Here is a 101,997-nt window from a genome sequence, read left to right as displayed (position 1 = left end):
CAAACATGCAGACATACTGTAGTTTTGTCATCGAGGGGAACATAATAAATACATTGAGTCTTACTGCCATTTTAGAGCTGGTAGCAGACAGTAACTAAAAAACTAAAATCCAATACTATCAAGAACTCAAAATTAAAACTTAACCCCTGGTCGATAATGTACTAGTTTTCTGTAGTAAAAATGTATCCAGTGTTCAGACTCTTTATCTACTTCATTGTATAGTGCTTTTTGGAATGAACTTGGAAAATAATATTCATCATATGCATATAAAAGACATCAAACTGACAGTGTTCTACTGTATAGAGCAGGGCTCTCCATCCCTGTTCCTGGAGAGATACCATCCTGTATGTTTTCACTTCAACCCTAATCTAGTGTACCAGATTCTAATAATTAGCTACATCAGATTAGTTACAACTGGGATTGGAGCGAAAACCTACAGGAGGGTAGCTCTCCAGGAACAGGGTTGGAGAGCCCTGGTATAGAGACTCGTTTCTGGGGGCATTCATGGTGGTCAGTCATGGACAGTATGAAATATTTCACGTTTTAATTTCTCAACCTGACCAGTCTCTCTGAAACTCTCATCGTCATCATCACATCATCATTTCCTTCTTTCTCCATATTAAACTCACTTTCGCTCCATCTCCATCACTTTCTCAATCCTCCTTTACTCCTTTCATTTAAAAAGTGTCCCCTCTCTTGCTACAAAAGCCGTGTTTTTTCTCTTTTCGCAAGTTGGTCACTGCGGTGCCCTTTCCCTCTACTTTCTCGTCCTGCCTCGCGTGCACAATAACAGATATGGGATGAATTACATGCTCCCCACAAGCCAGTTTCACAAAGCCCATAGTTTGGTCACCCACAGATCGCAACAGAAAACAGCATTTTCAAAGTGGGGGCGGACCTTTTTCCAGTACTGTGTCACTTTGAGGCTGTGTTGAGACAATCAAACACTGTCTGTCCTCAAGCTCCTAAAGATGGAGGACAGAAATGACCACGCAATTACTCTGGGAGTGGTCCTTTTCTCCTTCCCCAAAATGTTTGTTTTTCAGATTCAGAATATAACTTCTTGCACAAGGCCAGACCCACTGTGCTGTGTATACAGTGCACAGATAGCTGAGGGGAATCAGTGGTGTCCAATAGAAAAAAATTAAAATACATTCGTTGCTCCCTAGTGCCTTTTGTCTTCCTCAAAGCATTCATGTACACGTTAACGTAACTGCGGTGCTGGCGGTCCTGGCTCCCATGCCCATGTCTTCGTCATGCAAATCAAATCAACCATATGTTTTGCCAGCTGGGTACAGGCCCCTGTGGTGTGTTGGTTGAGGTGGTCTCTTTGGGGCAGCATTTCCTTTATGAAGCTTTAAAGATGGAATCCACAGTTGGGGGAAACAGCACCACTGTTATTGTTGCCGAGCTGAGGAGACGTTGCGCAGCATGGTAAAAAAACAAGCAGTACATATTGTGCTCTTCTACTGTGCGTTTAATTATGTCTGAGGGGAAAAACAGTGTTCATTGTTTGCAGTAACTTCTTTGTTGTTGGCTGTTTCACCATTAAAGATTACAGCTTTAAAGCAGTTAGGGAAGTTTCAAACAGTCCGAAACAAAGGATCTATCCAGTACAGTGAGGACCAGCCTAGGAGTGCCAGGCAAGACCAGGCCAGAACAGGCATCCTGTGGTTTAGCAGGAAGAAGTGTTTGTACAGTACTGAGGCTGTGGTCTGCCACTACACTAACGGCTCCTAGACACAGCCATACTCATACCACACAGTCTGGGGGTCGTTGTTGGGGTCTGGGGAGGCAGGGGTGCTCTTGGGGGGCTCCTCTGTGCCACAGCTCAGCCCCCCTCCTCCTCCCACCTCCGGTTTCTTCAGCAATGGGGAGTTCGCCTGTTGCGGCGTCTCCCTGCGTTGCACCTCTTCCTCCTGTGCCTCCTCCAGTCTCAGAGAAGACACCGCCCTCACTGGCGTCACCATGGCAACCTCCCCACGGTGGTTCTTCTGATTCTGCTGTGGTCCGGTGCTGGGGCTGTTGTTCCTGGGGGTGGCGCCTGGTGTTGTTCTCCCTCCGTATCGCTCGGGCTGCAAGGATAGGGAGGAGTAGTGGTGCTGGGGAGGGGTCAGGCTGAGTGGTTCCTCTTTAGGTGGAGCCAGAGGCAGCCTGCGGGGGTCTATGTCCGAGGGTCCTGCTAGCCTGGCAGACTGGGGGCGCTCCCTGGCCATGGCTCCAGCCCCAGGCCTCCTGACCACCCCGTCCCCACCTCCACCACCTACACCCTGGCTGGGCGAGCCACCTGCCTCCCTGTCTGTCCGATAGCTATCTGGACCGTTTGAGCGCAGCAGGTCAGCAGAAGCCAGGCTGAAGGTCCGAGACAGACTGCTGCTGCTGCCCAGACCACCTCCATGGGGTGCAGGGGGTCCCAGGGGTGAGGGCCACCCCCCTGTCCCTAACCCGTTGCTGGCCCGGTTGGGTAGGGTCTGGGAATGGGACTGGGGCGTGGAGGTGGATCCCTCAGGGAGCCGGACGATGGGCCTGACGCACTGGCCTGGTTTGGAGTTCCTGCCTGGAACCTCGTCAGCCCGTTGGATGTCTGAGTTTCTCTTCACGGTGGGCGTGACGTAGCTGGTGGGGGTCTTGGCTCCATCTCTCAGAGGAGAGGGCCGGCCAGGGGTGGATCTCTCCCTCTCTCCTGTTCTGCTGAAGTAGTCCTCCATCAGGTCCTCCCGACTGCCTGTCTGCACCTGAGGGGATGAGGGAGACAGACACACAGCACTTAGACAGATTAATCAAGGAAGTAAAGACTTAATCAACACCAAACCCTTATCACACAGAGAGGGAGTCCATCCAGAGCTATTATTGTCCATGTTCAACTTCCTGGATTACTGTACAGACAACAACATGGGACTCAGGACTGATCCAATCAGAGAAGTGCTTGTTTAGATTGTGTCTATTGTTAAACAGTATAAAGACTCCTGGAAATATGGCCCCTGTGTCTGCCTGCCTACGCCTCCATGGTGCAGATTCATCAGGGAATGTGTTTACAACACAAGGGGCCATACACATCTCTCACTGCAGCACTATATAAATGACATTACATTAATGGCCAGCCAATCAGAGCGGCCCGCTGCTCACAGGGCTAACAGCCAATGAGACGATGAGAAAACAAAGCTAATCTAATGAGGAAGAAGAAATGCCTTTATAAACAAAGAAGTATTCATTTGGTCTGCACTATTAAAAATACAGGGACTATGGGAGGTAACACCACTGCTCAGATGTTGATTGATACACCACTTTGGGATGAAGGTAAATGTTAGTATGTTTAGGCATGAACAGCTCTCAATCATATTTAGTCAGGTTTAGGTTTAGAGGCAAAAACTGTAGGTGTGTTAACCCATTTTACACTGTTTTAAGTGGTTAGTCAGGGCAGCAAGACAATCAGATTGATCTCTCTACATTCTTTAAAACAGAGGTAGGAAGAGAACAAGAGAGATAGAGAGTGAAAGACAGAGCGAGAAAGAAATTGACATTGTGTGGTGTTGAACCCCCGTTGCCATGCCCACTAAGTGATTAGTATGTGAGGTAAATGGAGAGTGGGTAGGTGTGCACATCCCAACATTTCATCTACAAAAGCCTGTCAAGTCAGGTGAGGTGAATGACCAAAAACTGACAGTGCCACCCATCCATCACCCATCCCTCACCCTGATGGTACCTATACAGAGCCCCAGTCAGAGGAGCTGTGGGTGGAGAGGAGATGAGTTCTCCTGCAGAGGGGCTGGAGAGCTGTGCATTACCTAGCATCACTCAATGCAGAACGAAACCTTACCTATTATCTGAAACTGGGGGACTTACAGAGACCCGTTCAGTATTCTTCATTTGCAGACGTAACAAACTTAATTCAGACCATTAATATTTTAGAGGCTGTTATTGGGAGCCTATCTAGCCAGTCTAGGTCGGCTGATAAATCCAACTAAATGATCACGTATCATAATAAATAAATAAAATAATTGGCTATATGAAGCCACAACGCCTTCCCAAACCTTTCATCCATTTCCCTATGACACTATATGCTTATTCTAAAAACAATTAAATATTCTTTTTTTCTCATCAATCTACACACAATACCCCATAATGACAAAGTGTTTTTTACCTAAGTAATCAGACCCTTTGCTATTAGACTCGAAATTGAGCTCAGGTGCATCCTGTTTCCATTGATCATCCTTGAGATGTTTCTACAACTTGACTGGAGTCCACCTGTGGTAAATTCAATTGATTGGACATGATTTGGAAAGGTGCACACCTGTCCCACAGTTGACAGTGCATGTCAGAGCAAAAACCAAGCCATGAGGTCGAAGGAATTGTCCGTAGAGCTCCGAGGCAGGATTGTGTCAAGGCAGAGATCTGGGGAAGGGTACCAAAAAATTTCTGCAGCATTGAAGGTCCCCCACAGTGGCCTTCATCATTCTTAAATGGAAGAAGTTTGGAACCACCAACACTCTTCCTAGAGCTGGCCACCCGGTCAAACTGAGCAATCGGGAGAGAAGGGCCTTGGCCAGGGAGGTGACCAAGAACCTGATGGTCACTCTGACAGAGCTCCATTTGGAAAAAAGTAAAGGGGTCTGAATACTTTCCGAATGCACTGTATATGCTTGACCATACTAAGCTAGTACATCCACATCCCAAACCCTTCATCCATCTCCCTATAACACATTATCCCTCTATTCTTACAGTGGGTGGTGTCAGTGCTTACAGTGGGTGGTGAGAGGGTGTTGCTCTCCTCCAGGAACTCTTCCAAGGTGACCATATCGCTGCCAGGGGAGGCGGTTCGGTGGCGGCCCGGCCGGGGTGCACTCCTCTTGGTCGGGGTGTGTGTATGGGTGTCGTAGGGAACCGTGGAGCTCCGGGGGAGAGACAGGGAGTGGGACACGTCGTGTCTAAGGCCCACTACGTCATCACTGGACAGGCTGGCAGAACGGCCCTGCAGGCGCTCCAGGGAATCTGGATGGACAGAGGGAGGTAGAGAGGTAGAGATAGACAATAAGAATTAGAGCTATTGTTTTTTACTCAACTAACTGCTGAAAATGACTTAAGTCCATAGTGGGGGATAGTACCAGAAAGCAGGCTAAAATAGTGGCCTGAGACATGCTCAAGATAACGACAAATCTGGTATAGAAATCAAAGGTTGTTAAATATAAAATGGCATCTATTGAAGTAGTTTGCAGGGTTTGCAGATAGACATAGTTGTTGGTTGTACCTTTGCAGTTGACAGGGGAATTGCTGCTGGAGGTGTTGCGGCTGAGCTCAGCAGAGCCTGGTCGATAACCTGCAGAGAAAGAGATGGTGGAGGGAAAGAGAGAAAGAGAGAGCAAGAAAGAATGAAACAGAGAGAGGGACACAGAGAGTGAAAGGGAGCCCAAGGGTCCAGCAGCCGTCTGAACATGTATCGATCATCCTGGTCCTTTACCTGCGTTTCCATGGACACTGCTCCCAAACAGGGCGTCAGGGGAGTGAACCAGAGGGTCGTCCTCATGGATGAAACCTTACAGAGCACACAGAGAGGGGAGGGGGAAGTGAGTTACTCATCCATTACGCATTTGTCTCAACAGATGTGTCCCCACATGCTGATGCTGTCCCACTTCACAACTAGAACTGTGCACACTAAAAGGGCAGTAGTGTTTAAGGACGATTAAGGGGACATTTCTAAGCTGTAGGAAAACCCCATGTTTACACACAGTAGGAAGTGAGCTGCCTGATTTTCAAGAATAGTTCATAAATTAGTACAGATTTGCATTTTACACGAGCAAAAACAACAAGGGGCAATGGACAAGTTTATGTCTCTCCACACCCTTCGACCCTATATGACAGTCTGTAGATAAACTATAGATAATCCACTTAACGTCTACATACTGAATTCAAATGTTGCTACTATATAATATAATGTAGCAACTGGCTCTGTAAGATGATGTAGTCTAGAGCCACAAGGCTCCTTCCTGTAAGTGTTTGTGTATCTATTCCCCAGTTGATGGGACAACGTTCTGAGATTGGAACACAAGGTTTCAAGGAAAGTAAACAAACGTTCCCTGACCGTGATTATTGACTGAGGACGGCAGAATTATTCCATATAAAAACACTGAACACTGATAGTCTGCCAAGAGGTCAGTTGAGTGACGTGTAGATTCTTCAGCACTGCGTAACCAATGCATTCTGGGGGATTAGGGATTTAAAATCACTTGTTTGGTGTTATTCTGGAACACTAGATAGGTTCCCTTCCAATTGGCGACAGATTTACATGCAAATATTCTAAAATCTGCATTAAAAAAAATATGCATGTTTTCTCACTAGAGGTATGCTTCCATCAAACTGACTTCTTGTGGATAAAATGCTGTGTGATAACGTAGTGCACATAAATAAATCACTTTTGCGCTGAAGTTTCCATGTACCGAAAGCGGAAGTTCAATGCTGTTTCGACCCTCTCTCTCTCCCTCTCTACCGCACCTGCTGTCTCGACCTCTGAATGCGTGGCTATGAAAAGCCAACTGACATTTACTCCTGAGCTGCTGACCTGTTGCCTATAACCACTGTGATTATTATTTGACCCTGCTGGTCATCTATGAACGTTTGAACATCTTGAAGAACGATCTGGCCTTAATGGCCACGTACTCTTATAATCTCCACCCGGCACAGCCAGAAGAGGACTGGCCACCCCTCAGAGCCTGGTTCCTCTCTAGGTTTCTTCCTAGGTTCCTACCTTTCTAGGGAGTTCTTCCTAGCCATCATGCTTCTACATCTGCATAGCTCACTCTTTGGGGTTTTAGGCTGGGTTTCTGTATAAGCACTTTGTGACATCTGCTGATGTAAAAAGGGCTTTATAAATACATTTGATTGATATGATTGATTGAATGGGTTTCCATCACATTTTCAACTTTTTTTGTCACAAAAACTGTTGCGATAAATTGCAAGCTTTCCCAATCTGGTTTTGGAGCATGCTCTCTAGACAACAGTTCGCTAATAAAGTGGACAGGGTAGGTTATGATGAGATATGGATAAGAGCAATATTAATGTTTCTTTGATAATTGGCAGCCAAGCGTCGATCATCATGTCACCAGCATTCAAATAATACCCTTGATATTTATTGGAAATTTGCATCAAGCTCATCAACGTCCATCAGTTAACCTCCATGAAGTTTATCATAACTTATTTAATCTGCCTATAAACGCAACGCTTTTCCACGTTGCTGTGATAGTACAATATAGCATATCATTGCGTGACTCCAAGTTTACTTCGATATGCTGGTTTATTATATCATTGGCATAAAGGACTTTCCACCGCATAATACATTTTACCGACACAAAAAGATCCCACCATGTCGAACAAACACATTGTCTGTCAACATTTATGAAATTGTACAGACACATCGTTTTTCCATCACACCTGTCTTGATTTATTTTTAAACAGAATGACTTTACTTAAAAACTGAGGATGGAAACTTGGATACTGACTTTAAGAAGAGACTGAAGCAAATGTGTTGTTTCATAGAAAGAACATACTGCAGGCCTATACTACATCATGACATCATCACATTGAAGATGGCAGCTATTCAGTAAATGGGCATTGGGCCTACTGTACCTTTGGGTCTGTGTCCAGGCCTGGAGCTTGAGTTGGATGTCAGGCCTGAAGTGGAGGTGTGGTTGGCAAGGGTAGAGTGAGCAGCAGCCCCCCCTAGCTCCACACCTCTCCTTCTGGCGTACAGCTCCTCTGTGCCATTGACACTCTCACTGCTGCCCCCTGGAATTCGGTACAGCTCCCTGCCTCGGGACACGCCACTGTCGTTTAGTGCTAGGGGTACAATAACAGAGCAGTTAGTATCTATGATGGTACCACATCCTTCCAAACAAACAAACAACCAACCCCATTCTGGACACAGCAGAGGCAGGTGAGCTGGAGGCTGCTGGACAGTGGACACAGTTAGGGCAGGTAGACAACAAGTGTGTGTTAGAGCAGCGAAGGGTAAGTGTCAGCAAAAGCTTTCGAAGGACACAAGTTGACTCCGTTTGCTCATTTGCTACAGTACACAATGATATACAGTAGTCTCATAACTATCATTTCTTCAGTCAGACCACTTTCCAAATGGCAAGGTACTGTACGTACACCAATGGTTTTTAGATGCATTTTGGACCTACCAATGTTGCTATCTGATTACAGTCTTTTTACCAAAGAATAAAAGGCTAAATCCCTTTAAAGTACCGGTAAGTCAGACTGAACCCTGGCCTGCTGAGATAGAATAGAACACTGAAAGTTATACTTAAAACATTCTATAGGAAGTGAAGGCTTTGGCGATTTCCTGTCTGATTCTAACTGAAGAAAGAGAGAGAAAAAGAGCGAGCGAGAGAGAAAAAAGAGAGCGAGAGAGTGTGGATAGGCTAGCAGACAGTGGTGTCTCAGTCAGCAGGGTGTCTGCTCGCCTACTGGCTAGCCAAAGCCTCAGGGAGGGTCTGGTTCTATACCTTCCATCTTATTCCATTCCCTGCTCCCTCTCTCACTTAGGCCAGCATTGGATTGGTCATTTATGCAAACATCACTGTGTTAGTAGTCTCAGACATCAATAGATCCAATAGAACAACAGTTATTCCGTATTTTTGCACAGCCATTGTCTTTTTGGCTGAGCAAAGGGATAACACGAATGGTGTGGAGGGAAAAGAGGTGGACAGAGAGTGAGGCTAAAAAGCATGACAGAGAGATAAGAGTACAGGATATGGAATAAAGGATAGGAGGATAGATTGCGGTGCATATTTGAGTGTTTGACAAGGACAGTCAGAGAGAGTATGACGCTAGCTGGAGGCATTGATATTATCAGCAACGTGACACAGGCTAACACTTAACGCAGCACAGACAGCATGTGCACACATCACTCCCCAAAATGTTATTTCTATCACCCTGGGATTAAAAGCACAATCCTTCAAACAGCAGTAAATATTGCAGATTGCCCCTGTATGAAGTTCTCTCCTCATCATTCCTCCATCCATGTGCAACATGAGATTTATACCGGCTGCCAGACAAAGAGACACAGCAGACAGAGTAACTGCCTTTATTGGGCTGGTGTCGTCGCTCTTCAGTTGCCCACTTTAAATGATTAAACATATCAGGTGACACACATATCTCATTCTCACAGAGCGAGGCAAAGCTGCAGTAAGGGATGGCTCTAATCCAAAACAAGGCTACTTACTGCAGGGTCTAGCCAGAGTCGAGTGTTCAGAGTATGAGGCTAGAGGCCTCAAACGGTTCAGTTCAGAGTTCAGTTTGTGTGTGTTGGTATATGTGATAGTGTATGTTGTGATGGGAGGAAAGCTCTATAAATGTGTATATGTGTGCATTAAGAGCTCGGTTTTCTGTAAGGAAATTATGACAGAGGGCCAAAAAGTAAAGATGTTGCAGATTAAAAAAGGGGGGTGAGTGAAGAGGAGTGAGTGAAGATGAAAATGACGAAGATGATGGTGGTGGTATTAGAACTGTCCAATGATGGGCAAGAGGGGCTCGGTGGTGCAGGTGGGGATGTCAGAAGAGGACCAGAAGCGAAGTTGTCTAGAGAGAGAATGCCGTGAGAGAGGCATCTTGGGAACCTTCATTTTCTCCTGGCTCTTACTCCTCAGAAAGCCAAACCGCTTGGCTGCTGTGATGGGGAGTACCGCTGGCAGGGCTGGGGGTGCTGAATGATAGGGGATTATGTTATACACACAATGACAAAGAGAAGGGGGAGAAAGAGAGATGAGTGAGTGATTGAGTGAAAGAAAGTAGTTAACTACATGCATTATATGAATGAACAGAGTCCAAAATAGTCCAACAGAGAAGAAGAAGAGTTCAAGTATTAAAATGTTTAGGCATGTAATAGATCCCCATTGAACTAGTAGATAATGAAGAACAGGCAAGATGAGTTGGAAGGGGAGGAAATGTGAGATTTTGTGTAGCTAGAGCTCCCTCTTGTGGTAAAGAGGACGTGTAGCACTGTATGGCCTTTACACCTTTCATTATTCAGGAGTAGAACAATTCTGGATGAGTAGACAAAAATACACTGCATTTTCCTTTGGATCCCCAACCTACCCCCCACCCCCTGTGTCCGTCTTACCTCTGCTGGAATGGGTGGGGGTGAGGGTAGGGGAGTGCCCCTGTCCATGGTGGTTCTCCTCCTGAGAGTGGTTCCCCACAGAGTCCAGGCTGAGGCAGGACTGGCGGGGGGGCAGAGGAGGGGGAGGCAGGGGGGGAGGGACGTCAGGGAAGTCCAGGGTGGGAGGTTCAGGCAGGGGGATGTCTGGGGCGCTTCGCACCCTCTCCCTTGAGCTATCCTGTCTGTTCTTGGGCTTGATGAATTTGGCCAAGGCCTTGGCCCCGGCCCAGTGGTTCTTCCTGACAGACAGGAAATCACAGTTACACTCAGACATCCATCTATCCTCAGGCCACAGGTCATCTTCACTTGCGTCATATTTATTTCCTGTCTATGTACAGTGGGGAGAACAAGTATTTGATACACTGCCGATTTTGCAGGTTTTCTACTTACAAAGCATGTAGAGGTCTGTAATTTTTATCAGAGGTACACTTCAACTGTGAGAGACGGAATCTAAAACAAAAATCCAGAAAATCACATTGTATGATTTAAGTAATTAATTTGCATTTTATTGCATGACATAAGTATTTGATCACCTAACAACCAGTAAGAATTCCGGCTCTCACAGACCTGTTAGTTTTTCTTTAAGAAGCCCTCCTGTTCTCCACTCATTACCTGTATTAACTGCACCTGTTTGAACTCGTTACCTGTATAAAAGACACCCGTCCACACACTCAATCAAACAGACTCCAACCTCTCCACAATGGCCAAGACCAGAGAGCTGTGTAAGGACATCAGGGATAAAATTGTAGACCTGCACAAGGCTGGGATGGGCTACAGGACAATAGGCAAGCAGCTTGGTGAGAAGGTAACAACTGTTGGCGCAATTATTAGAAAATGGAAGAAGTTCAAGATGACGGTCAATCACCCTCGGTCTGGGGCTCCATGCAAGATCTCACCTAGTGGGGCATCAATGATCATGAGGAAGGTGAAGGATCAGCCCAGAACTACACAGCAGGACCTGGTCAATGACCTGAAGAGAGCTGGGACCACAGTCTCAAAGAAAACCATTAGTAACACACTACGCCGTCATGGATTAAAATCCTGCAGTGCACGCAAGGTCCCCCTGCTCAAGCCAGCGCATGTCCAGGCCCGTCTGAAGTTTGCCAATGACCATCTGGATGATCCAGAGGAGGAATGGGAGAAGGTCATGTGGTCTGATGAGACAAAAATAGAACACCATCCCAACCGTGAAGCATGGAGGTGGAAACATCATTCTTTGGGGATGCTTTTCTGCAAAGGGGACAGGACGACTGCACCGTATTGAGGGGAGGATGGATGGGGCCATGTATCGCGAGATCTTGGCCAACAACCTCCTTCCCTCAGTAAGAGCATTGAAGATGGGTCGTGGCTGGGTCTTCCAGCATGACAACGACCCGAAACACACAGCCAGGGCAACTAAGGAGTGGCTCCGTAAGAAGCATCTCAAGGTCCTGGAGTGGCCTAGCCAGTCTCCAGACCTGAACCCAATAGAAAATATTTGGAGGGAGCTGAAAGTCCGTATTGCCCAGCGACAGCCCCGAAACCTGAAGGATCTGGAGAAGGTCTGTATGGAGGAGTGGGCCAAAATCCCTGCTGCAGTGTGTGCAAATCTGGTCAAGACCTACAGGAAACATATGATCTCTGTAATTGCAAACAAAGGTTTCTGTACCAAATATTAGGTTCTGCTTTTCTGATGTATCAAATACTTATGTCATGCAATAAAATGCAAATTAATTACTTAAAAATCATACAATGTGATTTTCTGGATTTTTGTTTTAGATTCCGTCTCTCACAGTTGAAGTGTACCTATGATAAAAATTACAGACCTCTACATGCTTTGTAAGTAGGAAAACCTGCAAAATCGGCAGTGTATCAAATACTTGTTCTCCCCACTGTATGCTCTAGGGCCCACAAAGTAAGCTCTCTTTCCCTGCTTGGGGAACTCTCCACAAGTGGCATAGCTAGGGTCAGGAGGGTTTACTGACCATGTGACCTAACCAGGAACAACTCAGGGACCTAGGGCTTGCTAATGCATCCATTTGTCATCCTATTCCATTGACTTAGATTAGAAAGTAAAATGTAACAAAACCTACTTTTTAGGGGTTGGATCATAAAACTTGTACTGATCCATGATCTTCTCCTCCAGTTTCTCTTTTTGCCTCCGGAGTGAGTTCAACTTGTCACTGGAAACACAGGATTTATTAGATATATTTATGACATTCAACTAATCAAATTCCAGTAGAAAATCTCTCCCGCTATATACCCGCACGTGCACGTACACACACACTCTCAACGCCATACTCACATATACTGTTTCTGCTCTTCGTGGTAGAGCTCCTTGCTCTCCATGGTTCTCTCCAGCAGGGTCTGGTTCTGCTGGCTCAACATCTGGATCTGACTCAGCAGGTGGTGGTTCTCCTCCTCCAGGTTCCCCTTCAGACGAGTCAGCAACTGGGACAGCACACATCATAGAGAGGAATAGAGATGAGTTGATTATCGATTATGGAAAACCCATAGACAGTCCCCTGTGCAGTAGCTCATCGAGGCCCTGGAGTGGTCTTTCAGTGGTCTATGTACCTCACAGTGGTTGTCCAGCTTGGTCATGGAGATGTCCAGGCCCTGGTGCTGCTCCTTCATTGAGTCATATCTGGCCTGCCAGCGGTTCACCTCCAGCTGAGCTCCATTCATACTGGTCTTCAGCTCCTTGGTCTGCACCTGCAGCCCATCATACTCCGCACGCAGCTGGGTATGTGTCTGGGTCAACCTACAGGGGATGTGGAGAGACAGTATGGAGAGACATGAGGTCCTGGTGCTTTGCAAAACAAATTAATCTTAAAAATACCAATTTTAGGGTCAGCTAGTCAGTTTTGTAGTTAGTTCATTTAGTTAGATTTCTGCTGAGAGTTGAGCTTAGCCATACTGATTTTTTTCTGCCCACTTGGCAACAAAAGCCAGTTTTATCTAATTGTAGTGTTAAAAAACCATGGCCAAGTGTGTGTAGATGGAGAAAGATAGTGAGAAACAGCCATTACAGTATGTAACCACCAGAGGGTACCAGTGTCAGGCTGTTCTTGGACTGTTCTCTATGTGGTGCTTTGAAAAGCTGGAGTAGGTAGGTGGTGTTGTATACAGGTGCTGCTGTGCTGACTGAGCTCACCTGTCCACTTCCCCCCTCAGGCTCTGGTTCTCCCCCAGGATTAGGGCGTTTTTGTGGATCTCCTCTCCTAGAATCCCCCTCTCCTTCTGGAGGGTGGACTCCAGTGCCTCCATGGCATCTTTCTGCTTCAGGAGCACTATGTACCTGCACACAGACAGAGACACAGAAACAGAGACTGGGTTAAAGACAGTTATTCCTCAGAGGTCACAAACATATATACAGTGCCTTGAAAAAGTGTTCAGACCCTTTGGATTTTTCTTCACATTTTATTGTGTTACAAAGTGGGATTAAAATAGATTTAAGTGTCTTTTTTTTGTCAACAATCTACACAAAATACTCTTTATTGTCAAGTGGAAGAAAAATTTAATAATAAAATATAGTCGTTGCATAAGTATTCAGCTCCCTGAGTCCATATATGTTAGAAACACTTTTGGCAGCAATTACAGCTGTGAGTATTATTGGGTAAGACTCTATGGCTTTGCACACCTGGATTGTGCAATATTTGGCAATTATTTTCAAAATTATTCAAGATGTTGGGGATCATGGGGTAGACAGCAATTTTCAAGTCTTGCCATAGTATTTCAAGCAAATTTAAGTCAAAACTGTAACTTGGCCACTTAGGAACATTCACAGTCTTCTTGGTAAGCAAGGTTATTGTCCTGCTGAAAAGTGAATTCCTCTCCCAGTGTCTGGTGTAAAGCAGACTGAAGCAGGTTTTGCTCTAGGATCTTGCCTCTGCTTAGCCCTATCCCTTTTCCTTTTTACCCTGAAAAACTCCCCAGTATTTGCCGATGTCAAGCATACTCATACCATGATGCAGCCACCACCATGCTTGAAAACAAAGAAGCAGTTACTCAGTGACGTGTTGTGTTGATTTGCCCCATACACAGGGCTTTGCATTTAGGCCAAAAAGTATATTCCTTTGCCATGTTTTTTTTAGCAGTATTACTTTAGTTCCTTGTTGCATACAATATGCATGTTTTGTAATATTTGTTTTGTGTATATTTGTGTTATTTTCACTCTGTAATTTAGGTCATTATTGTGGAGTCACTATAATGTTATTGATCCATCCTCAGTTCTCTCCCATCACAGTCATTCAACTCTGTAACTGTTTTAAAATCACCAATGGCAACATCCTTGAGAAGTTTCATTCCTGTCCTGCAGCTCGGTTCAGAAGGACGACTGCATCTTTGAGGTGTCTGGGTGGTTTAATACATAATGCACAGCATAATTATTAACTAGATCATGCTTATAGATATTCAATAATTGATATGTTATTGTTACCCATCTACCAATCACATTGCCCTTCTTTGTGAGGCTTTCAAAAAGCTCCCCTTTGTAGTTGAATCTGTGCTTGAAATTCAATACTTGACTGAGGTACCTAAAGATGTTGTATGTATGGGGGACAGAGGAAGGGTAAGTCATTTAAAAATCATGTCAACACCTATTATTTCACACAGAGTGAGTCCATATAACTTATTACGTGATTTGTTAAACCAGATTTTACATCTGATCGAATTTAGGCTTGCCTAAATACATATGCAATAACTATATTCTAGTTATTAAAAAAATGTATTAATGAAAAAAACTAATATATACACACACACACACACACACACACACACACAGTGGGGATAACAAGTATTTGATACACTGCCGATTTTGCAGGTTTTCCTACTTACAAAGTATGTAGAGGTCTGTAATTTTTTATCATAGGTACACTTCAACTGTGAGAGTCGGAATCAAAAATCCATAAAATCACATTGTATGATTTTTAAGTAATTAATTTGCATTTTATTGTATGACATAAGTATTTGATCACCTACCAACCAGTAAGAATTCCGGCTCTCACAGACCTGTTCGTTTTTCTTTAAGAAGCCCTCCTGTTCTCCACTCATTACTTGTATTAACTGCACCTGTTTGAACTCGTTACCTGTATAAAAGACACCTGTCCACACACTCAATCAAACAGACTCCAACCTCTCCACAATGGCCAAGACCAGAGAGCTGTGTAAGGACATCAGGGATAAAATTGTAGACCTGCACAAGACTGGGATGGGCTACAGGACAATAGGCATGTAGCTTGGTGAGAAGGCAACAACTGCGCAATTATTAGAAAATAGAAGAAGTTCAAGATGACGGTCAATCACCCTCGGTCTGGGGCTCCATGCAAGATCTCACCTCGTGGGGCATCAATGATCATGAGGAAGGTGAGGGATCAGCCCAGAACTACACAGCAGGACCTGGTCAATGACCTGAAGAGAGCTGGGACCACAGTCTCAAAGAAAACCATTAGTAACACACTACGCCGTCATGGATTAAAATCCTGCAGAGCATGCAAGGTCCACCTGCTCAAGCCAGCGCATGTCCAGGCCCGTCTGAAGTTTGCCAATGACCATCTGGATGATCCAGAGGAGGAATGGGAGAAGGTCATGTGGTCTGATGAGACAAAAATAGAGCTTTTTGGTCTAAACTCCACTCGCCGTGTTTGGAGGAAGAAGGAGGATGAGTACAACCCCAAGAACACCATCCCAACTGTGAAGCATGGAGGTGGAAACATCATTCTTTGGGGATGCTTTTCTGCAAAGGGGACAGGACGACTGCACCGTATTGAGGGGAGGATGGATGGGGCCATGTATCGCGAGATCTTGGCCAACAACCTCCTTCCATCAGCAAGGGCATTGAAGATGAAACGTGGCTGGGTCTTCCAGCATGCCAACGACCCGAAACACACAGCCAGGGCAACTAAGGAGTGGCTCCGTAAGAAGCATCTCAAGGTCCTGGAGTGGCCTAGCCAGTCTCCAGACCTGAACCCAATAGAAAATATTTGGAGGGAGCTGAAAGTCCGTATTGCCCAGCGACAGCCCCGCAACCTGAAGGATCAGGAGAAGGTCTGTATGGAGGAGTGGGCCAAAATCCCTGCTGCAGTGTGTGCAAACCTGGTCAAGACCTACAGGAAACGTATGATCTCTGTAATTGCAAACAAAGGTTTCTGTACCAAATATTAATCTCTGCTTTTCTGATGTATCAAATACTTATGTCATGCAATAAAATGCAAATTAATTACTTAAAAATCATACAATGTGATTTTCTGGATTTTTGTATTAGATTCCGTCTCTCACAGTTGAAGTGTACCTATGATAAAAATTACAGACCTCTACATGCTTTGTAAGTAGGAAAACCTGCAAAATCGGCAGTGTATCAAATACTTGTTCTCCCCACTGTGTGTGCGTACCTACCTACCTACCTACCTACCTACCTACCTACCTACCTACCTACATACCTACCTACATACATACACACACAGTGGGGGAAAAAAGTATTTAGTCAGCCACCAATTGTGCAAGTTCTCCCACTTAAAAAGATGAGAGAGGCCGGTACACGTCAACTATGACAGACAAATTGAGAAAAAAAATCCAGAAAATCACATTGTAGGATTTTTTATGAATTTATTTGCAAATTATGGTGGAAAATAAGTATTTGGTCACCTACAAACAAGCAAGATTTCTGGCTCTCACAGACCTGTAACTTCTTCTTTAAGAGGCTCCTCTGTCCTCCACTCGTTACCTGTATTAATGGCACCTGTTTGAACTTGTTATCAGTATAAAAGACACCTGTCCACAACCTCAAACAGTCACACTCCAAACTCCACTATGGCCAAGACCAAAGAGCTGTCAAAGGACACCAGAAACAAAATTGTAAACCTGCACCAGGCTGGGAAGACTGAATCTGCAATAGGTAAGCAGCTTGGTTTGAAGAAATCAACTGTGGGAGCAATTATTAGGAAATGGAAGACATACAAGACCACTGATAATCTCCCTCGATCTGGGGCTCCACGCAAGATCTCACCCCGTGGGGTCAAAATGATCACAAGAACGGTGAGCAAAAATCCCAGAACCACACGGGGGGACCTAGTGAATGAACTGCAGAGAGCTGGGACCAAAGTAACAAAGCCTACCATCAGTAACACACTACGCCGCCAGGGACTCAAATCCTGCAGTGCCAGACGTGTCCCCCCTGCTTAAGCCAGTACATGTCCAGGCCCGTCTGAAGTTTGCTAGAGTGCATTTGGATGATCCAGAAGAGGATTGGGAGAATGTCATATGGTCAGATGAAACCAAAATATAACTTTTTGGTAAAAACTCAACTCGTCGTGTTTGGAGGACAAAGAATGCTGAGTTGCATCCAAAGAACACCATACCTACTGTGAAGCATGGGGGTGGAAACATCATGCTTTGGGACTGTTTTTCTGCAAAGGGACCAGGATGACTGATCCGTGTAAAGGAAAGAATGAATGGGGCCATGTATCGTGAGATTTTGAGTGAAAACCTCCTTCCATCAGCAAGGGCATTGAAGATGAAACGTGGCTGGGTCTTTCAGCATGACAATGATCCCAAACACACCGCCCGGGCAACGAAGGAGTGGCTTCCTAAGAAGCATTTCAAGGTCCTGGAGTGACCTAGCCAGTCTCCAGATCTCAACCCCATAGAAAATCTTTGGAGGGAGTTGAAAGTCCATGTTGCCCAGCGACAGCCCCAAAACATCACTGCTCTAGAGGAGATCTGCATGGAGGAATGGGCCAAAATACCAGCAACAGTGTGTGAAAACCTTGTGAAGACTTACAGAAAACGTTTGACCTGTGTCATTGCCAACAAAGGGTATATAACAAAGTATTGAGAAACTTTTGTTATTGACTAAATACTTATTTTCCACCATAATTTGCAAATAAATTCATAAAAAATCCTACAATGTGATTTTCTGGATTTTTTTTCCTCATTTTGTCTGTCATAGTTGACGTGTACCTATGATGAAAATGACAGGCCTCGCTCATCTTTTTTAGTGGGAGAACTTGCACAATTGGTGGCTGACTAAATACTTTTTTCCCCCACTGTAATAATATATATATATACACATATATATACACACACATATATATATATTTCACTTCGACAGAGTATTGTGTACATTGTTGACAAAAAATGACAATTAAATCTATTTTAATCCCACTTTGTAACACAATAATATTTGAAAAAATCCAAGGGGTCTGAATACTTTTGCAAGGCACTGTATGGTGCCTAGTTAACTGTCCCCAGGTTTTGTATTGTGTTACATCTAAAATAGGCCATGGCAATCCCATCCCATATAGATTCCTATTACCACCGAAAGAAGAATATCGATACTGGGTCCGACAAGAGTTGGTTGGAAAAGTATTGAACGCCCATGGTATGTGGTGGTGTGTTCAAAGAGCTGCCACGATCACAGATCAAAGCAATCCCATCAGGGTCGTATTGATTCTTTCAAATGGAAGAAAAGGACTGGAAAAGGGAGGGACAAACCGCTCGTTTTAGTTCTGTTGAAAAACATTTTTCAAAAAAAAAATCTAAGGTGTACCCTAATGAACACAACCCAGTCCTTTGAGGCATACATGGAACAGCTGATATTCCAGCTGATTAGGTCCTTGACGGTACAGCAGGCAGACTCTTCTAATCCCTGGGCCTCAACCCGGGCCCCAAGAGACCCTGCTCCATTATTCATAAAGGAGAGAAGTAGAGAAGGAGAGATTTTAGTTAGCCAGATCAGTCTGGCTGCACGTCACGGTGCCTCTCACATCACTACCTTTAGACTGACGTGATGGTAAGCTTCACAATAGGACACATTTTCCAGTACGGGACAGTGGGAATACAAGAGTGTATGGTGTTTGTGTTGTGATATACGTACATAAAATAACCAAGTCTAAATATAACCGCAGCAAACAAACAAGAGAACACAGTCTCCATAGTTAAAGGAGTAATGTACTTGTGACCCGTGTCGCAATCCGACCCTCCCTTAAGGAGTGACCTGGCCTGGAGCAGTACAGGTTATAAGGTTCCACTGCAAAACAATAAAGGCAGTAGACTAGAAGAACTCCACTGACATCCAAAACCCCTATCTGAATACCAACGGAATGAAACTAGTCTCCCAGAGTTATTGAACAGTCACAGTTCTGATGTTAACTACAGTTGCCCTGTCCCTCCCTAGCCCTAATGATAGGCTACCTGTCTCCACCCAACCCGACCGTTGCTGTGTCAGCAGTCTCTCCCAGCTCCAGCTCCAGCCAGGGTGTCTGAGTGAAATCAGACCCAGCCTGTTACTACTGTACTGTTCCAGTCAGGAGAGAGAAGGGGAGAGGCAGGAAGGGCACACAACACATCCCCTAGGTCACTTCCTTAGGTCGGTCTCTCAATGTCCCAGAGCCAAGCCAGTCTGGAAGGACATACTTTCACTAACATACGGCTGTTTATATGTGGCTTTTCAAAAGAGGAACTCTGTTATTGGAAAATTAACTTCAAGGAAATATATTAACACAGTTCTCTCGATGACATGTAACAACTTGATATTTTACGCAGACACACCAAGGTCAATACACATGACATGGACATGAACGAGTGTAATATGACCACTCTGTAATAATAATAATTTCAAAAAACTAATCTGACCTTTTTCAATTACACCTTCTCAGTGTACCTCTTGGTGAGTGTATGTGTGACCATGGTAGTTGACCCCTTGGTGTGTATGACCCATTGCGGACTCCTCTGTGTGTGCAATCACTTGGTGTGTGTGTGCAATCACTTGGTGTGTGTGTGTGTGAGGTGTGAAGCTGTGGTTTATGACACGTATGTGTAACCATCGTAGTTGACCTCTTTGGAGAATATGACCCCTTTATTTATCCCGCCTGTTTATTAATTTAGACTGGCCCTTTGATAAATTCTGAACATTAATAAAAGATCTGCAAAAACATCCCCGCCAAAATGACAAGCACTATGGTGGTTGTCTATAGTGTGATTTCTAGCAGCATGTTGGTTCTTTTTTCTTCATATGAATTTGGCTCTAGTGTTTGAACAGTTTTAGCCACAAAATGTTATGACCCCATTCCTGAAAGCTAAGACTCTAAGGAACAAGTACATGCCTCCTGTTTCCCTCTCTGATACTCACAAGGACTCGTTGTGTGTGACAAAAAACACACCTAATGACTGAGGGAAATGAATTCAAAGCATACTTCCTTCAGACTGGAATTTGGCATTAGCTGATTTTTGTTATTTATTAAGATGCTTAGTTTTCAGATGATTTTAAAATGACCTAATTACTTTTAAATCTGCAATATGTAACTTTCTGGGCGACCCGACCAAATTCACATAGAAATAACTTTTAATAGTTATTTAAATAAAATAAAAATGGTGAGCAGCGACTTTTCAACGATGATACAAATTTTCAGTTGCACCTTGACTCACGCAAGTTGAGCACCCTCCACTTCTTTCCTAATTACTTTAAGCAACATTTAATTTTAAGAAAAGTGATTTATTGGTGGGGGCATTTTTTTCTCTCTATTAGATAGGCATTTTACTTGCTATCAAAGCTCCCATGTTGTTTTTAGCAGTCTAGGCGTCTGTGTATCCCCGCTTGCTTATGCGTTTAGTCACTTTATTATCTTGTCTAGACTTCTAAAGAAATTCTGAGCCGCTAGTTTTGGCCTCTTCTCTTTTTAACTTGGTTGTTTTTTATACAGCTCTGAAGAATAATTGCATGTGGAAAATGTCCGGCCCCCCTGCAATTAATCAATTTTTTTACATATGGCCCCCGTAAAAATATAGTTGAATAGCCCTGCCTTAGGGTATGACCACTTGGTGTGTGTGTGCCCGGTGGTTTGTGTAACCCCTGTGTGCGTTCCATGTGTGTGACCCACTTGTTCTCCAGTGTGCGGTGCTCTTGCTCCAGAGCTCTCTGGTTGCCCTTCAGGGTGGCGTGTTGGGCAATGAGCTGCTCGTACTCCGCTGCCTGTCTCTCATGCACACTCAGCAGGCGCTCGTGATCCAGCAGCACGCTCTCCCTGCCCACCCGCGCCTCCTCCCGCTGCCGCTGCCACGCCTCTGACTCACTCTCCAGTGCCCCCACCTGGCCCTGCAGCACAGCATTCTGTGCCATGAGAGATGCACTCTGGGAGTTGAGGGTGGAGTTCTCCACCTAAAGGGGGGAGACAAAGTTGTCATTTTACAACATCTATACTGGCAACAACTGACACAGCTACTCTAACTAGGAATTAGGGCTGACCACATTTAGTCGACTGGTCGATTGTTTGGTCGATAGGCTGTTGGTCGCCAGATATTTTTTGGGTTGAGCGGTCACAAATATATATCTTTTTTCCATGGCACACGAGCAGGGCTGCCACTGACAAAAAAATAATCTTGGTTGACCAAGCATCGTCTGATCTTTCAACCAATCAATTGGGAGACATTTTTAAACGTGTATTCTTCCATATATTGACACATCCTATGTGTTTTAATCAAATCAACTATATTCACTGAGATTTGATTAAATAATTAGGACACACAAATGACTAGAGGGAGTCTGACCAGCAATTTATTTGATTGTGCCGGGGCCGGCTCAGACCTGCTGCACTGTGTAAAAAAAAAAAAAGACAGCGAGTGACTGTGTGACTAGCACCCGTTCTCTCTCTCTCCTACCTGCTGCAGCGACCACCACAGAACATCAAGTATTACTAGAGGATGTTGGTTATGTAATTATTACTCCAGAATGTCCGTTATTCCAGAGGATGATTCGGACGGGATTAACTTTTTCCGAACTGCCCCCTGGAGGTTTTTATTCTAGGCATGAAGAAACAGTATTTCAACATTTCCAGGTGATGGGGCCACACTGATAACTCCAGCTTGGTTCCCAAGTTTCTAAACCATACCAAACCACTTTCCTATAGTGTCACCATAATATTTGAATTGAGGAAGTGTGATCATAATCATTAGGATATTTTAGCGATCTGCAGTACGTCCTAAATGCCCCCCCAGCCTTCAGATTGTGAGCTAAACAGTGCAATTGCACATGAGATGCATTTTAAGGCTATGGATGAGAACGTTAACTTATCATTTCCAAACGTTTAGGTCAGTTGTATGCTGCTGCTTTGCAATCTATTAATAGCAAGGGTTGCATTAAATAGGCTCAATATTTTTTACTGATGCATTTGGCAATATTCAATTCATACGCACAAAACATATAAACGAAAGCATTCACTGTGAAAGTTGACAGGCTACATGTAGGCCATTCATATATAGCTTAGCCACAGCACATCCAATCAGTCATTGTTTTCTTGCGCAAACCGCAAGCAACACCTGTCAAACTCAGACATTTATCTCAAAACACAGGGATGTCGATTCGCACGGGACTAGTATTATCAGAGGACCTTGGAGTTCCCCAAAAACCAGAAGGTTATTCTGACTGGAATTGTTACTCTCCTGCCATGTAAAAATGACTGACATGGCAGATTCGGATGGGACTGAAATTACAGATGTGGTGTTTTGTGCTCGTGCACATAATTACATTACCCGACCTCCCCCAGTAAAAGTAATACGAATAGAGCACAATAGGGCCTGACCTATAGCCAGGGCCGGTCTTTGCCTTTCTGCCGCCATAGGTGAGACCAAAAAATGCCACCGCCCCGCAAAACTACAATTGTCCCAAGTAAGCAAAATGACGTTGAAAAGACAACTAAAATAAGTATTTTCCAGACGTTGAAGTTAGGTTCAATTTAGTTTCTGAATGAAAGGTGAAAAGGTATTTTCCATATGTTTAAAATATATATTTTCCAGGACGCTGAAAAGGAATATTTTCTGGACGTTGAAAAATATATATTTTCCCAGCGATGAAATCAGGTTGATTTTCGGTTCTTAATGAAAGTTGAAAATAAGTCATTCATAGATGTCTAGGTTTGGACCAAATCAATGCTGGTCCAGAAGGACTAAATCTGAAACAAACAAACATCTATGATTGGTTCAGATTTGGTCCGGACCGGACGATGATGTCTATGATTGGACCAAAAACCAATGTCCGTGGATGTGGAAATCAAGGCCGGTCCGGAACTGCACCAAAAAAAGACATCCAAAAGGCATCAGCTACCCAACTTTGTCAGGAGTTATCGCGAGCCTATTTGCAATGTGTTTACACAGCGGGAAAGGCAGAAGTATTTTCTTTTTAGTTATGATCAGCTTGTCAAAAAATTTATGGATACAAACTTGAAACCACTGATCATTACAATGGGGTGAAACTCCTGGACATGCTGCTGCCTCCGCAGGATTGTTCTCAAAACCAATATGCTGGTTAACTTTGCTATTATGCACATAGCAACATGGTCTAGGCAAAGGCGCCAATTCAACAGCACACTGATGTGTTTCAGAACCGTGGACAGCGACCACTATCCATTGAGGGCGAAAGTGTATTTGTTGGAAAAAAGATACTGTTTTTATTAGTGTTGCACCATTATTCTTATGTAATATAAACATATACAATTTCAGTAGCACGTCTTAGAGTGATGGACGGTGCCACCCCCACAGCCTCCACAATGGATCAGTCCACTCAGACAGGCGCGAATCAGACGGGTGTCTTGTAAACCATGATATTATATATTAATTTATTTTTGCTAAAGAAATGTCGGTCGACCAACAACCTATCGACCAAACAATCGACCAGTCGACTAAATGGGGTCAGCCCTACACACGAGACACCTGTCTGAATAGCGCCTGTCTCAGTGGACAGTCCAAGAAGAAGGGGAGTGTTGCTAAGATGCACAAGGCATGTCTCTCTCTCCAGAACACGCTCTCTCCCGCCAATTCGTGCACATTCATTCACATAACTTCATTGTGTTAATTCTTTGCCCTTTGATCAATTCCCCATTACATATCTCACCAGTAGTACATTTACCATTAATCCCCATCTTTTCTAAATGTACAATGTTTGTTTGGTTACGGTAAATTATGTTAATGCATTCAATATGTTATTATTACAGTTGTTTAGCGTTCTCATTGTCAGTATGGCGTGGACACGTTGTTTGCGAGGCTAAAAACCTATGCTAGGCTTGTGAGGAACAAGTTTTGGTTCATTTCATTCACTATTTTTTAATTTGATATTTTTACCCCCTTTTTCTCCCCAATTTCGATCGTCTCATCGCTGTAACTCCCCAACGGGCTCGGGAGGCGAAGGTCAAGTCATGCGTCCTTCGAAACATGACCCGCCAAACCACGCTTCTTAACACCCGCCTGCTTAACCCGGAAGTCAGCCGCACAAATGTGTCGGAGGTAACACCGTTCACCTGACAACCGAGGTCAGCCTGCAGGCGCCCGGCCCGCCACAAGGAGAGCGCGATGAGCCAAGTAAAGCCCCCCGGCCAAACCCTTCCCTAACCCGGACGACGCTAGGCCAATTGTGCACCGCCCTATGGGACTCCCGATCACGGCCGGTTGTGATACAGCCCGGGATCGAACCTGGGTCTGTAGTGACGCCTCTACCACTGTGATGCAGTGCCTTAGACCACTGCGCCACTCGGGAGGCCCTCTCCATTTACGAGTTTTGTCAATTTATTTGTCTTTTGTTTGAAGCGCTCCTATCAATGTTGAGTACTGATGCACACTTGATTACGCATAGAAGTTGGCATAGCCTACCTGACCTGCACGCAAATGTATAAATGTGAGGGGTGAGAAACAAAAACAGCCAGACCACCACACAGCCAAGTTCAGAGAGAGAAGCACAGTAGCTGTGAGAACATGTTGGAGCAGAGCCCCTGTAGTATGTATTGTAGTACCTGTAGCTTGGCTGTCTGTGTGTGCAGGGCCGTGTTTTGCTCTTGCAGTACAGCAGCCTGCCTCTGTACGGCCATAGTCTGGGCATTCAGCTGACTGTTCTGGGTGTCCAGCTGTCTAAGCTGCTCCTTCAGAAGGTGCTTCTCTGTCTGCAGGGTTGCATTCTGAAGGGAAAGGCATCTAGGTAAGATTAAACATGGACAATATACCATTTGTATAACAGTTTGCCAGATGCTTACATATGCCAGTATGTTTTGACAGTTACAATAGTAGCTGTTTTGCTACTCATGTTCTAAGCATTCACAGCATTTACTGCATGGGTTGAGGGATTTCCTGGAAGAATTCCTTGGCAGATGGTCAACTAAACATTCCACCCTCTTAATTCTATCCCTTCCTTTATCATCCATTCCATTCCCACTCACGTTCTTCTCTATGTCGATGAGGCGGTCCTTGAGTTTGAGGAGATCTGCGGTGGCCTCTCTCGTCTCTGTCTCCCACTTCTCCTGACCAGGCCTGCCCTGGCTCTGGCCCTGACCTGCAGCCTGCTGTGTGGAGCTCTGGGTCTGGGAGTGGGCCTCCTCCTCCTCCTGCCTCTGTCTCAGAGCCTCAAGAGTTTTCTTCACCTGATCACCACAACACAGAGGACAACAGTGTGAGCAAAAAGATTGTAAGTGAAAAAGTGACATAAAAGAGAGTAGAAGTAAGAGTGAAAGTGAAAGTGTGAGAAAGACTATGAGTATGTGCAAGAGTATGATTAGTAAACGATGAGTGTGCTCCAAATATGTTTGAGTATGTACACGTGTGTGTGAGTGAATAACAGAGGCGTATAGGTACATACGGTGCTGAGTTCTGTGCGTAGCTGCTGGTTGAGACTACTAGACTCCTCCAGTCGAGACTCCAGCCCCTGAATCTTCTCCTCACGGATCTCCAGAGTCTTCTTCAGCGTTGACTCAATCCTACTCTCCAAGATCTTGAACTTACTGAGGGGGCAAAGAGACAGGCAAACAGTATGTCTAAATGTTATATCAAGGCCAATAGAAAGACCCAGACACAAATGAATTCATTGTGATTCAAATTAATCAGCAACGTGGGGCTTTTATTTAAGTCCCATGATGATCAAACATAATAGAAATTCCTGCAGAACGGTGTGCATTTACTTATGTTTTTGAGGCTGAATGTACCATTTATTGTACCTTATTTCTTCTAATACCAAGAGTGAGAGACTGCATGTGTGGCAGATATCAAGCCTTCACTTAGGAAAGAGTAATACTATGGGATATCGCGTTTGAGACAGAGGTTTGCATGCGGATTTTGAAAAGTTTTACAACCATATTACTTTAATCTGTACTAAGGAGGAGCCACTGTGTTAGCTTTGGACTGAAAAACCCTTGCCACAAGAGGTGGAACCCAATATCATCATGAGTGTGCAGTGCACATGAGATTACTAAGTGCTGTAGAAATGTAACTCAGGGTGGTGAATTTCTTTGACGTTAACTGATTAGTGGCAGCTTGGGTTTCATTGAGCACTAACAGCTGGAGAAGGAATGTCTTTGCTTTTTAATCCAATCCCCCTGGGTGACACCCACCTGGGTCTCTAGCTCTTACCTTGAGAGGTGCCTCTTAACACATCCTCAGAGACTGAAGAAAAACCCTCAAGAAGAGGCCCTCCTTTGGGGCAATACAAGTCTTTCAAAGTGTCTTATTTCATAGATTTTCCCTTCAGAAAGGCTGGAGTTCAAAGGAGTGTACAGTTCAGCTATTCCCACAGTGTTGTCCTGCTGTTTGCCTCACCAGACCTGGGGTTCAAATAGTATTAGTTTTTTTCATTCAAATACTTTAGCTGCGCTTGATTTAACTTGTCTGATACAATTGAACCAATGGAATAGTCCCAAAAGTGTACAACCTCACCCATATGGCACCCCAGGCAGGCTCAATCAAACGCTCAAAATATTTGAAAGAAAACCAATACTATTTGAACCCAGGTATGGTGCTCCCTGTCACTGTATGTTACCTCACCCAGCATGACTAGATTCTAGAACGCCTCTGCTCTCCAGGGAAAATTCCAGAGAAAATTAAACTGCTGCAAGACACAGAGGAAAGGAAACAATCTTTCCCCTGTAATTTCCCCATAGTCTTATGAAAATGGTTGTAATAGAACACTGCAAACGTGCTGCTGGAGATCGCTCACACACACACTTTTGAGTCAAACACGTGTTCATGCCACCACTGCACCACACAATAAAAATAGAGCCTAAATAAAAGATGGCGAAATAAAGCTGGAGAGAAAGAAATGAAACACCGGTTTGAACAGAAACCAGGACTCACCCACTATACCTGGCACAGGAGGTCGGTAAGGAGCTTGGGCAGAATCCATTAAAGCAAATAACTCTGGCTTAACAAGAAAAGCCCCTTTACTTTGAGCTTTACAACTCAAAACCAATATGCCCCCTGTTCCTCATCCAAAGTGGACATTGGGCACACATTCTCACAAGCACTTCAGCACACAGACAAATGCTATAAATACAAAATACCTGTTACAAAATGCAAAAAAAATGCCTGCAGTATTATGAGGGTAGGGTATTGAGGCCTACTCGTGGTTATGGGTCTGAGACACTAGTAATGTGATGGCATGGTGGTACAGTGTAGATGTAGTTAGTGTGATGGCATGGTGGTACAGTGTAGATGTAGTTAGTGTGATGGCATGGTGGTACAGTGTAGATGTAGTTAGTGTGATGGCATGGTGGTACAGTGTAGATGTAGTTAGTGTGATGGCATGGTGGTACAGTGTAGATGTAGTTAGTGTGATGGCATGGTGGTACAGTGTAGATGTAGTTAGTGTGATGCATGCTGGTAGACATAGTGTAAAGCCTCTTACTTGTCTTCACAGCTGTGCTCCTCCTGCAGTAGTTTCTCTCTGTTCAGGCCGATCTTCTCCAGCTCGTGGCTCAGTGTCTCCAACTCGTTCCATTGCTGCTGCACCTTTAGCTTCTCATTCACCAGGTCCTGGACAGGACAGAATACACACAATATAACCCTGACTCTACTGACCTGTCTTCCAAACAGTTTTAGAGAGGCAGTTGTAGCAGAAATGCAGATCTAGATACGTACTTGAAACACGCTGTACATCCACTATACGGACAGGCTACTGTAACCCTTACTGCACTTTTAGAGGCCCATTGACATAAGCAGAGTATGCACAGAATACTAATCTCTCATGGTATGATCCACAATTTATATCAAACTAATCTTTATCCAATCATCGGCACCCTGCATTTATTTTTCTACTTGAACTCCATGTACTGTATGGTACATCTAGACTGAACAAAAATATAAATGCAACATGCAACTGAGATTTTACTGAGTTACAGTTCATATAAGGAAATCAGTCAATTGAAATGAATTCATTAGGCCCTAATCTCTGGATTTCACATGGCTGGGAATACAGATATGCATCTGTTGGTCACAGATCCCTTACAAAAAAAGGAAGGATCAGAAAACCAGTCAGTGACCACCATTTGCCTGATGCAGCACGGCATCTCCTTCGCATAGAGTTGATCAGGCTGTTGATTGTGGCCTGTGGAATGTTGTCCCACTCCTCTTCAAATCGCTGTGAAAGTTGCTGGATATGGGCGGTAATTGGAACACGCTGTCGTACACGTCGATCCAGAGCATTCCAAACATGCTCAATGGGTGACATGTCTGGTGAGTATGCAGGCCATTGAAGAACTGGGACATTTAGAGCTTCCAGGAATTGTGTACAGATCCTTGCGACATGGGACCATGCATTATCATGCTGAAACATGAGGTGATGGCGGTGGATGAATGGCACGACAATGGGCCTCAGGATCTCGTCACGGTATCTCTGTGCATTCAAATTTCCATTACAATGTGGGGCTGGGGAGGTTACACGTGGTCTGCATTTGTGAGGCCGGTTGGACGGACTGCCAAATTTTCTAAAACGACGTTGGAGGCGGCTTATGCACATTCAATTATTTGCCAACACCTTTGGTGGACATTCTTGCAGTCAGCATGCCAATTGCCTGCTCCCTCAAAACTTCAGACATCTGTGGCATTGTGTTGTGTGACAAAACTGCACATTTTAGAGTGGTCTTTTATTGTCTCGAGTACAAGGTGTACCTCTAATGATTGTGCTGTTTAATCAGCTTCTTGATTTGCCACACCTGTCAGGTGGATGGATTATCTTGACAAAGGAGAAATGCTTCCTAACAGGGATGTAAACAAATTTGTCTACAACATTTGAGAGAAATAAGCTTTTTGTGCGTATGGACCATTTCTGGGATCTATTATTTAAACTTATGAAACCAACACTTTACATGTTGCGTTTTATATTTTATACTGCATAGTACATGTATTTCTCTACAATCTACTGTAGCCTATATTATCCTCAGACCTTCCCCATACATACCTCTCGGAGTGTGGCCAGGGTCCTCTTGTCAATGGTTGCCTGTTTCTGCAGCTCCTTGTTCTCCCTCTCCAGCTCTTTGACCTTCCCAGTCGCCTCCTTTAACCTCTCCAGCTCCTTCTCCTTGGTGATGCCCTCCTTCTCCAGGGAGGCCAGCCTCAGAGCACTCTCCTCCAGCACCCCTTCTTTCACCTCCAGCTGCAGCCACAGCCTCCGTGCCTCCTTCTCCAGCTGCTTCCTCTCCTGCAATTTAATTTAATTTAATTCAGGAGTACGTAAGACAACAACTACAGTTTACACATAACACACAGACATACCTTCTCTGACTGGCCCAGCTCTTGCTCCAGCCCCCTCTTCTCCTTCTCCACTGCCTCCAGGCATTTCCCCGCCAGGCACACCTCCTCCAGCTCCCTTCTTAGCCCCCCTGTCTCGGCCTCGGTCTGCCTCAGCTCCCTCTCCAGCCCCTGGATCTTGGTGGAGCTGTTGTCCAGGCTCTGCTGGAGCCTTTGGTTCTCCAGACCCAGGCTGCTGACGCTCAGCTCCAGCCTCTCCGCCCTCTTCCCCTGGGACCTCAGCTCCTCCACGGACCGAGCCAGCTCCTCCCTCTCCCTCTCTAGCTCCCCATTCTCCTGCTGGAGCTGGGCCAGGCGCACGGCGGCCGGCCGGAGAGACTCCACGGTGCGGCGGAGCTCCAGGTTCTCCTGGTCCAGGAGGCTGTGGTCCTTCTCCAGAGTGGCCAGGCGCAGGCTGATGTTCTGGGCCGTGTCCACCTGCTTCTTCAGCCTCCGGTTGTCCTGCTCCAGGCTGGCATTGTCTCTCTCCAGGGCCTCGGCCCGGTCACACGTGATCTTCAGAGACGCCACCTATGTTTACATTTACAGTTTAGTCATGTTGCAATGATTGTGATATGTGGTTGTTTTACCTAAGTTGAATTCACTGATTGCAACCCACAATCACTGCAAGTAAAACATTATTCAAAAATAGCTGCAAATATGGCAAAACAAGTGCGAGTGCAAGAATGACTTCCCTCACCTCCCTCTGAAGCTGCTCTTTACTCCTCTCCAGATGTGCAGTCTCCCTCTCCAGCTCCTCACAGCGCTCCCCCCTCTCCCTCAGTGTCTCCAGCTCCTTAATGGACTGCTTGCCCTGGGCCTCTAGCCGGGCCAGCTTGGACCCGGTGTCGGTGATGGTCTGGTGGAGGACGCGGTTCTCAGTCTCCACCTCCCTAACCCGAGCCTCACTGTCGGCCTGGGCGCGCTGACGCAGGGAGCTCACCGCCTGGCTCAGGTGCTCCTTCTCCTGCTCCAGCTCGGAGATCTGGGGAACACGCATAAAGACAGTCAGGTGGGATAACAGTGACATAAGAGGGACCACCGATGACAGGGTGACACACACACACAATCAGTGGTGCATTTCGCATGTGTAAGGTTAGAAGTACAGTGTGTACCTGTCTGTCCTTGTCTGCCTGCAGTGTCTCCAGAGCCTTATCCAGTTTCTGCTTGTCTTTGAGCAGATCTTCCCCGAGACCCTCCATGTCCTGGGTGGTCTGCTTCTCCTGGTCCAGCAGGGTCTGCAGACGCTCCAGCTAGGGAAGAAACGTAGGAAACAAGCAGACACAAAATGGATGACAATCATGATAGAAAGCACAAACACAAAATGGATGAAATTCATCAATCCACAGCAAAGAGGTCATAAATATGAAAGCATATGTCAGAAGTATGTGTGAGAGATCGTAAAGTAAAGTATTCAGACCCCTTGACTTTTTTTTCACTTTGTTACGTTATAGCCTTATTCTAAAATGGATTAAATAAAAATCCTCATCAATCTACACACAATACCCCATAATGACAAAGCGAAAACAGATTTCGATTTTATTTAAATAAGTATTCAGACCCTTTGCTATGAGACTCGAAATTGAGCTCAGGTGCATCCTGTTTCCATTGATCATCCTTGAGATGTTTCCACAACATGATTGGAGTCCACCTGTGGTAAATTCAATTGATTGGACATGATTTGGAAAGGGAGGTGACCAAGAACCTGATGGTCACTGACAGAGCTCCAGAGTTCCTCTGTGGAGATGTGAGAACCTTCCAGAAGGAAAACCATCTCTGTAGCACTCCACCAATCAGGCCTTTACGGTAGTAAAAGGCACACGAAAGCCCACTTGGAGTTTGCCAAAAGGCACCTAAAGGACTCTCAGACCATGAGAAACAAGATTCTCCGGTCTGATGAAACCAAGATTGAACTCTTTGGCCTGAATGCCAAGCGTCACACGTCTGGAGGAAACATGGCACCATCCCTATGGTTAAGCATGGTGGTGGCAGCATCATGCTGTGGGGATTTTTTTCAGCGGCAGGGACTGGGAGACTAGTCAGGATCGAGGGACAGATGAACGGACCAAAGTACAGAGAGATCCTTGATGAAAACCTGCTCCAGTGCGTTCAGGACCTCAGAGTGGGGCGAAGGTTCACCTTCCAACAGAACAACGACCCTAAGCACACAGCCAAGACAACGCAGGAGTGGCTTCGGGACAAGTCTCTGAATGTCCTTGAGTGGTCCAGCCAGAGCCCGGTCTTGAACCCGATCGAACATCTCTGGTAGACCTAAAAATATCTGTGTAGCGACGCTCCCCATCCAACCTGACAGAGCTTGAGAGGATCTTCAGAGTAGAATGGGAGAAACTCCCCAAATACAGGTGTGCCAAGCTTGTAGAGTCATACCCAAGAAGACTCGAGGCTGTAATCGCTGCCAAAAGTACAGAGTAAAGGGTCTGAATACTTATGTAAATGTATTATCAGTTTTTTATTTTTAATATATTTGCAAACATTTCTAAAAACCTTTTTTCACTTTGTCATTATGGGGTATTGTGTGGGTAAAAAACGAATTATGAGGGGAAAAAACGAATTAATCAATTTTAGAATAAGGCTGTAACGTAACAAAATGTGGAAAAAGTCAAGGGGTCTGAATACTTTCCTAATGCACAGTACATTAAAAACATCCACACCGGTGCTGGGCCAATGCCGAATACTAGAGAAAGAAAGATTGCATTTGGTATACGGTGCTCTGCTCCCACCCGCATGCTTTAATTTAACTGCATCACAAAACATACTGCAATGCATACTGCAGACTAACTATATAGGGCATGTGGGACCAGCATATAGTATCCCACAACACACAGACTGTCAATCTATAAAGTATGTGGGACCAGCATACAGTACCTTCTGCATGCTTCCTTTCTGTATTCAAAGTGTGTGTGTCCAACCCTGTGCGTACGTGCATCAGAGTGGGTGATCGTGCATGTATGCAAGTCTGTCTGTGTGTGTGTGTGTGAGCACGTCTGTCTACATTATCTGTGTGTATGTGTGCAATCAGTGTGTGTGCGTGTCTGTACAGTACCTTCTTGCGGAGGCCCTGGTTGTCACTCTCCAGCTCCAGGGTATGTAGCCGGCCCTCCTGCAGACTTAGGGAAGCCTCTCTGAGCTCCTGGATAGTGCTCTGCAGACCCTGGTTCTCTTTCTCCAGCTTCAGCAGACTGCTTGACGCAGACTCGTTCAGCTCAAACACAAACGACTTGCGCGCTGCACAGGGGGGGAAGAGAGGGAGCTTGATTTATCCAATGCATTTGTGTACTTGTACAGTACGAGACTGGGATCATAAGTATGTGTTTATTTATTTAGAATAGTGGCTGGAAGTGATTTTGAGAGAGCAGCTTTGGCTGCTTGCATAATATACATTTTCGTTTTGAGTGTGAATGTGCATGTAAAGTTTGAGTCAGCCACATCATAGCACACACTGTAGATTTGTATATTATAAGTATTGTGTGTAGATTTATATAATACATGTGTTGACAGTTAGAGGATCAGGTGCTTCACTGTGATAAATGTGAGGTTGAGGGAAACAGCTGAGCCAGCTGCTGAGTCACTATATTACCTTTCTGACATTACAGAGTGAAACATTAACTTCAACACAGAGGCCAAAATATAATCCCTCACACACACACCAATGCAAAGACCTGTAGCGCCAATCTATTGCACTGTTCACCCTCTCGAATCAAACAGAAAATATGACACAGAACTCTTCTCTCTAATTCAAGTATCAACAGCATAGTGTTTGAAATGAATTTCTTATTTAGGTTGCACCACAAGCTCTGGCAGGAGTCAATGAGATTTTGACTTTTCAGCATTTTCCGTCCAAATTCTCCATCAGCCACTAATGGAAGAGGATTTATACGTGTTGGCTGTCAGCAGAATAATATAATATAATATATACCATTTAGCAGACACTACAGGGACTACATGCGTGCATACATTTTACGTATGGGTGGCCCCGGGAAATGAACCTACGAACTGAACCATACAGGACCACAACTCAAAGTGATGTAGCTGGGGAAAAACCTACACATGTTTAGTGTGTGTGTGTGTGTATGCATATGTGTGTTGTGTGTGATTTTACTGTCAATGTTGTCGTTGTTCTTGGCAAGCTGCTCCAGCTCCCAGCCAAGGTGGGCAGACTCGTTCATGCTCTGTTTCTGAGAGATCTCCAGCAGCATGTTCTCTTCTATCAACTCCTCCAGGCGCTTCTTATCTGTGTCCCGGTCCTGAGAGGGACAGCAGGGTGAGTCAGACGCACACACCAACATATACACAGTTACAGCGCATTCGAAAAAGTATTCAGACACCTTGACTTTTTCCACATTGTTACGTTACAGCCTTATTCTACAATTGATCAAATTAATTTTTCCCCCTAATCAATCTACACACAATACCCCATAATGTTTGGGGAAAAAATAAAAAAATTATAATAAACTGAAACACCTTATTTACATAATTATTCAGACTATTTGCTATGAGAGTCAAAATGTTGCTTAGGTGCATCCTGTTTCCATTGATCATCCTTGAGATGTTTCTACAACTTGATTGGAGTCCACCTGTGGTAAATGAAATTGATTTGACATGATTTGGAAAGGCACACACCTGTCTATATATGGTCCCACAGTTGACAGTGCATGTCAGAGCAAAAACCAAGCCATGAGGTCGAAGGAATTGTTTGTAGAGCTCCGGGACAGGATTGTGTCGAGGCACAGATCTGGGGAAGGGTACCAAAAAATGTCTGCAGCATTGAAGGTCCCCAAGAACACAGTGGCCTCCATCATTCTTAAATGGAATTAGTTTAGAACCACCAAGACTCTTTCTTTCGCACCTAAAGGACTCTCAGACCATGAGAAACAAGATTCTCTGGTCTGATGAAACCAAGATTGAACTCTTTGGCCTGAATGCCAAGCGTCACACCTGGAGGAAACCTGGCACCTACCCTACGGTGAAGCATGGCGCTGGCAGCATCATACTGTGGGGATGTTTTTCAGCGGCAGGGACTGGGAAACTAGTCAGGATCGAGGGACAGATGAACGGAGCAAAGTACAGAGAGATCCTTGATGAAAACCTGCTCCAGAGCGCTCAGGACCTCAGAGTGGGGCGAAGGTTCACCTTCCAACAGAACAACGACCCTAAGCACACAGCCAAGACAACGCAGGAGTGGCTTCGGGACAAGTCTCTGAATGTCCTTGAGTGGTCCAGCCAGAGCCCGGTCTTGAACCCGATCGAACATCTCTGGTAGACCTGAAAATATCTGTGTAGCGACGCTCCCCATCCAACCTGACAGAGCTTGAGAGGATCTTCAGAGTAGAATGGGAGAAACTCCCCAAATACAGGTGTGCCAAGCTTGTAGAGTCATACCCAAGAAGACTCGAGGCTGTAATCGCTGCCAAAAGTGCTTCAACAATGTACTGAGTAAAGGGTCTGAATACTTATGTAAATGTGATCTGTTATTTTTTTTTAAATACATTTGCAGAAATGTCTAAAAACCTGTTTCTGCTTTGTCATTATGGGGTATTGTGTATAGATTGATGAGGGGAAAAAACTATTTAAACCATTTTAGAATAAGGCTGTAACGTAACAAAATGTGGAAAAAGTTAAGGGGTCTGAATACTTTCCGAATGCACTGTATACACACACTGCACTGACATATAGCATACACTGACATATAGCATACACTGACATATAGCATACACTGACATATAGCGCACACAGATGGGCAGACAAACGGACCAATCCCTATTGCACTTCTTACCATCTCCATGTCGTGCAGTTTGGACCTCAGCTGCAGGTTCTCCTTCTCCAACTCGTGTAGTTTGTCACAGCGCCCCCTGGCAGCTCCCAGCTGCTCCTCCAGCATGGCTTTGGTATCCATCAGAGTCACGTTGTCCTCTCTCAGCTCCTGGAAACAAACACAGAAGAAACACAGACAAACTGTCAGATGGAAACAGAGTAGGGTTGACCCCATTTAGTCGACTTGTCGATTGTTTGGTATAGGCTGTTGATTGACAGAGATTATATTTTTTTGGCACACGAGACACCTGTCTGATTCACACCTGTCTCAGTGGACTAATCCATTGAGGAGGCTGCGGGGATGCTACGGTCCAAGAAAAAAGGGTGTGTGGCTAAGATGCACAAGGCACTTACAGTATCTCTCCTGAATGCGCTCTCTCCCGCCATTTCGTGCGCATTCATGGTTTCATAAACTATGTGAATTGTTTGCCCTTTGATTGGTAGTGTCTATCAATTCCCCATTACTTATTTCACCACGGACACGTTGTTTGCAGCGCTCACAACCCATGCTACACTTGTGAGAAACAAGTTTCAGTTTATTTCATTCCATTTACGAGTTTTGTCAATTTATTCATTGTCTTATGTTTGGAGCGCTCCTGTCAACGTTGAATAAGGACGCACACCTGATTACGCATGTAGAAGTAGGCCTAGGCTACCTGGCCTGCGCGCAAATGTAGGCCATAAATGTGTCTGATAGTATTTCTGATTGTCTTAACTCACCACCACTAATGAGCTGTGGAACTTCTCAAAGTATTTTTTTCTTCACCTTAAACAGCAAGTAAACAAAGTCTGTCTTTATTATCCGTTGAGAATGACAATAGTTCCTCAATGTATTTGAACAATTTTCCAGCTCTCTCCCTATTGATAACCACTCGGCATGAATGGGAAAATTGTAATGCTCTGATCCAGTGGAAACATCATAAAATACCTAATTACTTCTTATTCCTTGCACAAATAGCCTACAGCTGTGTCTCTCCTGAGCTCACTGGCGCGGGAAACTGAGGGCCCAGAATATTTTATACAACGTTGGAGGTTTGCTAGCGCGCGCTTTGGGCCAGACTCAGCTGATACAATGTTTCAAGTTCATTGCAGACAGGCCATGCGTAGTCAATGTGATTTAAAGGATATTTATTTTTAAATCAGGATATTTTCTACCTGCAGGCTGCAATGTTTTTATTTGTTGGCTTTATGTAGGCTATTTTTACATTGTTGGCAATGGCAATAGAAGTTAATTTTAGATTTGTATCATTTAGATTTAGTTAGAATTTAGATTAACCACATGACTATGATTTTGACACTATTATAAATTAAATGAAACTGTTCCACGAAAATGTGCATATGAAAATCATAATTGGCAAGCAGATCGGTAGAAATTGTAAAAAATTAATTGGAGCTCCAAATGGAAATGGATGCCGCCCGCTGGTGTAGCCTATTACCAGCAACTTCAGGAGCGTAATGGCAGAATCTGCAAAGGCCAGCAGCAGCGGAAGAAGACGTTTTTCTTCTTCTTCTGGTTAGGCTCTTGATCTCTGGCGCCCTTGAGTCATTTGTGTGTCTTAATGATTTAATCAAACAGCGAACTTAAAGCATCAGACAAGTTCAGTAGATATAGTTGATTTTATTAAAAACACATAGGGTGTGTCTATATATGGAAAAATACAAGTTTACAATTTTCGACCAATCGATTGGTCGAAAGAAAAGATTACTCTTGGTCGACGCAGATGTTTTGCGGGGGTGGGGGACAGCCCTAAAACAGAGGGACATATACATACAGCATGTTCAAGGGGATCAGCCTGAGACGCTGTGCAGATTTTCTCATCTTGATCACATAATGAGTAGTTATTTGGGAAAGCAAGGTGATTTGTAGATTAGCGATTCCGTTCAGTCTGACTGCAATGTAGTCAATATTCTCAGTAAGGAGACAGTGTGAAATATAAATGAGTCAGAGGCTGAGACGGAGACAGTGGGAAATAGTGGTTCAAAGGCCTGCCATTGACAGCTGTGGAGCTCCCTGCCTGGACAAACTCAAAAATGCTGCTGATCAGGAGGTGCCATTGTTCTCCTGTGACAGAGACAGCAGGGGTTCTAGTCAATGTTCTAGTCAATGAAGTGGAACTGATTTGAACCAGAGACATGAAAGACGTGCTGCTAAGGAATATGGGTCTTAATATGCACAACCAATATTAATGTGTCTTGACAGATGAGATAGGCTATACATGTGGATGTGTGTTGATAATGAGAAAAATTAATGCTGTCACTACCTCCATTTCAAACCAAGGTGCATGAATAGTGGAGCAAACAAAGGTATTTTCCTTTTACATGTGTTGTTAATGTACAGCATTGTATTTTATTCTAGCATTCATAAAATTGATGTTGGTGAGTTTAATCAATTAAATTCAATGCTCAGTGTGTCTCACCTCGACTCGTGTCTTGTAGAAGTGGACGTCGTGTAGCCTCTCCTTGCAGCGCGACAGCTCTGTCTCCAGTCTGTCCACCTTGGCTGCCTTCTCCCTCAGAGCATCCACCTCATCCCTGTAGGCACGCACCGACCGTGCCTCCGCCAGCAGCTGCATGTTCTGCGCATAAAAAGACACACTATGGATCTGGTCTGGAGGTTATAATTGCAGAAATGGTATACTGCCGCTACTTTGCAGCAACCAAACAGAGGTGCGTGAATTGTACAACAAACTAGATGTACTGGAGGTTATGGCTAAATAACAGATGACAGATCTTTCCATTTTAGAATTTCCTGATTTCATGTGAATATCCAAAAATGGTAATGAAATGAGAATGTAACATCAGCTAAAATGTTCACTACTGTGAATCTTCTGAAGACGGAATTTCAAAGCTTTTCTAACATGTCATTTGTGGTCAAGATTCGAAATGCCTAGGAGGAAACTTTTTCCTGACTTGGAAAAGAAGGGAAAGTTGGGTTTCAATGTATGTTTACGTAAGTGAGTGAGATAAACAGGGGGAGAAAGTGAGGGAGAGAAACAGGAGGATAGTGTGAGGGGGGGGACAGGGAAGCCGAAGTGAAAAAGAGGAAATCCGCACCTCTTGCTTGAGTTTCTGCATCTCCAGGTCCAGCCTCTCCACCTCATGTTTGGTATCCATCAGATGCTCAGTCTTCTCCTCCCTGGGAGAGACACAGCACACATTAGGTTGGCAAATACATTTATTCAGACATGTATACATTTTTGTAATCATGTTAAGTGTAGTTTATTTAGAGTCAATATATTTTCTGATAGAGGGCTTGCAGTGTTTCTGAAGCTAACATCTTAGGAAATTATTTGTCTTAATAAAATAAAATATACTAAATGCTGAACTGTTATCCCCGACTCTAACCTCTCCCCTTTTCTGACTCACAGTTCCTGTCGCGAGCGTCTCAGTTTGGCTTTAGTGTCGGCCAGCTCCACAGCCAGGTGCTGGCGGTCCTCTTTGGACAGCAGTGAGACGGGTCCGTCCAGGCCCAATGCAGTCCTCTCAGGACAGGGGTAACCCAGGTGATTGGAAGGCTGCTGGGACTGGAGGTAGTCCTTCTCCTGGGTCAGCTCCACGATCACCTGGAGGAGGGCGGAGAAGAACTCTGTCAGTCTATTGGCTGTGCATAGAAAGGGCACAAATCAAGTCTGCATGACAGTAATGTCCATATCATGTACAGATGCATTTTTTAAACATATTGTGGGTAATACAGTTGATTTGGGTGTGTTTCAGACTAGTTCTGTGTTCGATACCAACCTCTGCACATTCATCTCTTTCATCTATGAGTTTGCGGAGGTGCAGGGCCATGTTACGGGACAGGGGTTCGAGCTCCTCAGGGGGCATGTCTGGCAGCTCCAGCCACTGCATGTCCAACACATTCTCCTGGTTATGGGTCACCTGAAGGGGTAGACAGACAATATAACAACAATGTAAACAGGAATGCCATAAGTTCTGCATTGAAACCCAATACATGTGTAATAACAGTGCCATCTCCCTTGTATTTCTGAATCTGTGCAGCGAAATATAACAATATTGTCAAAAGGAATATAGTACTGTAGGCCTGGGAATAAGACTTGTATGTGTCTGTATGTGAAGATGCATAGTACATGTGAGAAAAATATTCACTATAAACAAATTGACGAACACGCATGAACAGGATTGCCTAAATGTCAATGGAAATGTCATACTGTTAAAGTGTAGGCCTAGGAGTAAGACCTGAATATGTCTTTACTTTATTAGATTTATTTGACAGGGATAGTGCACATAAATCAATGTTTCTGTAAATGTGCCAGATTTAGCCAGATGCCAAATTTTCAGCAGTATTCACAAGGCGTACCTGAAGATAACGTGAGAAAACAATTCACTACAAAAAAGGAAGGGCTGATGCGCATGAACATGTGTGCCTGCTTTGACGTGAACACACCTACACCTGCACTACTCACCTCTTGAATGTGGGAGACGATGGCTGCCTGCTTCTCGATGTCGAGCAGTTTGATTTTCTCAATGATCTCTTCTTTCCTCTCACACTGCAGAGGAAGTAGCAATGACAGGCACTTCTATCAGATACCTATAGGTCACGACTATAAACTATCAGAAAGACATTTTGATTAAGATTTGGTTCTCACATTCTCTATTGAACACAAAGGACTGGGTGTTTGAATGGTCATAAATATGAATAAGCCATATGAAAAGAAGAAGGTTCTAAATCTTATAGAAATACTGTATGGGGTAATGTGGAGGACTTGAGGCAGCACAGACTCGAGTAATTACCATTCAATTAAATGGAGAGAAAACAATTATAAGAGGTATAGATAATGCATCGACTTAGAAAATGAATTCCATCTATGCTTGACGTTGACATTTTTTTATGTATCGGAAAAATACCTGAGGAAAAGTTAACAACTAGTCAACACTTCATCTCTCTCTCTATCCCGCTTTTTCCCAAGAACAAGAAAAACCAGTGCAGTGTAACATAGAGAAAAGAGAGAGAGAGGCCAGGGGATTGGAGGGAATGAAAACAATAGTGTACAGAGCTGAAGTGAGAGAGATATCAGAGCCACGGGAATGGAACAGCCTCTGGTATAGGTACAGGTGGGTGGGCCCTGCACTATTTAACCCTTTATCTCTCTGAGCCTCTGACATGCGCTGTGATATTGGTGCTACAATGGACATGTCGATTTCAAAAGAGAAATTAATCTCATAAAACATTTGAGGGCCATCTTGAATTGATTCATAAAATGTTGATAAGATAACAGGCCATTGCTGTTGCACTGAAGGCGACTGTTATCAGTTTCAGTTAATACAGGGATGCGTTCTAACATGTAAAGTTATGCCAATGCAGCTTCACTTCCTGGTGTGATCAGGTGCCAGGTAGACTAGCGGTTAGAGCGCTGGGCCAACCGAAAGGTCGCTGGTTCAAATACCTGAGACGACAAGGTGAATAAAATCTGTTGATGTGCCGTTGAGCAAGGCAATTATGTTTCACCGAGTCGTGGCTGAACGACGACATGGACAACATACAGCTAGCGGGCTATCCGCTACATCGGCAGGATAGAACGGCTGACTCAGGTAAGACAAGGGGTGGCGGTCTGTGTATATTTGTAAACAACAGCTGGTGCACAAAATCAAATACTAAGGAAGTCTCGAGGTTTTGCTCGCCTGAGGTAGAGTATCTTATGATAAGCTGTAGACCACACTATTTACCAAGAGAGTTTTCATCTATATTTTTCATAGTTGTCTATTTACCACCACAAACCAATGCTGGCATTAAGATTGCACTGAATGAGCTGTATAAGGCCATAAGTCAACAGGAAAACGCTCATCCAGAGGCAGCGCTCCTAGTGGCCGGGGACTTTAATGCAGGGAAACTTAAATCCGTTCTACCTAATTTCAACCAGCATGTTAAATGTGCAACCAGAGGAAAACAAACTCTAGACCACCTTTACTCCACACACAGAGACGCATACAAAGCTCTCCCTCGCCCTCCATTTGGCAAATCTGACCATAACTCTATCCTCCTGATTCCTGCTAATAAGCAAAAACTAAAGCAGGAAGCACCAGTGACTCGGTTAATAAAAAAGTGGTCAGATGACGCAGATGCTAAGCTACAGGACTGTTTTGCTAGCACAGACCGGAACATGTTCCGGGATTCTTCAGATAGCATTGAGGAGTACACCACATCAGTCACTGGCTTCATCAATAAGTGCATCGATGATGTCGTCCCCACAGTGACCGTACGTACATACCCCAACCAGAAGCCGTGGATTACAGGAAACATCCGCACTGAGCTAAAAGGGTAGAGCTGCCGCTTTCAAGGAGCGGGACTCTAACCCGGACGCTTATAAGAAATCCCGCTATGCCCTCCGACGAACCATCAAACAGGCAAAGAGTCAATACAGGACTAAGATTGAATCGTACTACACCGGCTCTGACGCTCGTCGGATGTGGCAGGGCTTGAAAACTATTACAGACTACAAAGGGAAGCACAGCCGCGAGCTGCCCAATGACACAACACTTCCAGACGAGCTAAACCACTTCTATGCTCGCTTCGAGGCAAGCAACACTGAAGCATGCATGAGAGCACCAGCTGTTCCGGATGACTATGTGATCACGCTCTCCGTAGCCGATGTGAGTAAGACTTTTAAGCAGGTCAACATTCACAGACGGATTACCAGGACGTGTACTCCGAGCATGTGCTGACCAACTGGCAAGTGTCTTCACTGACATTTTCAACATGTCCCTGACTGAGTATGTAATACCAACATGTTTCAAGCAGACCACCATAGTCCCCGTGCCTAAGGACTCTAAGATAACCTGCCTAAATGACTACCGACCCGTAGCACTGACGTCTGTAGCCATGAAGTGCTTTGAAAGGCTGGTCATGGTTCACATCAACACCATTATCCCAGAAACCCTAGACCCACCCCCATTTGCATACCGCCCCAACAGATCCACAGATGATGCAATCTCTATTGCACTCCACACTGCCCTTTCCCACCTGGACAAGAGGAACACCTACGTGAGAATGCTATTCATTGACTACAGCTCAGCGTTCAACACCACAGTGCCCTCAAAGCTCAACAATAAGCTAAGGATCCTGGGACTAAACACCTCCATCTGCAACTGGATCCTGGACTTCCTGACGGGCCGCCCCCAGGTGGTAAGGGTAGGTAACAACACATCTGCCACTGATCCTCAACACGGGGGCCCCTCAGGGGTGCGTGCTCAGTCCCCTCCTGTACTCCCTGTTCACCCATGACTGCATGGCCAGGCACGACTCCAACACCATCATTAAGTTTGCCGACGACACAACAGTGGTAAGCCTGATCACCGACAACGATGAGACAGCCTATAGGGAGGAGGTCAGAGAGCTGGCCGTGTGGTGCAAGGATAACAACCTCTCCCTCAACGTGACCAAGATAAAGGAGATGATTGTTGACTACAGAAAAAAAAAGAGGATTGAGCACGCCCCCATTCTCATCGACGAGGCTGTAGTGGAACAGGTTTGAGAGCTTCAAGTTCCTTGGTGTCCACATCACCAACAAACTATCATGGTCCAAACACACCAAGACAGTCGTGAAGAGGGCACGACAAAGCCTATTCCCCCTTAAGAGACTGAAAAGATTTGGCATGGGTCCTCAGATCCTCAAAAAAATTCTACAGCTGCACCATCGAGAGCATCCTGACTGGTTGCATCAGCCCCTGGTATGGCAACTGCTTGGCCTCCGACCGCAAGGCACTACAGAGGGTAGTGCGTACGGCCCAGTACATCACTGGGGCCAAGCTTCCTGCCATCCAGGACCTCTATACCAGGCGGTGTCAGAGGAAGGCCCTCAAAATTGTCAAAGACTCCAACCACCCTAGTCATAGACTGTTCTCTCTGCTACCACACGGCAAGCGGTACTGGAGTGCCAAGTCTAGGTCCAAAAGACTTCTCAACAGCTTCTACCCCCAAGCAATAAGACTCCTGAACAGCTAATCATGGCTACCCGGACTATTTGCACTGCCCCCCATTCCCCATCTTTTTACGCTGCTGCTACTCTGTTAATTATTTATGCATAGTCACTTTAACTCTACCCACATGTACATATTACTTCAACTACATGAACTAGCCGGTGCCCCCGCACATTGACTCTGCACCGGTACCCCCCTGTATATATAGCCTCCCTACTGTTATTTTATTTGACTTCTGCTCTTTTTTTCTCAAGTTTGTTGTTTTATTCTACTTTTTTATTTAAAATAAATGCACTGTTGGTTAAGGGCTATAAGTAAGCATTTCACTGTAATGTCTGCACCTGTTGTATTCGGCACATGTGGCCAATAAAATTTGATTTGATAATTTGCTCCAGGTGCGCTGTATGGCTGACCCTGTAAAACAACACATTTCACTGCACCTATCCGGTGTATGTGACAATAAACATATACAGTATATATCTATACACATACATATATACACAATCACTGTATAAATGTTTGCCAAGGCAGAAAGTCACATATCCCTGTATTGTACAGTAAACTGACTAACTGCCTCTACACAGACTCACAAGGGAATTAATTCTACAGTAGGCCTACCTGGTTGGCTCAATTAGGAGGGGTTGTTCATGTTTTGTAATTGTAACTTTATTCATTCAGATTATCATTGAGATCAAATCTATTTTGCAAGAAAGATCTGTTGAAGATGTTATAAAAGGCTATGTTACCTGTACAGCACAGCCTAGGATCAACAGCAGCAGTCTCTTCACCTCCTCCATACCCTTGCCTGTTGAAGATGAAAGATGAAGACATACCTGATTAAAACACCCTTTCCTTTTAGCCGATTGATTCCAATCAGACCAACTCCTTGAATGCCCTACTCCTTGATGTGTAAAAAAAAATCTCTGGAGGACATCTTGAAATTAAGACATTTTTGTTTTTATGAATTATTACGATATACAGTGCCAATCTCCCGAGTGGCACAGTGGTCTAAGGCCCTGCATCGCAGTGCTAGCTGTGCCACTAGAGATCCTGGTTCGAATCCAGGCTCTGTCGTAGCCGGCCACGACCAGTAGATCCATGGGGCGGCGCACAATTGGCCCAGCGTCGTCCAGGGTAGGGGAGGGAATAGCCGACAGGGATGTAGCTCAGTTGGTAGAGCATGGCGTTTCAATGCCAGGGTTGTGGGTTCGATTCCCACGGGAGGCCAGTATAAAAAAATAAAATGTATGCACTCTAACTGTAAGTCGCTCTGGATAAGAGTGTCTGCTAAATGACGTGTAAATGTCTTTAGAAAGTATTCATACCCCTTGAATTATTCCACATTTTGTTGTGTTACACCCTGAATTCAACATGGATTAAGTCGATTTTTATCTCATCCACCTACGCACAATACCCCATAATGACGAAGTGAAAACATGTTTAGAGAAATGTTTGCAAATGTATTGAAAATGAAATAGAGAAATATCTAATTTACATAAGTATTCATACCCCTGAGTCAATACATGTTAGAATCACATTTGGCATCGATTACAGCTGTGAGTCTTTCTGGGTAAGTCTCTTAGAGCTTTGCACACCTGGATTGTACAATATTTGCACATTATTCTTTTAAAAATTCTTCAAGCACCGTCAAGTTGGTGGTTGATCATCGCTAAACAGCCATTTTCAAGTCTTGCCATGGATTTTAAAGCCGATTTAAGTCAAAACTCTAACTAGGACACTCAGGAACATTCAATTAGAAAACCTCCCTGGTCTTTGTGGTTGAATCTGTGTTTGAAATTCACTGCTTGACTGAGGGACCTTACAGATAATTGTGTGTGTATGGGGTACAGAGATGAGGTAGTCATTCAAAAATCATGTTAAACACTTTTATTGCACACAGAGTGAGTCCATGCAACTTATTATATGACTTGTTAAGCATATTTTTACTCCTGAACTTATTTAGGCTTGCCATAAAAACGGTTGAATAGTTATTGAGTTATGACATTTCAGCTTTTCATTTAATACATTTTAAAAAACATAATTCCACTTTGACATTATGGGGTATTGTGTGTAGGCCCGTGACACAAAACCTCAATTTAACCCATTTTCAATTCAGGCTTTAACACAACAAAATGTGGAAAAAGTCAAGGGGTGTGAATACTTTCCGCAGGCACTGTATTGCCAATTTCGACTTGGCAGCTGGCCTATCTAGTGGAAATCGCTCAGCTCTGCCTCCAGGACAAGATTCATCCCAATATACGTCAACCTGCCAGGCAGGCAGCAAATCCCAAATGACAGTTTTGTGGACCTCTCCCATCCCCCCAGTTCTTACACCAGTGGGCTGGAAGAACTCTCCCATCGCTGTTGGTTAGGAGCCATCAGTTAGTGGGTCAATCTTTAAAATCAGCCACAGCTCAGGATTATCTTTGGGTGTTTTTGTGGATGTAGCAAGCGTTTATTAAAAAAGGTATTTACCATTTCTTTTTGTTTGTCTGGGATCAGCTGTGTGTTAGTATGTGTGTGTGTGTGTGTGTGTGTGTGTGTGTGTGTGTGTGTGTGTGTGTGTGTCCTTGGTCCTGGAAAGGACTTCAAAAAGCTTGATCAACACTCTGGGGAAAGGGCAACAGGGTTGCCATGGAGACCCTGCCTGCGACCCAGCCCTGCCCTTATTCCATTGAGACCAACTAAGAAGACAAAAGGGCAGGCAGTGGTGTAACCCTGAACTGAACATAGGAACTCATGGAAAAGCTAACTTCCTGAGGCCATTCCATACAAACATAACATAACGCATCCATCCACACACAATAATATTAACACACACCCCATTAACCACTATTGAAATTCAGTTCACATACAGTGGCTTGGGAAGGTATTCACCCCCCTTGGCTTTTTTTCTATTTTGTTGCTTACAACCTGGAATTAAAATTGATTTTTTGGGGGGTTTGTATCATTTGATTTACACAACATGCCTACCACTTTGAAGATGCGAAATATATTTTGTGGTGAAACAAACAAGAAATAAGACAAAAAAACAGAAAACTTGAGCGTGCTTAACTATTCACTCCCCCCCCCCAAAGTCAATACTTTATAGAGCCACCTTTTGCAGCAATTACAGCTGCACGTCTCTTGGGGTATGTCTCTATAAGCATTTTTCAACGCAAAACTGCTCCAGCTCCTTCAAGTTGGATGGGTTCCGCTGGTGTACAGCAATCTTTAAGTCATACCACAGATTCTCAATTGGATTGAGGTCTGGGCTTTGACTAGGCCATCCCAAGACATTTAAATGTTCCCTTTAAAACCACTCGAGTGCTGCTTTAGCAGTATGCTTAGGGTCATTGTCCTGCTGGAAGGTGAACCTCCGGAAGACTGAATCAGGTTTCCCTCAAGAATTTTTCTGTATTTAGCGCCATCCATCATTCCTAAATTCTGACCAGTTTCCCAGTCCCTGCAGATGAAAAACATCCCCACTGCATGATGCTGCGACCACCATGCTTCACTGTGGGGAAGGTGTTCTCGGGGTGATGAGAGGTGTTCGGTTTGCGCCAGACATAGCATTTTCCTTGATGGCCAAAAAGCTCAATTTTAGTCTCATCTGAGCAGAGTACTTTCTTCCATATGTTTGGGGAGTCTCCCACATACCGTTTGGCGAACACCAAACGTGTTTGCTTATTTTTTTCTTTTTCTGGCCACTCTTCCGTGAAGCCCAGCTCTGTGGAGTGTACGGCTTAAAATGGTCCTATGGACAGATACTCCAATCTCCGCTGTGGAGCTTTGCAGCTCCTTCAGGGTTATCTTTGGTCTCTTTGTTGCCTCTCTGATTAATGCCCTCCTTGCCTGGTCCGTGAGTTTTGGTGGGCGGCCTTCTCTTGGCAGGTTTGTTGTGGTGCCATATTCTTTCAATTTTTTAATAATGGATTTAAATAGTGCTCCGTGGGATGTTCAAAGTTTCTGATATTTGTTTATAACCCAACCCTGATCTGTACTTCTCCACAACTTTGTCCCTGACCTGTTTGGAGAGCTCCTTGGTCGTCATGGTGCCGCTTGCTTGGTGGTGCCCCTTGCTTAGTGGTGTTGCAGACTCTGGGGCCATTCAGAACAGGTGTATATATACTGAGATAATGTGACACTTAGATTGCACACAGGTGGACTTTATTTAACTAATTATGTGACGTCTGAAGGTAATTGGTTCCACCAGATCTTATTTAGGGGCTTCATAGCAAAGGGGGTGAATACATATGCACGAACCACTTTTCCGGTATTTATTTTTCTGAATTTTTTGAAACAAGTAATTTTTCACTTCACCAATTTGGGCTATTTTGTGTATGTCCATTACATGAAATCCAAATAAAAATCAATTTAAATTACTGTAATGCAACAAAATAGGAAAAATGCGAAGGGCGATGAATACTTTTGCAAGGCACTGTACCAAGGCTGGCTTACAGCAAAAGCCTCCCAACAACCCCACCAATCTCAATGTTAGACCACTATTGTTCTTGATTGCTAAACACGTTTTCATACGGGACCAATCAAGAGGCCTAGATCTAGATAACTTGGCTCCCGGCAGGAAAATAGAAATCAGCCACATGGGTCCTGATAAAAAGTTATGTATGTGTCTGACAGACAGTTGCAGGAACCAACATGCAAAACAAGCGTGCTGGCGGCAGGGTAGTGGCCCAACCCATGAAAGGTCTAGCCGCCGGGAGGAGAAGGAACAACTGTCTGGCGGTGAAGCTGAACACTTTAAACATGACGTTATTATCCTGGAGATACTCTACTCTCACGCCAGCACAGTTACAAAAGCCATAGAAATAACTGGTCTGGTGTTCCTTTTGTTCATTCATGCATACAGTACAGAACTGTACTGCAAGTACATTCATGAACTACATACTGTGTGTGGGATGTGGGGTATTAGCTTTATGGAGTCATCTAGCTAGGTGGAGTTGCAAAAGTCATAAGGGACAGAGGCGGCATGAACCACACTAGCTAGATGTAATCGCTCATTACAGAGTAGTGTATAGTGTGTATATATATGGTTCTGGGTTCAGAGATTATATTCGATGAGGAAACAAAAACAATTATTCCTTCTGGTAAAAGTTTAGTTGTTACTAATCAGACTAGATGGTCCCATCAAGGCTAAATATACCATAGTAGCCTTAGGTGAACTATCCCCCAGCTATACCTGTATCTTGCGGACAACAGGCCTCTATCTGACCTCTCCACACCCACTATATCAGGTCTGACGGTCTCCATAGCCACACATACGCACAGCTAGCCATATAAGGTCTATCCTGGCGAGGTTGTCGACACCAGGCCGGAGAGCCCACACACTCAGCACTCTCCATGGCCTGATTAGCCTCCTACAGACTGAAGGGCTCCAATGGACTTTTCCTGCCTTTCCCACTTCCTGACTGACCCCAGAAAAAGGCCACAACATGTGCATCCTTCCCACCCCAACAGGCCCTCATACAGTACAGTATCTGGACTGAGATTGCAAGGGAATATATAAAGGCATTTGTAAGCACTTGTTGTGAGTGTGAACAAGAGATGATGGGGACCCATAACTTAATCTTGCACTAGCCAGCTAGCCAACTGGATTTAGAGGCGTAGCTACCTGAGGCTTGTTGTAAGTTTGTGAACAAGAGAATGAGCACCACAGTACCTGAGAGGGGGTCCTTAGCGATGGTCAGCACATTAGGCAGGGTCATCAGGATGAGCTGCTGGAGACTCTCCTGAAAACACAGAAGAGAACATACCGGGTTAAGTAAGAGCAGGACCAGAGGAAAGAAACCATAGCAGCAGAAGTCCTGTGTGCCTTCCTGCCTGTCTGCATGCATCTGTTGACTTTTAAGGCAGTGCAGGGGTTAACTAGGCTAACTAATAAAGCCACAGCCTCCAGCTAGAACAGAACAGGAAGCTTCCACCAGCATGAATATGAAGGGTGAGGTCGCTAACAGAGCTTTAACAGGGACCCACAGCAAGGTGGGAAAGGGAAACATGTATTAACAAACAAACAGGAAATCTTGATGGAAAGGAGGCCCATTTTCAGCATGTTTGGGGAGGAGGGGAGTTCATACAGTAATCAATGCAGTGCCCCGCTGTAACAATCTCCTAGTGAGAGAGAATATGGGCAGGGCTGTAATAACACACACACAAAGTCAGACTCATAAACAAACATTCACAGACCGGTACATGTTGGGAATCAGGAAGGAACACAATCACATACATACACACAACATGTGCATGCATGTACGTATTGTTTGTTCTCTCTTATGTCCCAATCACATGGCTATGTCTGTCTGTGTGAGAGAATGGACCTGAGAACAATGGACACCTTGGTAACTAGCTATAACACATCACAAGACCCAACACGTCCAAATGACCTTAGCTCCTCATTCAAACACACACACACACCTACCTACACATAAACATTACACCCACACAACATGACACTGGTAGGTCACCTGTAATGGTTATAGCTGTAAACACCAGGCACGTGCGTCAAACAACTCATTGTGGTAGAATTAACAACTTGAGAGTTTAACTGAAGTCCGTTTGAACTGAACAGTCTTCAGGTAATACTGCAGGTTATGTAAAAAGGGAAAACTGAAAGATTAGGGTCAGGTTAGCCTCATCGTGAGAGAGAGCGTGAGCGAAAGAGAGAGAAAGAGCGAGAGCGCATTGGCACAGAAGTTACTATGACATCTTTCCCTCCTTTCCAATACAGGTTTCACTGGACTCCGGAGGCATTAGATTAGACAGGCCTGGGGGAGAATCAAAGGGCCTTCCGCCCGTACAAGAGAGGAGAGGGGCCTTCTGTATAGAGGGGCTGGGTGGTGGTGGTGTGGGGTAATGACCACTTTCACTCTCCCTCCCTGCTATTGCAGCAGACCCTTGGCAGAGGCCCCGGCCTAGCTACAGCTCTATTGTCAGGTAAAAACCATTGAGCATTCCATTTGTTACCCATGTCATCCTGAGAAAGCTCTCTAACACAAAAACACCTCCCACTTCTCTGTTTAAAATGCACTGAACTAGAAACTCGGAGCACAAGATCGGTTAAGAAACAGCAGAACAGTGTCTAACTGCCTGCTAGAATCCTCATCTTACACTAGCAGCACCTCAGTGAAAATGTCACAAGGATAAAAAGGCCAGAGGTTTTGCTTTTCCTTAGTTCCCATGGTGGTCCCTAAATTCCACGGTGCAAATACATGACATAGATCCAGACATGAAACAATTGTTCTATTCCTCGATTTGCCAGATTTGTACATTATTTCTAAATGAAGTTATGGTCAGCATGGCTTTGAGTTGCTGTGGTAGTTTGCTCAGCTCAACAGTGCCAGTATATATGTTCTTACCAGAGGCGGAGTCACTGGCTTGTCCTTCCTGTCCTCGGGCTCGTGCAGTGGGGGAGATCTACGTGGGCTATACTCGGCCTTGTCTCCGGGTAGTAAGTTAGTGGTCTGTTGATATCCCTTTAGTGGTGTGGAGACTGTGCTTTGGCAAAGTGGGTGGGGTTATATTTTGCCTGGTTGGCCCTGTCTGGGGGTAACTTTGGACAGGGCCACGGTGTTCCCCGACTCAGTCTCCAGTTTCTATGCTGCAAAAGTCTATGTGCCGGGGGGCTAGAGTCAGTCTGTCATATCTGGTGTAATTATCCTGTCTTATCTGGTGCCCTGTGTGATCTTAGGTACGCTCCCTCTAATTTTCCCATCTCCCACTCTCTCTTTCCCTCTCCCCCATCCCGGATGACCCGAGCCATGCCTCAGGACTACCTGGCTTGATGACTCCTGGCTGTCCATGTCCCCAGTCCTGCGGCATTGGAACCCTGACCTGTTCACCGGATGTGCTGCTGATCCAGTTTCTGCTGTTCTACCTGCAGCTATGGAACCCTAACCTGTTCACCGGTCGTGCTGCTGATCCAGTTTCTGCTGTTCTACCTGCGGCATTGGAACCCTGACCTGTTCACCGGTCGTGCCATCTTGTCTCGGACATGCTGTTTCGACCCCCTCTCTTTCTCTCTCTCTTCCCCTGATAAAGTCGGTTAAAAACAATACACGTGTCAGTGGAGTGGAACTTTCTAAAACCAGACCAAGACGTAAAAAATATATATTCCTCCATCTGTTCATTAATTAATTTTTACAGCACACTCAAAATAGATACTTCTATAGTTGCCCTTGGCGGTTTTTCTGCCCTTCTCGTAACTGGGAACTCTACCTTGCTCAATAAAGATGTTGATTAAATAAGACTTTACTACTTCTCTGTTATTAACAGATGCTTGGGTTTGGGGGCAACAATAGTAGATAAGCATGGTGCATCTGGACTGGAGCCTCTTATGGCCATAAAACATAACGACTGTCTGACTAAAGGGCCCCATTTGTCTGTTATTCTGTTACACCTCATCAATACTCCAACACTGGCTTACATTCCATTCATCACACACACCCAGGCCTTTCTATAAAACACCTCTTAATTGAATGGCTACTTAACAGATCAATTTAGGGAAGCAACATCATTAAACAATGTCCAATTACAAGCTTTTTATCATGTGGCTAGCACTGGGACTTTGTAGAGGTGTTACAGGGTGTTACAGACTCAAAGCATCATGTTTCAGCAGGCAGGTGATCATAGAGAGGAACCTGAGGGAGAATGACAGCTCTGAGACAGGCTGCCTATCAGTTTACCCTCTGGAGGACGGGCCAGTGAGGACACTAACAGTAGCTGCAGGTGTTGGCTATGATGCATAGCTAAATAGAGTTCCCTAGCTATCGCTCTGTCTGCGACCCAAATGGCACCCTATTCCCTTTATAGTGCACTACTTTTGACTAGACTCTGGTCCAAAGTATTGCACTATAAAGAGAATAGGGTGTCATTTGGAACGCATACTCTCTTTGCCTGGTCAACTCCTGCTGTCAGCTAGTCCAAATCATCTCCATCAGCATAAGATAAACCAAACCAGTGTAAATTAAACATGACAACAGCCTGGCAGATGTTTCCTTCAAGACTCTAACTAACCACATACTTTATTGATGGAGATAGGAGAGAGAGATATTTGCATTGTTGTTTCTCCAGTACTGGGTCATGTTCATTAGGCACCAATCAAAACAAGAATAATAAATAAACTGACAAACAGGGAGGGAGCAACTACCTGGACTTGTCCAATCAGAAAACACTCATTTTCAGTTTACTGTATAAAAGGTGATGATATGCTATGGTGGGCCCAACTGAACACGACCCTGGTGTATCAGCCATGTTAGTGGAAAACAACAGGCTGACTGGCTGGGACACACTAACAAAAAGAGGTCTGGTTTACATTATTGATAAGTGCAGATGGATTTCAGCCTGCAGGAACAGGTGAGGTCATGTTCAGGTACTGGAGTCACCTCTCTCCATTACCCACCCAACAATGATAACTACATAAAGTACAAAAACATTGTTTTTGGCTGAACTCATACCTTCGGGTGTGTATTGTGCAGTAGGTAGGCGTGTCCCTTGACAACAGCCATTTCCACTGTAAAATCTACCTTGTTTAAACAGGGAAGTGTGGAGGAGAAACAAAGGACTTCATCATGATCATCATCTACAGCTCACTAACATTATGGAACCATCGTTAGGAGGAATGGCTTTGAAGATGTGTTGGGACAGAGGGTCAAAGAAAGAGCTCACTGGCCAGAAATGTTGGAAATGTCCCTTTGATGCCAGGGCCCCATTTCCTCTTCCTCTGTTGCTATGCAGAACAATGCAGAGCTCTGCAATCTAGGAAATCCATAGGCAACGTGTTTTTGTTTGGTTTTGTGGACCTTTGGCTTGATGGTTGTTTGGTGAGCGATCAGCCTTTTCACATAAAGCTGAGGGAGGGGCTGTAGACCAAGTGTTTAAAATTCTAAATGTACATCATTAGTGGTGAGACGAGTTAGCAAGTGAAAGCAAGCACAAGTGAAAAGGTCGATTGGGAATCTATCAGAGACAAAAGCAGAGAGAGAGAGAGAGGGAAGGAGAGCTCCAGCCTCCTCCCCAACCAGCCAAGATCAAGGAGACAGCAGAGGCAGGCTGGGTAGATCCACTCCGCACCAGTGCTGGGCTCGACACGATAACGTCAATCAGAACGTTCCCCCAGGCCACACTGCCCCCAATGGGCCCCTCTCTTCCCATCACTGAGCCTCTCCCCCTCAGCACAGACAGACCATGGGAACAGCAGGACTCCTGCTTCAATCCACTCTACCAGGGCTGCTTCAAAGCCCCATTTCAATACATACATGTACTGTGTAACTGGGAGAAAGCAGAGGCAAACTCATCCAAGAGACGTTTAGGTATTGCACTTAAAATAAAGAAATTCCCTTCCCCCATTCTATTCCAATGTACAGTTTTTTGGTTGTACAATGTAAACAATGGGCAGGTCAATGAGCAGGTATTATCAGAGGAAGAGAGACCACACCCAAAACAGTTTTCCTGAGGAGAAGACAACACTAGCCTATAAACAGTGCTGCTGCTTGCTGCTGTGTTAGGGAAGCCCTACAGTAAGTATGCAGCTCTTGTCCTATGGGATGAGGCCCCACATGCACATTTTAGGTGTCTGCTAGCAGCTACCTGGGAGTCTTGTGCACCAGAACTCTGCAATAGCCTGGGGACACAATTAGCTAGCTGGAGGCCCTCGAGTGTGTCACAACTAGGAACAGTCTGGCAGTGTGCCAAGCCAACACCCTGCACCCACCTGCCACCCTAACTACCTAAACAAACAGCAAAATAACTGAGGATATTACGAGGCTACACTGGAAAGAGATAAGGACCTGCCTCAGTCACAGGGAACACACTGGCTACCTGGGTTGTTTTTGTCACATTACACTGAGAACAATGAATGAAAAATGCTTCTCTCCCCACTGATGATTCCATCAGCCGAGCTTCAGTGGCTGAGATCAGAGCTTCAGAATTCTAATCACACCGTGCTGAATTATTTCTCACCTGGGCGTCTAGTCTACAGGTAACTCACTAACCACAGAGTATCACATACACTATATAAAACCGTACAGGCTGAGAGATGAGGGATGGGGAATAACTGCCTGAGCAGATACAAATATACTGTCCATAAAACAGACAGAACAGAGATGACAGAGAAAGAGCATGGAGGAAAGAGAGTAATTAGTTGCAAAGACAAATTAGCTAAAATAAAAAGCAACAGAGCTAGTATAGAACTTATTCAACAATTGATTAAACAAATGATCAAGCTTGTTGACAGAGTGAGTAAATAGGGTAGAATGGACTACTGGTGAAGTCTTCCCAGCCTCTGAGACACATGACAGCAACAAACACTAGGCTGACTGGGAGGTTCACCACAGTTCACATTTCAAAGACTTCTCTCTGTAACAAATGAATGAGAAGTCATTCATAAAAATAAAAATGCAAGTTTATTTTTGGCTATCGGCCATATTTCATAGCCCAGACTGCATATAGGCCTCTTGCCAAAAGAACTGGGGCAAGGACACCCCAGTTGAAAAGAAAGACACTTTGCACACAAAGAATAAGACTGAAGCAATGTCCGAGACCACACACTTGATAAATCCCACTGTGTGTGTCTCAGAGCCGATACACCCACCACTAGGCCTTCTAACACCCCATTCAGTGTGAATACAACAGCATCCTCGAAAGAGGCATTCCTGTCGCCATGATAACCCCGCCCCCCACTTCTCCTCTCCTTTCCTTTATTGACTGAGTGCGATGACACCTCCCCTGAAGTCCCCTACCCCCTCCCCCAGCATCCATTGAGGGGACGCAGTCTTGTGGAACCCTCCCCAGCTGTTCCATTCTCATCTGCTGAGTGTGCGGTGATGGTCTGGGGGCCAGAATGGATTGACAGGGATAGGGTGACATGATCAAATCCCTATGAGTGGGGAGTGTAGAGGTCTGGGGGTCGGCGTGATAAGGCATGGGTTGACCGGGATAGGGTGACTTGATGACCAAGCCCCTGTGGGGTACAAGCAGGGCTGGAGCTGATGTTAGCCTAGTGCCTTTACAGTGTACAGTACACCCCTCTCTACAGCCTAAGGCAACCTGGCTGCTGGAAACCAGTCAGTCCCTGTATCACTGTTTCTATAGCCTAGTGGCAGCATAACCCTGTGCAGATCTCTCTGAAGCTATGAACAGAGGAAGCCAAGTCACCCCTCCATGGGGTGTATGGGAGACCTTACTAATGTGCTCAAGGCTTTCTTCCAATTCCCCTGATTATGTTGCTCTAATGTTTGGGCTCAGTGCCACAGACGACAGGTTGGCAGCAAATGTTGTGCTAAAGTAAAACAGATGCCTATCAAATACAGTTAAAGATCACCGTCATGGCAGAACTGGCCCATATGGCAATTAAACTGTGGAGCCATGCAGACAGACATCGCCCACTTAAGGCGTCCGCATGCTTCCAGGCCGAAACAGTTCGGAACAGTTTGTGCATATATTATGACGACATTTTGGACTTTTTTTTTCAGCTGTTCGGGAACAAATTTTTTTCTTAAGGCAAGCCCAAGTCAGTAGCCAGAGTCTATGCACCTTTGTCGGTGATTGGTCAACAGTAGGGATTCTTCAATAAAGTATTTGTAATTCAACGAGAGATTACTCGTTTTCATGCGTTTTCTTTGAGAAATACTGCACCAAACATCTTAGTTAGATGGAAATTTGCACGACTAAGATCTCCACGGCAAAAACGTCTTAATTAATGACAGACGCACAATTGGGTGACAGACGCACAAACCCAGCGTCGTCCGGGTTAGGGGAGGGTTTGGCCGGTCGGGATGTCCTTGTCCCATCGCGCTCTAGCGACTCCTGCGCATGCACGCTGACACGGTCGGCAGTTGTACAGTGTTTTCTCCGACACATTGGGGCGGCTGGCTTCCGGGTTTAAGCGAGCAGTGTGTCAAGAAGCAGTGCGGCTTGGCAGGGTCGTGTTTCGGAGGACACATGGCTCTCGACCTTCGCCTCGACCGAGTCCATACGGGAGTTGCAGCGATGGGACAAGACTAACTACCAATTGGATATTACGAAATTGGGGAGAAAAGGGGGTTAATAAATAAATACATATTAATTGTTTAAATGACAGAACTCTTGAGTTATCTTAGATAAATTGGGACTACTTTGAGGAAGTATGTCTCAAAGCACTGGCTAGTGTCTCAAAATGGCCAAACAGCACTCTTGCCGCTTTTTTCTCGTTTTTCAAGCGAAGGTCTTTCAAGGGAGTGTGTGAGCACACTCGTTCGGTTCGGCTAGCCGCCAGCCAAACTGAAGCATGCTGACGCCTTTAGCCATCTGAGATCAATACCACAAACAGAAGACCCACCCACAAACACACTGGCTGCCTGTGGCCTGAAATAACTCTGTCAATAACTCAGTCAGTCAGGATGTGGACTGGCTGGATCTAGACTAGAGAAGGTTCGTCACATTAGTCAGACCTGGGGTTCTTCATACATTTCAGATCAGCCAGGGGCCTCATAACTATCTAGACTAGAGAGGGTTCTTCGGGTCTCAGACCGATCATGGGCCCTCCTTACTGGGGTCATCACGAATAAATCGGATTAGTGTTTTAGAGACACACTGTTGCACACGGCCCAGCGCTCTGGGGGTCTTGGGTAAATACACTGCTCAAAAAAAATAAAGGGAACACTTAAACAACACAATGTAACTCCAAGTCAATCACACTTCTGTGAAATCAAACTGTCCACTTAGGAAGCAACACTGATTGACAATACATTTCACATGCTGTTGTGCAAATGGAATAGACAACAGGTGGAAATTATAGGCAATTAGCAAGACACCCCCAATAAAGGACTGGTTTTGCAGGCGGTAACCACAGACCACTTCTCAGTTCCTATGCTTCCTGGCTGATGTTTTGGTCACTTTTGAATGCTGGCGGTGCTCCTCCATGTGCTCGCCAGAGGTAGCCTGACTGCCATTAGGTACCGAGATGAGATCCTCAGACCCCTTGTGAGACCATATGCTGGTGCGGTTGGCCCTGGGTTCCTCCTAATGCAAGACAATGCTAGACCTCATGTGGCTGGAGTGTGTCAGCAGTTCCTGCAAGAGGAAGGTATTGATGCCTATGGACTATCCCGCCCGTTCCCCAGACCTGAATCCAATTGAGCACATCTGGGACATCATGTCTCGCTCCATCCACCAATGCCACGTTGCACCACTGACTGTCCAGGAGTTGGCGGATGCTTTAGTCCAGGTCTGGGAGGAGATCCCTCAGGAGACCATCCGCCACCTCATCAGGAGCATGCCCAAGCGTTGTTGGGAGGTCATACAGGCACGTGGAGGCCACACACACTACTGAGCCTCATTTTGACTTGTTTTAAGGATATTACATCAAAGTTGGATCAGCTTGTAGTGTGGTTTTCCACTTTAATTTTGAGGGTGACTCCAAATCCAGACCTCCATGGGTTGATACATTTGATTTCCATTGATAATTTTTGTGTGATTTTGTTGTCAGCACATTCAACTATGTAAAGAAAAAAGTATTTAATAAGATTATTTCATTCATTCAGATCTAGGATGTGTTATTTTAGTGTTCCCATTTTTTCATCGGTTTCACACTGTGACAAAGCTGTCTTTAGAACCAACAAGCCAACACACAGACTAGAGTTTATGGATCTGTTGATTGTGGCCTGTGGTCTCACTCCTCCTCAATTGCTGTGCGAAGTTGCAGGATATTGGCGGGAACAGGAACACGCTGTCGTACACATCAATCCAAAGCATCCAAAACATGCTCAATGGGTGACATATCTGGTGAGTATGCAGGCCATGGAAGAACTGGGACATTTTAAGCTTCCAAGAATTGTGTACAGATCCTTGCGACATGGGGCCATGCATTATCATGCTGAAACATGAGGTGATGGCGGAAGATGAATGGCACGACAATGGGCCTCAGGACCTCGTCACGGTATCTCTAAATCGCCATTGATAAAATGCAATTGTGTTAGTTGTCCGTAGCTTATGCCTGCCCATACCATAACCCCACCATGGGGCACTCTGTTCACAACGTTGACATCAGCAAACTGCTCGCCCACACGGCGCGATACACGCTGTCTGCAATCTGCCCGGTACAGTTGAAACTGGGATTCATCCGTGAAGAGCACACTTCTCCAGCGTGCCAGTGGACATCGAAGGTGAGCATTTGCCCACTGAAGTCGGTTACGACGCCGAAATGCAGTCAGGTCAAGACCCTGGTGAGGATGACGAGCACGCAGATGAGCTTCCCTGAGATGGTTTCTGACAGTTCGTGCAGACTTTTTTGGTTGTGCAAACCCACAGTTTCATCAGCTGTCCGAGTGGCTGGTCTCAGACGATGCTACAGGTGAAGAAGCTGGATGTGGAGGTCCTGGGCTGGCGTGGTCTGCGATTGTGAGGCCAGTTGGATGTACTGCCAAATTCTCTAAAATGACATTTGAGGCAGCTTAGGGTAGAGAAATGAACACTCAATACCCTGGCAACAGCTCTGGTGGACATTCCTGCAATCAGCATGCCAATTGCACGCTCCCTCAAAACTTGACACATCCGTGGCAGTGTGTTGTGTGACAAAACTGCACATTTTAGAGTGGCCTTTTATAGTCCCCAGCACAAGGTGCACCTGTGTAATGATCATGCTGTTTAATCAGCTTCTTGATATGCCACACCCGTCAGGTGGATGGATTATCTTGGCAAAGGACAAATGCTCACTAACAGGGATTTAACCAAATTTGCACACAACATTTTTGAGATAAGCTTTTTGTGAGTATGAAACATTTCTTGGATATTGTATTTCAGCTCAAGAAACATGGGACCAACACTTTACATGTAATGTTTATATTTTGTTCAGTATATGCCTGAGTCCGTCCAGGAAACCATCAACCATGCTGGGTTACATGGAGCAGCCGCTGACCCACAGGCCAACCACATACAGGTAATCAAGCTGCTACACCAATGTCAGCTTGTGGGCTGGAGTTGATGGAATCTAGTGTATGGAACCTCTTCCCCCTACAACCTAAGTGGAGCAATTTCTTTAGTATTCTCCCTGTGTACGAGTCTATCCAGGAAAGTGAGGAAACCATATTAAACAGGTCCTGTTCCTTCAAATCAAATGTTAATTGTCACATGCTTCGTAAACAATGTGTAGACTAACAGTGAAATGCTTACTTACGAGCCCTTGCAAACAATGCAGAATACAAAAATCTAAAATAATAGAAGAAATTAGCAATGATAGTTTGGCTATATACATGGGGTACCAGTACTGAGTCGATGCGCAGGAGTACGAAGACATTGAGGTAGATACTTTATGTACATATAGGTAGGGGTAAAGTGACTAGGCAACAGGATAGATAAGACAGTAGCAGCAACGTATGTGATGAGTGTGGAAGTGTGTGTGTGGCGAATGTGTGCCTGTGTGTGAGTGTCAGTCTAAGTATGTGTGAGTAGAGTCCAGTGTGTGTGCATTGAGTCAAGAAGAATTACTGTACAAAAGGGTCAATGCAGATATTCCGGGTAGCTATTTGGTTAACTATTTAGCAGTCTTATGGCTTGGGGGTAGAAGCTGTTCAGGAGCCTTTTGGTCCTAGACTAAGCGCACCGGTACCGTTTGCCGCGTGGTACCAGATAGACAGTCTATGACTTGGGTGGCTGGAATCTTTGACAACTTTTTGGACCTTCTCTGACATCGCCTGGTACAGAGGTCCTGGATGGCAGGGAGTTCGACTCCAGTGATGTACTGTGCCGTACGCACTACCGTCTGTAACGCCTTGCGGTCAGATGCCGAGCAGTTGCCAAACCAAGCAGTGATGCAGCCAGTAAAGATGCTCTCAATGGTGCAGCTGTAGAATGAGGATCTGAGGGCCCATGCCAAATCTTTTTAGCCTCCTGAGGGGGAAGAGGCACTGTCGTGCCCTCTTCACGACTGTGTTGATGTGTTTGGACCATTATAGGTCCTTAGCGATGTGGACTCCGAGGAACTTGAAGCTCTCGACCCGCTCCACTACAGCCCTGTTGATGTGAATGGGGGCGTGCTTGGCCCTCAGTTTCCTGTAGTCCACGATAAGCTAATTTGTCTTGCTGACACTGAGGGAGAGGTTGTTGTCCTGGCACCACACTGCCAGGTCTCTGACCTCCTCCCTATAGGCTAGCTCATCGTCACTGGTGATCAGGCCTACCACCGTCGTGTCATCAGCAAACTTGATGGTGTTGGAGTCATGCGCGGCCACGCAGTCGTGGGTGAACAGGGAATACAGGAGGAGACTAAGCACACACCCATGAGGGGCCCCCGTGTTTAGGGTTAGCGTAAACAAAGGTCAGCCTTTCCTCTGCTCATAAGCCACTGAACCACAGGGCAACCACCACATACAGGTAAACACGCCAGGCATAGATCAGAATGGCCAAAACACTAGGACTGGGAATGGTGCTCCCCATCTAGGGCACAGGAAACAGTGAGAGAATGTCAAGAGTACAAAAAAAGTCAGAAGCCTTGTTTTTGTGTTTCCCATGGCAGGGGTCTCGGGAGGGGGTTTCCTGCACTGGGGGGGGGGGGAGCACACACATCAAAGGTTAAAACTAATTAGAGAAAAATACTTGTGAGAAGGACAGGGCGAGAGTGTGAGAGCGAGAGCAAGCAAGAGTGTGCTAGGTAGGAAACAAGTGTGCTAGGTAGGAAACAAGTGTGCTAGGTAGGAAAAGGAAGAAAGGAGAGATGAGAACATAAAAGAAAGAAAGGAGAAAGGGAATGCCTGTGGCTCTTGTGCTGGTCTCTAGAGCTTTACAGGTGAATACCATAGCTAACAGTGAACAGTGAAGAAACTGAACACCTCTGGGAACAGAGAGGAGAACCAGGAGGCCAACTCAGAGTTCCCCATGCCTCAGCCCAGCTGCAATGCAGTGCAATACACTCCACACTGCCCAATCTACAGACAGACCCAAGCCAAAAACCATCTGCTTAATGCCTTTGCTGGCTAGACTAGGCTGCATTCAAAAGATGTATGCCTGTGCCATATGTAGGTCCATTTGCAGGGTGATAGGAGCATCACACATACACCAAACGACACAAAGCACAGGTGATTGATAGAAGGTACTTGAGGCATAATGACACTTAGCATAATACAGCAGGACCTCTGAGCTGTGTCCTGACTGACAACACAGTTCTCCTGTAATAAATCTGAGAATGAAGGAGTCATTTTACAGTGAGGTGGGGGTGGTGGTGGGGTGGACTGCCCTGACTCTCCAAACAATAGCCGGGGTGAGGAGGAGGGAACCCAAAAATGTCGCCCCTCCCCCCGTGTCCCCATTGTCCACGTTCTGGTGGGATGCTTTATGGTGCAGCGCACAGAGATTGTTATTTGGGAGCTAATCTAATTTGGGGAGAGTGTAGAAGGGGGGAATCAGGGGATGCAGACCCAGAGATGATCCCTGTGAATGAATAGGGACCCTGCCTGCTGTCTCTGACCTACAGTGTGTAGTACTGTGTATGGGGCTCAATGGGATGAGAGTAAGTCATCATAATATCTTCACGTCGGTCTCCCATTCCTGGATGAAATTGGGGCCCCGCCAGCACAGTCTGGGTGGCTTTAGCAAGCAAATGTGAGACAGGCTTTAGGTTTAGACCGAAATCCAGGCTAAGCTGGTATATGTATTAAACTAGTATTAGATTTGGCAGTTATTGTTAATCCTGGATGGGATGCCACCAGGAGGACCCCACCCTTTGTGACACGCAGAAATAGGCTCACACATTCATTCTACACACACAAAACGGCTGGACTTTTCCCTTGTAAACTGGTATTTTAAACGTATTATCAATCCTTAAGGTACAAAGCTCAAAAAATATTTTATAACAGCATAGGGTCCAGATGAACGGTAAAGAGAGAATACTTTTTGGTCCAGTTGCCAGGTTGTAGTGTATAGTTGGGGGTTGGTGTGGGGGACTGTAACACTGCTTGCTAGGCCATGCTTTCTATAAGCATGTCAGTTCTGAGCTGTGTATGGCAAAGCTGTGAAACTGTTTTCGGTTTAACTCAATCTAAGCTCAATATCAAATGAATTTCCTGTGTGACTAATACACAGATACGATTGGTGCCTTAGATGAGTTGTTTCCAAGCTGTGGGGTGCGTGTCAGCAGGGGGAGGTGCTGCTAGCAGCTTTAAAACTGTTAAATGTTCTCTACACCCCATGACAAAATGTATAGAATTGCAGGAAATAAGCTTTAAACCTGCTAAATTCTCTCTCTACCAAGAAGAGGGGTGTGAACAGTTTGTGCCTGAACAGTGCTTGTGTCAATGGAAATAGACATGGCTTGTATGGTTTTAACAAACAACCTCAAAGAGAAGTGATAGATTGGTGAGAGATTAGTGATTATATACTGCCCTCCTATAGCAGCATCCTGCTGAGGAGGAGTGATCTAACTAGAATTTAATCATTGTATGCAACCCAAATGGTACACTATTCCCTACATAGTGCACTCCTTTTGACCAGAGCCCCATTGGGGGGGGGGCAGTATATAACCCCTCCCTGCCACTGCCACCAACCATTTCTCTCAGACGGTGGCTCACACATACAACAGGCAAGTCTGCAGTGCTCATCATATCTTATCTAGCCAGGCCTTCTGGGCATGCGTTTGTGTGATCAGAACTCCTTTTCAATGGTCAAATGTGTGATCAGATTACATTGTCCAGCCCTTACTGTACTAACATGGGCGCCCTGAGGGGGTAAACAGTTGGGAGGAAAGGAGGGAGAGACCTACAACCAGAGAGCTGCATGATCATTCAATGGTAGCTAAAGGGTGTTTGGTTGGTTTGCTATGCAGTATGCTGATTGCCATGGATTCATCTAGATCAATCAATGTCAGGGTCAATATGGAATCATGGTAAAGGACAAACAGATCTGTGTGATGGTGCGATGGTTGATGGGAGCCTGAGGTTAAATGTCAATGACATTGATTGATCTACATTAATGTGTGTCAATCAGCATACTGCATACCAAATCTACCAAACACTCTTCAGCTATAATAACACATCAGAAGACACACATTTCCCTCTACCAACCGACCAGCAGCCCTAATGGCCTGGGGGCAGGAACAGAACACAACCATACACCCATCCATCTTAACACTTGACACAAAGTGAGTTAACTCTGTTTGTGTGAAAGCAGTTAGCTAAGGCAGAGTAAAGGACAGAACACAACTGAGACTAATACGATCAGTCGTCTGAAATGAATGGAGAGTAGATGCATCGTGAGCACACTCATACACGTACACACGAGGCAGTGATATCTGTGTTAAACAAGAACCTCATCCTCAACCGCCTGATTGAGGGGAAATTAGGCATTAGCGGTCAGAGTGTCGAGGGGATAGTGAACCAGGACGGGACTGGAGTGACTTAGTTAGAAAACAAAACACAAGACCAGACGAGACGAGGCTAATCTAAAGTGAGAGGCCTAACGCATTACCAAAGCTAACCGTTTCTGTTAGCACGGCCCGGAAATCTTAAAACAGGCCTTCAGGGAGCTGGCGCCTGGAGGGGCTTTATAGTATCAAACACCACCAGCCACCTCCCCTCCCCCACATTTCTCCCTACTATACATATGTAGGCTACAGGGGAGGCAGATTACCGCAGGGCATGCCAGGCAAAGACAACACATCTGTTCTTGATCAGGAGGGGAGGAGAGTGAAACCCCCCCCGCCGCCGCCGCCTCCTCCTCCCTCTTTCTCCCCCGTCTCTGTACTCCCACAGCAGGATTGGAGCAGGACCTGGGAAGACATCTCTCTACCCCTCCACTGGCCATCATTTACTAGATCAGACAGACAGAAACCTCTGTAGAGAGGAGAGAGATATGAACCCTACTCCATTAAGCCCTACAGTCTTGACTCTCAACCACGTTTATCTGGTTTTAAACGTTCAATCCAAGAGGGAAAAGGTTCACTGAAAATGTCAAAACTTTAAGCAAGAAACCTTTGAGTTGCCATGTGGCTTGGTGAGTCTACTCACATGGAAGGTGAGTCCATGGTCTGAATACACCCACAGCTCTGTTACTCATTAGCCTAGTGTGTGTGTGTAAAAATGTAAACATGAAGCAGACCAAACTCTTTGGTCCTTTAAAAACCTGCTGTATGTAAAATAGTGTGTGCTTTAGATTGGAATATAAATGAGACTCTGGATGACAACATGTTTGTTTCCAACATTAAGGCTGTTTTCCTAAAGAAGTTAAATGTTTTGTTTCCTTGCCACGTTACTAAGGAGTAACGCGATACTGGCATCGTCCCGGCCCTGTGTGTCCTAGGTTCAGACCTAGCCTATCTACCTAATGAAAGGGGCCTCCCTGCCAGTGCCATGGGTGTATGCACTTCACGAGGAGCACTGAGTTGCTGCAGTCACACAACACACGCTAATTAAAAACACTGCTTCAGAGGCACCATCTATGTTGCCCATTGCTTTAGCAACTATAACAAACCACTAAGCTGCTATAACAAAATCTACTTTGAAACAGAAGAATTACAGAATGAGGCTCTTTTCTTATTGATGAAAATTAAGGAGATTCACACTCAATGCCAAGAGTGTGCAAAGCTGTCATCAAGGCAAAGGGTGGCTATTTGAAGAATCTCAAATATAAAATATATTTTGATTTGCTTAACACTTTTTTGGTTACTACATGATTCCATATGTGTTATTTCATCGTTTTGATGTCGTCACTATTATTCTACAATGTAGAAAATAGTAAAAATAAAGAAAAACCCTTGAATGAGTGGTGTTCTAAAACTTTTGACTGGTAGTGTAGATCAAATATCTTGCATAACACCGTGCAGCTATATGTGAGGAGAATGTAGACATGTTGTTAATCTTGCTACCTAGCTCTGTATAATATGAATGACACTTTATGGATACCATTACCGTACTTTTATATTCGTATTAGGTGTAAACATACATTTTTGCTATACTGAAGTTATGCCTACTTGATGCAACAAATGTTGTTAGCTAACGTTAGCTAGCTAGCAGCTGTGTCATTGGCTGTTTGTCTTGCAGCTAAATGAATGTTTATGGACGAGAAAATAAACCATTTAAATGTTGGTTTATTGAAGAGTGTAATATGGTTCTGTGCATTAATCAACAGTTGAATATGGTCGATGCATGAAAGGTTGCTTGCATAACATTAGCTAGTTGAATAGTTTACGGTACATTTAAACTGCGAAGCAAGAACTTCCCAAACCCTCTCTCAGCTCTTGACATTCCCATTGCTAATGCGAATTGAACGCTCTTCAACGGGAATAGCCTCTCACATTCAGAGAGAGTGAAAGTAAACTGAAAGAGGGAGACTAGCCTAACCTCCATAGACAGTATTTGTGGTGATAACATAACATTGCTTAGTTAGGTGTGAACAACTGTGAAGCAGGTGACACCATAAACATACAAAGCGGGCACAGATTTGAAACTTTGGACCTGGCCGGGCAGCCAGTGGCAGGGTCGGGAGGTGTTTGAATGCAGTGCGAGTGTGTGTTTGTGTCTGTTACAGCCAAAGGCTGCGTTTGAATTGAGTGTGTAACGTTTGTAGTTGGGAAACCGAGGAAACAGAGAAGGAATGTGTTGACAGAGGTCAGCCAGGAATCGTTGGGTCGCTCTCCGCTGTCTCACCGTGTGTGTGTGTGTGTGTGTGTGTGTGTGTGTACTGGATTTCACCAACTCAATTACAGTGGACTAAAAGTGTAAGCCTAGTTTCTTCTAAAGCTTTCCCTGGGAGGACTAGCAATCATGATTCTTAATGAAACACTACTAGCCTACTCCATCTAAAGATAGCGTGAGGGGAAGCATTCTCCTCTCTCCTCCACTTTTTCCAGATTACTATATTTACAGGTTGTGAGATTAAACCTACAGCAATGTAGAAAAGACAGACTACTGTCAGTTTCTGAGATTCGTTAATGACTGACCTACCTCTACCTGCTAAAAATATTGCGACAGAATTATCACCACAACATTTAACTAATTAAAACAAAGATATTGAGGATATCATGTATTAGTAATGGTTTGATTATGGAGATGTCAGTGTAAGGACAGCAGACAAAACAATAAGGAAACATTACTCCAGGGATAACCACCAGACCCCAGTAGCAAGGTCTAATCCCCAGGCTGTTCTGGATGTTCACACACACCAGCTGCTGTCTCATCCCCAAGATCAACAGAGACCACACACACCTCCCGGCCCTACACGTGAATGAGGTGTGAGTGAGTACGAGGTGTGCATTAGTAAGTAGCTATAATTTTATATAGTGAGCAGCATTCAAAGTGGTTAGGAAATAAAAGAAAAAGGTGCGTGAGGTGAGTGAGCAGGAAGTGGATAGACAGAGCTGAGCTCACCTGGTAGTAGTTCTTGATGTGCCTGATCACAATGTTGAGGTTCTGGATTCGTAGGTTCACATCATTGTTCACATTCTTATTCACTCTCTGGTTTGTGGGGCTGGGGTCTCTGGATAAGAAAAGACATCACATGAAAATATATTTTTGTAGTAAACTAGGTTAAACTACAAAAAAACAACAGCCTTTTTCCTTTACTGAGTATTATTTTGACCATGTATATTTTCACTGAACAGCTGCTTAAGGCGTCAGTATGTTTCAGTTCGGCTGGCGCCTAGCCAAACTCGGCTAGCCGACCCGAATGAGTGTGCTCGCATACTCCCTTAAAAGATGTTTGCTTGAAAAATGAGAAGAAAAAAAAAAAGAGGCAATAGTACTGACTGTCCATTTTGAGACGCTGTAGCCTATTCCTCAAAATAGTCAGAATTAATCTAAGATAATGACATTATTTTTCAAAACAGACTTTATTGAAGAATCCCCACTGTTGACCAATCACAGACGAAGGGGCGTCGACTTCGGCCCCGAACTTCGGATTGCCTCCAGAAAAAAGTATCTTGCCTGAACAGCCGAAAAAACCCTCATTGAAGTAGAAAACGAATAAAAACGTCACAAAATGTAGTCAAAATATATGCACGAACTCTAACTAACTGTTTCGGTTGGGAAGCATGCCGACGCCTTTAGTCTGGCATGCGAGACGTAAAACTATTATGTACATAATCCTATAGATTATATTAGCCTACATTTGTACGTACACCAACTCTAATGAATGAGTTGCTTTTACCAAATATCCACACAAAAAAAGGAAAATAGATTACTGTTGGGGATTAGCCTACACTTCAGAGCGGAACTGCATATATAATATGGTGCTTATTCAGAACACACAGACGTGACGTCATTCTTTCCTCGAAAACAAGGAGGCCAAGAACCCCCGATTGTTTTGTTGACAGATTTATTATTATGGATGCACATGGCTTTCAGGAACCGCATTGTCCCACTACACAAGCTGGAAGCACACACACACACACACACAAGGTCTCCACAGGAGGGTTCAATCCTCAAAGCCAACCAGAAATGTGAAAATACATAGAGCTGATCAACAGGACTACATTTAAATATGGTCACAGAACAACTGTACTTGCTAGGTAAACAGTCAGTGGACTAGTTCTAGTCTGACAACAAGAGTCCAGTGTGTTTGCCTTGAGACCGGGTTCGCATCCGAAATGGCACCCTACTTCCCTTCAGAAAGTATCCATACCCTTCGACTTATTCCACATTTTGTTGTGTTACAGCCTGAATTCAAAATTGATTAAATATAATTTCCCCCTCACCCATCTACAGACAACACCCCATAATGTCAAAGTGAAAACATGTTCAGAAAATTAAAAAAATTGTATTGAAAATGAAATACAGAAATATCAAATTTACATAAGTATTCACACCCCTGATCTTTCCACACCTGGATTGTATAATATTTGCACATTATTATTTTTAAAATTCTTCAAGCTCTGTCAAGTTGGTTGTTGATCATCGCTAGACAGCCATTTTCAAGTCTTGCCATAGATTTAAGCCGATTTAAGTCAAATCTCTAACTAGGCCACTCAGAAACATTCAATGTCGTCTTGGTAAGCAACTCCAGTGTAGATTTGGCCTTTTGTTTTAGGTTATTGTCCTGCTGAAAAGGTGAATTTGAGAGACAACTAGTTTTTCCTCTAGGATTTTGCCATGTGCTTAGCTCTACTCCATTTATTTGTATCCTAAAAAAACATGCCAATGACAAGCATACCCATAACATGATGCAGCCGACCCTGAGCGGTTTCCTTCCTCTCCAGCAACTGAGTTAGGAAGGACGCCTGTATCTTTGTAGTGACTGGGTGTATTGATACACCATCCAAAGTCTAATTAATAACTTCACCATGCTCAAATGGATATTCAATGTCTGCTTAATATTTTTTTTTACCCATCTACCAATAAGTGCCCTTCTTTGTGAGGCACTGGAAAAACTCCCTGGTCTTTGTGGTTGAATCTGCGTTTTGAAATTCGCAGCTCGACTGATGGACCTTACAGATAATTGTATGTGTGGGGTACAGAGATGAGGTAGTCATTCAAAAATCATGTTAAACACTTATTGCATACAGACATTTCACCTTTTCATTTTTTATTAATTTATAAAAATGTCTAAAAACATAATTCAACTTTGACATTATGGGGTATTGTGTGTAGGCCCGTGACACAAAATCTCAATTTAATCAATTTTAAATGCAGGCTGTCAGACAAAATGTGGAAAAAGTCAAGGGGTGTGAATATGTTCTGTGCACTACTTTATACCAGAGACCTATAGGGTTTCATTTCAGGTGGAGCCCATGTTCTTGGCTAGGTTTGGCTGTTTGGAGGGCCTGGTCTGGATGGGCAATGTTTGTGCTAACCTCATTTACATATGTTTTGTGGGCACACCATGCAAATGCTGCCAAGCTTGGCCCAGTATTCCAGTAGGTCTCTGAAAGGGCTTTAGTTTAAAAACAAGGAAGAGTTTTTTCATTCAGGTAAACCTGTATACTAGCTGCCTTTAGTTCAAAATTTACAGCTTTCTGACATGTCCAATGGCCATTCCCAGTTCTCACTGGCTGGCTGAGAAAGCAGAGTGAGCCCTGTTTCCAAAAAGCCTTTTAGAGAGTAGGAGGGCTGATCAAGGTTCACATCCCGCCCTGTCTATATAAATCATATTCATTATTACAGTGCATTTGGAAAGTATTCAAACCCCTTGACTTTTCAGAGATGCTCGATCGGGTTCAAGTCCAAGCTCTGCCTGGGCCACTCAAGGACATTCAGAGACTTGTCCCGAAGCCACTCCTGCGGTTTCTTGGCTGTGTGCTTAGGGTCATTGTCCTGTTGGAAGTTGAACCTTCGCACCAGTCTGAGGTCCTGAACGCTCTGGAGCAGGTTTTCATCAAGGATCTCTCTGCACTTTGCTCCGTTCATCTTTCCCTTGATCCTGACTAGTCTTCCAGTCCCTCCCGCTGAAAAACATCCCCACAGCATGATGCTGCCAACACCATGCTTCACCGTAGGGATGGTGCCACGTTTCCTCCAGATGTGACGCTTGGAATCAGGCTAAAGAGTTCAATCTTGGTTTCATCAGACCAGAGAATCTTGTTTCTCATGGTCTGAAAGTCCTTTAGGTGCCTTTTGGCAAACTCCAAGCGGGCTGTTATGTGCCTTTTACTGAGGTGTGGCTTCCGTCTGGCCACTCTACCATAAAGGCCTGATTGGTGGAGTGCTGCAGAGATGGTTGTCCTTCTGGAAGGTTCTGTCATCTCCACAGAGGAACTCTGGAGCTCTGTCAGAGTGACCATTGGGTCCTTGGTCACCTCCCTGACCAAGGACCTTCTCCCCAGATTGCTCAGTTTGGCCGGGCGGCCAGCTCCAGGAAGAATCTTGGTGGTTCCAAACTTCTTCCATTTAAGAACGATGGAGGCCACTGTGTTTTTGAGGACCTTCAATGCTGCAGACATTTTTTATTTAATCTATTTTAGAATAAGGCTGTAACGTAACAAAATGTGGAAAAAGTCAAGGGGTCTGAATACTTTCCGAATGCACTGTATCTAGAAGGTAAAGCCTGATCCTATATCAGAACTACTAGAATACATGCCCAGAGCAGGCCCAGGCTTGAGTAGTGGAGAAACATAGAATGAAGGGTATCTGGAACAGCCAAAGTGGGTCTCTAACCACATACAATGTGTACCCTCACAGAGAGACACACAGAGAGACAGACAGAAGAGTTCTGCTGCTGGAACTACTGGCCTGGAGGATTCCAGCCATCCACTCATCTGTGGTAGAGGTTTAATGTAAACAGCTCAGACACCTGTGCGCGCGCGTGTTGCCTGTGTGCGTATCTAAGAGAGGACCTAGGCTATATGATTGTAACCAAAAAGATCCAAATACACCTGTGTATTTTCTCAAACAGAAAAATACACAAAGTTAATAGCCTTCAAACTATGCCGTATGAAAGAAGAGGGCCAAAACAATGACACCAGTCTACATGTATGCCATGTCATTGTGTCACTACATGACCAAAAGTATGTGGACACCTGCTCGAACATCTCATTCCAAAATCATGGGCATTAATATGGAGTTGGTCCCCCATTTGCTGCTATAACAGCATCCACTCTTCTGGGAAGGTTTTCCACTAGATGTTGGAACATTGCTGCGGGGACTTGCTTCCATTCAGCCACAAGAGCATTGATCGGGCACTGATGTTGGGCGATTAGGCCTGGCTTGCAGTCTGCGTTCTAATACAGTCTCAAAGGTGTTTGATGGGGTTGAGGTCAGAGCTCGGTGCTGGCCAGTCAAGTTCTTCCACACCAATCTCGACAAACCATTTCTGTATGGACCTCGCTTTGTGCACGGGGGCATTGTCATGCTGAAACAGGAAAGGGCCTTCCCCAAACTGTTGCCGCAAAGTTGGAAGCACAGAATTGTCTAGAATGTAATTGTATGCTGTAGCGTTAAGATTTCCCTTCACTGGAACTAAGGGGCCTAGCCCGAACCATGAAAAACAGCCCCAGACCATTATTCCTCCTCCATCAAACTTTACAGTTGGCACTAAGCAGTCGGGCAGGTAGCGTTCTCCTGGCATCCTCCAAACCCAGATATGTCCGTCGGACTGCCAGATGGTGAAGCGTGATTCATCACTCCAGAGAACGTGTGTCATCTGCTCCAAAGTCCAATTGCAGCGAGGTTTACACCACTCCAGCCGACGCTTGACATTGCGCATTGTTATCTTAGGCTTGTGTGCGGCTGCTCGCCCATGGAAACCCATTTCATGAAGCTCCCGACGAACAGTTCTTGTGCTGACGTTGCTTGAGTGTTGCAACAGAGGACAGAAGATTTTTACGCACTTCAGCACTCGCCGATCCCGTTCTGTGAGCTTCTGTGGACTACCACTTCGCGGCTGAGCCGTTGTTGCTCCTTTCCATTTCATAATAACAGCACTTACAGTTGACCGGGGCAGCTCTAGCAGGGTAGAATTTTGACAAACTGACTTGTTGGAAAGGTGGCATCCTATGACGGTGCCACGTTAAAAGTCACTGAGCTCTTCAGTAAGGCCATTTGACTGCCAATGTTTGTCTATGGAGATTGCATGGCTGTGTGCTCGATTTTATACACCTGTCAGCAACAGGTGTGGCTGAAATAGCCAAATCCACTATTTTGAAGAGGTGTCCACATACTTTTGTATATTTAGTGTACGATAATTACTAGACATACCAGTGACTTCACATGGACTTATTTACATGGCCAAATCATGCATGACAGAGTTACACCACTCATTGTCCTGGCGGGGGTTGTTTTCTTTCCCCCTGTCCTGTGCATAATAATATTGTCTTTGTTTGAGGAGGAGCATACAGCATTTAAAGCCCCTCATTAAGACAGATAGGGCAGGGGAAGCAGGAGCAGCTAGCCAGGGGAAAGTAGGTTAAAGGACAGGACTTAGGCAGGGGGCGGGGAGAGGGGAGAGGGGGGGGGAGAAGGGGACTGTATGGTTAGCACAGCTGGGGGCAACACAAAGGGACAGACGCTAGGCACAGGAAGAGAGTGAGGGAGCGAGGAGAGAAGAGTGTAATTGAAGGAGAGAAAGAGGAGCGAGAAATGTGGTAGCTGATGTCAGAAACCACAGTTACAGCATTACAGGGAGTTTTTAAAACTAAGTCACTGACTAACTGCACAGCCTGCCATTCAGGGCACATCACTTTCCTTTGAAGTGATGGAGCACAGGAAATGGTTCAGAAACTTGAGAGGGGTTTAGAGAAAGACCTAGCCTTAGCCATGTCAAATTTGTCAGACGATATCTGGGCAGTAATTTTGTGAGACGAGCAGCCCTTTCTGTGTCAGAACAAACTATCACATAGACAGTAGACAGACAAAATACATCTGAGCTCAAGAGCTCTGAGAGGCCTCCCAGTACTAACCAAACAGACAGCCACATTGTGCAGATATAAGCGCAGCCTGTAGGATCACATTGACTCATGAGGGGCAGAAAAGGAGCTGAAAGAGTGAGAGTTCAGTCAGTGAGCCATGAAGGCATGGGGAGGGTGTCTGAACACAGTTGCATACCAGGAGGGGAAACCATGCTAGGATGTGGTTACAAGAGGTAGATTGAGGCCACAAAACAGCTGCCAGATTAACAAGCACACGCATGCACGCACACACAAGTCTATGTCCACTCACATGTGTGTCATGATCTTGTGCAGGAAGACCCCATCCACCAGATCCATGAACATGGAGAGCTTGTCCTCTGAGCCAGAGCCCAGGGGTCCAAAGGTCTTCACCTGAAGAGAGAGGGGGAGAGGGAGAAAAGGGAGGAGAAAGGGCAAACACCATTGGATTACTCTAAGAGCTCAGCTCACCTATGAAGAGATGGGCCACATCTGGACGTTTGTGCTTTCAGTTTCCAAGAATAGACAGATATTTCCTGCTCTGACAGTTGTCAATGCAAGTTTTATACTCTCAATTAATAATATATCTAAAACTTTGTGAGCATGTCAAGATATTTAGGCTCTAGATCTAGGAACCAGGAGGTACTCCTAGAGGTGAGTCAGGGCTAGCAGAGAGGATGAAGCCCAGTTAGAGAAACAAAGACAGAGGGGAGTGCGTTGTTAGAGAGGAACAAGCAGCCAGTGGCTGAGGCCCAGCTGACTGGCCAAACAGGAAATCAGGTCAGGATGACGGGATCAGCCAGGCGAAGTTCTGCAGGTTTCACTAACCACCACCCCCACCCACCATTATACTGGGCCTTTCAAATGATGCTTTAGGCCTATCATTTCCTGGTCTTACCAAATGATGCACCTGGTGCCATACTGTATGTGCTGAATGCATAGCCTGGAACCATGGTGTGTACTGTAGCCGTAGACTAGTGACATACTGTGCACTGTTGTAGCCATTGCCTCGTGCCACAGTGTATGTAGGCCTATGTGCTGTAGCCAACTCTTCTACCATTGCCTGTCATGCCATATATCCATGTTGACATGCTTTGCATTCATAGTATGGCAATACACATACACAGAGAGGAGTTGTCAAAAGTTATACCATCAGGCTATAGTCTTCTGAACCACTGTGGCATATCTTACATACAGTCCTCATCTTTCTGCTCTAGTGACACTGCGTTCCACCAACAATATTATGATTCCCTTGACTTGTGTGATGATAAAAATGAAGTAAAAGTACAATGACCTAACAGGCATGGCTCTGTGGTTGTGTACTCAAGACAGACCAATATTGACACTCGTGGACTAATAGATACAAAATTCAGGCTAGAGGTTTTGTGAACAGCTGACATAGCTCTTGTTTAGTTTCATGGACGGTCAGTTCCAAGTTTTAGGGAATAATAGTAGGTCATGCCAATAAAACCCACAGACCATAGGAATAAAACACAATGAAAGGTGTTGGCTTGTTAGGAAAATGTCAGTCATCCTGGCTTTACAGCAAAGATGAACACCAATAGGCTATCAGTAAATATTGTAAACGAACAGGTCTACCACTGTATGTTTGAAATACATGTATTTTTTTTTTAACATGTCACTAGGAGTAGGCGACGGACAACGATAGTTTCAAATGAAAGTGGCGAACAGCAGGTTAAGTTATCAAGACACCGAGTTAAATTATTATCCGCCATGGCACTTGCTGAGTGCACATTCACTTACCCACACCACCAGCGGCGTATCCAGGAAGTTTCCCATCAACTCTGACACTGTAATATCCATGTTGAGAAACTTGTGATAATTCCACCCAGTTTTTAAATCCCAAAATAATAGTGTTCACCGCCTGAACGTTTGCGACCACTCATTCCTCAGCTCGAGGGCCCTTACATGCCTGCTTGAGACAGAACAATGCCGTGAGGCATCGAAGATAAACCGTACGTTATTAGGGATCTAGCGATAACAAATCTTCACGTCGATATAGATTCTCAAGACGAAAGAAAATTCCTTTTATATACAAAAAATGATCCAGTGTTGGTCACAGTGATTAATTTTTTTGGTAATTATAGCGTTCAGACTCCAGTTTTAGTCTAAGTCAATCTAAAACTAAAAGAGCAGAACAAAGTAAACACGTGCAAGCTGCATTTGCCCATGTAAACTGACTGGAAGAACATCGAAATAGAAGAGTAATCAAAAAATAAACATTGTTGCCGCGGCCATGAAGAGAAAAGTTACAAATGCTTCCGGCGACGAAAAGTTCAGTACACCTCCATGGCTCAAACGCTTGCCTCTGCCGCACATTATTTGTTTCACACACAGCATCGTCCAACCTGTAACCACTTGAATAGCGCGTTTGAGTGACAGCGTGGATAGCCAATCAAATCTGGTATCTGACCTTCAACCAAACAAAGAACAGCCAATGCACGACCCCAGAAAATTGGGTTGAATTCAAGATGACGTAATTAGAGAAAAAAATACGACCAAACAAAATTAATATTTTAAGTTGCGCAAGAGTACCATCCACTGTCTAGAACCAATAGCTGCAGTTGTTGGCAATGGGAATCGGTCACGCAAGTAGATGTATCATGTAGATGTATCATCACACATCACAAGTCGTGGTGGAAAAAGTACCCAATTTTTATACTTGAGTAAAAGTAAAGATACCTTAATAGAAAATGACTCATGTCAAAGTGAAAAACACCCAGTAAAATACTACTTGAGTAAAAGTCTACAAGTATCTGGTTTTATTAAATATACACTATATACACAAGTATGTGGACACCCCTTCAAATTAGTGGATTCTGCTATTTCAGCCACACCCTTTGCTGACAGTTGTATAAAATCGGGCACACAGCCATGCGATCTCCATAGACAAACATTGGCAGTAGAATGACTTTCAACGTGGCACCGTCATAGGATGCCACCTTTCCAACAAGTCAGTTTGTCAAATTTCTGCCCTGCTAGATCTGCCCCGGTCAACTGTAAGTGCTGTTATTGTGAAGTGAAAAGGTCTAGGAGCAACAACGGCTCAGCAATCGAAGTGGTGGGCCACACAACTCACAGAACGGGGCCGCCGAGTGCTGAAGCACGTGGCGCGTAAAAATCGCCTGTCCTCGGTTGCAACACTCACTATCGAGTTCCAAACTGCCTCTGGAAACAACTGCCTCTGGAAACCACATCAGCACAAGAACTGTTCGTAGGGAGCGTCATGAAATGGGTTTCCTTGGCCGAGAAGCCGCACACAAGCCTAAGATCACTATTCGCAATGCCAAGTGTCGGCTGGAGTGGTGTAAAGCTCGCCGCCATTGGACTCTGGAATAGTGAAAACGCATTCTCTGGAGTGATGAATCACGCTTCACCATCTGGCAGTCCGACGGACAAATCTGGGTTTGGCAGATGCCAGGAGAACGCTACCTGCCCGCATGCATAGTGCCAACTGTAAAGTTTGGTGGAGGACGAATAATGGTCTGGGGCTGTTTTTCATGGTTCGGACTAGGCCCCTTAGTTCCATCTTAACGCTACAGCATACAATGACATTAGACGGTTCTGTGCTTCCAACTTTGTTGCAACAGTTTGGGGAAGGCCCTTCCTGTTTCAGCATGACAATGCCCCCGTGCACAAAGCGAGGTCCATACAGAAATGGTTTGTTGAGATTGGTGTGGATGAACTTGACTGGTCTGCACAGAGCCCTGACCTCAACCCCATCAAACACCTTTCGGATGAATTGGAACACCAACTGTGAGCCAGGACTAATCGCCCAACATCAGTGCCCAACCTCACTAATGCTCTTGTGGCTGAATGGAAGTAAGTTCCCGCAGCAATGTTCCAACATCTAGTGGAAAGCCTTCCCAGAAGAGTGGAGGCTGTTATGGCAGCAAAGGTGGGACCAACTCCACATTAATACCCATGATTCTGGAATGAGATGTTTGACGAGCTGGTGTCCACATACTTTTGGTCATGTTGTGTACTTAAGCATCAAAAGTAAAAGTAAATAATATAAATCATTTCAAATTCCTTAAGCAAACAAGACAGCACCATATTTATTTTTATTTTTTATTAATGGATTGCCATGTGCACACCCAAACACTCAGACTTCATGTACAGAAGAAGCATTTGGATTTAGTGAGTCCACCAGATCAAAAGCAGTAGGGATGTTCACACTGCCCTACCCTATGCTTTTACTTCTTTCTACGCTCTCTCTCCAGATGAAATCTTGCGACTTGTGATGGCCGGCCGCCCAACAACCTGCCCGCTTGACCCTATCCCCTCCTCTCTTCTCCAGACCATTTCCGGAGACCTTCTCCCTTACCTCACCTCGCTCATCAACTCATCCTTGACCGCTGGCTATGTCCCTTCTGTCTTCAAGAGAGCGAGAGTTGCACCCCTCCTCAAAAAACCTACACTCGATCCCTCCGATGTCAACAACTACAGACCAGTATCCCTTCTTTCTTTTCTCTCCAAAACTCTTGAGCGTGCCGTCTCTAGCCAACTCTCCTGCTATCTCTCTCAGAATTCTTGATCCAAACCAGTCAGGTTTCAAGACTGGTCATTCAACTGAGACTGCTCTTCTCTGTGTCAAGGAGGCTCTCCGCACTGCTAAAGCTAACTCTCTCTCCTCTGCTCTTATCCTTCTAGACCTATCTGCTGCCTTTGATACTGTGAACCATCAGATCCTCCTCTCCACCCTCTCCGAGTTGGGCATCTCCGGCGCTGCTCACTCTTGGATTGCGTCCTACCTGACAGGTCGCTCCTACCAGGTGGCGTGGCGAGAATCTGTCTCCGCACCACGTGCTCTCACCACTGGTGTCCCCCAGGGCTCAGTTCTAGGCCCTCTCCTATTCTCTCTATACACCAAGTCACTTGGCTCTGTCATATCCTCACATGGTCTCTCCTATCATTGCTACGCAGACGACACACAATTAATTTTCTCCTTTCCCCCTTCTGATAACCAGGTGGCGAATCGCATCTCTGCATGTCTGGCGGACATATCAGTGTGGATGTCAGATCACCACCTCAAGCTGAATGTCGGCAAGACGGAGCTGCTCTTCGTCCCGGGGAAGGACTGCCCGCTCCATGATCTCGCCATTACGGTTGACATTGTGTCATCCTCCCAGAGTGCAAGGAACCTTGGCGTGACCCTGGACAACAAACACCCTGTCGTTCTCCGCTAACATCAAAGCGGTGACCCGATCCTGCAGGTTCATGCTCTACAACATTAGCAGAGCACGACCCTACCTTACACAGAAAGCGGCACAGGTCCTAATCCAGGCACTTGTCATCTCCCGTCTGGATTACTGCAACTCGTTGTTGGCTGGGCTCCCTGCCTGTGCCATTAAACCCCTACAACTTAGCCAGAACGCTGAAGCCTGTCTGGTGTTCAACCTTCCCAAGTTCTCTCATGTCACCCCGCTCTTCAGCACACTCCACTGGCTTCCAGTTGAAGCTTGCATCTACTACAAAACCATGGTGCTTGCCTACGGAGCTGTGAGGGGAACGGCACCTCCTTACCTTCAGGCTCTGATCAGACCCTACACCCAAACGAGGGCACTACGTTCATCCACCTCTGGCCTGCTAGCCCCCCTAACTCTACGGAAGCACAGTTCCCGCTCAGCCCAGTCAAAGCTATTCGCTGCTCTGGCACCCCAATGGTGGAACAAGCTCCCCCACGACGCCAGGACAGCGGAGTCACTGACCACCTTCCGGAGACACTTGAAACCCTACCTCTTTAAGGAATACCTAGAATAGTAATCCTTCTGTTATAAAAATATGAATAGCAAAGTAAAGTACAGATACCCCCCAAAACTACTTAAGTATATAGTACTTCAAAGTATTTTTTACTTTACACTACTGATCACAAATGAAGGAGACACAATTATTTTAATTCCATAACAGTCACCAAAAAGTATATTGTAAAATCTTTCAATCTTTTCCAAATAGATCATATTTTAGGAGAAAAATAAATATACAGTGCATTCGGAAAGTATTCAGACCCCTTGACCTTTTCCACATTTTGTTACCTTACAGCCTTATTCTAAAATAGATTAAATTGGTTTTTTCCACTCATCAATCTACACATAATACCCCATAATGACAAAGCAAAAACCTGTCTGAATACTTTCCGAATGCACTGTATATCGTGTATCTATAAAACCATAGTTCAGTGCGGTCTACCTACTAGAGTCCAATAGGAAGCGTTGCTGTACTTTTACTGTAGTGTCCAAAACTGTCCATGGTGCTGATATGCTCACTGTACCACCTACTGTCCAGAGATTAAAATGTCACCTGGTTTTGAACACAGGGTCGTTCCATTACATTTCAATCCCTTTCTGACCACACCCCTTTTGATTTGAATGAAACCTTTTATACATGCTTGCTTGCCCATCGTGGAAGTGGTCAGAAAGTGACTTTTTGAACCTGACTGGCAAAACATTCAGGAGACAGAGGTGACCAAAGTTGACCCATTTCGCATGCCCCACATGAGACGTCCATGTCTTCATCACTGAAAAAATATTGAGTTTGATATCATTTGAAAGCTTACAAACAGGGTTGTCAAACTGTTTTATGACTTATTGAAAATAATTATCTAAAAACGCGTAAACTGAGATTTGTTTTATTTTCACAAATGTTGTATTTTAGAACCTATTTGACATAATCTGAAGAATTTGTGTTGTGCGCGTCATCAGTTGACACAGCATACACTTGAATATAGGGTGGGTGTCATTTCAACCATATAAATATAATTCATAGAATGGACCTATCCCTTCAGACCCCTGCAATTTACCTGGTACACCATTGACATTTAAATTGAATTGAAACTTTAACTTCCAATTACTACCAGTAAGATGGCCGTCGGTCCACCCACTGTCGAATGCCAACTTGAATTGGAATGTCTATTCTATTATCTATATTTCTATGATTTCAATTGGTTTCCTATGGCTCCAGTCAACATTATTTGTGTGGACCTCCAACCATCTTTGTGGTACCATTTGAAAGTTGAAATTTAGGGGTGACATGAGTGGCGCAGTCGTCTAAGGCACTGCATTGCGGTGTCACTACAGACCCAGGTTCGATCCTAGGCTGTATCACAACCGGCCGTGATCAGTGATGAGGACGTGGAAGTCTCATGGTAGGGTGGGTATGCAAAAATGGGTCAACTTTGAGCACCTCTATCTCCTGAATGTTTTGGAATTCAGGTCCAAAAAGTCACTTTCTGACCACTTTTACCATGGGCAATCATGTATGGAAGGTTTCATTCAAATCAAAAGGGGTGCAGTCAGAAAGTGATTGAAATCATATAAAACGACCCCACAATAAAAGCTATGCCACTTGGTAAACAGTCAGTGTTATCAATTGGCAATAAACTAGAAAACAAGGAGAAGAGTTGAACGCCTATTACACCCACTATTTAATGCAGTTGTCACATTATAATTAACAAGGGAATGTAATAATGTGTGACTTTCTCTTTTTGAACTAATTTACTTTTTCATAATATTTTATCATACAACAAAGTAAATATATTTTTTACGTAACACAATACATAGTACAGACAGTAAGGCTCTTAACATGAATAGAAATGTTAATTTACTGACGCAGAAAAAATTATCCACACCTTCATTACATACCATCTAGATTACTGTAACAACTTTTTATCGGGCTGTACCGCCACAAATCAACAAAAATGAATAAATAACATCTCATACAGAATGCTGATGCCAGAGTCCTAACAGGAACCAACAAATCGGAATACATCACTCCAATTCTTGCCTAACTCCAATAGCTCCCTAGTTCGATACAGACTATGTATATCCGTGTATATCAAAAAGCACAGCTAGGGGCAGGCCTACTCCTACAGCGCACCATCCCACAGTCTGGGCAGAAAATTCTGTCTCCATTTTTAAGAATATGCAGAAAACACACCTTTTTAGCCTGTTACATTTTGTTTTTTAAATTTACGTTTATATCTGGATCCTTTCTGCCTTTGTCTTCTTTCCTAACTCCCTGCTTCTCTCCCTTTCCCCTGCTTGGGGGCCCACGAGCCCGTGAGGCCCCCCATCCTGGCCCGGATCCAGATACCTGTCCACCCACGGACCCACCCACCTGACCGGCTGCTTCCCCTTTGATCAAGCCACCATACTCCATCCATTCTCCATCCACCCTGGCTGTGCTACCCTGCAAATCCCTCCACCTTACTCCTGGCTATGTAAGGGTTGGGGTGAGGTGTGACCCAGGTGCGGTGCAGGATATACAGTAGGCAGTAGGCAGAGATGGTGAAACAAGGATTTACTGGTGGTCCCGAAGCCAAAATACAAAATAACGGACTTATCACAATAAAAGAAATGCGGAGCAAATAAGTCTAAAATACGAAATACTACCTAAGACTGAAACAAATAACGAAACAGGGAGAACACTTCTCAAGTACCTGTACATAGATCTCCGATCAGACACTGAATAGTACTGCTGGACATAGAGAAACTAGCAGAGAAAACTGAGCAAGGGAACACAGGGAAGCGAGGGCATAAATACACAGGTGAACCGATAGACACAGGTGACACCAATAGGATGATGATTAGTCCCGACTGTGAGTGAAGAGGTGCCTAAGGTTGTCGGAGGATGACACCTAGTGGGTCGCTCTGAAACTGCGACCCCCTCCTGTAACAGTGTGATGTTGAGACTTGACCGAGCCCCGCTTAAGCACCGCCCGTACCTGCCTCCAGGTGCCGCGACAGCGAATGATGTGGGCCTGGACCGACGGGACAGCTGCCTCCTCCTCTTGCTCGGGGAATAGGGGGGGTTGGTACCCGTATTGGCACTGGAAGGGGGACAGGCCGGTGGACGAGCAGAGAAGGGTGTTGTGGGCGTACTCCGCCCACGCCAGTCGCTGACTCCACGTAGCTGGGTTGCTGGAGGCGTAGCAACCCAGTTCCCCCTCCAGATCCTGGTTGAAGCGCTCCGTCTGCCCGTTCGACTGGGGATGGAAGCCGGAAGACAAGCTGACGGAGGCACCGAGGCAGGTGGCGACCGCCTTCCAGAACCTGGAGGCGAACTGAGGGCCCCGATTCGACACCACATCTTGGGGAAGGCCATGGACCCGGAAAACGTGCTGCACCACCAACTTAGCCGTCTCCCGGGCTGACGGGAGTTTGGGAAGGGGAATGAAGTGGGCAGCCTTCGAGATCCAGTCCACAACAACCAGGATGACTGTGTATCCATCAGAGGGGGGTAGGGTGGAAATGAAATCCAGCAAGATGTGGGACCAGGGGCGCTTGAGGATAGGCAGGGGTCGGAGCAGCCCTGCCGCGGGCTGACATGAGCTCTTTGTGCGCGCGCACACCGGGCAAGCAGCCACGAAGGCGCACGTATCCCCCTCAGCAGATGGCCACCAGAACCTCCTACGCAGGAACTCCAATGTCCTGGCGCCCCCCGGATGGCTGGTGGGGTCGGACACGTGCGCCCACTGAAGCAGTCGCGAGCGCGCAGCCTTGGGTACGTACATCCTCCTCGATGGACCTCCGCCCGGATCGGGCTCCCGCCGGATCGGGCTCCCGCCATAGCGCTGCTTTCACCAGCCTATCAATTCCCCAAGAATCAATCCCCCACTGGGGCAGCAATCAGGGCGTTGGGGACAATGGGGGTCGTCCCTCTCCACCAGGTCCACGGGGTCAAACTGCCGGGAGAGCGCATCAGGCTTGGTGTTCTTCGACCCCGGATGGTATGAGATGGTGAACCGGAACCTGGTGAAGAACAACGCCCACCTGGCCTGGCGCGAGTTGAGCCTCTTGGCCCCCTGAATGTAGGCTAAGTTCTTGTGGTCAGTCCATACGACGAATGGATGGGCGGCCCCCTCTTGCCATTGCCTCCACTCCCCCAGGGCGAGCTTGACCGCTAGCAGCTCATGGTTCCCCACGTTGTAATTCCGCTCCGCCGGGGACAGCCGACGGGAGAAAAACACGCAGGGGTGAGTCTTACCGTCCGTGAGGAACCGCTGGGACAGGATTGCTCCCACCGCAACATCTGAAGCATCCACCTCCACAATGAACGGCAGGGACGGATCAGGAAGCCCGTGGACCGGGGCCAATGTAAAGCGTTCAAATGCGTTCCCCGCTTCCTGGGTACAGGCGAAGGAGCGTACGCTCGTCTGGGTGAGGGCTGTCAGGGGAGCAGCTAGAGAGCTAAAATAGTGAATAAATCGCCTATAAAAATTTGCAAACCCTAAAAACCGTTGTAGTTGCTTGAGGGATGAGGGCTGGGGCCAATCCAGTACCACGCTCACCTTGGCTGGGTCCATCCATAGGTCCCCCTGGGTGACGATGAACCCCAGGAAGGAGACTGTCTCTGTGTGGAACACACACTTTTCCGCCTTGATGTAGAGCTGGTGACGGAGAAGGCATTGGAGGACCTGCCGAACGTGCTGCTGGTGAAAAAACATTATTTTGTGAAGTTTTTATACAAGGGTATAATATTTTATGAAGGACATTGTAAACAAGAACGGTAAAATGATGTCACACAAGCAACTAACAACAGTGTATGGAGGTGTATACTCAATACAACATTAGAACCAACTCATCGCGGCTATGCCACAAAACCGGAAGACACAATTACTTAAAGAAGAAATTAAAGAATTAGTCTGTCTGCAACCCATTAAATATCATAAATGGCTACAAATTATTAGTATAAATCGAAAAATGCATCAGTTTCACTTGTCAAAAGGTTTGACAGCAATACCGTATAAAATTCAAGTCAGTCGGGAACAGGTTTTTGATGTCCCAATACCTTGGCATTGGGTCTATGAACTGACATATAAAACAACAATTGACACATCAATCTGTTCGTTTCAATTTAAGCAATTATATAAAATACTTGCTACAAAAAGAATGCTCAATTTATGGGGCATTGGACAGTCAGCCTTGTGCAGACTCTGCCATGAGGAAGCACATTCAATAGAACATATTTTCTGGTACTGTGGCTTGCTTTTGGAGTCAGGTCCACGAATGGTTGTTATGTCATAATATCAGGGTTCAGATGGACCTGCAAACTGTATTGTTAGGGGATCTGAAAAACCACAATCAGTCAATGGGAAATATCATTATACTCTTGGGTAAAGTATTTATTTTTAGGGCAATATCGGTAGAAATGTTACAAATAGGGAGGTTCAGGACCCTCTTAAGACATCATAGTAAAATGGAGGGATGTATTGTAAAACAAAATAGCAAAATGGCATTATATTGGGAAAGAGGTTAATCTGTGGACATTTGAGGGTTGGAGTTAAGATCAGAATGAATGGTGGATTGGCCGCTGTTGATGAAAATCCAGCACTTGAAGAAAGAGGAAATTAGGAATGTATTTATAATTATTTAACTACAGGTACCATAGATTGAGCGAAATAGCTGTAAGTAGCAATAGAAGTACCGTTGTCTGTTAGTTTACTCCAATTAGGGTAGGGATGGTAGGGCAAAAAGTTTAGAGAAAATAAAAATAAGGGGGATTAGAAATTATGTAAACAATTCAATTGATAGAACCTACAGTCTGCAAATTACAGATGATTTCATTTCTAAATGGTAAAACAGATAAGTATGAAAATACCCTCAAATAAAAGGTGACATTCTGTACTGTCACCTCATATGAAACATTTGATCTCAAATCCAAAATGATGGAGTATAGAGCCAAATTAAAAGTTTTAGCTTCACTGTCCAAATACTGTAAATACGGAGGGGAGTGTAATTGCTTACATTTGAAATGTGATTACCACAGAGATCCTATTCAATTACTAATTCTGTAATTATATTGCAATTACCAGGTACAAAATTGAATATATGGGTTTGCTACTAAAATAACTATTCAAAGCCAGCAGAACTGAGTTTCAATAAAGACCATTGGATTTAGGATCACTTTAATGCAACGCTTTACTGTGAGATGCCTGTTACTGTTTTTTGTCTAGCAGACAGAGAGGGGTGCTCAAAATCACTTAACATTCTGAATTCATGGTAAAACAGTCTTTATTGTTATTGATGGCAAAATCCAACACTTTCAGTTACACATCAAAACACAATATAGTTTTAAAAAGGTTTATAAAACCATCCTGACATAAGTTTTCTGATACCGTATTATTTTGTGGAGAGGACACATGTACAGTATGTAGTGTGTGTGTGTGTGTGTGTTTGTCTGTGTGTGTGTTTGTGTGTGTGTGTGTGTGTGTGTGTGTGTGTGTGTGTGTGTGTGTGTGTGTGTGTGTGTGTGTGTGTGTGTGTGTGTGTGTGTGTGGGTCAAATATATTGAGATGCACACCTGGTGCTCATTCCCCTAATTAGTATGTGTATAAGTGTTCCCTCTGTTCCCCTTGTCTTTGTGAGTGATTGTTTATTGTGAGAGCATCTTAGCTCGGTTGAGCTACTCAACATTGTATTTATACCAGGTGTGTGTGATTGACAAGACATGACAAGTGGAGTGATGAGAATGAGATCGGCAGTAGCTAGTACTCCGGTGACGACGAACGCCGAAGCCTGCCCGAACAAGGAGGAGGGGCAGCCTCGGTGGACATTGTGACAGTACTTTTTACTCCATACATTTCCCCTGACACCCAAAAGTACTCATTACATTTTGAATGGCTAGCCGGACTGGAAAATGGTCCAATTCACGCACTTATCAAGAGAACATCCCTGGTCGTCCCTATTGCCTCTGATCTGGCAGACTCACTAAACACAAATGCTTTGTTTGTAAATTATGTCTGAGTGTTGGAGGGTGCCCCTGGCTATCCGTAAATAAAAAAACAAGAAAATGGTGCCATCTGGTTTGTTTAATATAGGGAATTTGAAATGATTTATACTTTTACTTTTACTTTCAATACTTAAGTATATTTGAGCAATTACATTTACTTTTGATACTTAAGTGTATTTAAAACCAAATACTTTTAGACTTTTACCCAAGTAGTATTTTACTGGGTGACTTTCACTTTTACTTGAGTAATTTTCTATTAAGGTATGTTTACTTTTACTCAAGTATGACAATTGGGTACTTTTTCCACCACTGATTTTTTATTAGCCACCCAACAAAAAATTGTACCGGTCCAGCCCATCTGGCATATGCCAGAACTGCCAGATGGCCAATCCGCCCCTGCTCTGAGAATATGATTGCACAATTGTTAAATAGTCGCTTATACTGTAGATATGTCAGTCAGGTAGCGTGGCTAGCTGCCGGCAGAGACTTCTATTGCAGTAATGTTGAAGGACTAGCATTACTCAGCCAGCTAGAAGGATGAATGAAGTAAGAAGCTAACGTTAAACGGAGCCTACCTCAGCAGGAGCAAAATAAATATGTGAGTAAGTTCTCATAATAACTTTGCTTTACAAAGAGTAGACTACTGAGCCAGACAGTGATGTGGTGCTCAGTGTTGAGGCTGAGGCAGGCTGCAATGCATGTAGGGGGAAGCAGAGGAGACAGAGAGCGAGAGGAAGCAAGCAGAGAGCGAGGTCAGTACAGTAGTTCTCAAACTTGGGCTCGGGGCCCCATGTGGGGTCCCTTGAGAAAATGTGTACTAATCTTATCAAACAAGTTTGGAAAAAAATTGTTTTAATACGAACATCTTCACATGGCCTATCTTCCCTATAGACCTACATTGAAATGCAATCAAAATGCAAACAATACAGTTCTAAAAATGTCATACGTTTTCGCTTCGTCGCTGATGCTAAGTGTCAGTGTGAATAATTAGGCTATGCATTTGTAGATCAACTGAGGTGAATGAACCTATAGCAGCCAAGGTGATAATGGCTGGGGTCATTTCTGCTTATTTTTGCTATTCTCCAGTAATTGCGTGGGGATAGGTTTATCTTGATAAGTGTCTGTCTTGTCTAGTGGTGTGTTGTGACTGGGTCTGGTACCCCTGTAAAAAATTAATGTTTTACTCTCGCTTCACCTCTTCCTCTCTGGCTTCCAATAGACAGGTTGGCTGACAACGTCATGAAAATGATGCACGCGCATTGATGTGGCCGGAAGGTGTGAGTTGTTATGATTCTGAACGGTCAGATAGCTAGCAACAATGACAAGAAGCTGCCATGTGGGGAATCGTAGACGTAGTGGGCTTGTTTCAGCTAGTTGTATCTTGTATTGATACCTTGTCTTCGTTTGAGGTGTTTTGACTGATGTCATGTCTGTGCTAATATGGGAAAAATTCGCTAGCAGGCTAACCAACAACTGTAATGATGAATTTGAGAGACAACAAATGCTCATTGTGCAAATGTATTTATGTTATCAATAAACATTTGTAGACTAAATATAGTTTACATATTGTCAACAGTCTAAGCCAACCCCGTCTGTTTTGCCCCATAGTTGTGCACGCGTTGGTTTTGTTGCTAAAAAACCAAGCCATCTATTGGCGTACGATAACCAACACTACACATGCATACTGACAAGTATTGTACTGGAGTGTGGATCACAGAGGGTACAAACAAATTACTCAAGAAGTTATAGCCATCGCTCTTTATCAATTATGTATATAAACCCTGGATTGCTGATGTTATGTATTGGTCATTGAGAGGCTTTGAAGCAACCGGTTGGCCATATTGGCACTTCCCAGTGGGAGCAGTCCTCAATATGAATGAATGGAATTCTACAGTATTTCAATTAAATGTTTCATGCACAAGATTACATGTATTTAAGTATTTTTGTTGTAGTGGGGACAGTAACATTCCGTAATCTCTAAACATTATACTTTAAGGAAAATGTTTTTATATATTGTTTCATTTTAAAAAAATGTTTAGCTCACATAATATAATTTAAAAGTATGCATTCATGTGTCTGTCTGTAATAGAATAAACGTGGCAAAAAGGAATGTAGACATTAATAAATGCATTTCTATAGCTTCCAAAATATTTTTTACCATGGTGGGGGAGGGCCAAGATGGAGGCATGTTGGCTTCAACATCAGTCATCTAGTGTATATATATATTTCATTGAGCTTTACACATGTACAACAATAGTGTACAGGGCCGGCGCCAGAACGAATCAGTTGGACAGCCATTTGATTTCAATAGGAGGGCCTGTTTTTTTTGCAGGACCTCCTGTGTGCACGCACTTTGTTAATGGGTGCTATAATAAAGACCATAGGCAGATCTTGAGTTTCAAGTTTGGGGAAGCTTACAATTTATCCTACCATTTCTACCTATCTGCAGTTATCATTATTTTTATATGTGCTTTTTCGTGGAACAGTTTCACTTCAATAATAACGTTTTTGTTTCTCCAAATTATTGTCAAGTGGTTAATCATAAAAATCTGAAATCAAATGATAAAAATCTCAATGTTAAAATTCAATTTATGCAAGAGTACCAGCCTTTGCCATATGGACACATTGATACACTGTCATCCATTTGTGGCTAAAGAAATTAGCCATGGAACTCAGAGATAGCCTATAGGCAAATGCAGCAGTTGGCCGATAACTTCCATCCTCAACTAAGTAAAATACATAGGCCTAAAGCCGACAAATAAAAACATTTTCAATTATACTCAAGACACATTATCTTCACACATTTTAGATGCTTTTCACTGACATCTGCAACTCAATAATCAGCTAGACCTATTGCAGTGGTGTAAAGTACTTAAGTAAAAATACTTTAAAGTACTACTTAAGTAGCTTTTTGGGGTATCTGTACTTTACTTTACTATTTATATTTTTTGCCAACTTTTACATCACTTCATTCCTAAAGAAAATAATGTACTTTTTACTCCATACATTTTCACTGACACCCAAAAGTACTCATTACATTTTGACAGGAACATCCCCAATCATCCCTACTGCCTCTGTACTGGCGGACTCACTAAACACAAATGCTTCAATTGTAAATTATGTGTGAGTGTTGGAGTGTGCCCCTGGCTATATGTCCAAAAAAATAAATAATGCAGTTTGGTTTGCTTAATATAAGGAATTTGAATTGGTATATGCTTTTACTTTTACTTTTGATACTTAAGTACATTTTTAGCAATTCCATTTACTTTTGATACTTAAGTATTTTTTAAACCAAATACTTTTAGACTTTTACTCAAGTAGTATTTTACTGGGTGACTTTCACTTTTACTTGAGTCATTTTCTATTAAGGTATCTTTACTTTTACTTAAGAATGACAATTGAGTACTTTTTCTACCACTGACCCATTGCCACGCGAGCTGCCCAAATTGCTGGCTTCCCAAATAAGCATAGGCCAATGCACAGCAGCAGGTTGGTGGCACTTTAATTGAGAACCGGCTCGTGGCAATAACTGGCACGGTATTCATGGAATGGTAACAAATACTTCAAACACAGTGTTTCCAGGTACTTGATGCCATTCCATTTGCTCCACTCCGGCCATTATTATGTATCTAATGCTGTCTGGAAAGAAAAAGTTTGACATGCCATACTCCTTTTGTCCAGACAAAATCAGATACATGGTCTACACATACAGAGACAGAGGGACGCTGTTTCGCTCGCTCGGATGCTTTATCTGAGATTGGTGCGTCTTTCTGTCGGCGCGCGTCTCGGTCAAATAAATGATCAATATTTCAATATTTTATTTGGATGGGGGCAAGGAGGTCTTAAGTCTAAGTTCGTCGTTAAAGTAACACAAAAGCGAAAATCCACTTTTTTTCAGCTGAAAGACGATGCCCAGAGCTTACCCACAACGATTTAAGTCAATAGGTTGTCTTTTTATTCAAAGTATATTTGGGGCTTGAAGTGGGAAATCCGAAGTGGGAACTTCGTGGAAATCTGTGTCAATATGTTTTCCCTATGAGATGACTACACATTTATTTTCAGGGCTGGGTTTTAGTCGAATGTTACCATCCACCAGTATAGCATTGTTTATTAAGTTCTTCCTCTTCGCAAGTTGCGACTGAGCTGAGCCAAACAGCCTTTCGACATCCACCTGGGCGCCTGATCATGGAGCAAATTAAAATATGGGGTGAAAACGTATGTTTTTGCAACTTAAATTTTTTACCAGATAATTATCCATTGGATAATTGATTAACGTTCACTTATTTTTTAGCTAGCCTGTATAATTTTTTTTTTATATATGACAATTTTATAAATTATATAATTGCAGGATAATATTGCATTTTGCAACCCTGCTCCCCCCATCGCCACGAGATGAATGGTTTTGACAACTCAAGTTTTGCTATGCTACATGCTACACTGCATTTTTAATTGGTGCAGCTGGAAAGCACTTGTCGTATCGAGTAAATGCTGGCAATTATTGCTGATGAACAAAGGAGTCCACTCATACTGAACCTGGATCATAAGATTTATTCATATCACAAGCTTACAGCATGAGTTACAGACCCGTGGTGTCTGGAGAAGCACCGTCCCAAATTAATCTGAATGCTTCTGCCCGCTCTTTGTCTAGCTCGTACTTATAAACAATGGCAATAAATGGGTTGCTCCCTTTTTCGTCCAATCACCTATCCCCCCTGGGGCGTCACCCTACAACTGCTACATTCGAACTAAGATAAACAACATTCCATAATCCTAATACACTACATTTCCCCCCTTCGAGACTAACTAAAAGTCTCGAAAACAAACAGAATAGGATTATGACCAGTAACAATTTATCTTATTGAGTATCTTTAACATTAAACCAAAAACATTCTCCTCTAGAGTGTAGATACCTTTCTATGAAATATGAACAAATCTTTATGAAGTGTGAATACATTACTATGAAATATGAACAAATCTTTATGGAGTGTGAGAGCGAAAAACCTGTCTGGCAGCCATCTTTCCAGATATCCATCCATCAATCAAGACAGTAAAATTCTCTCACGGTCCCTCTGCCCCAGGCAACCACCTAGATACTCCAGATAAACTCATAAACCATGTAAATGCATTTGAAACTATGATGCAATTAAATACACATGTAAGCCCCTGCAAACAAAATCCTATCCAAAAAATGTCCACTCTAAGGCTGGTCAACCCATTGGACCCTACAGTGGACCTCTCCCTGCCTAGACTCCCTGTCCCTAAGCATCAACGAAATAAACAAAAACATCTAAGATCCCCACATGTATCCAATAACATCAAATATCATTCTACAAAAATTAATATCTAAGAATATGACACAAATTATGTATTACACATGCAAATATGTCTATATTTCATTGCAGACACTGGAATGTAGTCCACTACACTTCATCTCCCCGTAGTCTCGACTTCCAATGGATTGTTGATGATGGAATGGGAACCTTTCCACACCCTCCTTGTTTCATCTCCTCCAGTCATTGTCCTTTCATATTGTCCTTGTTTGAGTATTTCAATCTCCACATATTCCCCCAAATGCTTCTGGAAGAAAAGAAAAGACCAAACAGTATCTTTTGCAAAACAACCCTTTCAAATTAAACATCAATATCAACTAAGAATATAAAAATGATATATAAATGATGTATGAATCACATTATCCTATTCCCCCCTTTGATTCATAAAATCATACTAAAAATCACACTAATATTGCAAAAAAAAAATTTGAAAAATGATCAAATAATCAAACAGGATATTTATCCATTAGTACTCCATCCAGACCCCCATGTCCATCTTCATCCAGATCAGGAACAGTCAACAACGGCATCTGAGTGTTGTCTCCAGGCATCACTCTCCAACCTATCTCAATATCATAGCTTTCTCAAAGGTCAGTAACAAATTACAAACATCACACACAGTGCTATCAAAACTGCTATTAAAATGTAATCCATTACTGCTCCTACTGGCCTAACTGATCTTGCAACCAAGTCTTCGCTGACCATCCAGCTCCTTCAGATCTACCAAATGCATCCCTTATATTCTTCAATGCATATATAACCCTAGTGATAATATCTGAACTATCTGGACTCAAAGTATAACTAATATTATCAATATGATCTTCCCAAATGTTTACACCATACCATGGAAAAAGTCCCCCCTTCTCTCTTGGACTCATCCTTCAATGATAGGCTTGAAGACTATGACATGTCGCCATGTCTTTTTCATCCTATTTCCAAACCTAGCTTCAGATTTATCTGTGTCCGGTGCTACCCCTCTTTTAATGGTAGAAACCTCATATGGAAGCTTCAACGTTGACATGTAACAACATCCTGTCCATCCATAGGGTAAGAATATATATGCTTTATCACCACAAACCCTCAAAATATCTCTAAAATTCCCAATAGTCACATTGTCAGGCAAAAGCTAATCTTTTACCCATCAAAGTCCTGCTCTTCTTACTAACTGGAACATAAAAAGTTACATTATATTTCTCATTACTACCCTTAAGGTCGTGCTTACCCAAAGTTATCATATAATCATCACAATCTGATATTCCCATAAACATACCCTTTCCATCATATGTTTTATTAGAACAAAAACAACTTTTAGCCCTCACTGCTTTCACCTCCAATGCTTCAGGGTTTGCTGTTACCTGAGTTTCCTTCCCATCTAACAAATGCACACAAGTTAATTCACTTAACCCAATAACACCTAACCCTAGGCTTAAACAAATGTTTTGACAACGACATTATTTTATCGGTTACTGATTGTTGCTGATACCACAGTCATGACAAAGCATAAGATTGACACATACTTGATAGAGGTCGAGCGACCGTCTCTAAAATGTTTGGCTGGAATTCTCAACAGACATGGACCCTCAAGATTCCTCACTGATCTTACAGAATGAGCTGCTGGAACCAAAGATTCCTACCTGCCCACCTATCTCTAATTTTCACAACAGAAGAATCAAACCCATCCATTTAGTTTCTCTCTTCCCTAACGAGCGGTACTGATCAGATACCTCTCCTTGTCTGTCATTAAAATCAAAGACCTCATCCTGTACCTCCATGATAGTATCCTTCACTATTTCAGAGGAATCTATATTGTTCTCTACTACTATCTGCTCTCCTATTTTAACCCTATTCGTACTATCATTGACAGCACTCTCCATCCGTAACATAAACCCCTGAGTCCTTCTTGCTACCCCCTTTAATTTCAGAAAAGTTGTTGTCGGTGTCGGTGTCATACTTCCTACATTTGCTATTGCCATCGTATCATTAATCCCTTCCAAAGTTACCATTAAAGTAGTTGATTTAGTTGATGTATTAACACTCTTAACTACTTCTAGTGGGAAAGTTCCCGATATCCTCTGTGTATTATTTACTGTTGGAGTGACTACTGTAATCTACTCCTCCTGAACTCCTTTGGTGACTGTGGAAGCTTCAACAGATTTCACATCTTCCATTTTAAGCGTCACTTTACGAATTACATAGCCTTTTAACCAATAATTCTTAACCGGAACAAATTTTAATGCTTGCACTAGATAAGTACACATATATTCTCCCTAATCTTCTCTTATCATTTACGCAAAATAAGTGAACAATCACTCATAACCCTCTTCCACTTCATATTGTTGTACAAACTATACCTCCTTTGATTAGGTGCAACAGCTTCTACATCTGGTCCTGATAACAATACTTCTTCTCCATAATTATCTCTCCATGTGGGAGGAACGTCCCCATCCTAACCCTAATAAGTATTTTCCTCTAAAATTGGTGCTGGAGCTATTGGTTCCCTTATAATCAAATGCGATATATTTATGGCTTTAATAACTATCAATGTTGAAAGAGTTAAATTGCTTCTCACTGTTGTTTTAATAGACTGAAGTGTTAATGTCCCTAGTTACTTCATCCATTTTCCCCAAAGCTTTGAACTCTTTGCTTGTACTTCCATCTATCACCACTAGTGTCACTTTTTCAAACTCTCAGTCCTACCTCTAATCCCTGACTTTCAAACTTTTGATTATAAAAAATACACCTATAATTACCTTGATCTCCCTGCTGGGAACTGTAAATATAGATTCTCAATCACCCTCAATCTTCTCTTATCATTCAGCAACACATACTTTCTCAATGCATCTGCTCCTAACAGATCTAAACTCCTACCATATCTTCCCACTAAACTCTAAAATGTCCTTCACCACTGTTCTCTCTCTCTTACTACTAACTTTGAAACTTAGCTTACTGTCTTAGCTTACTGAGTCCCTTCAACCTAGTTCTCCTAACTTATTTTAATCTAATCTTTTCTCCTAACCTTTAAAAACTTTTTCCACTGATTTATTCACAAAATCCCTTTACCACCAAATTTTTAGGATAGGTGATTGGGAAGTCCCCACTTGCTTCTGACTTCTTTACACACAGACTTGGCAAACGACTAAACACCTTTTAGCCTAGCCTGAAATCCCTTGGTGTAAGAATGTAACCCAGAATAACAGTCACCCCTTTTAACTTTATTTTTCAGACAGATTGTCTAATAGGCAGTCTAATAGATTATCATCCTTCCTATGATATTATCTTTTTAAGCAAATATGATTCCCAAAAACCCTACTTTTTAAAATCTTCTACCAGACAGCCGTTTAGTGTACATCTTATTGTACAATTCAATTCAAACAATGCATCTCTTCCCAACAATGCAATAGGTATATGTTATAATATTAGTATGTCTATTTTAATTTCTCTTTGAGTTCTATAGCAGAGCTCAATTGGTTCCTTAAGAGTAATTAACTGTTTTACTACCTCAAATCCCTATCCTAATTAGTTAATTTTACATAGTGAGATGTTTAACCTCTTTAGGCTGAACACAGATAAGTTTTTCCACTATTCACTATCACTTCTCATAGTCCTCTGTTTTTACTTCAATTGTTAGATATTTTCTTCCTCTTCTCTAATCGGTGCTATCAGCTGACACCCCCCTTCGTATCTTCTAGGCACCTCTAGAATCCTTAGGGTTCACCTGGAGAACAGGTGATCTTCGCTTGCTCCTTTATCTTCCTTAGAAATGTTCTCTGTTGTTTCCTCCTGACTTATTGCACTCACAGGTACAGTGACCAACCTGTCCACAATTATAACACTCTTCTGAAAGTTGCTGGAAGTGTAGCTGAAATCTTCCTCCTCCTTCTAAGCCTTCTCGTCCTCTTCCTCTCCAATTCTGTGTCTGTCCAGAAACTGGCTGTGGATATGAAACACCTGGTACCCCCCTTGGTGGCTGGTACAATTGCGGTTGGCCTTGTTCAGTTGAAGCTGTAACAGTGATTGTTGATTTGGTTCACTCTGATTCTTCATAACCAAAGCTTATCTTCTCCACCAGTTGTATGATTGAGTTTTCTGAGAGTTTCTTGATCCTGTTCTTTCTTGCTGTTGACATATCAGGATTCTTCAAAAGCTTATATTCTAAGTTCTGTCCTCGAAATATCATCTTCCATCATCTTCTTACTATTGGCCTTTCCTTGACCTCAATGTATTATTCTTCTCCTCCAATTCTTGGGATTATTTTCTCAGCAGGTTTTCTCCTTCTGTATCTTCTCTTCTTGAGTTGTTCATCCAGTTGTGTTACTTCTTCTAAACTAGTCGCTTTATCCAGGCATGATAAGCATCGGTCTATATCTTTTTCTTCTGTGCCAGTCCTTGTAGGATAAACTCCTTTTGAATACACAGCACCTTTAGTCTCCTCTTTATCGCTGTCTTCATCTGAACTCGAATTTCTAGTATCCTTCTTTCCTCTCTTGCCAACTTCCTTCTGATCACAGAGTCATATCCACCCATGATCTCTTCTCAATCACTCTGATCTTCATCTTCATCATCTTCTTCAAGTTCCATCTTCCTTAACCTCACTCTTCTCTTCCAGACATCTCATTTTCTTCCTTCTGGAGTTTTGGATTCATCTTTATCGTCGTTTCTGCTTGTCCTCTATCTATTATTCGTTCATCTTCCTCTCCGATGCAACAATCACCCTGCTGGATGATCACTGGAAGCTGAGGATAAACATCCCTAAGCTCTACTTCCTTCTCGTAAGGTGGGTGTCTTTTTGCTGAATCCGTATGTGAGAAAGGTGTACTAACTTCTGCCATTAGTTTTTCTGTCGCCTTTCCTTCCTTTAGCATTTTCCTCTATACCGTTATCTTATCGCTGGAATCTTTTATCAGTTTTTGTTTGAGAATGAAGGGCAACTTTAATTTCATTTGCCGGATAACCTAGCAATACTTTAGTTAAAGGATTACTATTTTGTACTATATCAACCGGTGTAATCACTTTCATAGCCTTGATGTCGTTTTTCCCCATTGTAACAACCCTTTTATATTCCTTTATCGTGAATTATTTTATTTTAGACTATATAGCCTATGGCTTCCCCCCTTTAATTATTAATATAAACCAAACAACCCAACAAAAAAAAAAAAACACTTTTTTATTTTTTATTTTATTTTTTAAAATCAATCAACCAAAATATGAATATGAAAAAATTCAATTAAAATTGTTATTCAAAAACAATTTCTAATTAAAATAAAAAATCAATTAAAAAATCAATTAAAAATTATGAATAATTAAAACCTATTTTTATTTCTATATCTTATCTTACCAATTTATATGTTCTAATATTAGTGGTGGTTATCTTACCACAACCCATCAGGAAAGTAAATGTAACTTAGTCAACTTCAAAGCAATCCCAAAAACAAAGCCTTCTAACCTTACAACACTACAATTCCCATAAACCCCCTTGCTCTATAAGCACCTAATTATCTTAATTTTACAGAATAATGTCAGTCCTTGATTCCCAACACAATTCCAATCAAATCCAAGTGATGCCAGAGACTCTAAAATGCAATTTTTAATGAATCAGTATTTGCCAAGCCTATGTGAAATTGTCATAACATCAAATATCCTGTAGGGGAAGATTTTGTAACCAGACCAGTACCAAAACCTTTTTGACTTGATCCTCTGTCGCGTCACGTGGCGTGTACGTCAGCACCCCCTCTCTTTCTCTCTCTCTCTCCTGTCGTATCGTCCTATTGCTCCTCTCATATGACAAAAAAGAACAGAGACACAGAAAAAGATTTTAGTAGTTAATGCAATCACTGAGTTATTTCAACCATATTCAATATTCCTTCGTTCACATTCGCTCTAAGACTAAACTCAGGACTAAATAGATCGCTCAAAAACATTTTTATTTTATTTTAATCCGTCATTTAATTTAATTCATTATAATCCGTCAACATATATCTAATTTATAAATTCACTACATCTCCACAAATAGTTTCATTTTCGAACAACAGTCACTTTAACGATTAGAAGATTTGTGTCCAAATCTCTCTTGTCTGTGGCTATTTCTCTGTCTCCCCCTGCAGCGCAGCCCCACAGAAATATGACACTTTACCCACAATCCCCTTTGTTGTAGTTTTAGTACCGTAACCCAACGTCTCATAATCTCGTGCCATAAACTCCAACTCCCACGTTTTGTAGCGTAGTGTCATAAAATTAAACGCATGCGCAAATGCATTCAATGATACGATTCCCAGACAATAGAACGATAGCATTACGCTACAGCTTCACTATTTTATACCTTATAATCAACCAATTACACTTAACAGAGCTCACATTTGCGTAGAACTCTGAATTCCACACACACAAACAAGTTTAAGAGGGTTATTCCATCGCAATGGGACCTCTAAGGACACCCGTTAGCATGTAGCACGCAACACAATTAGCATTTAGCATTTAGCCTTAGCCTTTATGTACAATGTGGCATGAAACCCAACCAACATTTAGCATCAGCATTAGCATTAGCCTTTAGCTAACCTGTGGCTGGCACCACGCAACAAGCATCCTGCACTGCCCTTTTTCTTTTGACTTATTATCCTACCGTTTTGTGCTACCGTGGATTTAATGACAATTCACCGAGAAATTACCCCAATCAGACACCCCGTCGGATGAAAGTCGAGCCATAATCACCATCAGATAAATTCCATCAACTCGAGTTTTTCTTTAAAACCCACCAAATGCACATTCTAACGCGCAAATGGATTTTCGGCCCATTCCTAAAATGGCCCCCCCGGGGTCTTAAGCGGTACAGTGCTCTAATGTATGCGCATATCTGCCTTAATTCCTACCATCGATTGCTCTAAAATTCCAATTATTTACCGTTTACCAATGCAACCACATTTTAGAATAATTATTACAGACTCCTAGTCGACCGCAATAACGCCACATGAGGCACATTTCGGTCGTAATGGTACACCCCTCCAGTGTACACAAGCAGTATCCAAACTAACAACTTCCAAAGCTGTGAGGAAAACTCACCCTTGTCTGGCCATGACTTCAAAACGAGTTAGCTTGGCGGCTGAATGGAGCAAAGGAGAGATGCAGACCAGCCCCACGTTGGGCGCCATTTGTCGTATCGAGTAAATGCTGGCAATTATTGCTGATGAACAAAGGAGTCCGCTCATACTGAACCTGGATCATAAGATTTATTCATATCACAAGCTTACAGCATGAGTTACAGACCCGCGGTGTCTGGAGAAGCACCGTCCCAAATTAATCTGAATGCTTCTGCCCGCTCTTTGTCTAGCTCGTACTTATAAACAATGGCAATAAATGGGTTGCTCCCTTTTTCGTCCAATCACCTATCCCCCCTGGGGCGTCACCCTACAACTGCTACATTCGAACTAAGATAAACAACATTCCATAATCCTAATACACTACACACTATTTGTAAGTCTAATGAAAAGGCACCTGTTATGTTTCCACTTAAGTCTTGTAGATAAATGCACTGCTCTCTTTTTGTTTATAAAACCCTCTTGTGCAAACTTCCGCCAGACCCAATCACAGGAATGGCTAAATCTAGTGGTCCGGTTGATCACTATGGAATTAGGTAAATCTGTATTAAGTTTTTCTGCACCCCATGTATGCAGAGCTCTCTGCACCTTGATGCTCTGCTGCCTCTATGGCAGTTCAGGTTGTTAATGGAGGACCTCATTGTTGAGGAATGTGATTGCTTCTTAAATTGCTTGTAGTAGTGTATGTTTTCATTGCGTTGTATGTTTGAATGTTGTACATTTTATAAATTGTGTTCATGCAGGAGGCATTGGTCTCAATGGGACTCCCTGCTAAAATAAAGGTTAAACAAAAGTCTGCAGGGAAACAAAAACAGCATAGGTAATTGGACAAATGTTTGTCTACAAGTAAATAGCATGTAAAAAGGAAAATATATTCTGAAAAATACCCAAATAGTTGATTATAATGACAAGTTAATTGAACAAGTGTGTGAAATCTGAGATGAATGACAGTGTTTTCTGTTGAAAGAGAGAAGTATATATTGTGTTAAAAAAATCAAAATAAAGATGATAGATTACTAAAGAAATGTGAAAATACATATCTAAGCAATTTACAATTTAGCTGTAAAACCATTATATTGACAGCCAGACTTTTTACATGTGATACTTTTCCTGATGTTCTTTCAAATGCTGTTTTATAGGTAAACACTTTATACACTCTGTAAGGTTTCTCTCCAGTATCAACTCGTGTTGTTGTACTGTACATTGTCTTTTTGTGAAAAAAACCTCCCACAGTGAAAGCAGTGGTAGGGGTTCTCTCCATTGTGCACTCTACTGTGTACTGTCAGCTCACCTGATGCTCTAAACCTCTTTCCACAGCCAGTGCATTGGTGATGCTTCTCTCCTGCATGTGACATCTTATGTCGTTTTAACCAGACCGTGATGTAAAACTCTCTTCAAACTGGTCACATGCTACTCTTTCACCAGTATGTTTTCGCTGGTGTCTTCTTAAATCTGATAAGCCAGTAAACCTCATCTCACTGTCATTACAGGGATAAGGTTTCTCTCCAGTATGCACACGCTCATGTAACTGAATTAGTTTGGTGTCTTTTCAGATTCTGGTGTCTTTTCAGTAGAGGAGCTCTTTCCATTCTCAGGTTGACGTTGGCTGGAGTTCCATCCTATATTAAAGAAAAGGACTTGAGTTAGACACAGGAGCAGATCATTCACTTGCTTTGTCTTTCCCTATATCATAACTTTTGAAAACAAGTGATATTATATAGAGCGTTATGGTTTATGATTCAAAACCATGCAACATAATGAAATACATAGAGTGAATTCAGAATAAGTGGGACACTTCTTGCATTTCCGTCTTCTGTAACCGCTTTCAACATCTATCCAACATATTAGCCCAACATTCTACATTTCTTAAATCCTCAAGATGTTTCCTAATCACACAACAACAACAAAAAACGTTGATATCATATTCACAGGTGACACACTCATTTGTGCACACTGAGTCAAAACTATATTTTCAGTTTGCATTTGGTAGACTGGGACAGCAGGTTAGGTAAACTGGGACACCATTATTATAGTCCTAATTGTACTCCAATGACAATTCAATTCAATTTTGTGTGATTAGGAAACATCTGAGGATTTCAGAAATGTGTCATGTTGGATAGATTTTTGAATTCACTCAAATAACAGTACTAATAACAGTACTACAATAACACATTTTTACAGGATATCGTACTACAAGAACCAGAGCCCTGCCTAACCTAAGTACAGGGGGTCCCTAATGTAAACTGGATCTCTTTTCTCCATTGGAAAAGCCTATAAGACTGTCCCACTTTAGCTACTCCATGCTGTCCTACTTTAGCTAGATATGGTTGGTAAAGCTGCACAAAAAACATAATATTGGCAACTTTTTTGTGTATTTTGATGCACCAGTGCATCATTTATGACAGTGTTATAACCTTAACATCAAAACAGAAAAAAAGCTGTGTGCTTGGCTGGGTGAGCTTCCTGTTTGAAGCTTGCTCTGCCCCCCTTCTATGTCACACCAATGAAGTGATGTGATTTTGATCATGTGGTTTCTCTGCAAAGGCTTAGTAACAATCTGCATTGTAAGTATCAATTTGATGTTCATGAACATTTGTCACAACCTGATTAGGTCAGGCTACCTCATTTGGTCGGGTGCGTTGTAGCTGAGTCTTACCCTGACCCTTCTCCTAACTTTAACCTAATTCTCCTAACCTGCCACGTGAATTCACATAACCTGGCATGTTAATTCACCAAACCTGCTATGTTAATTATCCTAAACTGTGAATTTAGTTATCATAACCTGTAATTCACCTAACCTGCCACTGGGGCCGACGGAACTATTGTTAACAGTGGAGCCCGAACAAATCAGGTAGCCCGACCTCATTGGGTAGTCACACATTAACCCCTAATTCTTCATCTTGTGTGGATTTATTTTCACTGACTCTCTGCTGCATTATCCTCAGGGTAACTGTCAACTTGTTTAAATACCTTATTTTCAAATACAGATAAGTGCACAGGGGTAATTTGTACAGTGCATTCGGAAAGTATTCAGACCCCTTGACTTTTTCCACATTTTGTTACGTTACAGCCTTATTCTAAAATTGATTAAATTAATGTTTTTCCTCATCAATCTACACACAATACCCCATAATGACATGAAAACAGGTTTTAAAAAAACTTTCACAAAACAGAATAAATAAATACCTTATTTACATAAGTATTCAGACCCTTTGCTATGAGACTCAAAATTGAGCTCAGGTGCATCATGTTTCCATTGATCATCCTTGAGATGTTTCTACAACTTGATTGGAGTCCGCCTGTGGTAAATTCAATTGATTGGACATGATTTAGAAAGGCACACACCTGTCTAAATAAGGTCCCACAGTTGAAAGTGCATGTCAGAGCAAAAACCAAGCCATGAGGTTGAAGGAATTGGCCGTAGAGCTCCGAGACAGGATTGTGTCGAGGCACAGATCTGGGGAAGGGTACCAAAACCTTTATGCAGCACTGAAGGTCCCCAAGAACTCAGTAGCCTGCATCATTCGTAAATGGAAGAAGTTTGTAACCACCAAGACTCTTCCTAGAGCTGGCCGCCCGGCCAAACTGAGAAATTGGGGGAGAAGGGCCTTGGTCAGGGAGGTGACCAAGAACCTGATGGTCACTCTGACAGAGCTCCAGAGTTCCTCTGTGGAGATGGAAGAACCAGAAGAACAGCCATCTCTGCAGCACTCCACCAATCAGGCCTTAATGGTAGAGTGGTCAGACGGAAGCCACTCCTCAGTAAAAGGCACATGACAGCCCGCTTGGAGTTTGCCAAAAAGCACCTAAAGGACTCTCAGACCATGAGAAACAAGATTCTTTGGTCTGATGAAACCAAGATTGAACACTTTGGCCTGAATGCCAAGCATCACGTCTGAAGCATGGTGGTGGCAGTATCATGCTGTGGGGATGTTTTTCAGCGGCAGAGACTGGGAGACTAGTCAGGGTCGAGGGAAATATGAAAGGAGCAAAGTACAGAGAGATCCTTGACGAAAACCTGCTCCAGAGCGCTCAGGACCTCACATTGGGGCGAGGGTTCACCTTCCAACAGGACAACGACCCTAAGCACACAACCAAGACAACGCATGAGTGGCTTTGGGACAAGTCTCTGAATGTCCTTGAGTGACCCAGCCAGGT

The 101,997-nt window shown here is 43.9% G+C and overlaps 1 protein-coding gene across 1 annotated transcript; it reads right to left on the bottom strand.

Annotated features, from left to right (window-relative positions):
* Window positions 1–546: 546 nt before the first annotated feature.
* On the bottom strand, window positions 547–75,021 carry LOC121538921 (protein Daple). Its single transcript, XM_045207540.1, has 32 exons — window positions 74,436–75,021; window positions 72,964–73,064; window positions 66,745–66,853; window positions 49,083–49,152; window positions 44,170–44,228; window positions 39,913–39,996; window positions 39,227–39,367; window positions 38,855–39,051; window positions 38,543–38,624; window positions 37,906–38,064; window positions 35,451–35,597; window positions 33,777–33,921; window positions 32,721–32,902; window positions 30,772–30,909; window positions 30,357–30,641; window positions 29,642–30,187; window positions 29,328–29,567; window positions 27,777–27,904; window positions 25,740–25,881; window positions 25,324–25,524; window positions 24,904–25,065; window positions 21,007–21,284; window positions 13,287–13,430; window positions 12,707–12,893; window positions 12,435–12,580; window positions 12,223–12,312; window positions 10,112–10,389; window positions 7,618–7,827; window positions 5,456–5,530; window positions 5,246–5,314; window positions 4,742–4,989; window positions 547–2,735 (listed from the first exon to the last, which is right to left on the bottom strand). Exons 1-32 carry the CDS (start codon window positions 74,493–74,495, stop codon window positions 1,737–1,739), a joined length of 6,102 nt encoding a protein of 2,033 aa, XP_045063475.1. The 5' UTR covers window positions 74,496–75,021; the 3' UTR covers window positions 547–1,736.
* Window positions 75,022–101,997: the final 26,976 nt, after the last annotated feature.

This window comes from Coregonus clupeaformis, chromosome 25 (assembly GCF_020615455.1).
Source record: "Coregonus clupeaformis isolate EN_2021a chromosome 25, ASM2061545v1, whole genome shotgun sequence".
In the NCBI taxonomy this organism is placed as follows: Eukaryota; Metazoa; Chordata; class Actinopteri; order Salmoniformes; family Salmonidae; genus Coregonus; species Coregonus clupeaformis.
This window is presented reverse-complemented; position numbering and strand designations above follow the sequence as displayed.

What these genes read in the sequence shown, in the direction of transcription:
- LOC121538921 (XM_045207540.1), bottom strand. Translation starts at nt 74,495, where the DNA reads ATGGATATTACAGTGTCAGAGTTGATGGGAAACTTCCTGGATACGCCG. An exon ending in AAAGAGATGAATGTGCAGAG is followed by an intron (nt 39,052 to 39,226) that starts GTTGGTATCGAA and finishes GCCCTCCTCCAG; the next exon opens with GTGATCGTGGAGCTGACCCA. An exon ending in GAGCACAGCTGTGAAGACAA is followed by an intron (nt 25,882 to 27,776) that starts GTAAGAGGCTTT and finishes TTGCCCCCTCAG; the next exon opens with TAAGTTCAAGATCTTGGAGA.